This window comes from Odocoileus virginianus, chromosome 11 (assembly GCF_023699985.2).
Source record: "Odocoileus virginianus isolate 20LAN1187 ecotype Illinois chromosome 11, Ovbor_1.2, whole genome shotgun sequence".
Taxonomy (NCBI): Eukaryota; Metazoa; Chordata; class Mammalia; order Artiodactyla; family Cervidae; genus Odocoileus; species Odocoileus virginianus.
The window spans coordinates 25,344,402-25,487,367 of NC_069684.1; the positions used below are offsets into that span (position 1 = coordinate 25,344,402).

At 44.9% G+C, this 142,966-nt stretch overlaps 1 protein-coding gene and 2 pseudogenes across 1 annotated transcript; 2 read left to right on the plus strand and 1 right to left on the minus strand.

The window, feature by feature from the left end:
* Nucleotides 1-2,656: 2,656 nt before the first annotated feature.
* Nucleotides 2,657-6,153, plus strand: LOC110126113 (melanoma antigen preferentially expressed in tumors-like; annotated as a pseudogene).
* Nucleotides 6,154-14,150: 7,997 nt separating this feature from the next.
* LOC110126112 (PRAME family member 27-like) lies at nt 14,151-21,444 on the plus strand (annotated as a pseudogene).
* A 51,319-nt stretch (nt 21,445-72,763) lies between these two features.
* On the minus strand, nt 72,764-111,489 carry LRRC38 (leucine rich repeat containing 38). Its single transcript, XM_020875584.2, has 2 exons — nt 110,180-111,489; nt 72,764-74,354 (listed from the first exon to the last, which is right to left on the minus strand). The coding sequence occupies exons 1-2, from the start codon at nt 110,823-110,825 to the stop codon at nt 74,101-74,103; spliced, it is 900 nt and encodes a 299-aa protein (XP_020731243.1). The 5' UTR covers nt 110,826-111,489; the 3' UTR covers nt 72,764-74,100.
* Between the last annotated feature and the right edge of the window lie 31,477 nt (nt 111,490-142,966).

Below are 142,966 nucleotides of genomic sequence, written 5' to 3' on the forward strand. Positions count from 1 at the left end.
TATGGTGGATGAGGCAAAATTTTGTAGTCCAATACATTCAATTCTTGAAGCATTGGTTGTGTGGTCTGCAGTCAAATGTCATTGTGGAGAAGAATTTGACCCATTCTGTTGATGAATGCCAGCTGCAATCATTGCAGTTTTCAGTTCATTTCATTGATTTATTGAGCATACCTCTTAGATGTAATGGTTTTCCCAGGATTCAGAAAGCTGTAGTGGACCAGAAGGGAAGCAGACCACCAAACAGTGATCATGACCTTTTTGGGTGCAAGTTTGCTTTGAGGAGTGCTTTGGAACTTCTTCTTGGTCTGACCACTGACCTGGTCATTGTTGGCCTTTGTATAAAATCCACTTTCCATCACAGGTCACAATCTGATTGAGAAATAGTTCATTCTTGTGGCACAGAATAAGAGAAGAAGACACTTCAAAAAGACAATTTTTTAATTTTCTGTCAGTTCATGAGGCACCCACTTATGGAGCTTATTCACCTTTCCAATTTGCTTTAGATATCCAATGGCAATAGAATGGGGGACATTGAGTTCTTTGGCAACTTTCCCTTTAATTGAACTGAACTGAACTGAAGCCCAGAGGACCAAGCCCATCCCCACTGCATTTGCCTTCCTCCCTTTAATAGACTCATGATCTGCTCTATTTCTGATGTACAACCTAAGTAACAGTTTTATACAGATAGTTTATGTTGTTTCCTTTGGGAATGACACCATGGTGTTTTTGCAACTGCTTTAATTGTGGGACATTTTGATTACACTGATCTGTTGAAAGATTCCAAAACAATGGTGCTTTCGAATTTTGTTATAATTTTCCAATCTCAGGAAACATTAATGGCTTCCCTGTCTCACATGCATGGTTATAACTGACCCTACTTTGTGTGGAGGGAGTGTGTCTGCCATGCTTAGTCATGTCCGACTCTTTGTGACCTCATGGAGAGTAGCCCTCCAGGCTCCATTGTCCTTGGGACTTCCCAGGCAAGAATACTGGAGTGGGTTCTCATTTTCTTCTCCAGGAGAACTTCCCAACCCAGGAATGGAACCTGAGTGTCTGGGATCTCTTGCTTGACAAATTCTTTACCACTGCACCACCTGGGAAGGCTCTATAAAGACCCTATTAGTTAAACCCAGTCAATGTTCCCAGAATGAATCAATGATTGAGTCTTTGACACCCCTCCCCCCATGTATCCCTTCTGAATTAATATCTGACTCAATTGATTCATCTGATTATAGGCAAAGATCCAATCAAGATTTACCTGATGGACATTCAGAAATCTAACCAAGCCGTCATTTTCTGATTGGATGGTAGTAGTTGGGGAAGAGGTAATTAGAAAGGCCTATAAAAACCTGAAGCATCAAAGAAGAGGTGCAGAAACTTCTTCCTCTGGAGCCACTGCCTGGCTTCTCCACCAGATCTGACCTCTGAGTACCCTGCCAACTTCAGCAGAGCTGGTAAGTTACAGACCTCAGCAAAAGACGTGTGTGCTAAGTCACTTCCAACTAAGTCACTATCAGACACTTTGAGATGCTATGGACTGTAGCCCACCAGGCATCTCTGTCCATGGGATTCTCCAGGCAAGAATACTGGAGTGGCTTGCCACACCCTCCTTCAGGTGATCTTCCCAACCCAGGGATCAAACCTCAGTCTCTTATGTCTCCTCATTGACAAGTGAGTTCTTTATCGCTAGCACCATCTGGGAAGCCCTCAGCAAAGGACACCCTCATCTTAATGGTAAGGTTTCCATTGGTGACAAGCAACAATAGATGTCAGGGAGACTTTCCTCTCTCTTTCTTTTCATATGTATACAAATAAGGCTATCATTTAGTCTCTAAGTGTAATTTTTCTTTAGTCCCAAATATCTTGATCTGTGCTTTCCTTTATGTCGTTTAAAAATATCAGCCAACTAGATTTTATGTAATGAAAACATCTAATTATTTGGAATTTTATTTCTTGACATTAAAAATTGTTTGTGCAAATGGCATTCACTTTTAGGGGTATCTGTTGCCTTTTTCCAAGGCTATTAACTGTGGAAGCTGATGTTGGAGGCTGCAGTGGGTCTCGTGATGCTCTATTCCCATAGTTTTAAGGTCTAAAAGTGAAAGTCATTTAGTCATGCCCAACTCTTTGCCACCCCATGGACTATACAGTCCATGGCATTATCCAAGTGGAGCAGGTAGCCTTCCCTTCTCCAAGGGATCTTGCCAACCCAGGGATCGAACCCAGGTCTCCTGCATTGCAGGCAGATTTTTTAACAGTGAAGCCACAAGACACTAAGTGAGTGTCTAAAAGGTTTTCCCCTGAAAATATTGCAGTCAGCTTTCAGGGTCCTGGTATCCACTTCCCAGTGCAACATAAATTTAGCACAACAGTGGACAGAAATGGGTGGGCTAGTGGTTGGTTTCTTCCTCCTTGGTCCTTATGAGATGCTTGTTTTGATGCCCATAGGGGTGGGGCTATGGCTTTTTCCTCACTGAGACCAGAGTGAAGCTATGAAAAACTGAGGCTATTCCACAACTGCCAGAGCAGAGATTTTCACTCTGAGTTGGTTCCTCTGAAGAGTGGGGAGACAGATGAAGGTATGTCCATGCTTACCTGAGAAAGATCCCTCCTTCTCTGCAAGTTCTTACAGGATTCCTTTAGGAGCAGATTCAGGATGAGTGTCCGGAACTCCCTGAGACTCCTGAACCTGGCAGGGAAGAGCCTACTAACCAATGAGGCCTTGGCCATTTCTGCTCTGGAGTATCTGCCCATCGAGCTCTTCCCCCCCACTCTGCATGGAAGCATTCTGTGGAAGGCACAGAAAGACCTTAAAGGCCTTGGTTCAAGCCTGGCCCTTTGTCCGCCTGCCTCTGGGGGGCCTGATGCAGACACCTCACCTGGGAACCTTACAAGCAGTGCTGGATGGACTCGATGTCCTGCTCACACAGAAGGCTTATCCAAGGTGAGTCAGTTGCAGGTAACCTGGTAGGATGTAGGCAATCCTGAAGACACAGGTGACAGTAGGAGAGTAAATGACAAATGGATGGACCAGTGGCTTCTGATGATGGGGGAAGAAACAGAGACTTGGTCATTGCTGAGTTCACTTTGCTGGATGTCTTCCAGCAGTGCAGGTGTGCCTAAGATGCAAGGAAATGTGAAAGTACACGCCCCAGCCTCCTCTCAGGGATGCCTAGGGCACTAGAGTAAAAAGTTAGGGAAAATGACAAGGGAAAGGAGATGGAGGGATGTGAGGCAGAGAGGGAAGAAGAGGGCAAGGAAGAAGGTGATGTCAGGAATGTGAAGTAAAAGCTGAGGTGTGAAGTCAGAGTGTTGCCTAATTTTGATGGATCTAAAAACCATAGCTGCCAATCTGCTGATTCCCCACAGGAAGTGCAAATTGCGTGTGCTGGATTTAAGGAATACTGGCCAGGACTTCTGGAGAATGTGGTCTGGATCTAGTGTTCATGTGTCCTCAAGCTCATCAATGGCACCAATGGCTGAGGATGGGTCAAGGATCAGGAAGCCCTTGGTTCCCTTCGAGGTGTTCACAGAACTTCACCTCAAGGAAAGAACCATGAGTGAATTCCTCACTTACCTCCTAAAGTGGGTAGAGCAGAGAGACCCTTTCATACACCTGTGCTGTAAGAAGTTGAAAATGGTTTCATTTCCCATGGATAATATTATGAAGGTCCTGAGCATGGTGCAACTGGACTGTATCCAGGAGTTACATGTGAATTGCACCTGGCATCTGTCCACTCTGGCCATGATTGCTCTCTCCTGGACCAGATGAGCAATGTGCAGAAACTATTTGTCTCCCACACCCACCTGCCTGATTCCTGAGGAGTGGAATGAGCAGCACACTGTCAAGATTACTTCTCAGTTCCTGAGGCTGCACCACCTCCATGATCTCCATCTGGAATCCCCCTTGTACCTTGAAGGCTGCCTGGACCAGATGCTCAGGTGAGTGTGGAACACTGACCAGCAAATAGAGGGGAAAAACTGGAGGTAGTGACAGATTTCCTCTTCCTGGGCTCTAAAATAACTTCAGATGGTGACTGCAGTCATGAAATCAGAAGATGTTTGCTTCTTGGCAGGAAAGTTATGACAAACCTAGACAGTGCTTAAAAAGGAGAGGCATTCCTCTGCCCACAGACGTCCACATACTCAAGGCTATGGTCTTCCCAGTGGTCATGTACAATTGTGAGAGCTGAACCATAAAGAAAGTAGAACACCAAGCATTGATGCATTTGAACTGTGGTGCTGGATAAGACTCCTGAGAGTCCATTGGAAAGCAAGGAAATCAAGCCAGTCAATCTTAGTGAAAATCAATCCTGAATATTTGTTGGAAGGACTGATGCTGAAATTGAAACTCCAGTATTTTGGTCATCTGATGCATACAGCTGACTCATTGGAAAAGTCCCTGATGATGGGAAAGATTGAGGGCAGAAGGAGAAGAGGGTGTCAGAGGATGAAATGGCTGGATGGCATCACTGACTTAATGAACATAAACTTGGGCAAACTTCAGGAGATGGTGAGGGACAGAGAGGCCTGGCATGTTGCAGTACATGGGATCACAAAAAGTGATCAAATGAACAATAGCTTAGGTGACTTGAAAATAATTAAGGTAATGGAGCATTGAACATGGAAAATTCCATCAGTCATGAGCATTTGTTAACAGAAGCTCCATGCTCACTGGTTTTGTGACCACAGTGAGCCTAATTCCCCATCTATAAAGGTCACTTTTTTTCTCCATGTGTGTATACTAAGTCACTCAGTCGTATCCAGTTCTTTGCGATCCTGTGGACTGTAGCCCATCAGGCTTCCCTTTCCATGGGATTTTTCTGGGCAAGAATACTATAGTTGGTAGCCATGCACTCCTCCAGGAGATCTTACTGACCCAGGAATAAAACCCCTGTCTTTTAAGTCTCCTGGATTGGCAGGCCAATTCTTTACCACTAGCACCACCTGGGAAGCCTCAGATAAGCTTATTAACATATGGGAAATGCATGACTTTGGAGATGATGGTAATAGAGTAGGGATCAAAAGGGATCATTAATATTGGTAGATGGTTTACAGACAAGGCAGGGATATAAGTGAGCCCATGCAGATTGGCATCCTCAGTGGATGTTGTGTGATCTCGTCCAGGTTGGTCCTCTATGCATGTTATCCAAAAGCCTCACCTGCCTGAGATGGGTAGCTGGGGCCAAAGCATGTGTGAAGGAAGCGTGGATTGGAAGCATTTTAAGTGTATCTCTTACTATTAAATTTCAGTGATACCCACCCTCAATTGAAACAAGGTATCAGGCTCTCCTCTGAACTTGTCTTAGTGCATCCCATTATCTTCATTCATCCTCAAACAAAAGTGGAGTAAGTTTTTCTCTGCTTGTCTAATGAGGAGAATTTTCAAGACTCTATGTACTTGACCCAGTCACACAGAAGGATAAATGACTCTGGCTACAATAAGACTGGCCATTCTGGGTTTCAATCCTTATCAGATCATCATACCAAACCTGGGCTTGGGCAGATCACTTGTCTCTCACCTTACGGTCAGCTTTCACCTCAAGTTTCTGAGACCTAATTTCTCTTTTTCTCCCCAGGTGCCTGGTGAACCCCTTGGGCAACCTGTCAATAACTCACTGCCTCCTTACAGATTCAGACTTGACCCATCTGTCCCAGAGCCCAAACATCCGTCAGCTAAAGAGCCTGAATCTGAGTGGGGTAACCATGACCTACTCTAGTCCTGAGCTCCTGCCAGCTCTGCTGGAGAAAGTTTCAGCCACCCTCCAGGAGCTGTACTTAGAGTAATGTGGGATCAGGGACTCCCACCTCGAGGCCATCCTACCTGCCCTGAGCCAATGCTTCCAGCTCACATCCTTCAGCATGTGTGGGAACCTCCTCTCCATGCCCATCATGGAGAAGATGCTGCGACATACCTCTGAGCTGCCCAATTTAGGTCGAGAGCTGTACCCTGTCCCTCAGGAGAGTTTCAGCTCTAAGGGGATCCTCCAACCCAGGAGACTTGCCCAGTGTCGGACTGAACTGCTTGAGATTCTGAAGGACTTAGGATGCCCCAGGACCATCTGGATTTGCTTCACCCCCTGTCCACACTGTGGAGATAACACATTCTATCATCCTGAGCCCATCATATATGGCGGTAACATTCCAGCCTAGTTGGGTGCATCATCCCAAGCTCTCTGCTGAGCACTTGGAAACTGAAATCTTGGACAAGATGTATCGTGAAGGGAAAGCAGGCATATGATTTCAGACATCTACTCAATGTGAATGTGAAAAGGAAAGGTGATCCTACAGGGGAGCATGATTGCAGGGGGAAATGTAGTCTCCCTGGTAATGCAATGCTTGTGGACATGTGTCCTGTAGTGTCAGAAACCTAAATTTATTTAGGTGGATTTGAACTTGGGATTCACATGTTGCAATTGTCCCTAGATTGTTGTTGTTCAGTTGCCCAGTCGTGTCCAACTCTTCGACCCCATGGACTGCAGAATGCCAGGCCTCCCTGTCCCTCACCATCACCTAAAGTTTGCCCAAGTCCATGTTCATTGCATCGGTGATGCCGTCCAGCCTTCTCATCCTCTGATGCCTTTTTCTGCCCTCAATCTTTCCCAGCACCAGGGACTTTTCCAACGAGTCAGCTGTTTACATCAAATAATCAAAATAGTGGAGTTTCAGCTTCAGCATCAGTCTTTCCAGTGAATATTCAGGATTGATCCCCCATAAGCTGACTGATTTGATCTCCTTGCTATCCAAGTGACTTTCAGGAGTCTTCTCTAGCACCACAGTTCTAAGCCATCAATTCTTTGGGGTTCTGCCTTCTTTATGGTCCGACTCTCACAATCATACATGACCACTAGAAAGACCATAGCCTTGACTATGTGAATTTTGTCAGCAGAGAAGTGTCTCTGCCTTTCAACACACTGTCTAGGTTTGTCATTTTATATATATATATATATATATATATATATATATATATATATATAGAGAGAGAGAGAGAGAGAGAGAGATTTATATATATATATATACATATATATATATATATATATATATATATATATATATATACTTAAATGTATGTATATGAGCTGACTGTGGCTCAGGTCATGAACTCCCTATTGCCAAATTCAGACTTAAATTGAAGAAAGTAGTGAAAACCACTAGACGATTCAGGTATGACCTAAATCAAATATCTTATGATTATACAGTGGAAGTGAGAAATAGATTTAAGGGACTAGATCTGATAGACAGAGTGCCTGATGAACTATGGATGGAGGTTATGACATTGTACAGGAGACAGGGATCAAGACCATCCCCATGGAAAAGAAATGCAAAAAGGCAAAATGGTTGTATAAGGAGGCCTTACAAATAGCTGTGAAAGCTGAATTCTACCAAAAATTTAGAGAAGAGCTAACACCTATCTTACTCAAACTCTTCCAGAAAATTGCAGAAGAAGGTAAACATCCAAACTCATTCTATGAGGCCACCATCACCCTAATTCCAAAACCAGACAAAGATGCCACACAAAAAAGAAAACTACAAGCCAATATCACTGATGAACATAGATAGAAAAATCCTTAACAAAATTCTGGCAAACAGAATCCAACAACATATTAAAAAGATCATACATCATGACCAAGTGGGCCTTATCCCAGGAATGCAAGGATTCTTTAATATCCACAAATCAATCAATGTAATACACCACATTAACAAATTGAAAGATAAAAACCATATGATTATCTCGATAGATGCAGAAAAAGCCTTTGACAAAATTTAACATCCATTTTTGATAAAAACTCTCCGGAAAGCAGGAATAGAAGGAACATACCTCAACATAATAAAAAGCTATATATGACAAACCCACAGCAAACATTGACCTCAGTGGTGAAAAATTGAAAGCATTTCCCCTAAAATCAGGAACAAGACAAGGGTGCCCACTCTCACCACTACTACTCAAAACAGTTTTGGAAGTTTTGGCCACAGCAATCATGGCAGAAAAAGATATAAAAGGAATCCAGATGGGAAAAGAAGAAGTGAAACTCTCGCTGTTTGCAGATGACATGATCTTCGACATAGAAACCCCTAAAGACTCTACCAGAAAATTACTAGAGATAATCAATGAATATAGTAAAGTTGCTTGGATATAAAATTAACACACAGAAATCCCTTGCATTCCTATACACTAACAATGAGAAAACAGAAAGAGAAATTAAGGAAATAATAACATTCACCATTGCAACAAAAAGAATAAAATACTTAGGAGTATATCTACCTAAAGAAACAAAAGACTTATACATAGACAACTATAAAACACTGATGAAAGAAATCAAAGAAGACACAAATAGATGGAGAAATATACCATGTTCATGGATCGGAAGAATCAATATTGTCAAAATGGTTATACTACCCAAAGCAATCTATAGATTCAATGCAATCCCTATCAAGCTACCAACGGTATTTTTCACAGAACTAGAACAAATAATTTCACAATTTGTATGGAAACACAAAAAACCTCGAATAGCCAAAGTAATCTTGAGAAAGAAGAATGGAACTGGAGGAATCAACCTGCCTGACTTCAGGCTCTACTACAAAGCCACAGTCATCAAGACAGCATGGTACTGGCACAAAGATAGAAATATAGATCAATGGAACAAAATAGAAAGTCCAGAGATAAATCCACGTACCTATGGGCACCTTATCTTCAACAAAGGAGGCAAGGATATACAATGGAAAAAAGACAACCTCTTTAACAAGTGGTGCTGGGAAAACTGGTCAACCACTTGTAAAAGAATGAAACTAGAACACTTTCTAACACCATACACAAAAATAAACTCACAGTGGATTAAAGATCTAAATGTAAGACCAGAAGCTATAAAACTCCTAGAGGAGAACATAGGCAAAACATTCTCCGACATAAATCACAGCAGGATCCTCTATGATCCACCTCCCAGAATATTGGAAATAAAAGCAAAAATACACAAATGGAACCTAATTAAACTTATTAGCTTTTGCACAACAAAGAAAACTATAAGCAAGGTGAAAAGACAGCCTTCAGATTGGGAGAAAATAAAAGTGAATGAAGAAACAGACAAAGGATTAATCTCAAAATCATACAAGAAACTCCTCCAGCTCAACTCTAGAAAAATAAATGACCCAATCAAAAAATGGGCTAAAGAACTAAACGACATTTCTCCAAAGAAGACATACAGATGGCTAACAAACACATGAAAAGATGCTCAACATCACTCATTATCAGAGAAATGCAAATCAAAACCACAATGAGGTACCATTATACGCCAGTCAGGATGGCTGCTATCCAAAAGTCTACAAACAATAAATGCTGGAGAGGGTGTGGAGAAAGGGGAACCCTCTTACACTGTTGGTGGGAATGCAAACTAGTACAGCCGCTATGGAAAACAGTGTGGAGATTTCTTAAAAAACTGAAAATAGAACTGCTATATGACCCAGCAGTCCCACTTCTGGGCATACACACCGAGAAAACCAGATCTGAAAGAGACACGTGCCCCCAATGTTCATCGCAGCACTGTTTATAATAGCCAGGACATGGAAGCAACCTAGATGCCCATCAGCAGAAAAATGGATAAGAAAGCTGTGGTACATATACACAATGGAATATTACTCAGCCATTAAAAAGAATTCATTTGAATCAGTTCTAATGAGATGGATGAAACTGGAGCCCATTATACAGAGTGAAGTAAGCCAGAAAGATAAAGACCATTACAGTATACTAACACATATATATGGAATTTTTAAAAGATGGTAACAATAACCCTTTATGCAAAACAGAAAAAGAGACACAGATGTACAGAACAGACTTTTAGACTCTGTGGGAGAAGGTGAGGGTGGGATGTTCAGAGAGAATAGCATTGAAACAAGTATATTATCAAGCGTGAAACAGATCACCAGCCCAGATTGGATGCATGAGACAAGTGCTCAGGGCTGGTGCACTGGGAAGACCCAGAGGGATGGGATAGGGAGGGAGGCGGGAGGGGGGATCGGGATGGGGAAAACATGTAAATCCATGGCTGATTCATGTCAATGTATGGCAAAAACCACTACAATATTGCAAAGTAACTAGCCTCCAACGAATAAAAATAAATGAAAAAAAAAAAAAAAAAAAAACACAGCTGTGAAAAGAAGAGAAGCGAAAAGCAAAGGAGAAAAGGAAAGATTGTCCCATTTGAATGCAGAGTTTCAAAGAATAGCAAGGAGAGATAAGAAAGCCTCCCTCAGCGACAGTGCAAGAAATAGAGGAAAACAGCAGAATGGGAAAGACTAGAGATCTTTTTAAGAAAATTAGAGATATCAAGGGAACATTTCAGGTAAAGATGGGTTCGATAAAGGACAGAAATGGTATGGGCTTAACAGAGCAGAAGATATTAAGAAGAGGTGGTGAGAATACACAGAAGAACTGTACAAAAAAGATCTTCATGACCCAGATAATCACGATGGTGTGATCACTCACCTAGAGCCAGACATCCTGGGATTTGAAGTAAGTGGGCCTTAGGAAGCATCATGATGAACAAAGCTAGTGGAGGTGATGGAATTCCAGGTGAGCTACTTCAAATCCTGAAAGATGATGCTGTGAAAGTGCTGTACTCAATATGCCAGCAAATTTGGAAAACTCAGCAGTGGTCACAGGACTGGAAAAGGTCAGTTTTTGTTCCAATCCCAAAGAAAGGCAATGCCAAAGAATGTCAAACTACCTCACAATTGCACTCATCTCACACGCTAGTAAAGTAATGCTCAAAATTCTCCAAGCCAGTCTTCAGCAATATGTGAACTGTGAACTTTCAGATGTTCAAGCTGACTGTTAGAAAAGGCAGAGGAACCAGAGATCAAATTGCCAACATCCGTTGGATCATCAAAAAAGTAAGAGAGTTCCAGAAAAACATCTATTTCTGCTTTATTGACTATGCCAAAGCCTTTGACTGTGTGGATCACAATAAACTGGAAAATTCTGAAAGAGATGGGAATACCAGACCACTGGCCCCCCTCTTGAGAAACCTATATGCAGGTCAGGAAGCAAGAGTTAGAACTGAACATGGACCAACAGACTGGTTCTAAATAAGAAAAGGAGTACGTCAAGGCGATATATTGTCACCCTGCTTATTTAACTTATATGCAGAGTACATCATGAGAAACGCTGGGCTGGAGGAAGCACAAGCTGGAATCAAGATTGCTGGGAGAAATATCAGTAACCTCAGATATGCAGATGACACCACCCTTATGGCAGAAAATGAAGAGGAACTAAAAAGCCTCTTGATGAAAGTGAAAGAGGAGAGTGAAAAAATTGGCTTAAAGCTTAACATTCAGAAAACTAAGGTCACGGCATCTGGTCCCATCATTTCATGGGAAATAGATAGGGAAACAGTGTCAGACTTTAATTTCTTGAGCTCCAAAATCACTGCAGATGGTGACTGCAGCCATGAAATTAAAATACGTTTACTCCTTGGAAGGAAAGTTATGACCAACATAGATAGCATATTAAAAAGCAGAGACATTACTTTGCCAACAAAGGTCCATCTAGTCAAGGCTATGGTTTTTCCAGTGGTCGTGTATGGATGTGAAATTCGGACTGTGAAGAAAGCTGAGCACCGAAAAATTGATGCTTTAGAACTGTGGTGTTGGAGAAGATTCTTGAGAGTCCCTTGGACTGCAAAGAGATCCAACCAGTCTATCCTAAGGGAGATCAGTCCTGGGTGTTCATTGGAAGGACTGATGCTGAAGCTGAAACTCCAATACTTTGGCCACCTCATGCGAAGAGTTGACTCATTGGAAAAGACCCTGATGCTGGGAGGGATTGGGGGCAGGAGGAGAAGGGGACGACAGAGGATGAGATGGCTGGATGGCATCACCGACTTGGACATGAGTTTGAGTAAACTCCAGGAGTTGGTGATGGACAGGGAGGCCTGGCGTGCTGCGATTCACGGGGTCACAAAGAGTCGGACACGACTGAGCAACTGAACTAAACTGAACTGAGCTGAGATATATATATATATATATATATATATATATATATATATATACTTGGAAATCAGCTAATGGGATTATGGTTCCATATCTCAGGTCCCTGGAAAATGGCTGGGGCTATCTGCCTTCTGGGAAGGAGCTGGAAGATAACTTCTGATAGCAATTGCCATGATGATGACAAGCTTGTGTGTAACTGACTCATGTTTAATTCTCTCCCTGGGTCCGAGTTCTTCAGGAGCCCACAGCACCTCCATCAGTGGCTCTCAGACTTGGAAATGTCTCATATTCCAGGCCTGGTCACCTCCCCCTCTGCTCACATGCTTAGGTTTAGTCCTTTTTTTTTTTAATTTAATTTTATTTTTTTTTTTCATTTATTTTCATTAGTTGGAGGCTAATTACTTTACATCATTGCAGTGGTTTTTGTCATACATTGAAATGAATTAGCCATGGATTTACATGTATTCCCCATCCCGGTCCCCCCTCCCACCTCCCTCTCCACCCCATCCCTCTGGGTCTTCCCAGTGCACCAGGCCTGAGCACTTGTCTCATGCACCCAACCTGGGCTGGTGATCTGTTTCACCCTAGATAATATACATGTTTCGATGCTGTTCTCTTGAAACATCCCACCCTCGCCTTCTCCCAGAGTCCACAAGTCTGTTCTATACATCTGAGTCTCTTTTTCTGTTTTGCATATAGGGTTATCGTTACCATCTTTCTAAATTCCATATACATGTGTTAGTATACTGTAATGGTCTTTATCTTTCTGGCTTACTTCGCTCTGTATAATGGGCTCCAGTTTCATCCATCTCATCAGAACTGATTCAAATGAATTCTTTTTAATGGCTGAGTAATATTCCATGGTGTATATGTACCACAGCTTCCTTGTCCATTCGTCTGCTGATGGGCATCTAGGTTGCTTTCATATCCTGGCTATTATAAACAGTGCTGTGATGAACATTGGGGTGCACGTGTCTCTTTCAGATCTGGTTTCCTTGGTATGTATGCCCAGAAGTGGGATTGCTGGGTCATATGGCAGTTCTATTTCCAGCTTTTTAAGAAATCTCCACACTGTTTTCCATAGCGGCTGTACTAGTTTGCATTCCCACCAACAGTGTAAGAGGGTTCCCCTTTCTCCACACCCTCTCCAGCATTTATTGTTTGTAGACTTTTGGATAGCAGCCATCCTGACTGGCGTATAATGGTACCTCATTGTGGTTTTGATTTGCATTTCTCTGATAATGAGTGATATTGAGCATCTTTTCATGTGTTTGTTAGCCATCTGTATGTCTTCCTTGGAGAAATGTCTGTTGAGTTCTTTGGCCCATTTTTTGATTGGGTCATTTATTTTTCTGGAGTTGAGCCGGAGGAGTTTCTTGTATATTTTTGAGATTAATCCTTTGTCTGTTGCTTCATTTGCTATTATTTTCTCCCAATCTGAGGACTGTCTTTTCACCTTGCTTATATTTTCCTATGTTGTGCAAAAGCTTTTAAGTTTCATTAGGTCCCATTTATTTATTTTTGCTTTTATTTCTAAAATGACATGATCCTCTACATAGAAAACCCTGAAGACTCTACCAGAAAATTGCTAGAGCTAATCAACGAATACAGTAAAGTTGCAGGATATAAAATTAACACACAGAAATCTCTTGCATTCCTATACACTAACAATGAGAAAACAGAAAGAGAAATTAAGGAAACAATACCATTCACCTTTGCAACAAAAAGAATAAAATACTTAAGAGTATATCTACCTAAAGAAACAAAAGACCTATACATAGAAAACTATAAAACACTGATGAAAGAAATCAAAGAGGACACAAACAGATGGAGAAATATACCGTGTTCATGGATTGGAAGAATCAATATTGTCAAAATGGCTATACTACCCAAAGCAATCTATAGATTCAATGCAATCCCTATCAAACTACCAACGGTATTTTTCACAGAACTAGAACAAATAATTTCACAATTTGTATGGAAATATAAAAAACCTCGAATAGCCAAAGTAATCCTGAGAAAGAAGAATGGAACTGGAGGAATCAATCTGCCTGACTTCAGGCTCTACTACAAAGCCACAGTCATCAAGACAGTATGGTACTGGCACAAAGACAGAAATATAGATCAATGGAACAGAATAGAAAGCCCAGAGATAAATCCACGAACCTATGGTCACCTTATCTTCGACAAAGGAGGCAAGGATATTCAATGGAAAAAAAGACAACCTCTTCAGCAAGCGGCGCTGGGTGAACTGGTCAACCACTTGTAAGAGAATGAAACTACAACACTTTCTAACACCATACACAGAAATAAACTCAAAATGGATTAAAGATCTAAATGTAAGACCAGAAACTATAAAACTCCTAGAGGAGAACATAGGCAAAACACTCTCCGACATAAATCACAGCAGGATCCTCTATGACCCACATCCCAGAATTTTAGAAATAAAAGGTTTAGTCTTTCAATTGAGCTTGCTAGTCTGATTCCATCTTCATGAAAGGTAACACCAACAAAGGTGACACTGTTCCTTTTGGCCACACCCTTTAGTTTCTAAACTCTACCTAGAGAAAAGTCTTTTAATCTCTCTCCAAGTCAGTGGAAAACAATATATCCATATTTTAGGCTGTCTTCAGTCATTTACAGGGTTGCTGTAGGAATGCCAAGCTCTAGGCTGCCCTACCCCCACCCTCACTTCTCACTGTGAGTTTGACCTGATCTCCATCAGAAAAGCCATGACTTAAACCTGGAGGACTAGCCATATCCCCAGGAGACAGCCCTTGCTCCCTGAATAGGCTCCTGATCTGCTATTATTCCAACATAACACTAGCGCAATAACTTGATACATGGAGAAATTTAGTTTGTTTTCTTTGGGACAGCACCACTCCTCCTGTGAAGCTGCTTTATTTCTAGGCATTTGAATAGTTTTAATATGGACAAAGAGTCCCCCAAAGATGATGCTTCCAGGTTTTCCTTTTTCTGTGCAGTGTTAGGAACAGATTAATCCCTTCCTTGACACAGCCGGGGCCACAACTGCCAGTATTAATAAAACTCGATCAATGTTTATGGTGTGAATCCAGGAATGTGTTTTGACTTCCCCTTTGACCTAATTATTTCTCTTTCCTGAAATGAAAATCTGATTCAATCAATCTGGAGAAAGACAAATTTAGGATTAACCAGCTGGATATTCTGGAATCTAACGTGGTATCACTTTCCAATCAGAAGTTACTTGTTGGAAGGGGAAAGAAATGATTAGAAAGCCCTCTAAAAGCCTCAGGCATCAAAGAAGGAATATAGAATCATTGCCTGGGTTCTACAAGGCATCTGAGGTCTGAGCACCCTGCCAACCACATCAGAGCTGGTGTGTTACTGACACTCACATACTTTGTAGTTTTTTTATTTTACTAGTTAGACTTTCTAAACAGAAACTTAGAACCATTCCATATGCTATTTTTAAAGTCTCTCCCAGGTGTCTCAGTGGTAAAGAGACAGCCTGCCAATGCAGGAGACAAAGGTTCAATCCCTGGGTCAGGAAGATCCCCTGGAATAGGAAATGGCAACCCACTCCAGTATTCTTTCCTGGGAAATCCCATTGCCAGAGGAGCCTGATGGGCTTCAGTCGTGAGGTCACAAAAGAACCTGACACAACTTATTGACTGAAACAAAAACAACTGGGTATGAAGTGTTCCTTTCACTGAACTCCTTTCCAAAGCAGTAATGTTTCAGGAAGGAAAGTGGGGATGCAGGAGAATGATCAGATCCCAGGTCACATAAGAGTCTCTGGGAAGGAGTCAAAACATGTGGGTTTTGGTGTCATGCAGGAAAGAATTCAAGAATGAGCCTTAGTAAAGAGAAAGAAGGTTTATAAAGGCCCACACTCCATAAAGAGAGAGTGGATCATCATGGAAAGCAAGAGAGGCACCAGGTTTGTCAATTTTTATAGGGGTGGGTAATTTTATAGGCTAATGAGTGGGAGGAGTATTCCAGCTATCTTGGGGCAATAAAATATTAGTCAATCAGTTGTGTCTGACTCTTTGCAACCCCATGGACTATAGTCTTCCAGGCTCCTCTGTCCATGCAATTCTCCAGGCAAGAACACTTGAGTGGATAGCCATTCCTTTCTCCAGGGGACCTTCCTGACCCAGAGATTGAACCCAGGTCTCCTTCATTATGAGCAGATTCTTTTACCATCTGAGCCACCAAGGAAGCCCCTTTCATCTTGGGGAAGGGGTGGGGATTTCTGGGAATTGGACCACTGCCCACTTTTTGACCATTAATGTTCATTCTTGGACCCATCAAGGCAGCTGGCTTGTGCTACAATGAGCTATACTGAGGATCAAGGGCAAGTGCAACTTGAGTCCATCATCCTGGACCTGGTTCTTACTAATCAGTTTATGTCCTGTCTTTCTTTTAAAGGTTGTGCCTTGCCCCTTTCCTGTCTCAGTAATTCTTATATATGTAAAGAAAGAATGTGCAAAAATGTACATCTCAGAGCTTTCCAGGTCCCACATCTTAATAACACTCTTAGTTACATGGCTTCTGCAATGTCTCATTTTAAATTTTTAAAGTGAAAACCATCTTTTCATTCAATTTGTGGTACTGATCTCAACTTTTGGAGAGGAACCCCTTCAGAGACCATACTGCTTCCTTTTAGTCACTCCTTTTAATTTCTAAACACAACCCAGAGAAAAGTCTTCTAAATTTCCTTCTTCCCCAAGAGAAGGGAAAAAAAACCCTACATTTTACACTATTTGCGTTACTCACATTGTCCCTCTAGGGACGCTCAGCTCCAACTACCCAGCCCTCACTCTGACCTCTCAAATGTGATTTTGACCTGATGTCTTCAGAGAGGTCCTAACCTAAGACTGGAAAACCAATCACATCTCCAAAGGACTTCCCTTTACTTCCTGAGTAGATTTCTGATCTCCACTTGTCAAACATAACACCTACGGGACAAGTGACAGAGGTGGATACTTTTATTTTGTTTCCTTCAGGAACAACACTACTGTCTTCATAAAGCAATTTTAATACTGGGGCATTTTGATAATTTTTTTATGGCTGAAGATCCCCAAATAATGGTGCTTCAATGTTTTGTTTTTTCTGTCACAAAGGGATAACCCCTTTCCTGTCTCGCACCCAGGACTATTACTATTAATATTAGTAAAGCCAAATCAATATTTGTGGGTGAGTCAAGAAATCCAATACCCCTCCCTCATTCTTTATCCTTCCTAAATGAAATCTGATTCAATCAATTCCTCTGAAGGTAACAAAGATCCAATCAGGATCAACCCAATAGACAGTCTGAAATCTAATCAGGCATCACTTTCTGATTGGCAGTTAGTTGTTGAAAAGAAGGAAGATGTTATTAGAAAGGTCTACATAAGCCTTAGACACCAAAGAGATGCAGAATCTTCAGGATTCCAGAGTCACCACTGGGGTTCTCAAGTCTGAGGTGCGAGCAGCCTGCCAACCACAACAGAGCTGGTAAGTTACAGATGCAACTAAAGACACCCTCATTGTACCCATGGTCAACTGGTCTTGAATGGTGGCAGGCACCTCAGGATGAAAGGAGAGATTAATTTTAAAATCTGCTCACTGGGGACTTCCCTGGGGATCCTGAAATTGGACCACTGCAGGGAGCGCAGGTTCATTTCTGGTCTGGGAACTAAGACACCCCATGCCATGCTGCCAAAATTGAAAAATAGAAATAAATGAATAAAAATTATTTATTTTCATATATACTGATTTAAGATTTTGGTTTTACCTTGAATGTAGTTTTGACTTAATCCAAAATGTTTGATTGGTGCTTTTTATTTTTTTATTTATTTTTTTTCCATTTATTTTTATTAGTTAGAGGCTAATTACTTTACAACATTGCAGTGGTTTTTGTCATACATTGAAATGAATTAGCCATGGATTTACATGTATTCCCCATCCCAGTCCCCCCTCCCACCTCCCTCTCCACCATTTAAATGTCTTAACAAAGCAGATGGTCTTTCTAGTGAAAAACATCTTTGGAATTTCATTTCTTTTTTAAAATTTTTTCTCTTCTCTTTTTAAATTTTATTTCTTTTTTTTATTTTTTTTATTTTTTTTATTTTTTATTTTTTTAAATTTTTTTATTTATTTTTTTATTTATTTTTATTTTTATTATTTTTTTTACCACAATCTAATTTATTCTCCATTCTACAATGAGATTACATTTTTAAATTTTATTTCTTGAAATTTAAAACATTTAGCTTGAGCACAAACAGCATTCATTCCAGGGATATCTCTTACCTTTTATCAGCTCAGTGAACTGTAGGAACTGAGGATAAAGGCTATATTGGGCCACATGATGCTCCTATTCCCGTAGTCTTAAGGCTCTAAGTGATATATTAAAAAATTTCCCCCCAAAAAAGATGAAGCTCAGCCTTTAGCACATGGTACCAACTTCCCAGTGATACATGATTAAGCAAAGCAGTGGATGGAAATGGACGGATGGTGGTTGGGTTTCTCCCTTCTTGCTACTTGTGAGATCATACTCTAGTGCCCATAGGGGTAGAGCTATGGCTTTGTGCCCACTGAGTCCAGGGTGTAATTGGGACTAACAGGCACTTGCACTACTGCCAAGGCCGTGACCTTGGTCTGAGAAGATTCCTCTGAGGAGTGGGGACACAGAGGTATGTTCTTGCTTGGCCTGAGAAGGATGCCTTGTTCTCTGGAAGTTTCCACAGGATTTCTTTTGTAGCAGAGATCAGTATGAGTCTTTGGGCCCCACCCAGACTCCTGGACAGCTATGAGCCTGCTAAGGAATGAGGACTTGGCCATGAGTGCTTTGGAGTTTCTGCCCATTGAGCTCTTCCCCTCACTCTTCATGGAAGCCTTCTAGGGGAATCACAGTAAGACCCTGAAGACCATGGTGCATGCCTGGCCTCTTGTCCGCCTGCCTCTGGGAGGCCTGATGGAGCTGCCTCATCTGATAGCCTTACAAGCGGTACAGGATGGACTTGATGTCCTGCTTGCCCAGAAGGAGCGCCCCAGGTGAGTCTAATTCAGGTAGCCTGGAAGGTTACTAGACATCCAGAAGAGACAGCTGGGGTCATAGAGTGAATGGTCAAGGGATGGACCAGAGGCTTCTGATGATGTCAATGAAGAATTTCAGAGGTCTTGACCACTGCTGACCCTCTTTGAGAAATGCCTTCTGGAAGTGTAGGAGTGTCTAAGATGCAGGTAAACCTGAAAGAACATGTCCCAGCCTCTTCCCAGGGATTCTTAAGGATTGTAGAAGTAGAAAATCAGGAAGGATGATAGGGGCAAAGGAGATAGAGGAAAGTGAGGCAGTATCCCTACTGAAGAGGAAGAGGGCAAGGCAGCAGGTAATGTCAGGAATCTAAAGTAAAAACTCAGGCTAAGAAGTCTTAGGAGTATCGGCCAGAACTTCTGGAGCATGTGGTCTGGATACATAGAGCACATGTCCTCAAGCTCACTGATGGCACCAGTTCCTGAGGACAGGTCAAGGACAGAGCAGCCCTTGGCTCCCTTGGAGGTGTTTGTAGAGATGAGCCTCAAGGAATGGGCCATGGATGAGTTCCTCACCTACCTCATGATGTGGGCAGAGCAGAGAAAAGATTCCATACATCTGTGCTGTAAGAAGCTGAAAATCTTTGGGATGCCTGTGGAAAATATTATGAAGGTCCTGAGTGTGGTACAGCTGGACTGTATCCAGGATGTAGAAGTCAACCAGAACTGACATCTGTCCAGCCTGGCCACATTCGCTCCTCTCCTGGGCCAGATGAGTAATGTGCAGAGACTCATACTTTCTGTCTCTGAGGAGCAGGAACAGCATGTTGTTGTCCAGTTTACCTCTCAGTTCCTCAAGCTGCACCACCTCCAGGATCTCTGTCTGGAATCTTCCTTCTTCCTGTCAGTCCACCTGGACCAGATGCTCAGGTGAGGGAGGCACCACTGGTTGAGAAACAGCGAACACAACACCACCATGTCAAGTGCACTGTCTTATTTTATGCTCTATCCTGAAGTGTGGTAACACAGAGCTACCGAAATCAAGGCAGGGGAAAAAATGGATAGGGACTCTGGAAAGGGATACCAATCTAGGGAGCTATAGACTATGGGACTGGAATCTGCCAAAGAACAGTTTGAGGTTTCTACTTTAGGAGGAGATATCTATGTCCAGACAACATAGGAAAACAAGTGGAAAGGGTCTTGAGGAGGGACCTGAGCATTTCTAAATTTCTCTGCAAATCTGTGGCCACAGACTTTGAGCTTCCCTCAAATTCCCTGTCTCTAAAATGGTTTTTTGTGCTTCAGATAAGTTAGCTAATATATGGGAAATGCATGGTTCTGGAGATGATGATAATAGAGCAGGAGCCAAAGGGACAGTAGAAAGTGGCAGATCATCTGCAGATGACACAGGGACATATATTAGCCCCTGCAGACTGGAAACCTCAGTTGATATTATGGGAAATTACCCAGGTTGTTTTTTTTATTCATGTAACCCTGTTACCTCACCCAGCCTGAGATATGAGTGCCTGAGCCCAAGCACAGACAGAAGAAAGCCTGAGATAAAAGTATCTTTTGCCTTCTCTCCCGATACTAAAATTCAGAGATGCCTGCACTTGATTTAGATATGACATCAGGCTCTCCCTCTGAGCAGGTTCTAGATATTCCATTATGTTCACTCACCCTTATAAGAAAGTAGAGCATGTTACACCCTGCTTGACAGATTAAGAGAGATTTCAAGGTTCTATGTACTTGACTCAGTCACACAGTGAAGGTGAAAGAACTCAGGCTAAAATGAGACTAGGCATGTTGGATATTGACCTTTATTTGATAGTCAGAATGACCTTGGCCTTGGGAAAATCACTTGTCTCTCCCCTGGAGGTCACCTGCCTCCCCAGTTTCTCAGACCTAATGCCCTTTTATTACAGGTGTCTGGTGAGCCCCTTGGATAACTTCGCGATAACTCACTGCCTCCTTACAGAATCAGACTTGACCCACCTATCCCAGTGCCCAAGCATCAGTCAGCTAAAAGGCCTGGATCTGAGTGGTATCATCCTGGCTGACTTTAGTCTTGAGCTCCTTCAAGTTCTGCTGGAGCAAGTTGCAGATACCCTCCAGGAATTGGATTTAAATCAGTGTGAGATCATGGACTCCCATATCGAGGCCATCCTGCCTGCTCTGAACCACTGCTCCCAGCTCAGGTCCCTCAGCCTGTGTGGGAACCCCCTCTCCATGGCTGCCATGGAGAAGCTGCCGCATCACACCTCGGGGCTGCCCAGTTTCAGTCATGAGTTTTACCCAGCCCCTCTGGAGGCTTACAGCTCTCAGGCAGTTCTTTCAGAAGAGAGACTTGCCCAGCTTCGAGCTGAGCTTTTGGAGATTCTGAGAGACTTGGGACATCCCAGGACCATCTGGCTTAACGCATCTTCTTTGCTTCCTATGGCTACGATGACTACTCCCATTTAGAAATTTTTGAATACAACCCTGACTAGGTGGGTGCACCTATCAAAAGCTTTCTTCTGGGCACTTGAAAGCTGAAATCTGTGACACAGGTACGTCATAAATGGAAACCAGACCCATGGTTTCAGACATCTGTTCTGTGTGAATGAGAAAAGGAAAAGTGAGCCAGTGAAGGTGCAGAAGGAAATGTTGACCTGGAGAGCGGATGCGACTTTTGGGGATATGTGTCCCACAGAGTTAGAAATGTGAACTGAACCGAAATGATTTAGGGGGATTTGAGCTTTAGAAACATAAGTTAAAGTTATCTCTGGTGGATTATTGTAAAGAAATGGTCAGAAATAAAAAGACCCCTCATGTAAACCTACTGCTATACTGCATGAAGTATCCTGTTTTCTCAGTTTTATATCTTGGGAATTTCCAGATAGTGATAAAATTTTAAAAGGCATGGAGTTGTCTATGACCTGAAACCTTAGCATTCCTGCAAGTTCTTTTTTCTATCTGGGGCATCTCTTACCTCCTTGCTTGTTTCCGTGTCTGTTTATCGGGTTAATACACGCAAAGGGGAACATACTCAGTGGCCAATGAGACAGTGGAGTGAAGAGCTCTTGCCAGTTTCCTCACTGCTGACACAGGCCATGACCCTGGGCATGAGCAGTCCTCATGGTTCTCCTGGAGGGTCCATAAATCTTAGTTCCTAGCCTTTGTGTGTGCTGAGAAAGGGTTTGACTATATAAGGCAAACCCTCCAGTTCTGGGAGGGGCAGTCCAAACTATGAATAATCTGGAGACTCTGGTCCTCACCAAATCATGCCTGTCATGGCTGGGTAGTTGTCCTTCTTGAATTAATCTAGTTGTGCACATCCAAATTCATTTTAGCAAAATGCTAAAAGAGTACAGGCATTTACCATGGTTTTAGTATTTCTATGCCACATGTAAAAATTTATGTCCTTTAGAGAGTAGGTCATGTCAATGAGAGATTTACACAATTCCCATAACACCTGTTTCCCACCATCAGGAAGGACTAGCATGTTTTGTCATCGGATAATCAAGATGTATAACAAAACACCTGTGGGCATATGTGACCTCCTTGCCTGTGGTAAGACATGGTATAGCCAATAGGTTTGTTTTTGTTCTTCAGTTGCTGAGTCATATCCAACTCTTTGCAGCCCCATGAACTGCAGCATGCCAGGCTTCTCCATCCTTTATTATCTCCCAGAGTTTGCTCAAACTCACATCCATTGAGTTGGTGATGCCATCCAACCATCTCATCCTCTGTTATTCCCTTCTCCTCTTGCCCTCGATCTTCCCCAACATCAGGGTCTTTCCCAATGAGTCAGCTCTTCACATCAGGTGGCCAAATTATTGAGGCTTCAGCTTCAGCATCAATCTTTCCAGTGAATATTCATGGCTGATTTCCTTTAGGATTGACTGATGTGATCTCCCTGCAGTCCAAGGAACTCTCAAGAGTCTTCTCCAACACCACACTTCAAAATCATCAATTCTTTGGCACTCAGTTTTCTTTATGGTCCAGCTCTCACATTGGTACATGATTTCCCTTCTCCAGGGGATCTTTCTGACCCAGGGGTGGAACCTGGGTCTTCTGCATTGCAGGCAGATTCTTTTTCTGAGCCACCAGGGAAGCCAACCAATAGGGGACAATAGATCATTGAGCAACATGGCAGTTGGGGTTGCCCTGCTCAGTCAAAAATCCCCATATAACTTGCAGTCTGCCCTCCATACCCTCATTTCCACATCCTTTCATTCCACCAACTGCAGATCCTGCAGAACTATATTTATTCTTGAAAAAATCTGGGTGTAAATGAATCTGAGCGGTTCAAATTCATGGTTCCAGGGCAATGTGCATATATAGGGATATATTAGAGGAAATTTATTATGGGAACAGGCTTTCATGGTTACTGATGCTGAGAAGTCCCACAATCTGCTGTCTGTAAGCTAGAGAACAAGCAAAGCCAGTGCTATAACTCAGACTGAGGATTAAGACTGAAAACCAGTTAAGCTGATAGTGTTACTCCAAGTCTGAGGCTGAAGACCTGAGAACCAAGGGGACCACTGTTTTAAGTTTCAGAGTATGGAGGCTCAAGACAGAAGCTTCAATGTTCCTGGGTAAGAAGACCCAGGAGAGAAGTTGCCTTCTTGTTTCATTCAGACCCCAAGGACTAGATGATGCCCACCCATGTTGGTGAGAGTAAACCTCTTTACTCAGTCTACTGATTTCAATGTTCTTCTTTATCCAGAAACACTCTACCAAACACACCTAGAATTCAAGGTTTACTAGTGATCTGGGTATCCCTTTGCAAGAACCAATATCCACACACACAAAAAAATCTATCCATCTCACTGACCCTAAACAAAGGACACTCATAAGGCCTCCTGCTGAGGCTTCAGGGATTGGTGTAATTGGCTCAGAGGGGGACATGATATAGGGGTGACAGAACCTTAGGCAAGAACCTCAGTTTCTCCATGAAGTGATAATAATGTTGAACACCCACTTTATGGGATATTTGTAGAATCCAATGAGATGATTGCACTTGGGGGCTTAGCACTGGATCTGGCATAGAGTAAAAGTTCAATAAATGGGTCTTTTCTTTCTTTTTCCCTCCTAGTAGACACCCCCCAGGACTCTTCTTCCCTCTAGTCTATCCTTTATTGCTTATAAGACCAGGAGAACAAGCCCTGGACCTGAAGTGGGCCTCAGTTCTTACATGTGGCCACCCAGATGATGCCACCCAGCTGAAGATATTAAGAAGAGATGGCAAGGATACACAGAAGAACTATATAAAAAAGATCTTAATGACCTAGATAATCACAATGGTGTGATCACTCACCTAGAGCCAGAAATCCTGTACTGTGAAGTCAAGTGGAACTTAGGACACATCTCTATGAACAAAGCTAGTGGAGGTAATGGAATTCCAGCTGAGTTGTTTTAAATCCTAAAAGATAATGCTGTGAAGGTGTTGTACTCAATATGCCAGAAAATTTGGAAAACTCAACAGTGGCCACAGGACTGGAAAAGGTCAGTTTTCATTCCAATCCCAAAGAAAGCAATGCCAAAGAGTGTTCAAACTACCACACAATTGCACTCTTCACATGCTAGCAAGGTCATTCTCAAAATCCTTCAAGCTAGACTTCAACAGTACATGAACTGAGAACTTCCAGATATCCAAGCTGGATTTAGAGAAGGCAGAGGAACCCGAAATCAAATTGCCAACTTCTATTTGATCATAGAAAAAGCAAGAGAATTCCAGGAAAACACTTACTTCTGTTTCATTGACTGTGCTAAGGCCTTTTACTGTGTGGATCATAACAAACAATGGACAATTCTTAAACAGAAGGGAATACCAGACCACCTGACCTGCATCCTGAGAAATCTGTATGTAGGTCAAGAAGCAACAGTTAGAACTGGACATGGAACAACAGACTGATTCCAAGTTGGGAAAGGAGTACGTCGAGGCTGTACATTGCCACCTTGCTTATTTAACTTACATGCAGAATACATCATGAGAAATGCCAGACTGGATGAAGCACAAACTGAAATCAAGACTGCTGGGAGAAATATCAATAACCTCAGATATGCAGATGATACCACCCTTATGGAAGAAAGTAAAGAGGAATTAAAGAGCCTCTTGATAAAGATGAAAGAGGCAAGTGAGAAAACTGGCTTAACTCAACATTCAAAAAGCTAAGATCATGGTATCCCGTCCCATCACTTCATGACAAATAGATGGGGAAACAATGGAAACAGTGACAAACTTTATTTCTTGGGCTCCTAAATCACTGTGAATGGTGAAATTAAAAGTCCCTTGCCCTTTGGAAGAAAAGCTATGACTAACTTAGACAGCATATTAAAACGCAGAGACATTACTTTGCCAACAAAGGTCCATCTAGTCAAAGTTATGGTTTTTCCAGTCCTCATGTATGGATGTGAGAGTTGGACCATAAAGAAGGCTGAGCGCTGAAGAATTGATGCTTTTTGTGGTGTTGGAAGACTCTTGAGAGTCCCTTGAACTGCAAGTAGACCAAACCAGTCAGTCCTAAAGGAAGTCAACCCTGAATATTCATTGGAAGGCCTGATGCTGAAGCTGAAGTTCCAATAATTTGGCCACCTGATGCAAAGAGCCGACTCATTAGAAAAGACTCTGATGCTGGGAAAGATTGAAGGCACGAGGAGACGGGGATGACAGAGGATGAGATGGTTGGATGGCATCACCAACTCAATGCACATGAGAATGAGCAAGCTCTGGGAGCTGGTGAACAACAGTGAAACCTGGTGTGCTGCAGTCCATGGGGCTGCAAACAGTCAGACATGACTAGTGACAGAACAACAACACCCACTCAATGGACGTAAGAAAACTCTGGAAGATAGTGAAGGACAGGGAAGTCTGGCACACTGCAGTCCATGGGGTTGCAAAGAGTCAGACACAACTGAGTGACTGAACAACAATAACCCAGGTGACGCAGTGGTTAAGAATCTGCCTGCCAATGTAGGAGATGCAGGAGATGGGAATTCCATCTCAGGGTCAGGAAGATCCCCTGGAGTAGAAAATGACAACCTACTCCAGTACTCTTGCGTGAAAAATTCCATGGACAGAGGAACCTGACGGGCTACATCACATGGGATTGCAAAGAGTGAAGCCCAACTGAACATGCAAGCACAGTGCATCAATGTTTCATGAGTCACTCAAGCTTCTCTAGCAGCCAATGCAGGGAAGGAGAGCAGGGGGCATAGGAGAGACTGGAGGCATCTCTAGGGATAGACGTTCTGAGCCTCAAGTCTCCTATGCCATCTGCTGGTAGATCAGGTCAAAAGATATTAAGCAATTTGGCAGGCAGGACTGTATAGCTCAGTATTTTTTATTTAATCTGACATTATGTAAATGTTATTTGAGTATAAATATTTGCACTGTGACATATATAATATTAAAAATGTAAGTATTCTTTTAAAAGTATAAAGTATATATAGTACTTTTAAAGAATGCATGTTGATTTTTAAAAAACATTTAACTTGGTTTGGAGCCTCAAAACAAATGAGACTTCAAAACTGATGTTAAAGGTCAATGAACAAGAATTATTTTCTTAAAAATGTTTAGAATAATAAAATTCTAGAACTGGATTTCAATTATATATATTTTTCAGTAGACTACTTTTTAGAGCAGATTTACATTCACAGTAAGTCAAGCAGAAAGGACAGAGAATTTCGATTTACCTCCTGCCCCCACCAAACACACAGCCTCACCCACTATCAACAACCCCCACTGGGTTGGTAATTGTGATAACTGATGAACCTACAATGACACATCATATCACACAAAGTCCACAGTTTACATTAAAGGTCCCTCTTGGTGTTGTATATTCCTTGAGTTTGGGCAAATGTTTAACGACATGTATCCATCATTGTAACATCATACAGAGCAGTTTCATTCCCCAGAAATCCTCTTGGCTCTGGCTACTCATCCCTCCGTCCCCTGAGCCCTGGCAACCACTGACCTTTTTGCTGTCCCCAGAGTTTCACCTTTCCCAAAATATAATGTAATTGGAATCATACAGTAAGTAGCCTTTTCAGATTGACTTCTTTCACTTAGTAATAGACATTTAAGTTTCCTCCATGTCTTTTCATATTCTGTATATATTGCAGCTTATTCATTCACCTCTTGAAAGACATCTTGGTTGCTTGCAAGTTTTGGTAATTATGAATAAAGCAGCCATAAGCCTCTCTCTGCATGTTTGGTATAGACATAAGATTTCAACTCATTTGGGTGGATATAAAGGAGTGAGATTTCTGGATGAGGGCGTGGGTTACAGTTTTTTTTTTTTTTCCTTTCAATCGCACCTATTAGACAGAGATTGTCCCATAGGGCAGGGACCGTGTCTGTATCACCCTGTGGTCCCATAGCTGAACACGGACTCTGTTGTGGCAGTAAATGATTACAACTTCATGATTCATGGAAATCTTTATCATCACTTTATAGCCAAATGTTATCATTCACTAAAATGTAAATTTTGGGAAGCTCATTGTTAGTTGGCTACCAATAGTTTAAGTAAGTTGGATTTGGAAGAAATAGCACTTGTGCTTCTGTGGTCATTACATTTGTATGTGTAAACTGTACATGGAGAAAAACTTCCATTTGTTTTCCTCGCTAGTGCTGGCTTCAGCCAAGTAATACAGGAAAATATTCTCAACACAAAACATCCCAATAATATAGACAGAACAAGCTTCTTCCTGAACTTCCTCCTCAACCCAGGCCCCTCTCCAGAGGGTTCTATTTAGTGTATCTCCTGAGACTTTTCCCTGACTTTCTGTACATTTATTTGTGCATGTGGAAATGTCTGGTTTAATCTTCTCTTATAGAAAAAGTGTTTTCATGTGGCTTTGATCATCTTCCTTTAAAAAAATTTTTAAAGCCAGGTTTTTAAACCTCTGTCCTCATTTGTATTAGCAGGGCTACAGTATTTCAGAATAATAATGGTCCACAATTTGACCCTTTGCCTGTTTATGTAAATTTAGGTTGTTCCAATTTTTTGGTTCCTATCAATCACAGAGTAAAAAAATCCTTGTACTCACCAAAGCTTCTCTTTGGTTTTGCAATGTTTTCTCCCTGTATTTAGCCCCATCTCTCCTAATCATTCATTTCATCCTCAAGCTAGATCATTTTCATCAACTTATGACAGGCTCTCCACTATCTTCAGTTTAAAAAAGAAGCAAAAAGAAAGAAAAGAAAAACCTCACTTGACTTCATCCTCCATCTCTTGTTTCATTTCTTTTCCTTCACAGCAAATCTTCTCTAAAGAGGTCTCAAAATTCCCTGTCTCCATGTCTTAATATTTCACATATTCACATTGTTCTTTCTATTTCTCAAATACATGGAGAAGAATGCTAAGTAATATAAAATAAAGATACACAGGTACTCACACCCAGTTTTACACTTCTGAATCAACATTTTGCTATATTCATTTAAAATTTTTAAGCCTATTACAATATGTTTATAAATATATATTCTTTTTCATATTTTTTCCATTATGGTTTATTACAGGATAATTAATATAGTTCCCTGTGCTATACAACAGAACCTTGTTGTTGATCCATTCCATTTATAATAGTTTGCATCTGCTAATCCCAAACTCCCAATCTATCCCTCCTTCTCCCCACTCCACCTTGGAAAGTACAAGTCTAGGCTTTATGTTTGTGAATCTGTTTCTGTTTCACAGAGAATTTCGTTTATGTGGTATTTTAGATCCCACATATAAATGATAGCATATGAAATACGTCTTACTCTTTCTGACTTACTTCACTTAGTGTGATAATATCTAGGTCCATCCAAGTTGCTGCAAATGGCATTATTTCATTCTTTTTTATACTTGAGTAGTATTCCATCACATAAATACACTACATCTTCTATATCCATTTATTTGTCAATGGACATTTAGGTTGTTTTTGTGTCTTGACTATTGTGAATAGTGATGCTATGAACATAGGGGTACATGCATCTTTTTGAATTAGAGTATTGTCTAGATATATGCCCAGGAGTGAGACTGCTGGATCATATGACAACTCTATTTTTAGTTTTCTTAGGAAACTCTATACTGTTTTTCATAGTGACTTTACAAATTTACACTCTCATAAACAGTGTAGGGCAATTACCTTTCCCCCACACCTTCTCCAGCATTTGCTATTTGTAAGTCTATTATAATATTATAGATACAGGTGACTCTTTCTGGGGAATTCTCCCCTATCCTTGAACCTCTGTCTCTCCCTCCCTTTCTAAGATAACCATTATTTTAAACTTGTCATATACTATTACTATGCACGTTTTAATTATGAGATGTTAGGGGGGGAAAACCAAACTTTTTGGCCAACTCAGTGTTTTCAAATTAATTTTTCCATGAATAGCATTTAATTTCAGATGCTGATAAAATTTACATAAATGTGACACTTTGTGTTGGGCTTCCCAGGTGGCGCTAGTGGTAAAGAACCTGTCTGCCAATGCAGGAGACATAAGAGATGTGGGTTTGATCCCTGGGTCAGGAATCCCTGCCCCACTGGAGGAGAGAACAGCCACCCACTCCAATATTCTTGCCTGGAGAATCCAATGGACAGAGAAGAGTGGTGAGCTTATAGTCCATAGGATCACACAGAGTTGGACTTAACTGAAGTGACATAGTACACACGATATTCTATATATCCTTTTCCATGTGCATTTTTTGGGCAAGATTTTGTCTTTGAGATTTATTCATATTGACTCATGTAGATTTAAAAATCATTCTTATTATGTTATAATTTATTGATAGGGAACTACACACATTTAAAGTCTACAGTTTGATAAGTTTTGACAAATGTATTCACCTGTGAAACCAGCAACACAATCAAGCACAGTGTATTTCCACACTCCCAAATGTTCCTTTGTGCCCTGGGGGGTTGGTGATGTTCAGACTTAGTGACTGAACAACAATCAATGGTGTATATGTCCATCGCAATTTCCCAATTCATCCCACTAAAGACACTAATTTTATATTTTGTTTCTTTTCTTCTCTCTTCTTTCTCTTTTATTTCTTCTTTTCCCTCCCTTTCCTCCTTCTTCATCTTCCAGAACTGGACTATTCTAGATTCTTCATTCATGGATCACTGTCATAATTGGTCCACAAGAGGCTCTCATTTGCAGGTATATGTATATACAACTGTATAAATTCCCTTTTATTCCTCTTATTCACTTCCACTCCCTTCCCCACCATAGATAACTATTCTATCATGTGACCTAGCCTCAAATTTGCATGTATCCTTATAAAATATGTAGTGTAATTTTTTTGTGTGTCTGGAAAGTTATGGCCAACCTAGACAGCATATTAAAAAGCAGAGACATTACTTTGCCAACAAATGTCCATCTAGTCAAGGCTATGGTTTTTCCAGTAGTCATGTGTGGATGTGAGAATTGGACTGTAAAGAACACTGAGGGCTGAAGAATTCATGCTTTTGAATGGTGGTGTTAGAGAAGACTCTTGAGAGTCCCTTGAACTGCAAAGAGATCCAACCAGTCCATCCTAAAGGAAATCAGTCCTGAATGTTCATTGGAAGGACTGATGTTGAAGCTGAAATTCAATACTTCAGCCACCTGATGCGAAGAGCTAACTCATTGGAAAAGACCCTGATGCTGGGAAAGATTGAGGGCAGAAGGAGAAGGAGACAATAGAGGATGAGATGGTTGGATGGCATCACCAACTCAATGGACATGAGTTTGAGTAAACTCTGGGAGTTGGTGATGGACAGGGAGGCCTGGCCTACTGCAGTCCATGGGGTTGCAAAGACTTGGACACAACTGAGCGACTGAACTGAACTGAACTGAATTCATATACATGGCATAGCACATAGTGCTACAGACAGCTTGATACTACAATTAACTGCCCAACCCAGAAACTCTGGAGAGTGAACAAAGGTGCTGTTATTATTAATACTTCCAGAACAACAGGGAAATCCTGGTGAACTTATAATTATCTAAACTATAGACCTTCTTTACTTACTTTTTCAATTAGTAACATTTTTAAAATTTAATAATGACAATAACAATAACATTAGTTGTTATGGCAAACACCATTGTAATTCTCTAAGGCAGACATTGTTATTATCCCCATTGAACAAGTGAGTGAACTGAAGCGCAGAGAGATTAAGCAAGTGTGTCCGAGGTCACAAAGGGCTTCCCAGGTGGCGCAGTGGTAAAGAATCCTCCTGTCAGTGTGGGAGACGTGGGCTCACACCCTAGGTCAGGAAGATCTCTTGGATGAGGATATGGCAACCCACTCCAATCAATACTCTTGCCTGGAAAATCCCATGGACAGAGGAGCCTGGAGGGCTACAGCCCATGGGGTGGCAAAGAGTAGGCCGTGACTGAGCACACACACACACAAGGTCACATAGGCAAAGAGGACTGAGCTGGTCTTGAACCTAAATTAGTCAGTCTGGCTCTGGAGTCTGCTACTGACCATAATGCCATAGCTGCCTTTGAATCCAAAGATTCTGAGGGTTTGGGCAGCACTGGTCACATAGTGGTGAGCACAGCTGCCCACAAAGTTTCTTATCTTATTTCAAACCTTGTAGGAAATAGCTAAAGTTTCTACACTGTATCTGATGTTTAATGTGATTTTTTAGTTTATGGCATTTCATTTTCCAAGAATTTTTTAATTAAAAAATAAGATTTGATTTCTAAAACACTTCTGAATTTTTGAGGGAATCATACTTTTCCTTCTTTAGTCTGTCATTGTGAATTATAATGATAGATTTCTCAGAGGTTGTCTTGAATTCCTAGAATGAACTTTACTTGATCATGATATACTGCTTTTTAATACACTATTGGATTCAGTTAGCTAAGAATGTTTGCCAAATGGGCCTATAATTTACTTCCCTTCTAACGTTCTTATTCAGCTTTGAAACATAGGTTACAGGCAGCCTCATAAACTAATTGCACAGTTTTCTCTACTGTCTGTTTTCTGGAACAACTTGTGTAAGACACGAGCAACCCAAAAGTGTGGAAAAATCACATCAGACAGCTGAGCCTGGAGGTTTGGGTGAGGGGAGTCTTACTAATTCAGTTCAATTAAGTTCAGTCACTCAGTCATGTCCAACTCTTTGCGATCCCATGGACTGCAGGACACCAGGTTCCTCTGTCCTCCACTATCTCCCGGAGTTTGCTCAAACTCATGTCCATTGAGTCCACTGAGGGATGCTGTCTCACCATCTCAGCCTCTGCCGCCCCTTCTGCTTTCATGCTTTCCCAGCATCAGGATCTTTTCTAATGAGTCACAGTCTTCACATCAGGTGGCCAAAGTATCGGAGCTTCAGCTTCAGCCTCAGTCCTTCCAACAAATATTCAGGGTTGATTTCCTTTAGGATGGACTGGTTGGATCTCCTTGCAGTCCAAGGGACTCTCAAGAGTCTTCTCCAGCACCACAGTTCTAAAGCATCATTTCTTTGGTGCTCAGCCTTCTTCATGGTTGGATATATTGTATACATATAGCTGGGCTTCCCTAGTAGCTCAGATGGTGAAGTACATGCTTGCAATGCAGGAGACCCAGATTCCATCCCTGGGTTGGTAAGACACCCTGGAGAAGGAAATGGCAACCCACTCCAGTATTCCTGCCTGGAAAATTCTACGGACAGAGGAGCCTGGCAGGCTACAGGCCATGGGGTTGCAGAGAGTCAGACATGACTGAGTGATTAACACACACAGACACATACATATGACTGTTTCACTTTGCTATGCAGTAGAAACTAACACAACACTGTAAAGCAACTATACTCCAATAAAAATTAATTTAAAAAATAAAAATAAAAATAGTGTCTCTATCTTCCTTTCAAACAATAGAAAAAAAATTTAATGACAATTACTCCTCTCTTTTCTTACATTACATTGTTGGCTAGGAGTTTAGGGTTTTATTTACCCCTTGCTTTTGTACTCCAAACTTGTCATTATTTCTGTTTTGTACAGTTGGGGTTTGTTTAGATTAACAGCCTGTTTTTCAATTTCTTTACTTACCATTTCTTTTTGAATCTCAGACCTTTTTCATAGATGTGATTTTCTTTTTCAACAGCTAAAAGTGGGAAACTCAGTTGTCATCTTAAAAGGCTTTTATTCCGCCTCACCCTTGAATGAATTTTGCTGAATTTAGAAGACAGTTACATTCTTAATGATATGGAGATACTGTTCCTGTTTGAAGGGCATTTGATTTCCATTGATAGAGCTGAGGAGCCAGCTGTAAAGCAAATTGTCATTCCCTTGTAGGTAATTGGTTTTTTCTCTCTGGCACTCTTAAGGTAACCTCTTTGCCTTTGACATTCTGAATTTCATATAGTTTATCTAGATGGATTCATTTTCCTTTATTCAGCTCAGGTTTATTGGGCTTCCTGAATCTGAGAGATGGTGTCTTCTACCAATCCTGAGAAATTTTTAATTTTTATCTCTTGGATAAAGAGTTTCAAAGAGTTCTGTTTGATTTTATTTTTTAAATATGTTTTTTAAAACTAATATCTTTTAAGACTTCAATTCCTTTATGTTTTCATTCATTTCTAATATCTTATTTTAAAGCCTCTTCCAGATTGTTCTATGTGTATTATTTCCAGAGTTCAAATCCTCCTGATTATTATGGTTTGCTGATCCTGACTCTTGGAGGAATGTTTTAGAATGAGTGCTATAATTTGGGTTTGTGGGTTCATCTTTACCAGGCTTTATATGTGGGAATTCTTTCTAACTTCTGCTACTGGGTTATTCTCCAACAGCATCCATCCTAAGGTCATTTTGCTACTGTGATTCTCAAGTGTCCCAGTGATGTCAGTGACATGGGACAAATTGTGACTTCATTTCTCATCTTAGAGTTTCCTGGACCACATCGTGCATATAAAATAGGCTACACCAGGAAAGGAGGGGAGTTTGGGGGAGAATGGATGCATGTATATGTATGGCTGAGTCTCTGCTGTTTACCTGAAACTATCACAACATTGTTAATCGGCTACGTGCATGCATGCTAAGTCACTTCAGTCGTATCTGACTCTTTGCAACCCCATGGACTGTAGCCCGCCAGGCTCCTCTGTCCATAGGATTCTCCAGGTAAAAATACTGAAGTGGGTTGCCATGCCCTCCTCCAGGGGATCTTTCTGACACACGGATCAAACCCTCATCTCTTACATCTCCTGCATTGGCAGGTGGATTCTTGACCAACACTAGCACCACCTAGGAAGCCCCCAATCAAAATAAAAAGGAAAAAGTTTTTTAAAAACTAAAATAGGCTGCAAACCTACCTAAGGAATGGGCTGAATAATTGAATTTATAAGGAGGGATAATTTTTTCCCTACCCACCCAGAACCTCCCTGCACTGGCAGGTGGACTTCTAGAATTCCTCCTTTCAGTTAAAGGAAGATCTTGATGGCACAGTTTTATGTCGTGATATGAATTCCAGTTGCCTGTCTTTTCCAGGCTAGTTTTGTACTCGTCCCCCATGTGGGTCTTAAAACCCAGGCCCCTAGGTTCCTGGGCCCGTAATGACTCCCTGCACTTACATCTCTTTTTCCCCATCAGTCAATATGCTTGTTCACTTTCTCACCACTCTAGTGTCAAGCTCTGTTTTGTTCTAGAATGTAAATGAATACTTCTTTTTCCCCTTGTGGGCTTAGCTATGCATTAAAAGCAGTTTGGATTATATTTTATCTATGCACTCAGTCACTCAGTCGTGTCTGACTCTTGTGACCCCATGGACTGTAGCCTGCCAGGCTTTTCTGTCCATGGGGATTATCCCAGCAAGAAAACTGGAGTGGGTTGCCATTTCCTTCTCCAGGGGATCTTCCCAACCCAGGGATCAAACCCACGTCTCCTGCGTCTTCTGCATTGGCAGGCTGATTCTTTACCACTGAGTTACTTGTACATTCCTAAATTTGTGGTTAGTTTTTGTGCAAGAATTGGTTAATCTAAGAGGTCCTGACTTGTGCATGTTAATTTTGTGCCTGTCCACCAGGTGGTGCAGCGGTAAAGAATCCAGCTGCCAATGCAGAAAAGGAAGACAGAAGTTTGATTCTTTTCCCCTAGGAAATGGCAACCCACTCCAGTATTCTTTCCAGGAAAATTCCATGGACAGACAAACCTGGCAGGCTACAGTCCATGAAGTTGCAAAGAGGTGGACACAGTTGAGTGACTGAGCATGCACACACACACACATCTTGCTAAACTAACAGATGAGTTCAATAAAGTTTACCAGTAGATACTCTTGGATTTTCTATGTAGGCAATCATGTCATTTATTAACACACAATTCATTTCAAGTATTTATACCTCTTATTTCCTTTTCTTGAAAAATTGGCCAAGACCCTTAGTACAATATTGAATAATTAACAAAGGCATATTATTTGTTGCTGTTGTTGTTCAGTCACTGAGTCATGCCCAACTCTTTGTGGCCTCATGGACTGCAGCACACCAGGTTCCTCTGTTCTCCACTGACTCCCAATGTTTGCCCAAATTCATGTCCGTTGAGTCAGTGATGCTATCTAACCATCTCAATCTCTTTCACCCGCCTTCTCCTCTGCCTTCAATCCTTCCCAGCATCAGGGTCTTTTTCAAAGAGTTAGCTCTTCACATCAGGTGGCCAAAGTACTGGAGCGTCAGCTTCAGCAATAGTCCTTCCAATGAATATTCAGGTTCATTTCTTTTAGGATTGACTGGTTTGATCTCATAGTCCAAGGGACTCTCAAGAGTTTTCTCCAACACCACACTGCTTATAATGCTTCTGTTGATTCACCATTAATTGTATTTTCTGTAGGTTCTTGGAAGATGCTCTTTACTAAAGAAAAAAAAAAAAACTTTTCTGAGCCTATTATAAGATTTAACACTCTGGGCTTCCGTGATGGCTCAAACAGTGAAGAATCTGCCTGCAATGCAGAAGACCTGGGTTAGATCCCTAGGTCAGGAAGATCCCCTGGAGAAAGGAATGGTTATCCACTCCAGTATTCTTGCCTGGAGAATCCCATGGACAGAGGAGCCTGGTAGGCTACAGTCCATGGGGTTGCAAAGTGTTGGACATGACTAAACAACTAACACTTTCACTTTTCAAATAACTCAAGTAATGTTAAATGATTCTCCTCATTCCCTGATAGCTCAGTTGGTAAAGAATCCACCTGCAATGCAGGAGACCCCAGTTGGATTCCTGGGTGGGGAAGATCCGCTGGAGAAGGGATAGACTACCCACTCCACTATTCTTGGGCTTCCCTTGTGGCTCAGCTGGTCAAGAATTTACCTGCAATGCAGGAGACCTGGGTTTAATCCCTGGGTTGGGAAGATCCCCTGGAAAAGGGAAAGGCTATCCACTCCAGTATTCTGGCATGGAGAATTCCATGAACTGTATAGTCCATGGGGTCACAAAGAACTGGACACGACTGAGTGACTTTCACTTTCACTTTTAATGTTGTTATAGTCCAGAACTTTTACTTTAGGTATAAATATATATCATACTAATAGAAGCAATGGCATTATGGAGACTTCCATAAAGATGTCAGGTTCTGCATGCATTCTGAGGGTCTCAGATCACTACTGAACCTACTCCCCACAATAATGCAAGCACTGTCAGAGGTGCCCTCTTTTACGTCCTTGGCTCTTTTTCACCCTTGCACTATCCTCCAGGCACGTCCAATCCTGACCCAATCAGTCTCATATTACTGTGTAGCCATTACTAGTATAAGAGCTTTATGAGGAAGTTACTTATTCCCCGGGTGAACAGAGTTGCAACTGGAATCTGCAACACCGCACCCCAATGTGATGAGAAAATGTCCTAGATGTGCATTGTTGGGCTCTCAAATGCAAAAGCCTTTCTGCACAAATACTGAAGATGAGTTTTCTCCCAGTTGATCAGTGTGCTATATTGGTGACTTTTGTGCACCTGCACATCTAAGTGCATTAGGTACCAGTACCTAGAAGCAGAGATTGATACAAGGATGCAGGCACACAGGTTAACTGGGAAAGGAGAAGAGCATGAAGGACATGGAGAAGGCAGGGGAAGAAGCCCAGCAAGGACACGGTCCCAGCTGGAGACTGATTCCCCCTGATCCTCCCCCTCCTCCAGGGTATTGCATTGGAGTTGGGAGTGTATCACACTGTGGATCCAGGGAGTTGCCTTCTGTTCTCCCTTGTCAGTGAGTCATGGCTGTGGGATGCCTGAGTCAGGGCTGCCAAAAAGGCTCTACTTCCGCAGTTCCTCAGGCACTCTGTCTATCATATCTAATCCCTTGAATCTATTTGTCACTTCCAATGTATAATCTTAAGGGATTTTATTTAGGTCAAATCTGAATGGTATTCAGTATTCTTGCCTTGAGAACCACAGAACAGCATGAAAAGGCAAAAAGATAGGACACTGAAAGATGAACTCCCCAAGTCGGTAGGTGTCCAATATGCTACTGAAGATCAGTGGAGAAATAACTCCAGAAAGAATGAAGAGACAGAGCCAAACCAAAAACAACACTCAGTTGTGGGTGTGAATGGTGGTGGAAGTAAAGTCTGATGCTGTAAAGAGTAATATTGCATAGGAACCTGGAATGTTAGGTCCATGAATCAAGGCAAATTGGAAGTGGTCAACCAGGAGATGACAAGAGTGAACATCAACATTTTTTTTCCCATTTATTTTTATTAGTTGGAGGCTAATTACTTTACAGCATTGCAGTGGTTTTTGTCATACATTGAATTAGCCATGGATTTACATGCATTCCCCATCCCGGTCCCCCCTCCCACCTCCCTCTCCACCCCATCCCTCTGGGTCCTCCCAGTGCACCAGGCCTGAACACTTGTCTCATGCATCAACATTTTAAAAATGGACTGGAATGGGTAAATTAACTCAGATGACCATTATATCTGCAACTGTGGGCAAGAATCTCTTAGAAGAAATGGAGTAGCCATCATAGCAAACAAAAGAGTCTGAAATACAGAACTTGGATGCAATCTCAAAATGACAGGATGATCTCTGTTCATTTCCAAGGCAAACCATTCAATATCACAGTAATCCTAGTATATGCCCTGACCAGTAATGCCAAAGAAGATGAAGTTGAATGGTTCTATGAAGACCTACAAGACCTTCTAGAACTAACACCCAAAAAAGATGTCCTTCTCATTATAGGGGACTGGGATGCAAGAGATGCCTGGAGTAACAGGCAAATTTGCCTTGGACTACAAAACAAAGCAGGTCAAAGGCTAACAGAGTTCTGCCAAGCAAACACACTGGTCATAGCAAACACCCTCCTCCAACAACACAGAGAAAACTCGACATACGGACAGCACCAGATGGTCAATACTGAAATGAGACCGACTATATTCTTTGCAGCCAAAGATGGAGAAGTGCTATACAGTCAGCAGAAACAAGACTGGGAGCTGACTGTGGCTCAGATCATGAACTCCTTATTGCCAAATTCAGACTTAAATTGAAGAAAGTAAGGAAAACCACTAAGACATTAAGGTATGACCTAAATCAAATCCCTTATGTTATACAGTGGAAGTGACAAAAGATTCAAGGGATTAGATCTGATAGACAGAGTGCCTGAAGTATGGATGGAGGTTCGTGACATTGTACAGGAGGCAGTGATCAAGACCATCCCCAAGAAAAAGAAATGCAAAAAGGCAAAATGACTGTCTCAGGAGCCTTAAAAATAGCTGTGAAAAGAAGAAATGTGAAAGGCAAAGGAAAAAAGGAAAGATATATCCATTTGAATGCAGAGTTCCAAAGAATAGCACCGAGAGAAAAGAAAGCCTTCCTCAGTGATCACTGCAAAGAAATAGAGGAAAACAATAGAATTGGAAAGACTAGAGATCTCTTCAAGAAAATTAGAGATACTAAGGGAACACTTCATGCAAAGATTGGCACAATAAAGGACAAAAATGGTATGGACCTAACAGAAGCAGAAGATACTGAGAATAGGTGGGAAGAATACACAGAAGAACTGTACAAAAATGACCTTAATGACCCACATAAGCATGATGGTGTGATCACTCACCTAGAGCCAGAAATCCTGGAATGCAAAGTCAAGTGGGCCTTAGGAAGTCATCACTATGAACAAAGCTAGTGGAGGTGATGGAATTCGTTATGCTATTTCAAATCCTAAAAGATGATGCTGTGGAAATGCTGCACTCAATATGCCAGCAAGTTTGGAAAACTCAGCAGTGGTCACAGAACTGGAAAAAGTCTGTTTTCATTCCAATCCCAAAGAAAGGCAATGCCAAAGAATGTCAAACTATGGCACAATTGCACTCATCTCACACACAAGCAAAGTAATTCTCAAAATTCTCCAAGCCAGGCTTCAACAGTATGTGAACCAAAACTTCCAGATGTTCAAACTGGATTTAGAAAAGGCAGAGGAACCAGAGACCAAATTGCCAACATCCGTTGGATCATCAAAAAAGTAAGAGAGCCCCAGAAAAACATCTATTTCTGCTTTATTGACTACCTCAAAGCCTTTGACTGTGTGGATCACAATAAACTATGGAAAATTCTTAAAGAGATGAGAATACCAGACCAGCTTACCTGCTTCCTGAGAAATGTGCAGGTCAAGAAGCAACAGTTAGAACTGGACATGGACCAAAAGACTGGTTCCAAACAGGGAAAGAAATACGTCAAGGCTGTATATTGTCACCCTGCTTATTTAACTTATATGCAGTGTACCTCATGCAAAATGCCAGACTGGATGAAACACAAGCTGGAGTCAAGATTGCTGGGAGGAATATCAATAACCTCAATATGCAGATGACACCACCCTTATGACATAAAGCAAAGAATTAAAGAGCCTCTTGATGAAAGTGAAAGAGGAGAGTGAAAAACTTGGCATAAAACTCAGCATTCAGAAAACTAACATCATGGCATCCAGTCCCATCACTTCATGGCATATAGATGGGGAAACAACGGCAACAGTGAGAGACTTTATTTTCTTGGGTTCTAAAATCACTGCAGATGGTGACTGCAGCCATGAAATTAAAAGACGCTTGCTCCTTGGAAGAAAAGTTATGATCAACCTAGACAACATATTAAAAAGCAGAGATATCACTTTGCCAAAAAGGTCCATCTAGTCAAAGCTATGGTTTTTCCAGTAGTCAAATATGGATGTGAGAGTTGGACTATAAAGAAAGCTGAACACCGAAGAATTGATGCTTTTTTTTTAAATTGATGCTTTTGAACTGTGGTGTTGGAGAAGACTCTTGAGAGTCCTTTGGACTACAAGGAGATCCAACCGGTCCATCCTAAAGGAAATCAGTCCTGACTTTTCATTGCAAGGACTGATGCTGAAGCTGAAACTCCAATACTTTGGCTACCCGATCTGAAGAACTGACTCATTTGAAAAGACCCTGATGCTGGGAATGATTGAAGGCAGGAGGAGAAGAGGATGACAGAGGTTGAGATGGTTGAATGTTATCATTGACTCAATGGACATGAGTTTGAGTAAGCTCCAGGAGTTGGTGATGGACAGGGAGGACTGGCGTGCTGCAGTCCATGGGGTCACAAATACTCCGACATGACTGAGCTACTGAACTGAACTCTGTTGGGGGAGGTGGGGGAAATGGTTCTCTAGGTGAAGCAAGAGCTGAGAGCCATTGGTCATCAATTCTCACAGCAGTGGGGGATGGGTGTGGCGAACTTTCTAGGTGGCTGCTAGTGGTGAAGAATCTGCCTGCAATGCAGGAGACATAAGAGGCATAGTTCAGTCCCTGGGTTGGGAAGATTCCCTAGAAGAAGGCATGGCAACACACTCCAGTATTCTTGCCTGGAGAATCCCACGGACAGACAGGCCTGGTGGGCTACAGTCCATAGGATCACAAAGAGTAGGACATGACTGAAGAGACTTACTATGCATGCACACATGCCCAGCACAGGGGTCTGGATGGGACTCTAACAATCCACTACACCTAGCCTAACCTGCTTCTAGCTGAGGGCACTGCTGAGTGACCAAGATGTAGCCATCAGCCTCACAGGACAAAATACTATGACAGCTATCCCAATCGTCGATATTGCTCCAGGAATTTAGGATCTGGGCACTCAGCCCGTTGGAAAAAATCTGTGAAGTGCAAAAGAGAGAAGGCATTTCAAGAAGACACTTGAAGAAAACCGAGGAATATACTGGAGGTAATTGCTTCTCACTCAACTGCTCTTGAAAGATATACATATTCATGAGTGGGCAGTGGGAGAGGGTGTCTGAAAGTTAACTCGCTGCCAAAACATGAAATTTTTTCTTCCACTTAACACTGTGGCCTGGTTTCACTTCCCTAACATCTCCATGCAATCCAAGCGCTCCAGGATGAGAACTAGGCTATTAACTTTCCATCATGGGCTGGGCCTGGTGCCAGCTTCCAATCTGACAGTGAAATCTGTTGGAGCAGATCTATGACCCACTTTGATGTGGTTACACACGGAGGGCTCAATCTCCTTGAACATTAAAATCCCTCTTTGCTCCCAGGAGGGGAAAAGTTAGTGTAGAATCTGAGTTGGTTTTAATGACACGTCTCTGAAAAATCTTCAACCTTGTAAGATCCCTTTTCCCTGAGGAAAAACAAATGATTACAAAAGCAGAGGTCAACTTTAAGATTTACTACATTTTCCCCTTTGTTCTTTTCTCAAGGGAGGCAAACATACATTGTTTTTAATTCTTTGCTTAGCACAGAGTACAACCTACATATTCAACTAGTCTGATTTGAATTTTTGAGTTTTTCTTGTGATTGCCTCTATTTAGGACAAAGAAGCAAATCCAAGACAGTGAACAAAACTAAGAAGGAATAAAGGGGTTTTATCTGCCAGGGCCATGCAAGGAAATCAAAGGGAAAAGTTAACTTTAAGGAAGCAAATGCCATTTCCAAGGTCAGGGGGAAAGATAAAAATTGAAGTCAGTTTAGGTTACTCTAGTGCTCCATACAAACAGACTTGAAAAAAGTAAAAGACTTCATTTTGTCTAATTCAGGTACCACTGGGGATTGAAGTTTATATTCTGGAATAATCAAGGAGCTTTATAAAATATTATAGTAATTAACAGTGGTGGGGGAGGGATTCTCGTTTTGCTTTGCAGAGTAGCTGAAATTGATTTTCCATGCTGTGTTTCACTGAAGCTGTCTTGAAGAGAAGCTGGTCACTGTGATAAATAAGTAATCACGCTGGCAGCTTGTCCAGCATCCACCGTCTGTACACAGGTTTGGCCAAACCCTTTCAGTTTTTCAACAATTCATTTTGCTATCACAGTTTCTCCTTTGTCCGGGCACCTTCTGCTTCCTGAGTAAAATGCATATGCAGGTGGGCTTCTCCGAATGCACTTCAGGTCTATTTTGGTGCTGCCTCTTCCCTGACTGGGAGGAATGTCAGCAAGAGATAAATCAAAGAGCTGTCACCTTCTTCTGCAGCACATTGCAGGGGACATTAACTCACCTCCAAACAAGACAGACGTGGCCTTTCTCCCCCTGGGTAAAATCTCCCACTGGCACAGGCTGGGCTGGAGGGTGGTGCAGGAGCTTCAATGGGCTGTGTAACCTTGGCTCTGGCAGGTGGGGTTAGTGGAAGGAGACAGGCAGGGGACATCTCCTCTGTCTGGAATCCTCTCCTACCCTTCTCCCAGCCTCTTCCCTTTTTACTAGACCTGCTTGTTCTCATCCTCCAGGTCTCAGCTTCTATATCACCTCCTCCGAGAAGCCCTCCCTGATCACCTCTGATGTTCCCCCTCAATCACTCTATTGGTTTCCTCCACAGAACAAACATCACAATTTGAAATGATGTGCATTATTATTTCTTCTGGGGTGGCCAGCTCCAGGGGGCTTATAAGACTTCATGCATCTTATTTATCACTGTTGACCCAGCAGTGATCCTGTGTCTGACCCATGTAGATGCTCAATACATATTCTTGGTACTCTTATTGTTAAGACTTGAGGGGAAATAACCTGAGAGATCACACCTCTTCTCCCGACCTGCATATCAGAACTGAGTGAGAAGATGCAGGAGCTAGGCAGGTGCATGTCCAAATGCTGGTTTTGTTCTGAAAACACTAGGAGGAGACTGTGGCTTGGATCTATGGCCAGATGGGCACTCCAGGGTCCCCTCTTTCTCTTGGACTAGCCCATCCAGTCTGAGTTGCAGGCTTTGAGGATGAGGGTGGAGGTGACAGAAGGGACGAGAAGGAAAGGGGAAAAGAGGGAGGAAGTGTGGGCCGAGTGTGTGGAGAGACAGCATCTTCTAGGATACTGAGGATCTGGGAAATGGTGGTCTCCCCACCTCTGGCTCTCTCCTATCAATCTTGATCAAAGGGCAAACACATGATTATGATTCAGGAACTTTCAATTCAGAAATTTTTTTTTTCTTTTCCATTTTGTTTTATTATAGGATATTGAATATAGTTCCATGTGCTATACAGTAGGACCTTGTTGTTATATTATCCATCCTATAATATAATAGTTTGCATCTACTAAACCCAGACTCCCAGCCTGTGTATAAGGGCATCACCACATTTGTTCAGCAAACATCTGCTGACAGTCAGGTACCAGCTAAGCTCTGTGAGATTCCAAAGATGCTTTAGGCCTGAGTCAGGCCTTTAGGATCACCTTTCATTCATTTCATTCATTCCACAAACTGAGCATCTCCTCTTTGCCCAGGACTGTGCCCAGAACTGGAGTTGTCAAGACAAATGCTCTTCCTGTACTCATAACATATTTTCTAGCAAGTGAGACAGGGTGGTGGTGGTGGTTTACTCGCTAAGTTACGTCGGACTCTTGTGACATCACGGACTGTAGCCCACCAGGCTCCTCTGTCCATGGGATTTACCAAGCAATAATATTGGAGTGGGTTGCCATTTCTTCTCCAGACAATCTTCCTGACCCAGGGATTGAATCCAGGTCTCCTACAATAGCAGGCAGTCTCCTGTGTTGCAGGCAGTTTCTTTACTGAGTGAGCCACCAGGGGAGCCTTAAGTGAGACAGACTATCAAACAAATCAGAAGTAAAGCGGTTGCAAGATGCAAGAGAGAATCCAAGTGGGGAGGAGATGAAGAACTTATAAGGCAGAGGGCATGATGGGAGGGGACAGGAGGCTCTACTTGGATCCACCTCTCTGAGTAAGTGCTCCTCAAGCTGACTGATGAGAAACCAGCCCTTTCAACACCTGGGAAGAGCAGTCCAGGCTGGGGGAAGAGCTTGTATAGAAACCCTGGGGCAGGAAAGAGCCAGCATATTCCAGGACCTGGTAGAAAGTGGTGGGGGCAGCTCCTGGCAAGAGAGAGGTGAGCTGGAGATACAGCAGACTCACCAGCCTTCAGAGGCCATGGGACAGTGTTCAAATTTGCTGTAAGACTAATGGGAAAGCTTTGAAAGATTTTGAGATTTCTAAGTAGAAAGCAGTGTGATCCGATTATTAAAATGACTCTGGCACCTGGGTGGAAGATGGATTCAGAGGGAGTACAGTTAGTCTGTTCTAGAAGGCCAAGAGATGATGTTGGCACAGTTTAGGATGGGGGATATTCCGGCTGTGGTTGCGTAGCGCACTGAAACTCAGTTGCAAAATCAACTGCAATTTTCTTGGTGCTCATGGTTCAGGAATTCAGGTGAGTGGTCAGGAAACACTGTCTCTGCTTCCCCAGGTGTCATCTGGGGAGCTTTGACCAGCTTAGCTGGGCCCATGTGGTGGCCTGGTATCTCCGTGAGCTGTCCATGGTGCTGGAATGTCTAGGTGGCTCCTGTTCTCCCTGTCTGGATCCTTGGTTCTCCTGACCTCTTCTCTCTTTCCATGTGACACCCCCTTCATGACTGGGCTTCCCACCAGTTGGTGGTCTCAGGGGAGTTGAACTTCTGTATGATGCTAGCTTCAAAGTGGCAAGAAGCAGAGCCTGCCAAACCAGTTAAGTTCCTCTCTGGGAACTAGCCCAGCAGGACCTCCTTACAGTCTATTCCTCACAGTTCTCCCAAGATCCCTCATGTTCAGAACAGACCCCACCCTTTGATAGAGGCTTGACAAAGTCACATTGCAGAAGGTCATATAGGATGAGGGATGTCACTGCAGCCATTATCAGAAACTCCATTCAGCCACACAGAAAATGGACAAGAGAGATGTGGATACATCCCAAGTACTTTTATTATAGGAGGTAATCTCACCAGGTTTCCCTGGTGGCTCAGATGGTAAAGAATCTGCCAGCAATACAGGAGACCTGGGTTCGATCCCTAGGTCAGGAAGATCTCCTGAAGAAGAGAATGGCAATCCACTCCAGTATTCTTGCCTGGAGAATTCCAAAGACAGAGGAGCCTGGTAGGCTACATACAGTCCATGAGGTCACAAAGAGTTGGATACAACTGAGCAGCTAGCACTTTCACTAAACTCAATATATTACTGTAGTGAAAGACAGAAGAGCTAGAGATCTCAACTCCACTGTTTGGAAAACAATGAACCTAGATAGAGACAAGGCTCCATAAAATACAGATATATATATATTTTTTTAAGTTCAGAGAAGGGAGAAGTAATTTGCATCTGGGGGTAAGACAATCACATTTGATTGCACAGGCCATGCACTGTACAACTATGGGGGATGACATTCAGAGTCACAGGCAACACACCCTGTGGAGAAGGATCCAGAAAGCTTCATGGAGGAGATAGCATTTGAGAGATAGGATTCTGACAGGTGGAAGAGGTTGGTAGATGGCTTTCCAAGTAGAAGGAAGGATGTAAGGGAACACTTTGGAAGTGGGAGTGCTTGGGTGGATCAGTGTGAGCACTCCAGTTTGTCTGAAGTGTAGTAAAGGGAAGGACAATAATATGGAATAAGGCTAAAAAAAAAAAAGGGCTTGGAGAAGATCTCAGGAGGCCTTGAATACCAAGCTCCAACTGTACTTTATTCTCTAAGCCAGGGATCAACAAACTGAGATTACATTTCTAAAGAGTTGTAAAGCAATGAAAAGAAGAAAGTTGGGACTCCCCTGGTGGTCCAGCGGTTAAGAATCCACCTGCCAATGCAGGGGACCTGGGTTCAGTTGATCACTGGTCTGGGAAGAGTCCCCATGCAGCGGAGCAACTAAGCCCAGGTGCCACTACAACTGAAGCCTGCACACCTAGAGCCCATGCTCTGCAACAAGAGAAGCCATTGCAACGAGAAGCCAGCACACCGCAATGAGGAGTAGCCCCCACTTGCTGCACTAGAGAAAGCCCATGTGCAGCAAAGACCCAGCACAGCCAAAAACAAAAATAAATCAATAAAATTTTTAAAAATTTAAAAGAAGAAACTTGTATAACAGAGGCAGCATGTAAGTGTCTCAAAAAGCCTAAAGTGTTGACTGCCTGACTCTTTACAGAAAGAGTCTTGGGAGGTTCTTGTGAGTTTCTCTCTGCTTAACAAAGGGTGGCTTGGGGACAGGAAGTTGGGAGATGGAACACGGGAGGGAGAGGAGCCAGGAGAGCAGGTAAGAGGTGGCCCTGGTCAGCCAGGTGCAGAGAGGGGGAGCTTGTGCTAGGGAGGTAGTCAGTTCATGATTGAACCCCACCAGGACTGTTCATGGCTGATACTGCTGATTTCTTCACTATCAGGGAGCAGAGGATGACGAAAAAATCTTCCAGGAGACAAGGGATGTGCTGGGTGCCCATTCTAGAGCACCCCACAAAGTTGGACTTCTTCATGGCCCACTTGCCTCAGGTTCTATTTGGAGACTTTTTCTATTTTTTTTATTTTTTGCTAAAACTAGATATAGTTGAAAATCATAGGTAGAGATGAATGGTCCTCCCTTTCATCCCCAAAAGCCCAAGGAATTGTTTTAAACCAAGAACTCACTGTTACAGATGAATTATGTCTTCCTGTCCATCCCACCCAGAGTTTTAGCTTCTGAATGGTTGTAGTTGTTGATGGTAGGGCAGCGTGATATAATATAATGGGAAACACATGGCCATGGACATGTGTGTCTCCCTAGATACATGGCTTCCCATCTGAGGATCAATGTCCCCATGGGGGAAATACAGTAATATCTATGTCACAGATAATATGACCCATCTGTCACAGAGCTTTGAAAAATGTATGGAAAGTACCCAGGGACTTCCCTGGTTGTCCAGTGGCTAAGACTCTGTGCTCCCAATACAAGGGGCCTAGGTTTGACCCCTGGGTCAGGGAACTGGATCCCACATGCCTCAGCTAAGAGCCCACATATGCTAAAATCCAGTGCAGTCAAGTAAATAAAAACAAAAAAGAAAGTGTCTTGCACATGGTAGAAACTCAAAAGGTAATTATTATCATTATTCTTTTCATTCTCTTGACCTAGGGTCAGGACATGTTTTGTAGCCATTTTACTTGAAGCATCCTAGGGTCAGAAGGGATCTAAGTGATGTGAACTCCTAGTCCTTGACCTCCCCTTCTTCTCTCCTTGATAAGAGTGGTTTCTAACAACTGGAATGGGGCCCAGATGGAATGGATGTAACCTTGCAAAGTGTCACCAGTGATGCTCCTGCAGGAACCCTGCCTCATCACCAGCCATCACTGGTCAAACCCCATAGGGAATACAATGGGCAAGGCCACATGTAGAGCAAAATACCAGTGATTGGAAACGCTTATTAGGTTGGTCCAAATTAACTGTGGTTTTGCATTGCTGAACTTTGCTGTTTGATATTGCAATATATTCTAAAATAAATGTGGTTGCTATACATCATTTTAATGCACATTTCTCATTTTTTTTTTTGCTACTTACCTATTTCTTGCAGTTTATTTTATATTAAGGAAATGATATTAGACAAGAAGTAAACTTGAGTGATTTTCTTATTTGGGTTCAAAATGGGTTGCAAAGCAGCTGAGACAACTCACAACATCAACACCAAATTTGGCCCAAGAACTTCTAATGAACATACAGTGCAATGGTGGTTCAAGAAGTTTTGCAAAGGAGAGGAGAGCCTTGAGAGATGAGAAGCACAGTGACTGGCCATCCGAAGTTGACAATGACCAATTGACCAACTACAGAAGAAGTTATCAAAGAACTCAACATCAACCATTCTATGGTCATTCAGCAATTGAAGCAAAATGGAAAGGTGAAAAAGCTTGATAAGTGGGTGCTTCATGAGCCTATAGAAAAAAAAAAATAGTCATTGTGAAGTGTTATCTTCTCTTATTCTACACCACGACAATGAACCATTTCTTGATCAGATTGTGTTGTTCAATGAAAACTGAATTTTATGTGACAACCAGGGATGACCAGCTCAGTGGATGGTCCAAGAGGAAGCTCCAAAGCATTTCTGAAAGCCAAAATTGCACCAAAAAAAAAAAAAAAAGATCATGGTCACTGTTTGCTGATCTGCTGCCCATCTGATCCACTACAGCTTTCTGAATCCCGATGAAACCATTACATCTGAGAAGTATGCTCAAGCACATCAATGAGATGCACTGAAAACTGCAATGCCTGTAGGCTGCATTGCTCAACAGAAAGAGTCCAGTTCTCCATTATATTGGCAGACCACACTTTGCACAACCAATGCTTAAAAAATTGAAGGAATTGGGTTACAATGTTTTGCCTCATCCACCATATTCACCTGACCTCACACCAACCAACTACCATTTCTTCAAGCATCTTGACAACTTTTTGCAGAGAAAATGCTTCCACAACCAGCAGGAGACAGAAAATGCTTTCCAAGAGTTCATCGAATCCCAAGGCATGGATTTTATTCTACAGGAATAAACAAACTGATTTTTCATTGGCAAAAATGTGTTGATAGCAATGGTTCCTATTTTGATTAATAAAGATGTGTTTGAACCTAATTATAATGATTTAAAATTCACAGTCTGAAACCACAAACACTTTTTCTAGAATCATTCAGTCATCATTTTCTACCTGCTGGCTTTGAGCATCCCACAGTTATGTTCATTTTGCTTCTAACTCAATGTTTCCTCCCAGGGTTCTTTTCTCCACGAAACAACAGAAGCTCTTTCTGCCTCCACTGTCTGCTCTTTTTATGTTTTTACAAAGGTAAATGTCTTCCTCTTCTTTCTACAGTGCCCAACTTGCGAAGGTACAGGCTGACCAGCATCTGGGGCTGAGGGCAGTTGGGGGTGGGGGTGGGGGGCTTCCAGATGTTGGGTTTGTGTAAAGATGAAGTATGGCAGTCTTCAGTGAGGCAGATGGAGGGCAAGGAGACAGAAGCAATCAATCCTTAGTTCAGTTCAGTTGCTCAGTTGTGTCCAACTCTTTGTGACGCTATGGACTGCAGCGTGCCAGGCTTCCCTGTCCATCACCAACTTCTGGAGCCTACTCAGACTCATGCCCATCGAGTTGGTGATGCCATTCAACCATCTCACCCTCTGTCATCCATTTCTACTCCCACCTTCAATCTTTCCTAGCAGCAGGGTCTTTTCCAATGAGTCAGTTCTTCACATCAGGGGGCCGAAGTATTGGAGTTTCAGCTTCAGTATCAGTCCTTGCAATGAACATTCAGGGTTGATTTCTTTTAGGATTGACTGGTTGAATATCCTTGCAGTCCAAGGGACTCTTAAGAGTCTTATCCAACACCACAGCTCAAAAGCATCAACTCTTCAGCACTCAGCTTTCTTTATGTACAACTCTCACTTGAATACATTACTACTGGAAAACCATAGCTTTGATTAGACGGATCTTTGTTGGCAAAGTAATGTCTCTACTTTTTAAAGTGATGTCTAGGTTGGTCATAGCTTTTCTCCCAAGGAGCAAGCGTCTTTTAATTTCATGGCTGCAATCACCATCTGCAGTGAGTTTGGAGCCCAAGAAAATAAAGTCTCTCACTTTTGCGATTGTTTCCCTATCTATTTGCCATGAAGTGATGGACTGGACGCCATGATGTTAGTTTTCTGAATGCTGAGTTTTGTTTTTTTTTTAAGCACATCTTTTTTTTTTTTCATTTATTTTTATTAGTTGGAGGCTAATTACTTTACAATATTGTAGTTGTTTTTGTCATACATTGACACGAATCAGCCATGGAGTTACATGTATTCCCCATCCCGATCCCCCCTCCCACCTCCATCTCTACCCGATCCCTCTGGGTCTTCCCAGTGCACCAGGCCTGAGCACTTGTCTCATGCATCCAACCTGGGCTGGTAATCTGTTTCACCGTAGATAATATACATGTTTCAATGCTGTTCTCTCGAAACATCCCACCCTCGCCTTCTTCCACAGAGTCCAAAGTCTATTCTTTCCCTTTCATCTAGACACTCTTTAGTTCTTCTTCACTTTCTGCCATAAAGGTAGCGTCATCTGCATATTGAGGTTATTGATATTCCTCCCAGCAGTCTTGACTCCAGCTTGTGTTTCATCCAATCTGGCATTTTGCATGATGTACTCTGCATATAAGTTAAATAAGCAGGGTGACAATATACAGCCTTGATGTACTCCTTTCTCGATTTGAAACCACTCTGTTATTCCATGACTGGTTCTAACTGTTGCTTCTTGACCTGCATACAGATTTCTCAGGAGGCAAGTAAGGTGGTCTGCTCTTCCCATCTCTTTAAGAATTTTCCATAGTTTGTTGTGATCCATACAGTCAAAGATTTTGGCATAGTCAATAAAGCAGAAATAGATGTTTTTCTGGAACTTTCTTGCTTTTTTGATGATCAAACGGATATTGGCAATTTGGTCTCTGGTTCCTCTGTCTTATCCAAATCCAGCTTGAACATCTGGAAGTTCATGGTTCACATACTGTTGAGGCCTGGCTTGGAGAATTTTGAGCGTTACTTTGCTAGTGTGTGAGATGAGTGCAATTGTGCAGTAGTTTGAGAATTCTTTGGCATTCCCTTTCTTAGGGACTGGAATGAAAGCTGACCTTTTCCAGTCCTGTGGCCACTGCTGAGTTTTCCAAATTTGCTGGCATATTGAGTGCAGCACTTCCACAGCATCATCTTTTAGGATTTGAAATTCACCTCAACTGGAGGTGAATTCCATCACCTGGAATTCCATCACCTCCACTAGCTTTGTTCATCGTAATGCTTCCTAAGGCCCACTTGACTTCACATTCAAGGATGTCTGGCTCTAGGTGAGTCATCACATCATCATGATTATCTAGGTCCTGAAGATCATTTTTGTATAGTTCTTCTGTGTATTCTTCCCACCTATTCTTAACATCTTCTGCTTCTGTTAGGTCCATACCATTTCTGTCCTTTATTGTGTCTATCTTTGTATGAAATGTTCTCTTGATATCTCTAATTTTCTTGAGGAGATCTCTAGTCTTTCCCATTCTATTGTTTTCCTCTATTTCTTTGCAGTGATCACTGAGGAAGGCTTTCTTATCTCTCTGTGCTATTCTTTGGAACTCTGCATTTAAATGGATATATATCTCCTTTTTTCCTTTGCTTTTCACTTCTCTTCTTTTCTCAGCTATTTGTAAGGCTTTGTCAGACAACCATTTTGCCTTTTTGCATTTCTTTTTCTTGGGGATGGTCTTGATCCCTGCCTCCTGTACAATGTCAGGCACCTCTGTCCATAGTTTTTCAGGCACTCTGTATATCAGATCTAATCCCTTGAATCTATTTGTCACTTCCACTGTATAATTGTAAGGGATTTGATTTAGATCATACCTGAATAGTTTAGTGGTTTTCCCTACTTTCTTCAATTTAAGTCTGAATTTGGCAATAAGGAGTTCATGATCTAAGCCACAGTCACTCTCCCGGTCTTGTTTTTCTGGCTCCATAGAGCTTCTCCATCTTCGGCCACAAAGAATGTAATCAATCTGATTTCAGTTTTGATCATCTGGTGATGTTCATATGTAGAGTCTTCTCTTGTGTTGTTGGAAGGGGGTGTTTGCTATGACCAGTGCATCCTCTTGGCAAAACTGTTAGCCTTTGACCTGCTTCATTTTGTACTCCAAGGCCAAAGTTGCCTGTTACTCCAGGTTATCTCTTGACTTCCTACTTTTGCATTCCAGTCCCCTACAATGAAAAGGAAAGCTTTTGGGGGTATTAGTTCTAGAAGGTCTTGTAGGTCTTCATAGAACTGTTCAACTTCATCTTCTTTAGCATTATTGGTCAGGGCATATACTTGGATTACTGTGATATTGAATGGTTTGCCTTGGAAATGAACAGATCATTCTGTCATTTTTGAGACTGCATACAAGAACTGCATTTTCGACTCTTTTGTTGACTGTGAAGGCTACTCCATTTCTTTTAAGGGATTCTTGCCCACAGTAGTAGATATAGTGGTCATCTGAGTTAAATTCACCCATTCTAATTATATATCATTATATATAACTGTCCAATGGCAGAGCCAGCCCCATGCCAACTGTCCACCCCGCAGATCAGCCCTGGAAGCCCCAGGTAGCAGATCTGCTCACTTTTTCTGAGGCAGTGTCCACAGACTCAGTGGCCAGAGAGGGTAAGAGGGGGGTCTCTGGGCTCCCCTGCTCACTGGAGCTGGGTGTGTGACGTCTCTGAGCATAATTGTCTACCCTGCCACCTCCATCCTGGCTTTTGCCTTTACTCCAATCCTATCAATTTGCCTAGACAGGGCAAGAAGGAGACATAGGGTTGAACAGAGGTGAATTCAAGCCCACTGCCGGCTGTGCAGCTTTGGAGGAGCGCTTTAACCTCCCTGAGCTGATCTTTACATGTCAAATGAGCTTAATGATCCCTCCTTCATTGGAATGTTGTGAGGATTGAATGAGGTATGTGCAGTTATTTTTTGAAATTAATGTTCCATACAGTCACCCAAACCATTAACTGTCCAGTACTGAACCACTGGTCATTCCAGGGGAAAGGCAGGGTTGGGATTCTTGAGCCTCAGGTCACATTTTTGTTGATCAACCACTATATAACCTTGTTTTATGTATGTTTCTGCCTAAAGACACTGTATTGGTTATGTATTGTTGATTCATCAACATTGGACTCATGGCCTCCAGAACTATATTTCTCATGTTGGAGCAAATCTAGTCAGGCACTTGTATTTTTCCTGTCAGGCACTTCACAGTCTTTTCATGCTCATGAAAACCAGACAGACTTTCAGAACCACACTATTTGAACGACAAAATCACCATTTTTAAACGGCCACTTTAAACAGCAAAATCACAAACACAATGTACAAAAAGCCAAAAATAATAAAAAGTGGCACTAAGAGGCCATGCAAACTTCGTGTGCAGCATGGAAGCACAGGGTGTCACCTTGTTTGGCCACAGCTGGGAACACAAACATCTGACAACTCGAAGTGTGCTCCACTCCATGCAAGGCATGTCTGTGAATGACAGCAAAAACATGGATGTTAGGGTTACAAATGCATTTTAGCATGTAGGTGGATTAGAAAACACAGAAGCTTTCTGAACACTTGCATCCCCTGGTGAGTCCCAGTCCCAAGTCACATCTGAGACTGAGGCTCATGGGAGAGGTGGGGGGATTTTCCAGGTATATAGATACGTAAACCTATATAGATGTCATATATAGACTTCCAGGTACCTCTCAATATCCATTCTCCCTTTTCCTTTACTAAGAATAAAGCATTAAAAAAAAAAAAAGAATAAAGCATTTTACCTGGAATGACCAAATGATTTTGTCTTCCTTTAAAGTAGTATGGCCTAGTGACCATTTTCAAACCACTAAGAAACTAGCAAAAGTGTTGTGTGGAACTTCTGGAAAACCTTCTTAAGAAGAAGTGGGGTGACATCCCCTCTGTTCTTCCCTTCTTGTTGGCTAGGATGCTGAAGTGATGGCTGGACCTCAAGCAGACATCTTGAACCATGAGGTGGAAGCCAAGTGCTGTGGATCACAGGCTGTAATAAGAAGGACCCTGGTTTCCTGGAATTGTGGAGTAGCCAGAAAGTTCTCAACAGACCACCTGATCTCTAGTTCAAGCCATTGTTATCTGGCTGTTGTTGTTTGCTTGTCTATATATATAGCCAAACCCAATCCTAAGTGATACAGGAGGGTTTTATTCTGCTTTGCCATTAACCAGTTCTATATCTTTACTGTGGTCATTTCACCTCCTCTTTGTTCCTCAATATTCACATCAGCAAATTGGCAGGAGAATATATTTGTAGAAATTAAGCTACATTCACATTCTAAAATTATCTGATTCTACTTAGTCTGAAATATAAGCCTTCCATACCCACTCCAGTGTTCTTGCCTGGAGAATCCCAGGGACAGGGGAGCCTGGTGGGCTGCCGTCTACGGGGTCACACAGAGTCAGACATGATTGAAGTGACTTAGCAGCAGTAGCAGTAGCATAAGCCTTCCATAGAATGCATTCGTAGGGTCATTTTCCTAAAGTAGGCAGAAGGCGAGATGTGGTTGTCTTAGAGATGCCTCTTCAATGCTACCCTGTCAATGTGCCACAGAGAAGGCACTCAATGCATTTGTCTTGAGCAATTGACCAAACGAACCCATGACAAGAGGGAGTGCCAGCTTGCAGTCAGTAAGTCCAATCCATCAGAATGATGGCAGGCTCATCCTGGCTAAAGGAAGTCAGTCTCAGAAACCAGAGATAGAAAAGGGCAAGTGTTGAAGCAAAGGTTTCTTAAGCAAGAAAACCAGAAACAGTTCCAACTGGACCACAGATAGAGATGTCCAGGTAGTCTGGGGTACCTGGAAAAATGGACCTTAAAAGCATAACCCAGTGAATTCCCCTACTTCTACAACAGATAAGATTTCCAGTCAGAAGAGGTATGTGGTCCTCACAAAATAGAATTTCAGGTCAAGATAAGGGCTTCTTTGCCCAGACCTAGGTCTGGGAACTGCCATCACCAGTGGATGCCCTCTCTGCTTTGGAAATTCCAGCTACATCTTTTTTTTTTTTTTTTGGATCTATTTCTTTCACTTTCACTTTTTTTTTTCCATTTATTTTTATTAGTTGGAGGCTAATTACTTTACAATATTGTAGTGATTTTTGTCATGCTACATCTTTTTATAAACAATTTTCATCCAACACTTGGTGAACTCTTTTCAGAGAGGTAAGCTATCTACAGTCTATTATTTCCATATAGATCTGTGAAAACTTCAGAAATCTGAAAACAAGATTTGAGATCTGCCAAGGAGATACAAAAGTGTTCCCTGTTTTTGTTTGTTTCCCTCTTTTTCTTTTCTTGCTTCCCCCCCCCCCCCCCAGCCATATTTTATTTCTTTTCTAGGGCAAGGGGTACATCCTGCTGCTTCTCTGCTCCCAGTCCTAACCACCCACTGCACTCTTTATATTCTTCATCCAGGATCTCAACAGAAAGGAGAAGAGTATGTGTGTGTGTTGTCTGTGTGTGTGCCCGCGTCTGCGTGTGGGCTCAGTTGCTCAGTAATACCTGACTTTTTGCGGCCCCATGGACTATAGCCCACCAGGCTCCTCTGTCTGTGGAATTTTCCAGGCAAGAATACTATAGTGGATTGCCATTTTCCTACTCCAAGAGATCTTCCTGACCCAGGGATCGAAACTGTCTCTTGCATCTCCTGCATTGGCAGGCATATCTTTACCACTAGCATCACCTGGGGTGGGGAAGGGGCTGGTGACAAATTGACCCTTGGATTTCTATTGATCCTCTGTATTCTGCAGCAATGATGCTGAATTCTCTTTTCGGAGCCCATGTTCTCAGGGTGATCAGAATGCCAGCCAGTCCTCCAGCAGGGCCTGCCTTCTTGGAGATCACTCAACATCGCAGAGGCTCCCCAGAATCTCGGCGTCCCAAAAGTTCTTTCACCCCACAGTTTAAGAACTAAGAGAGACATATTTCTCAGACTCAGAGGCAGTAGCCACACAGGAAGAAACCCCAGGCAGCTAGAACACAGGGGAGAAGTTACTGGAAAAAGATGTGTCATGTCCTGAACACCAGAAGGCAAGAATGGAGTTAGCCATATAGTAGCTCCCAGGGGACCTGGTGTTTGTTTGCATGCTGAAGACGCTGAGGTCCTGAGGCACTGAGCAACCTGCTTAAGATCAAAGGACATTCAGGACAACTCAGCAATAAATGAAAAGAATGATCTGCTGATACCTGCAACAACATGGATGAATCTCAAAATTGTGCAGAGTGAAAAAAGCCAGACCAAGGAGAACTCCTACTCTATAGCTCCATTGATAAAACCTTTAGAAAATGAAAATTAATCTCTAGTGACAAGATGATCAGTCATTGCCTAGGGAGAGGGAAGGGAGGGGAGAGGGATGGTGGAGGGGAGAGGAATGGCAAAGGGGAGGAGGAAACCTTTAGGTCGAAGGTCATGTTCATGATCATGATTTCATGGGGATACATTGATAGATAGCTGATAGATAGATACATAAATACATAGATAATGATAGACATATAGATGACCAGGGGGATAAAAAGGTAGAAAGATAAATAGATAAAAACTTATGAAATAACATCCTTTAAATATATACAATTTATTGTATGTCAATTATATCTCACTTCAGTTCAGTTGCTCAGTCGTGTCCCACTCTTTGCAACCCCATGAACTGCAGCATGCCAAGCTTCCCTGTTCACCAACTTCCGGAGCTTGCTCAAACTCATGTCCATCAAGTTGGTGATGCCAGTCAAACCATCTCATCCTCTGTCATCCCCTTCTCCTCCTGCCTTCAATCCTTCCCAGCATCAGGGTCTTTTCAAAGGAGCAGTTCTTCACATCAGGTGGCCAAAGTATTGGAGTTGCAGCTTCAGCATCAGTCCTTCCAATGAATATTCAGGATTGATTTCATTTAGGATTGACTGGTTGAATATCCTTCCAGTCCAAGGGATTCTCGAGAGTCTTCTCCAACACCACAGTTCAAAAGCACCGATTCTTAAAGCATCAATTCTTCAGCACTCAGCTTTCTTAATAGTCCAACTCTGACATCCATACATGACTACTGGAAAAACCATAGCCTTGACTAGATGGGCATTTGTTGGCAAAGTAATGTCTCTGCTTTTCAATATGCTAGCTAGGTTGGTCATAGCTTTTCTTCCAAGGAGCAAGCACCTTTTAATTTCATGGCTGCAGTCACCATCTGCAGTGATTTTGGAGCCCAAGAAAATAAAGTCTGTCACTGTTTCCACTATTTCCCCATCTATTTGCCATGAAGTATTCCTGCCTGAAGAATACCAAGGGCAGAGGAGCCTGGTGGACTATGGCCCATAGGGTCACAAAGAGTTGAGCACTAAAGCAATTTAGCGCACACACACATAAAAAGCCATACGCACATGACTGTTCATAGCAGCATTACTCACAGTAGCTAAAAAGCAGAAATAACCCAGATGTCCATCAACAGATGAATAGATAAATGAAATTTGGTATGCTCACACAATGGAATGTTAGCCATTAAAAGGAAGTGCTGATACTGATCCATGATACCACATGAATCAGGGGTCCCCAACCCCCAGGCCATGGACAAGTATGGGTCCATGGCCTGTTAGGAATCAAACTGCACAGCAGGAGATGAGCAGTGGATGAAACCAAACCCACCCCCCAATTCCAGTCCATGGAAAAATTGTCTTCCATTAAACTGGCCCCTGGTGCCAAAAAATGTTGGAGACCAACAATATGGATGAAACTTAAAAGCATTTTGCTAAGTGAAAGAAGCCAGACACCAAAGGCCACATGCTGTATGATTCTACATATATGAAATGTCAGACGAGGCAATTCCTCAGACACAGAAAGCAGATTAAAGGTTGCAGGGGCCAGAGGAAGGGGAAATGGGAAGTGACTGCTAACAGGTATGGGGTTTCTCTCCCTGATAATGAAATGTTCTGCCACTAGACAGTAGTGATGGCTGTGTGTCCACACTCAGTCGCTTCACTGATGTCTGACTCTTTGCGACCCTGCGGACTGTAGCCCACCAGCCTCCTCAGCCCATGGGGATTCTCCAGACAAGAATACTGGAGTAGGTTGCCATGCCCTCCTCAAGGGGATCCTCCCAACCCAGGAATTGAACCTGAGTCTCTTGAATCTCCTGCATTGCAGGTGGATTCTTTACTGCTGAACCGCCAGGAAAATCCCAGCTATGGTTGTACCACCTTGTAAATATACTAAAACCACTGTGCACTTTATAAAGCTAGACTTCATGGTATGTGAATTATATCATGATTTTTTTCAAAGTTTTTTTAAAAAATATTTATTTACTCATTTGGCTGCACTGGGTCTTAGTTGCAGCACTCGAGATCTTCTATCTTTCTGTGCCATGCAGGATCTTTTACCACAGTTGGGGCATGCGAACTCTTAGTTGCAGCGTGTGGGATTAAGTTCCCTGACCAGGAATCAAACGCGAGCCCCTGCTTTGGGAGCGGGAGTCTTAGCCACTGGACCACCAGAGAAGTCCCTCTTGATCTTTTTAATGGTGGGAAAAAAGAAGCCAAGAGGCAGCAGCATCCTCTTGGTCCCCAGAGAGGGCTGGGCAGCCCCAAACCAGCCCATCAGGGATTTGACAGGGCAGGCTGAGTGCCAGATGGGAAGAGCTGGCTGGGAAGAGGGAAGAAAGCTGGATGGATGTAGAAGAAACTTCAGCCAGTATCTGAGTCTCTCACCATGGATGGATGGCTAGGCTGTGCCCACAAAGGGCTTGGGTGGCTGTGTGCTGGCAGGAACCCAAGACCTCATGTCTCTTTCCACCTCCAGTCTCTCAATGTTCTTTTGGTTTCTCCCTTGTTCTCTGCTTTATTCCTCCCCCACCCCCTACCTACCTCCTGGTCCCAGGCCTACACACTTAGCCTGGCTAACTACTGCTCAACTTTCCAGCTTGAGATAAAATGTCCCTCCAACAGTGTCAATGATTAACGCATTGGCACTGGAAGTGGAAGTGAGTGAAAGTGGTGAAAACAAATGTTATTCAGTCACTACCGACAGTGAGCAAAGGGCAGAGCTCCATTTCCATTGTGCAGAGGTGGTGGGGCATGTTACAGGTGGATTGAAGGAGCAGCTGGGGGTGGGGTGGGTGGTGCAGGGGCTCAATACAGTCAGAGAAGCCAAGAGTCGCAATGGGTCAGTGGGTTGGTCAGTACCCATGCAGTTAGGGCAGCTGTGTCTACTAGCTGGCATGTGGAGGTCAGGGTTTCATCCTCCCACAGAGCCTGGGAGAGACGAGAAGGGAGAGGAGCCCTATTTGCCTGATGATGACTTCTCAAGGGGATGGTCCTCAGGCCCAAAGAAGCCACCCCTGAAATGTAGGAGATATGTATATATCTCAAGGGGACAGAGGAAGGATTCACACTGGTAAGTACTTTTTAATAGATCACTAAGAAAAAGAAGTTTGGATCAATGTCAGGTGTTGGCTAGAACAGCAATGAATTCTCTTGGCAGCCTGGAGGTGTCCAGGCAGGCATTTGATGGGGATTGAGATCTTCCTAAGGACAAGATCTTAAGCTCCTAGAAACCTGCTAGGGTTTGGTCCTCTCCCAGTTGCAGGGGTTTGGACAGAGTCTTTAGTTCTCACCAGGGGCCTGTTGACTTAAAAAAAAAAAAGTACAATGTGAAAGTTGCAAGATCAGTTTATTTGGGGCAAAATGAGGACTGCTGCCTGGGAGACAGCACCTCAGATAGCTCTGAGAAACTGCCCCAAAGGCGGTGGCGGGGAGGTCAGTATATATGTGATTTTGATGAAAGGGGAATACATTAACTTGAGCACATACATATTTTTTGCAAAAGGTTTTTGCTAGTCACGAGAAGGAGTCATCACCATGAAGGATTTTAGTGCTTTTCTAGATACGAGGAGATACAAGAATTGGGCTCATAAAGTCAGCTCCTGAAAATATCTAACTATCTTGAAGACCCAGTCAGACCCAACCAGCACAGAATTTCTGCTCTCCACTCTGAACTCCTTTCAGAGAGGTTGAGAGTCAGAAGCTGCAGCAGCTCATGATTTGATCTTTGTGAAAGTAGATAAAAAGTGAAAATCACTCAGTCATGTCTGACTCTTTGTGGACCCAGTCCCTGGAATTCTCCAGGCCAGAACACTGGAGTGGGTAGCCATTCCCTTCTCCAGGGGATCTTCCCAACTCAGGGATTGAACCCAGGTCTCCCACACTGCGGGCGAATTCTTTACCAGCTGAGCCACCAGGGAAGTCCATGGCAAGTGCCAATTTGTAGCTGACAGGACCTTCTCCTGACAGCTCACCCTGAACTGGCCCTGCTCTGAGGCTCCCAGGCACCAGCATTCCCCAGCATAAGTCATCACATTATTGTGCATCACTTCTTTGACTTGTTTTCTCTGACGGAAAACTGCTGGTGTTGAGAACCTGTTTGTCCTGTGTTATTATATGTCCAGTGCCTGGCCCAGGGGATACATTTAACAAATGTTGAATAAATGAATGAGTGAGTGAATCTTAAGTAAGAAGCATCTAAGACAAGGATTTGAGCAGAACAAATGGATGGAAATGAGGGGAAAGTACAAAGCCAGGCAACCTGGGAGCTTGTTACACTCTCCCTAGAACTAGAGAGGAGTGGGGATTGACAATGAGTCAGATGGTGGCTTGAGGGGCTTGGGAACTGCAGGTTTTTAATGCCCCACTTGGACTCCTGTCCCAACCTGGCCTTTCCCTGGTTGTGGGAGTAAGAATGGGGACCAGAAATCACTGAGCCAGTTAATTGCACATTGCATCAGCTCTCCCCTCCCTTCACACTTGTTTCCCTCCAACAAGCAATCAAGCACTTTAGAAGATGCAGGATTAGTGAGAGAAAAAGCTCTTAGAGGGAACTCTGATCAGAGTGACAGACTGACCTCCATTGACAGCAAATCTCCAGAAAATTAAATATCCTGAATGCCACATAGCCTCCTCCCTCTAGAGGCAGGTGGTGGACAAGGACAGAAGAGCATCCCCTTCTCCCTCCACCCCTGGGTTTAAGGCTTTTTTGCAGGGGAATCTGTCCAAGTAATTAATGGAAGTAATTAGGGTCAGATGGTCATGAAAGGAAATCTTTCGATACCAAGCTACCAATGTCAAGGCTAGTTATGCCAAGGAGAGGAGAACACAAGGGAGGGGGACCCAAAGTGAAAAACAGTCAGTCACTGCCCCCACCCACAGCACATGGTGATCCAAAGAGGGCTTGTTCTCCTGGCTCTCAGACGAAAGGCAGGGTGCAACGTCTGGGGGTTTGCGTCCATAATCAGCAGCCCACAAAGAGCAGAGGGGAAGACTTCAAGCTGTGACAAAGAAGGGCAACTGCTAAAGAAGGAAACACCACAAGTGGCTCCAGAGAGTACTGCAGCCCAAGGCTCAGAACTGTGCCCTCTGCAAGGTGAAAAAACACTTTTTTTTAATGTACTCAGTATATCTTACAAATCCTTCCTTGATTATATTCCTCACATGTTATGTGTGGCTTTCAAGTCTTTGAAAGGGCAGAAAATTTTCCATCCACTCATCTATCCATTCATCCATTCATCAATCCACCCACTCATCCATCCATCTGCTCACTTACTCACCCGTCCATTCACCCACCCATTTATCTATCCATCCACCCACCCAACTTATCCATCTACTTCGCAGATATTCATCAGATTTCTGCCAAGCCCTGGGCCTACAAGGCAAGCAAGGACCTTGCTCTTGCCACTAACAATTCAGGGAGGAGGAAATGGTACACAAGCAAGCAAACAAAACCCGGGAAGCCCACACATGAGTGCTGTGAAGAGAATGAAACAGGGTGTAGCCTTAAAAAATATTCACAACTTCAAAACTGAGAATTGTGTTTTATTTGCGGAGATCGTTAGGACTTCCAGCCTGGGAAGCAGTCCATGTCCTATATGTAAAAAGCACTAAATTCCTTAATTTGAGATATCTGGTTTTCATTTACTTAGTAATCTTTTGATACTCAGACTACAGTTGTTGCAAAGCTTCTATAGAGCCTGGCTGCTCCCCTTGCCTCTTTGGAGCAATTCTCTCAGGGTTACTTGAGATGCAGCTTCCCAGGCTGGAAGTCCTAAAAATGCCCACCAAATAAAATGTAATTTTCAACTCTGAGGTTGTGAATATTTTTTAAGGCTACACCCTGTTTCACTCTCTTCACGGCAATCATGTGTGGACTTATCGGCTTTGTTTGCTTGCTTGTGGACCCTTTCCTCCTCTCTGAATTGTTAATGGCAAGAGAAAGGTCCTTGCTTGCCTTGTAGGCCCAGGGCTTGGCAGAATCTGATAAATATCTGTAAAGGACATGGATAAGGTGGGTGGGTGCAAAGAACTGACTCATTGGAAAAGACCCTGATGCTGGGAAAGATTGAAGGCAGGAGGAGAAGGGGATGACAGAGAATGAGATAGTTGGCATCACTGACTCGATGGACATGAGTTTGAGTAAACTCTGGGTGTTGGTGATGGACAGGGAAGCCTGGCTTGCTGCAGTCCATGGGGTCGCAAAGAGTTAGACATGACTGAGTGACTGACTGCACTATGTATAGGAAGATGCAGAGTCTAAACTCACTGAAACTGTTCCTTTGATATGCCCCACAGATATCTGGGACCAGTATCCTGCATTTCCACATCCTGAGTTTCCTCAGGGCTCACCTTAGGCTGCAGGGAATGGCTGCAAGATGGCAAGTATTCTTTTCCTCCTTGAGTGTCCTCAGGGTTCACCAATTCAACTGCTGATGATTTTGACATCCTTTATTTACTGATACAGCAGGAAATATTGCTTTTCTCAAGGGTGACAAGGCATCAGAGGGTGACAGGTGAGGTTTTCTTCAGCTGGGATAGGCAAAAAGACTTTTTTTGAGATAGTGACCTTTGAGCTGAGGCTTAAATGCCAAGGAGAAGCAGAGGTCTAGAGGAAGAGCATTCTGGGCTGAGGGGAGAGCCCTTGATTGAAGGAGTGCCCAGAGGCTGAAAGGAGTGAGTGATGAGGACGGTGGTGGGGGAGGGGAGCAGTCAGCAAAGTCCAGGACCACTCACTGCAGCATCATACAACCTGAGGGCCTGCTGGTTACCCTCCCAGTACTCAGGTGGAGTGTGAACACCCTGGTACTCATACACCAGTAAGTTTTATTACTCTGCTATTTCAGTGCTCCAACAATACTTCTTCCAAATACTCTGTTAGGACTATTTCAGTGGTTGTAGGTCAAGTGCAATAAGCTGGCATGAACCCCAGCCTGCTCCTGCCTACTCCCTTTCTCGGACTCCCTTAAGGTAGACCACATGGTGTGACCCTCTTCAGATGGGCGAGTGTGCATTTTCTGCTGTTCATGTGACAACTGAGGTCACCTGTCTGCCAAACTGGTCAAAGACTGGTGCTTAGTGAAGGTGACCCACTGGCTCTGACTCTGTATGGAGTATCTCTGGGGACGGAGAATTCCATAGTGCCAACTCAGAGCCCCCTGGTAGGGATATCTTGTCCCTGCATTTCTTGCCTTCCCAAGCAGCTCTCAGGGTGTAGAGAGTCCAGGACTTCCCCCCACCCAGTCCCAGCAGAACCTGCAGCCTCCCTCATCAATTAGGAAGGATGTCTGTATGCATGTGCCAGCTTAGCTACCTCTGGCTCAGAAGCTGGCTGATTGCCATGGCTGCAGGTAGGGGCAGCCCTGCCCAGGGAATCTATTTGCTCTTGTTGATAAACTGGAGTGGAAACCTGAGGGAGGAAGCCAGAGAGATAGGGAAATTGGGAAGTTCTTAGGGGGTCTGGTTCTAAGCCTGGCCTAGGGTCTAATCTAACCTAACCCTATGGAGGGGGGTTGTCCCATCTGTGGGGAACAGCCCATGGATGTGAGTGAGGGGATGGTAGTCTGAGATCATACACCTGGACAGGGCAGGGATGGTGTGGGGAGATGAAAAGTGAAATATTTCCTGCCATATCAGTAAACAAATGCCATATCAATAAATGACTATGACATCATCAGCTTTCTCAGCCCTTCAGTGTGAGCCAGTGAGCCCTAGGGGCACTCAGAAAGGAGACGAATGCCTGCAACCTAGCAAACATCAGATTACAGCCATTCCCTACTCTGAGCCCTAAGGGAGCTAAGGATGTGAAAAACACAGGATACTGTCCCCTTAGCTGAGATGCATATGAAGGGAATGATTTCAGTGAGCCCAGACTCTTGCATCTTCCCATGCATAGAAAAGCCCTAAATTCCTTGAGATACTTGGTTTTTTTTAATTAGTAATCACCTTTTGACGTTCAATGGGCTTCCCTGATAGCTCAGTTGGTAAAGAATCTGCTTGCAATACAGAAGACCCTGGTTCGATTCCTAGGTTGGGAAGATCCTCTGGAGAAGGAATAGGCTACCCACTCCAGTATTCTTGGGCTTCCTTTGTGGCTCAGTTGGTAAAGAATCCTCCTGCAATGTGGGAGGTTTTATCCCTAGGTTGGGAAGATCCCCTGGAGAAGGAAAAGGCTACCCACTCCAGCATCCTAGCCTGGAGAATTTCATAGACTGTATAGTCCATGGGATCACAAAGAATCAGACATGACTGAGTGACTTTCCCTTCGATGTTCAGACTACCTCCCCTTTGTTGCAAAATTTCTATATAACCCGACTCCTCCCCTTGCCTCTTTGGAGCAGTTCTCTCAGAGGTACTTGAGATGCTGCCTCCCAGACAAGAAGTCCTAAAAACTCCCACCAAATAAAGCATAACTCTCAAACTTTTAAGTTGTGACTATTTTTCAAGTCGACAGAGGGGTCCCCCAAGGAGCCACAGTACGGCTGGTGGAGGCCATGCTGCCCAGGGCATGCATGAACCCTCAGCAGAAATGATGGATGCTTGCTGGAAGCCAGTTCATGCTAGATTTCAAGCCTGAGAGAGACTCCCCATTCCCATAAATATGTAGTGTCTGTAGGGCAGGGGTGGGGTATTCTTGCTGACTTGCCATCAGGCAGGCAGGATCCACAAGGACAACATAGTCTGAGTACTGATGTGGCCTCATTTGTATTCCTGATGAGTGGACCCCAGGGACATGTATGCAAAAGTGGCCTCTTACATTTATGCAGACTCGAGCCCCAGATGCAGCTGGGTTTGATAGGCCACTGGCAGCAGGGCTGGGCACTGATTACAACATGTAGAGATGAGAACTGAGCTCCTATGATTACCCGCTGGGGCTGTCAGACTGCTGGTTCTTGGGGCCTGTTATCTGATGCTGGGATTCAAGCTCTGGTCTTGATCTCTTGAAATGGCACCCTTTTCTATGGATGCCCAAGGACTCTGGAGAAGGAGGGAAGGGACCACCTTTGGTTGGGGGGGCATCCCTCCCATTGTCTCATTGTGTTCTTTCTCATCAATTCTGCCAACAAGTCAGTGTTTCTCTGTTCACAGGGGAGGACTTGAGGTTCCCAGAGGGTCCCCGGCACAGCCCAAGGCATGAGCTGTGGGCACAGGCCTTCGCTCCGCTGGAGGCTGACCCTCCACCCCTGAGGGCTCCTTTTGAGGCCGATTGACATACGATTGCTTCATTCCGATTATGAATACATAATCAAAGGCTTGGATAGGGATGGTGGGTCTGTACTGGAAAGAAACACTCCCAACTTAGGCACCAAAGGCTCTCCAGAGAGCAACTGAGCTCATGACTAACCGCCCTGTGCATGGGTGTGAGGCTTCAACAGAAAAGCACATTGTATTTTTCCCAAGGCCAAAATATAATAACTCATGTACTCCCTGGAAAAGTATGTTTCCAGAAAATGGATCACGTTTGCAAACAGCAGAGAACCCTGTTTATTTATATTTCTAAAAATTATTCAGTATGGAAAACAATGTAAAGTTTGGATGTCTGTTTATTAGCCTGGAGTCTTAAAGAATAAAGCTACCTTGTTGGTTGCCGAAAGATAAAATCCACAGATGTCTGCTTTGAGGCAATTTCAGTGAGAACAGACCACTTGCAAATAATAAATCACTAATCTTCAAGGCCACTAGAGATCAATTAAAAAAATTTAATGGCAGAGGCCCAAGGCTCAAGGTCTGAGGTTGGCTCAGTTGGTGGTGGTGGGATGTTAAGGAAACAGAGTCTTGATGTGTTCCGGGGTCCAGTTAAATGTAATAAAGGTGGAAAAACCACCTACCTCCAGCCACTGACATACTTAGAGTTTAGGTCTGTAACACTGGTGTGGGGAGGAGAAAGAAGAGGAGGAGGGGAAGTCAGAGGGGGAGGTTCAGGATGAAGAGGAAGAGGGGAAGCAATGGAGAAGGGAAGGGAAAACATGAATATTCAACGCAAACCTCTCCATCACTGTGATAGCAATCGGAGTGTGTGCCTTTTTTAGCCTTTCTGTATAAAGGCTCCTGTGGACCAGCCACATAAGGAAGCTGTGTGTGCTCACACATGTGTGCTGTGTGTGCTCAGTCACTCAGTTGTGTCCAACTCTTTGTGACCCCATGGACTCTAGCCTGCCAGGCTCCACTGTCCATGGAATTTTCCAGGCAAGTATACTGGACTGGATTGCCATTTCCTACTCCAGGGGATCTTTCCAACTCAGGGACATAACCCACATCTCTTGCGTCTCCTGCATTGGCAGGCAGATTCTTTACCATTAATGCCACCTTGGAAGCCTTGGGAAGAAGTGGTGTCCAGTCTTAGGGCCATGGCCAGGGTACGTGTCTGTCATTTTGTCTCTGCTGTGGTACTCAGGCTTACCTGTAACATTTGTGAAGCCTGGACAAGAATACAAATATGCTCCACACACCCATACCTACACATTCATTCATAAGGAAAGAAACTGCTAAGGCAACATTCCACCTAACTATCTTGACAAAAATACCTTCTTAATGACTTGGAAGATGTTTAAATGATGATTCTTGAATTCTTGGAAATTTGGTCAGAGCACCTGTTGTCAAATCCTACTCCATCAGAATATGGGAATGTGGGGAGGGCTGAGCCATCTAAGACCTCTCCCTTTCTCTTTCCAGCCCCTGCTCCATCCTGACCTCCTAGGGTCTTGTATACCTACACTGGATACCCCAGCCTGCACATCCAGCCTCTGTTCACATGCCCTGCCAACATCCACTGCCTGGCCTTCAGTCCACCCTGTAGGAGGAATGCTTGGAAGCATCCATCGCCCCCCTTCCCCCCACCCCTGCCCCTAAGCTTGGAGTTATTTGTCCAGGGAATTTTGGTGTCTTGAGAATGTGCTAGAAGAGGGCACTGATTCTGGGTGGATGTATTTATGCCCTTGGTCCTTCAGATTCTTTACCCTGGCTCCTCTGTCCATGGGATTTACCAGGCAAGAATATTGGAATGGTTTTCATTTCTTTCTCCAGGGAATCTTCCCGATACAGGGATTGAAACTGCCTCTCCCGTATTGGCAGGTGGATTCATTACTGCTGAGTCACCAGGGAAGTCTTGTACTTGTGGTATCCACTATCTTTACAATAAGATGAAACCATTTGTGATGTTGCTGGAATCCTCTGGGCAACAGATCTTAAGGAGAGCAAGGTGGTAAGACAAGATATTTTGGTGGTTTTGACTCTCACAAATGGGTCTGCGATGTTGAATTTGAGGCTCAAAATAAACTCATCCAGGGTGCACCCAGCAAATGCAGGCTGCTTTTCCTGAAGTAGAGCACACAGCCTCTAGAAATGTGCCACTCTGTGCAGTCCCTGCCAGGCCAGCTCCTGCTAACCTGAGACAGGAATGCAGTTGGGTACAGGGAGTGTATGCAGTGGTCACAGCATCCTTTGCCAAATCCTACTCCATCACTCATCAGCTATGTTCAACCAGGTAATTTATTCACAGGACCAAATCCGATCTCTCAATGACCACATGGAGGCAATGAATCCACAAAGGAGAGATGACAATGGTACCTAACTATGATGATTTATTTTATGTGTCAAGTTGGTTGGGCCCTGGTTTCCAGATGTGAGGCCAAACATTATTCTGGATGTTTCTATGAGAGTGTTTTTAGATGAAATTAGCATTTCAATCAGTAGACTTTGAGGAAAGCAGATTGCCCACCATAATATGGGTGGGCCTCATCATATAAGTTGAAGGCCTTAATAGAACAAAAGACTGACCACCCCCAAGTAAGAGGGGATGTGCAACAGATGACACCATACTTGGACTGATATACTAGCTCTTCCCTGGATCTTCGGCCTTCTGCAGATGTGGACTTCTTAGCCTCCACAATCACACAAGCCAATTCCTTAAAATAAATATGTTCATATATATATATGTGTGTGTGTGTGTATATATATATATATATGTATATATATAATGTGTGTGTGTGTGTGTGTATATATATATATATATATGCATTCTATTGGTTCTGTTTCTCTGGAGAACCCTGGTGAATATACTGCCTTATGGGGGTAAGTTGCACAAAGATCTTGGTCTAACACCTAGCCCAGTGAATGCTCTCAATACACATAAACTTTTAACCAAGAGCATAGCTTTGGACTCCAACAGCCACAAATCTGTCCTGGCTCTGTTGTGTCCTATAATCTAGCATCTTCTCTGAACCTCGGTTCCCTCATCTATGAAATTGAGAAACGGAATATTTCCTGCCATATCAGTAAACAAAGGACGTCACAGTCATCACTGGTTGCAGCCACAGCCAATGGTGAGCTGGCGAGCCCCAAGAGAACTCATATCAAAGGAATTATTTCAGTGAGCCCAGACTCTTGTATCTTCCCATACACAGAAAAGTGCTAAACTCCTTAACTTGAGATACCTGGCTTTCTTTAATTAAAATAATCATTTAATATTCAGACTACTTGCTCTATGTTACAAAACTCATATAATCTGGCTCACCCCCTTACTTCCTTGGAGCAGTTCTCAGGGTTACTTGAGATGCTGCCTCCCAAGCTTGAAGTCCTAAAAATCCCCACTGAACAAAACATAACTCTCAACTTTTATAAGGCACATCTTTTTTCAATTAGCCTTGTACAGATGTGAGAGTTGGACCATAAAGAAAGCTGAGTGCCGAAGAATTGATGCTTTTGGATTCTGATGCTAGAGAAGACTTTTGAGAATCACTAGACTACAAGGAGGTCAAAACAGTCAATCTTAAAGGAAATCAATCCTGAATATTCATTGGAAGGACTGATGCTATAGCTGAAGCTCCAATACTTTGGCCACCTGATGTGAAGAGCCAACTCATTGGAAAAGACCCTGATGCTGGGAAAGATTGAAGGGAGGAGGAGAAGCGGGCAGCAGAGGATGAGATGGCTAGATTGTATCACCAACTCAGTGGACATGAATTTGAGCAAACTGTGGAAGCAGTGGAGGACAGAGGAGCCTGGCATGCTGCAGTCCATGAGATTGCAAAGAGTCAGACAAGACTTAGCAACTGAACAACAAGAAGCAACTCACTCCTGGAGTTGCAAGGTGTTTTAGTAGCACTGAAGTCTGTAAAGTTTATAGTTCATGGTGCCTGGAATTCATTTTTTGCACTTTCACCCCATATGCATATTGGTTGTGCCACTACTGTTCAAATGCTGGAGACACAAAGGGCCTGAGTTCCTGCCCTTGGGGAGTTCATGCTTTAGTCCAGAAAGGTAGACAATAAACATGTAAATAAATATGTAGGATAATTTCAGACCATAGTATGTGCTGTGCAAAAAATAATACAGGGTAATGTTGTCAACTTAAAAAAATGTACAACATGAGAATTGTGAGTCAAGTTTTACTTGGGAGCAAAATGAGGACTATACAATAGCCCTGAGAAACTGCTCCTAAAAGGTAGGGGGGAAGGTCAGTATATACATGATTTTGGTGAAGAGGGAGTTCATACAATGAAGCACATATTTTTTTTGCAGAAGTTTTCTTCTAGTCATGAGGAGCAGTCATCACCATGAGGAATTTTAGCGCTTTTCTACACATGAGGAGATACAATAACTGAGCTCATAAAATCAGCTCCTGAAAATACCTATCCAAAGAACTGTTCTGCCAGTTTTTCCCAGAGCACAGAGTGCCTCATTTCTGCTCTCCATCCTGAGCTCCTTTCAGGAGGTATTGAAAATCAGCAGCTGTGGTAGCACATGATTTAATCCTTATAGAGGGAGATGGCAAAGGCCACTTTGCAGGTGACAGTGTGTTGAAAGTGACTCTGAGGAGTAGCATTTGAGACCCAAATGACACCTGTGGAGACTTGGAAGAGGGACAGTCCTGGTGCAGAGGAGGCCCTCAACTGGTATGCAGAATTATCACTATTGCTAATATATCTTGAGGCACAACAGCAAGTCAGGGAGCACTAAATCATCACCTACTGTTTGTGCAATGTCACTTCTCAAAAGGTGTTTCCCTAATTGAGCTAAGCTCCTGGTCAGTGTATTTCCCTGGGTTTGACCACAGATGTCTCTAGGTCCCCCATGGTGTCCCCAGTGCTTCAGGGGAACTTTATATCCAGGAGATGACTGTTTCAACAGGCAATGCTGTAAAACTATTCCTCTTCCCTAGAATCATGTTCTTTCCAAAACTCTGGGTTGCAGCTGGCAGAAATGATGGTTGATGGGTAACCAGCAAGCCAGGGAGCCTCTCCCCCACTCACCTGTTCATTCAGTATATGACCCCCGGCTTCCGTACTCTGCAGGGCTTTTGTATTTGAGCAAACAACTGAGTCTGCTGACCACAATGAACTACTGGAGGTGGAATGAAGGACTAAAGTAGACTCATTAAGAGGGAATTCCTCTACCAATACCTACTAAAATGAGGGTGTAATGCTGTTTACACAGCTTACAGCTTGGGGGCACTCCCTCCCTAGGATTCTGGGAGAAACACACTGACTTTGGTAGAGGTCCAGTTGGATTGGGCTACTGAGATGGCACAGTGGTAAAGAATCTGACTGCCAATGCAGGAGATGCAGGTTCAATCCCGGGGTCAGGAAGATTCCCTGGAGAACGAAATGGCAATCCACTCCAGTATTCTCGCCTGAGGAAAAAATCCCATAAACCAAGAAGTCTGGTGGGCTACCCCTCATGGGGCTGTGAAGAGTTGGACACAACTAAACAAAAATAACAGTTGGATCCAGGGCCTTCAGTTATGTCCCTGGTAGGATACTCCTGGGAGTGGGGATTGGAGACTGTGATGACAGAAGTCCAATACCACCTAAGTCTCATCTGAGTCTGTGGCCAGGCTGGGGTGGTGCTGGTATTAGACTGTTTTGTTTCTCAAACTCCCATCCTCTGAGCCCTCAGCCCCCTCCTCCATGATCTTTTCTATCTCCCCTACAATAGCCAAACATCAGTGGAGTTCTCTCCCTTAATCAAAAACCATCTCCAGATACCTTCGTTCACAGTAAGGTACAAATGATGGCAGAGTCTTTCAACAGGAATTCAAGCAGCATCTTGTGTGTTCAGGATGACCAGTGTGTTTGCCTATATTGTTTCCCCAATGGAAGCATTACCTGCTCTGAGGGTGGAGCCCACAGGTGTTGCTATGAACTCTGGGAAGATGCTGGAACACTGCTCCACCTGTGCAGAGACTGAGAAGACAGCCCCTCTGAGCCCCCCGGCTGGCGTCAACAATGCTGGTGGCTGAAAGGGTGACCAGGGGTCTCCTCAAGGGTGAAGGAGAGAAAGAAGAGTAAGGACAGAGAGTGAAAGAGAAGGAAAGTGGGGATGAAGCGAGAGAGGCAAGGAGGTGGGAAGAGGAGGCAGGATTTAGGCTCAAAGCAACCCAATCAGAGGTCCCCAGGTGATGGCTGATTTTATGCATCAATTTGTCTAGGTCATAAGGGACCCAGATATTTGGTTAACCATTATTTCTGGATGTGTCTGTGAGGGTATTTCTGGATGCAATTAGTACTTTAATCTGCAGACTGAGTAAACAGATCACCCTCTCCAAAGTGGGTGGGTAGCATCCAACCCATCAAGGGCCTGAATAGAACAAAAAGGTGGAGGAAAGAGGAATTTCTGTCCCTCTCTTTCTGTCCCTCTCTCTCTCTCTGCCTCTCTCCTTCTCCCTCGCCCTCTGCCTGACCACTTGATCTGAGTTTTTTCCTGCACTCAAACTAGAACTTAACCTTTGGCTCTCCTGGTTCTCAGGCCTTTGAATTCAGACTAGAATCAAATCACTAGCATTTTTCATGTCTCCAGCTGGCTGGCTGCAGACCATGGGCCTTCTTGGTTTCCATAACTGCCTGAGCCAATTCCTTATAATCCAGATAGATCGACAGACAGATGGATAGATGATTTCCTATTGGTGCTATTCCCCTGGAGAATCTTGGTTAATTCACCCAATCACCCACTCTGGACTGTCTCCAAGCAGTTACTCTGTCACAAGACCTCATTTATTTCCTTCACAGCACTTATCACTACCTGAAATTACTGTTTTGTTTACTTGTTTGTTTTCTGTTTCACCCATAAGAATATGAGGCCCAAGCCAGCAAGAGCTCTGTCTTCATCATGAAAGGCATGCCCACAGAGCCTAAGCTAGAACACTTAGCAAGCACTCAGTAATTCTCTGTGGAGGCAAAGACTTAAGGCAGCTTCCATATACATGCGTTAATATGTGGTATTTGTTTTTCTCTTTCTGACTTACTTCACTCTGTATGACATCACTACAAATGACCCAATGTTGTTCCTTTTTATGGCTGAGTAATATTCCATCATAGGTCCTGATGAGCCTATTTGCAGGGCAGGAATAGAGATGCAGAAGTAGAGCATGGACTTGTGGACACAGAGGGGGAAGGAGAGGGTGGGATGAACTGAGAGAGTAGCATCGACACATATACACACCATGTGTGACATATATACACTATCATCATCAGGGCTCTGTGATGACCTAGAGGGGTGGGATGGGGGTGCGGGTGGGAGGAAAGCTCAATAGGGCAAGGAGATATGTATCAGTTAGTCAGTTCAGTCGTTCAGTTGTGTCCGATTCTTTGCGACCCCATAGACTACAGCACGCCAGGTGTCCCTGTCCATCACCAACTCCTAGAGCTTGCTCAAACTCATGTCCATCGAGTTGGTGATATGTATACACATAGCTGATTCATGTTGCTGTACAGCAGAAAACTACACAACATTGTAAAGCAATTATACTCCAATTTAAAAAAAAAATAAATGTCATTAAAAACCAAAAGTGAAAAAAAATTCAAGGGGAGCAACAGAGAAAGAAACATAAGGAATATATTATAGGAAACAATGGAGAGATGATTCCCAGAAATATCCCAGGAGCTTCTCACCAGTCCCCTGTCTAAGCGCCAGTTCCCAGCAAGGTCTGATGATGCTAACACCCATCACCTTGCATCAACCTGCCGGGCATATGACATTGTTTCATACCATCTCTGAATCACAGCACTGCATTCCACATCCTGGAAAACACTGCCTGTCACAGCCTATGCTCCAAAGAAATGTCACACACACCCTAAGGCCACTGATGTAGGTTTTTCAGAAGCCAAGTCTCAGGGCTTTTTTTTTTTTTTTGGTGTTTTTTTTTTAACATTTTGTTGGTCCAAGGTAACCTGCTTTTTGGAATCCTGGCCTCCAGGAAAGTTTATTTCAAGTTCTGGAGATGACAAGTCTGGAATGGTGCCAGCACAGAATGAACAGGTGATATTCAGCAGAGGTGGGACTCATGGTCGGGGGAGGTGTCAGGGCAAGTGGGAACCACCTGGCTGCACTTTAGAGGGAAGACTCTCAGCAGAGGCCATCACAAAGGTATGAATCGGCTGTCCTTCCTTTATGAATCAGAGGAGGATATGACAACCCACTCCAGTATTCTTCCCTAAGAAATCCCATAGACAGTGGAGGCTGGTGGGCTACAGTCCACAGGGACACAAAGAGTTGACACCACCAAGTGTCTAAACAACAACAGCAATCTCAGGATAACCATGAGGGTTTGAGTTCTGTCGACAAAGTTTTCCTGACCCACTCAAAAACACAGAATGACAAACACCCTTTGTCCAGGTCTTAGCTTTTTCCTCAGTGCCACTTTAGCCAGACACAGGTTGTTCTCTGCATAACATCTCAAGGTGGCTGAAACCTATTTCAGGAACAGAAATCCTGCTCCCAGGACTTGAATTCCAGTCTCCACCATCTGGGCTGCTGCCTCTGGGGATGAAGGAGAGGCTGCCTGGCCTCCCAGTTCAAGTAGGAAAACTGGATAGGACAAAGTCATCTTTGCAGGTCAGGCCTTCCAGTCTTCACATCCCCTACGTGATTCTCAGCTGTCAGCTCCAAAGCCTGACTCAGCCGTCTTCGCCCGGCACACACATCTCAAGCCATGAGGCAGGCTCTTCTCTGGGAATCCTTCCTCGGCTCCTCCACTCTACGGATTCTAAACTCCGAGATCGGAGGTCTCACCAGATGCACCCAGGGGCCAGGCTCGGAGCATGCGCTCCTCTGGTCACTGATGGTCAGTTCTCCTCCCTTTCAGCATTTTCCTCTCTTCTCGGAGGGGAGCCACTGGCTGGGGATCAGGAGAGTGAGGAAGGGTTGGGGGTGGCTCAGTCATCCTCATCCTCGTCTTCGTCCTCGGTGTCCTTGTTAGGGGCACACCTCTGGAAGCACTGCACCACGGTGGCCAGAAAGAAGCTGGAGATGATGGCAGCGATGGACACGGCCACGCCGGAGAAGATGATGACAAACAGGTCTGTGAGCGAGAGGCTGAACTTGCACTCGCTGAAGCTGGCCTCCGACAGCTCGTGCAGGAATATCCTCCTGTTCTCCATGGGCAGGGAGCACTGGATTTCGTCCAGGCCTGTGAAAAAGGCAGGCAGAATGAGAGAGGTTTAGGCTGTGTCTCAGCATGGCCCAAAAGTCAGCAAGGTGAGTGCGGACCAAGTGCAATGGGCGCATCATCCAAACACAAAAGGGGGACAAAGTGGACTTGAATGCAATTTAGACTGTTTCAAAAGGCCTCACAGTAATCACATGGTAGAATCCAGAATGTGCTGGTATTCCCTGACCCGCTTCAAGACAGGGGTCCCCAACATCCAGGTCACGGACATGTACCTCCTATCAGATCAGCAGCAACATCAGATTAGAAGTGAAGTGCACAATGAATATAATGCACTTGAATCATCCCCAAACCATCCATCCATCCCTCTGCCCACCCCGCTCATCAGCCCGTGGAAAACTTAGTCTTCCATGAAATCAGGCCCTAGCGCCAAAAGGTTGGGAACCACCGCTTTAAGGCATGGCACTCTTGATTTTGAATCACTAAGAGTGGTTGATGGAAGGGAATATCACCTTTTTAGGGTTTAGAAGCTCAGTAAACCCTAATCCAGACCTGATAATACCCAGCCTTGCGGGTGGGCAGAGGATGGGGCAGAGGCAGTGGGATGTATAGGGTCAGTACCAACCAATGATGGCACACTTCAGTTTGTAGGGTAGCTTTCCAAGGGCAATGCCAGCCTCCTTTTCACTGCTACCCAGGTGAAACTGAACAAAGAATCAGTGTAGCATCATAGAGACTCCAATCACTACCCTAGAAGAGCAGTGGGGAAAATAAGCCTACATCCAAAGGTGACCTTCAGTATATAGTTAGGAAGCTGGCATGAAGTTCCTGTGTGCTTCAGAAGCACCTGAAGACTATACTGAAATTCAGATTCTCAGGCTCCACCTCTTGGAGAATCCAATTCAGCAGGTTTGGAGTGGGACCCTAGGCTCTGCATTTTTAATAACCATGAGATTCTGATGCTGCTGGTCCCCAAGGCACACTTGAGAAACAGTATCTTCTAGTTGATCAGGAAGAGTGTGAGGGGTTTTGAGAGACAGTTCCTGGGACACCCACCCCACTATAACCAGAGAAGTCCTTGCAATCTCTGTTTCATATATTGGGGTTCCCTTTAAGATCTCACTTGAAAAGTGTCTTGCTAATTTAAAAAGAAGTTTCAAACCCACAGGCCCCCCAAAATATTACACCTGGATATGTGCTAAGAAAATGCTTCATCAGTTCAGTCTCTCAGTCATGTCTGACTCTTTGAGACCCCATGAACCGCAGCACACCAGGCCTCCCTGTCCATCACCAACTCCCAGAGTTTACTCAAAGTGGTGGCCAAAGTATTGGAGTTTCAGCTTCAACATCAGTCCTCCCAATGAATATTCAGGACTGATTTCCTTTAGGATGGACTGCATAGCAGCAACAATAAACGCAGTCTAGAGCTTACCATGGGCTTCCCTGATGGCTTAGACAGTAGAGAATCCGCCTGCAATGCGGGAGACCCAGGTTCTATCCCTGGGTTGGGAAGGTTCCCTGGAGAAGGAAATGGCAACCCATTCCAGTATTCTTGCCAAGAGAATTCCATGGACAGAGAAGCCTGGTGAGTTACAGTCCATGGGGTCACAAACAGCTGGACATGACTGAGTGACTAACACACACACACACACACACACACACACACACACACACACACACAGCTTACCATAGGCCAGGCACTGTTCTAAGCACTTCACACATAACAAATCATTTAATACTCACAACTCAATGAGAAAGGTCCTGCTATCATCCCCATTTTAAAGATGAGGAAACAAGTTCAGAAAGGTAAAGTAACTTGTCCAAAGCAGCACAGCTAGTAAGCGGCCTAACTTTAACTCTAACTCAAATAATCTGCCTCCAGTAGACCTGGCCTATAGCCACTGTGCCTCCAAAAGGAACAGAAAAGGGATGTGGGGCTGGAAAGGATAGGCAAGAAGACAGGGGCCGGGGGCACAGGAAACCGAGGCTGTCTTCCCATGATGGCCACCAAGAGGAATGGTGGTGACAGAAGTTGTCGGTCACCTGGGGTGAGGGACACGTTCCTAGCATAATGGGTTTATGACATTTTAGATACTTCTGGAGGACTGCTCCCTCATCAGTAAACTGTTCCTTCTGGGGTACCCCATCTGCCATCAAGCAAAGTGGAAGGAGAGCTAGAGAACTACAGGTTGGTGAATTTTATCCTTTCTACTTACTTGTAGGAGCCTAAAGCTGAGACTTGTCTGGGACAAAGGACCATCTTTAGAAGGGGTTGTCAGTTAAGGTCTAAAGGATGAGAAGGAACCAGCCATGGAAGAAGAGTTCAGACAGAGAAGAAGAAAGCTGGTAAAGAACTCAGGATATGGGAAAAAGTTCACCTGGGGCTGCAGAGTGAGCCAAGGGGAATTTAGCAAGAACTGGGGTAGGAGAGATGGACATGGGCTGAGCCCCTGAGAACCCGGGTCTCCAAATAAATACTAAGAACAGAGGCCCACCTTCACCAGCAATCCTGTTATGGACTGGACTAAACCTCCCCACATCCCAGATTTATGTGTTGAAGCCCTAACATGACTGTATTGGGACACCAGGTCCTTTAAGGTCTTTATGAAGGTAATTAAGGCTAAATGGGGTCATAAGGGTGGGGCTCTGATCAGTAGGACTGGTGTCCTTAAGAAGAAGAGACAGCAGAGAGCTCTCTCTTTCTGCGCGTGCAAAGTCCATGTGAAGATACAGTGAGAAGGTAGCCACCTGCAAGTCAGGGAAGACCTCAGCAGAAACCAACTCTACCCACACCTTGATCTGGACTCCTAGTCTCTGGAACTGTGATAAAATAAATTTCTATTGTTTAAGCCCCCCAGTCTGTGGTATTTTGTTATGGCAACCCTAGTAGACTAATAACAATCCTCACCACACACAAATAAAAGATATAGAATTGTGTTAGTATTAAACAATAAAAATTGTTCATTACCAAGCATAATCTACACATCCTGATGGATATACAATATAAACTATATATTAATATTAAGTCAAATTATTGCCATAAATTCACAAACTTCAAATATAAGAAAATGCATAATAGTAAAATGCATGATATTAAATTAATAAAAAGGTCAGCTGTGTCGCTGATCTGGAAGAGGAGAGAAAAATAAAGTAGTAGTAACTAACATTCATAGTGCACTTACTATACACAAACACTATTTTAAGTACTACATGCATATTAACTCTTAATTCTCACAACAATTATTACTACACCCATTTTACAGATGAGAAAACCGAAGCACAGAGAATCCATATAGCTTGCCTTCAGCAACACAGTTTCACAGAGATGTGAAGACACTGTTTTCACATTAAGCTCACCTGCCTGCAATTTCTGTTTACCTTTGACTTCCTCTCTGTTCTCAGGAAGCCTTCCATTGTTCTCCTTTTCAGTGCTTCCTGGTTTCAGAAAGCTGCCTTCCGTCCATCTCCATGGGGTACTTCCTCACACCTCACTAATTAGCTGGTCTTTATTGTGTATCTTTCCTTCTCCCTCAGAAATGGAAGATGGAGGCAGGCTGGCTGAGCTTCCGCCTTCCTTCTATCCTCACCCACCTTTTATGTAGTCTATAGCCAACCCACTGATGTTCTCCTTCCCACGGGAACCATTGCCTCGAGACCAGATTCACGTTCCCTCCTCTCCCTGAATCTGTGCCTACCTTAGATATCCAAGGAATTACCTGAACCAGAGTTCTGCAGGTTTCTCCAATTTACACTTGACAATGTTTCTGCCTATTTCTTTTCTTAAGCCAAGCTTTTGCTTACCTCTAAGCCTTTAAAATGCAGTTAAACAGAACCAGAGAGTTTTAAAAGAGAGTTTTAGTGAGGTTCCCTTGCAGACACTGTTTTCTTCAACAGAAAATTGAGAAAATCAATCGATCTGCCTCTTCTTAGCATCCACCCCACTCTTCCAAAGATATTACAAAGGAAACAAGCTGGACACCGATGGACTGCATGAAGCCCAGGCAGTTTCTAAAACCGAGGTAATGTTTGCAATTTTCAAAGTCATAATAGGTCATTATGACCCAGAGAAAAGGTCCAGAAGTCCTTTTTTCAATGAGCTGTATTAGCTGGCAAACAACCACCCCCAAAAAACAACACAAGTCCACAAAGCCTGCCATTTAAATCTACCTTTGCCGGTCACGACTCCTCAAGTCGATTCTGATTTCTATAAGTTCTTTGTGCCTTGAGATTAGGCTTGGCATTTTTACAAAGAGACACTTTTAGAAAATGTCATCTCCGATTTCTCTGTGGCTACAGAAAACAGGCTTGCTTGAAAAACACCACACACAAGCCCACCAGGAGTGGGAGACTCTGGACGCACGCTTGATGGAGCCATCACAATAAGACATACTGACTTAATGGGTTTTTGTATTTCACAAAGGGCAGAGAAATGAGAGTCAGCAGGGCCCAGAGGAGGGGGGCAGGGCACTGCTGTCAGGCCGTCTAAGGACACATTCAAGGTTGGCTGCAGAACTCAGGAATTGGAGTCATATTTCTCTGGGGTCACCTCTTCTCTCCTGCAGGAGTTACTCAACCAGAGTTTCTCAACCTTGGTACTACTGACATTTGGGCCTGGATAACTCTTTGGTGTAGGGGGGCTGTCTTACACACTGCAGGATGTTTATCATTGTCCCTGCCCTCTGCCCGCTAGATGCCAGCATCCTTACCCAGTGTGACAATCAATAATGTCTCCAGACAGTGCTACATGTCCCCAAGAGGAGGGCAGGGAAGGAAACAGAATTTCCTGGTTGAGAACTGCTGCTTTCAACTGAAATGCTCAGCTAAATAGCTAACTTTCTAAGGCAGGCCTACTGTTAGCTACTAGGCACACATTTAGTTGTTAAATGGCTTTTTAATTCATGCATCAAACAAAACTGGTAAGGCTTTATGCTAGATACAAAAAAAAAAAAAAAAAGAAAGGAGAAAAAGGCAGGAAGGAAGGAAAAGGAAGGAGTGCCATATTGCAAATGGCTGGTCCAAACTGAGTCAAAACTGGGTGGAAAGGAGAACTAAGAAATCCCAGGGGAGACCCAGAGGCACCCTGGGTAGATTTCTGAAAACAAAGACATACATATCTCCCAATCCAGTGAGCCCTCATTCATTTCCCAGACTGGGAAGAATGTGTGTGCAGGGGGTAGGTAGTATTTATTGAGCACCTACTATGTTCTGAGGCAGTGCACACCCCTTAACACATGACACTTATAACTGACCTCCCTTGGGGAGGTGAGTGGCATTATCATCAATTCACAGGCGAGGAAGCGGGCCTCAGAAATCTTGACAATTCACATACTATTAAATAAGGAAAGCCTGAATTCAACTTATCCTCTCAGCTCTGTTTTACTCTAAAGCCTGTGTTTTTCCTGCAACCCTATGTTGCCTGTAATGCTGAAGAAAGGGACACATTCAGCCTCAGGAAGCTTATAATCTGGCGTGCCTGTGTGTTCAGTTGTTCAGTTGTATCCTACTCTTTGTGACCCTATGGACTGTAGCCCGCCAGGCTCCTCTGTTCATGAGATTCCCCAGGCAAGAATACTGGAGTAGGTTGCCATTTCCTCCTCCAGGGGATCTTCCCTACCCAGGGATCAAACCCATGCCTCCTTCGTCTCCTCATTGACAGGTGGATTCTTTACCACTAGGCCACCTGGAAAGCTATGGTCTGACAGAGGAGCCTAAACTTAAAAACAGCAAGCAGTGGAGAAGATGATGCATGATTGAGAATCGAGTATGGGCTTTACAAATTCAGAGAATAAAGAGCTGAATGTCTGGAAGATATGGTTAGTATTCATCCATATTCATGGAATGAATGAGTTCTCTTTGAGTTGGGGGAATCATTGGAGAGGAACGAGAAATGTACTGCAGGTAAGAGGCCTGAGTAGAATCTGGACATGTGGGTGGGAAACTACATGAGATATGTCCTCCTGGGCTACTGTGGGCATTCTTAGTCTCTCAGTAGTGTCTGACTCTAAAACCCTGTGGACTGTATCCCTCCAGGCTCCTCTGTCCATGGGGATTCTCCAGGCAAGAATACTGAAGTGGGTTGCCATGCCCTCCTCCAGGAGATCTTCCCAACCCAGGGATGGAACCCAGGTCTCTCACATTGCAGGCAGATTCTTTACTGTCTGAGCCAGGAGGAAGCCCAGTACTGGAGTGGGTTGCTGTGCCCTCCTTCAGGGAATCTTCCTGAGCCAGGGATCGAACCTGTGTCTCTTAGGTTTCCTGCATTGGCAGGCAGGTTCTTTACCACTAGCACCACCTGGGACTAGCACCATCTGGCCTAGAATAGCACCCCCTAAATACAACATTTTCCCAAATGACTGTTACTGGTTGGTGTCCAGTGGCTGCATGTGGAGTCATAGAAGCATCACTGCAAGGAATTGAGAAGCTGGATTAAGAGATTAAAGGAAGACAGCCCTGAGCCAGGATCAGGCTGCAATAGCTTTTTAAGCATTTTTTAAAAATCAACTTAACAATTGTTGTTTTTTCGTTTAGTCGCTAAGTCATGTTGGACTCTTTTACAACCCCATGGACTGTAGCCCTCCAGGTTCCTCTGTCCATGGGATTTCCCAGGCAAGTGTATTAGGATGGGTTGCCATTCTCTTCTCCAGGGGATCGTTTCAAGCTGGGGATCAAACCTGTGTCTCCTACATTGGCAGGCAGATCCTTTACCACTGAGCCATGTGGGAAACTCCAATTCAACAACAGTGATCTTTAAGCATCTTAAGAAAACATTCAAATCAGGAGATAAGGCAATGCTGTCACACAGAGAAAATTGTCAGGCTTCCCTAATGAGACAGGACACCTGGAGTGAGCCTGCTCACTCATTCATGTCACCTGATGGCCCCTGGGCAAGCGTGCAAGCTTGTAACCCCCTGGGCAGTGGGTTTCTGCATGTCCCGCATCCCAGAGGCAGCCAGAAAAGTACAAGGCATGGGCAGAAGTTAAGGGTAAAACCATCAGCCCATGACTAAGACTGCTTGGAAGCCTAGAGTCCAGAGCTATGGTCCTCAGGCTTCTGAATTTTACATAGTGGTAAAAAAAATTAAAGTAATATAGATGAGACTGACAGAGGACTGCAGCTGATAATTCTGCTCAGTTAGGACACCGAGCACACACACACAATCATCATTTTATAAAAGATAAAATTTGTACATCTGTACACCGTTAAAGTAGAGACATCATTTTGCTGACAGAGGTCCAGATAGTCAAAGCTATGGTTTTTCCAGTAGTCAGGTATGGATGTGAGAGCTGGACCATAAGCAAGGCTGGGCGCTGAAGAATTGATGCTTTTGAATTGCAGTACTGAAGAGAAGACTCTTGAGGGTCCCTTGGACTGCAAGGAGATCAAACCAGTCAACCCTAAAGGATATCAACCCTGAATATTCATCAGAATGACTGATTCTAAAGCTGAAGTTCCAATACTTTGGTCACGTGATGCGGAGAGCCAACTCATTGGAAAAGACCCTGACGCTGGGAAAGACTGAAGGCAGGAGGAGAAGGGGGTGACAGGTTGAGATAATTGGATGGTATCACCAACTCGATGGACATGAATTTGAGCAAACTCTGGGAGACAGTGAAGGACATGGAAGTCTGGCGTGCTGCAATCCATGGGGTTGCCAAGACAGGGAAGTCTGGTGTGCTGCAATCCATGGGGTTGCCAAGACAGGGAAGTCTGGCGTGCTGCAATCCATGGGGTTGCCAAGAATCGAGCATGACTTAGCAACTAAAAAACAACAACATGAATAAAGACGGGATTGGAGAGCATGGCTTACCTGTGTGGCCACAGGAGTTCCTAAACCATCTCCCCAAAGGGACCAACTGTCCCACCTAATGGCCAGTGGTGCTGGACAAGCACAGGCCCCTCCTTTGCAGGACAGAAGTCCTTTTCCCTAAACTCATCATCAGATACTTCGCAGCTGCCTGGAAAGAGGAAGAAGTTTCTCGCATGCTTTTCCCTCTTGGAAGGTGGAAACATTCACTGCTCTTTGGAAACAGGTGGAACAGAACAGAGAACCCACAGACAGTGAGGCCAATCAGCTCACCCCTGCAGCCTTACAGGGTAGTCTGCCAAGCGCTGCATTGTCTGTGGGGGTACGTGTGCGCTCGCTCACTCAGTCGTGTTCAACTCTCTGTGGCCCCATGGACGGCAGCCCTCCAGGTTCCTCTGTCCATGGGATTCTCCAGGCAAGAATACTGGAGTAAGTTGTCATTTCCTTCTCCAGGGGACCTTCCCAACCCAGGGATCGAACCTGCGTCTCCTTCCTCTCCTGCACTGGTAGGCGGATTCTTTACCACTGAGCCACCTGGGCAGCCCCTACTGCATTATCTATGCTCCTGTAATCTATAAAACAACCTCCATGGCTAGTATTGCAGTGACTCTGGTTTGCAGACAAATAAACAGAATACTATTTATGTTACCTGCTTCCGATTCCCCAGAAGAGAAATGATAGAGCCTGGATTTGGAGTCATTACCCTCCCCTATTGCCTTACAAATGCTTGAACAGGTTTTTGTGGGGATACTGAGACTCAGTAGGTCACAGGCTTTAGCTAAAGCTGCACAGGAAACTTATACACTCAGTCTAGAATCCTCACTACCTCCAATGGAGGCCCAAGCCTGGAGTCCTCAGTGGGGAGAGGTCATTTCTTAAGGGTTTGGGTGTTGTCTTAATTTCCTAAGGCTGCCATAAAAATCATCACAAACTGGGTGGCTTAAAACAAAGTCATCTTCTCATAGCTGAGGCCAGAAGTCCAAAATTAAAGTGCCAGTAGGGCCAGGTTACTGCTGAGGGTTCTAGAGGAAAATTCTTTCTGGCCTTTTCCAGCTTCTGGTGACCCGTGGCATTCCGTGGCTTGTGGCAGCATCACTCCAGTCGCCACCTCTGTCTTCACAAGACTTTCTGCTCTGTATCTCTTTCTGCCTTTCTGCTCTGTATTTGACTGACCAAACCAGTCAATCCCAAAAGAAATTAGCCCTGAATATTCATTGGAAGGACTGATGCTGAATCTGAAGCTCCAATACTTTGGCCACCTGATTTGAAGAACTGACTTATTGGATAAGACACTGATGCTGGGAAAGATTGAGGGCAGGAGAAGTAGGCAACAGAGGATGTGATGGTTGGATGGCATCACTGACTCAATGGACATGAGTGTGAGCATAATTTATGAAGGACAGGGAAGCCTGGCTTGCTGCAGTCCACGGGGTTGCAAAGAGTCGGACACAACTTAGGGACTGAATAACAACAGTCTCTTTCACATCACTCTCTTTCTCTTACGAGGATGCTTGTCATTGGATTTAGGGCCCATCCTAAATCCAGGATGATCTCATCTTGAGATCCTTAACTTAACTGCAAAGATTTTTTCCAAATAAGGTCACCTTCACAGGCTCTGGGTATTTGGGCTTAGACATATCCCTCTAGGGGATAAAATTCACCCAGTAGAGATGTCTAGCATGTAACAGTCATCCTTCAGCTTTTTACACTCCATCTCTACTCATATGGAGTCTGCTTTCAGATTTCATTTTGGGCAATCACCTCTCAACCCCTGGGTATGTCTTGTCCAACTTTCTTTTTTTATTCATTTATTTTTTGGCCATACTGCACAGCATGTGGGATCTTAGTACCCTGAACAGGGATTGAACATGCAACCCCTGCAGAGGTCGTGTGGAGTCTTATCAACCAGATTACCAGGACAGTCCTTTGATGTGACTTTTTTAAAATGCATGACCCCTCGCCCAAGTCTCTCTGTTCCAGCACACTGATTCTTGTGTGGACTAACCAAAAGCATGGCCGGAGCCCACTCAATCCGGCAGCCCCACCCTGCAGAACTCATCAACTGGTCTCTGCTTTCCAGACTCCCAGGGCGGCCCCATTCTCTCCTGAGTCTGCTTCCCAAGCCTTCTCTTCAGGTCTGTGAATTACCTGACATCCTTGCACTTTCCTTGCATATATTAAACAGGATTGGCTTTTGTTGTTTACACTTCAGAGGCCAAATTAACCAACAGATTATAGGAAAACTGAGTTCAAGGATGAGCCGGACACCTGTTATACTGTCACAAATCATCTCACTCTGCCCAGCTGTCCCACCAAACCACATGCTGTGGCTCCAGGCTCTTGGGGGAGCAGGGATAACTCTGTGCAGCTCATCTCCTGGCCTAGGGAGACAACTCAGGGAACAGGCACAATTGATGGGAATCTGAGTTTCTACCTTCTGTCTCCTTCCTCCAACCCAGATCCACCTTCCACTGAAACAAGGTGGGTGCCGGCTAATCCAGGCCCAGGCAGAATGCAGCCCACTTCTCCTTCACTTCAGAACCACCTCCTCCTGCTCTGCCAGGCACGCTCCGAAGAGATGGGCCAGTCCTCATGCAGGGCGGTTTGGCTCCCTGCCTGCTGCCACCCCTCAAGGCCCTCTCCTCTGACTGATGACTTCTCCCCAGCAGCTGACACCTGAGCCGGAGAGGGTGAAGAGCTGCCACACTCCTGAAATAGATGGTGACACAGCGGAAGGCAGATTGAGATTAATCTCTCGTCCCTTTGCCAACAAACAGGCCTGCAGCCAGCCAGAGGCTCACATGGGGCCCTTCCCCTGATCTGGCCTCTCTCGGGACCTGCCTAATGCCAGGCTCTGCTAAGTGCCTTTTGTCATTAAAAATATATTTTTGTCTTCCTAATTCCACTTATGATGCAAAGCCTGTGTATCCACCAAAACAACAGAACTAAAAAGAAGGTGGATAAAAGAACCCTTAAATACATGTTTAATACATTGGCTTACACCTGTCAAGAATTTTTTTCTTCTCTGTGTTCAGTTCAGTTCAATCATTCAGTCATGTCTGACTCTTTGCAACCCCATGGAATGCAGCACGCCAGGCTTCCTTGTCTATCACCAACTCCCGGAGCTTGCTCAAACTCATGTCCATCGAGTTGGTGATGCCATTCAACCATCTCATCCTCTGTCATCCCCTTCTCCTCCTGCCTTCAATCTTTCCCAGCATCAGGGTCTTTTCCAATTAGTTGGCTCTTTGCATTAGGTGCCCAAAGTACTGGAGCTTCAGCTTCAGCATCACTCCTTCCAATGAATATTCAGGATTGATTTCCTTTAGGATGGACTGGTTGAATCTCCTTGCAGTTCAAGGGACTCTCAAGAGTCTTCTCCAACACCACAGTTCAAAAGCATCAATTCTTTAGCACTCAGCTTTCTTTATGGTCCAATTCTCACATCCAAACAAGATTACTGAAAAAACCATAGCTTTAGCTAGATGGACATTTGTCGACAAAGTAATGTCTCTGCTTTTTAATATGCTGTCTAGGTTTGTCACAGCTTTTCTTCCATGGAGCTAGCATCTTTTAATTCCATGGCTGCAGTCACCATATGCAGTGATTTCAGAGCCTAAGAAAATAAAATCTGTCACTATTTCAATTGTTTCCCCATCTATTTGCCATGAAGTAATAGGACCGGATGCCATGATCTTCGTTTTTTGAATATTTTAAGCCAGCTTTTTCACTCTCCTCTTTCACCTTCATCAAGAAGCTCTTTAGTTCCTCTTTGCTTTCTGCAATAAGGGTAGTATCATCTGCATATCTGAGGTTATTGATATTTCTCCCGGCAATCTTGTTCCAGTTTGTGCTTCATCCAGCCCAGCATTTCTCATGATGTACTCTCCTTTGTGCTTGGACGCTTTTTTTTGGTGAGATCCAACATTCTCCTGTCAATGGTTGTTCAGCAGCAAGTTGCAATTTTGGAGTTCTTGCAAGAGAAGAAGAGCACACGTTCTTCTCTGTGTGCATGCACACAAATCCCCAGAGCAGATCCACATTCCACCACTCTGGTTGATAAACATTCTGGGGACATCCTTCACTCCACCAACATAATCATCAAATATCACTTGAAATGGTTACATCCTTGGAATAAAAGCTATGACCAATCTAGACAGCATATTAAAAAGCAGAGACATCACCTTGTCGACAAAGGTCCATATAGTCAAAGCTATGGCTTTTTCAGTAGTCAGGTGTGGATGTGAGAGTTGGACCAGAAAGAGGGCTGAATGCTAAAGAATTGATCCTTTTGAACTGCGGTGCTGGAGAAGACTCATAGAGTCCCTTGGACAGCAAGGAGATCAAACCAATAAATCCTCAAGGAAGTCAGTCCTGAATATTCATTGGAAGGACTGATGCTGAAGCTGAAGCTTTAATACTTTAGCCGCCTGACGTGAAGAATCAACTGATTGCAAAAGACCCTGATGTTGGGAAAGACTGAAGGCAGGAGGAGAAGGCGAGGACAGAGGATGAGATGGTTAGATAGCACCACTGATTCAATGGACTGAGCAAACTCTGGGAGATAGTGCAGGACAGGGAAGCCTGGCATGCTGTAGTCCATAGGGTCACAAAGAGGCAGATGCAACTTAGCAACTGAACAACATGACTTACTTGCCCAATCGCAGAATGCTTCCAGTTTTGTTTTGTTTTGTTTTAGTTCCCAAAGCAAAGCTACTATGAGCACCATGTTGTTGCTGTTGTTTAGTCGCTCAATCATGTCTGACTCTTTGTGACCCCATGGACTATAGCCTGCCAAGCTCCTCTGTCCATGGGATTTCCCAGGCAAGAACACTTGGAGTGGGTTGCCATTTCCTTTTCCAATGAGCAACATGTATCAGTTCAGTTCAGTTGCTCAGTCATGTCTGATTATTTGTGACCCTATGGACTGCAGCACACCAGGCTTCCCTGTCCATCACCATCTCCCGGAATTTACTCAAACTCGTGTCCATTGAGTCGGCGATGCCATCCAACCATCTCATCCTCTGCCATCCCCTTCTCCTCCCACCTTCAATCTTTCCCAGCACCATGTGTATACATCCTTAATTATTTCCACAAGACACATCCCCCCCAAGTTGAAGATTGTGTGAGAGTCCCTGAATTAACGACAACAATGGATTTTGTCACCTTTTCATCTTTGCCAACCTGACAGGCCATAAAAGTGAACACTGGTAATTGAATTTGCATTTCTCTGATGACCAATAGAGCTAAATAAACAATGTATGGTATGCACACTGGTCACTGGGAGTTGTTTTTCTGTAAAGTGCCTGCCCAAGACCTATATGCTAAGACATTCACAGATCCTACCCAGGATGAGAAGGACCTGTGATGAGGAGCAGTGGGGAGGATGTCAGGCTGAACTCCTCCACCCAACCCACTCTGGAGCAACAACTCCCAAGGAAGGAGGTTCCCTGCCCCATACCCAGGAGGAAGGACATTCTCCAGGACCACCGGGTGTTGGTCCCACTGCTCTTGGCCAGGGGTCATCACTGCTGTCACTCTCCTCTCCTGCTCATTGGAGTAAGAGGGCTTAGCCCGGGCCACTCTAACACCCTCCCTATCAGTCTCCTGGCACCCCAACCCAAAAGGCCAGGGAGCAGAGCAGCTGTGGTTCTTTCACACACATGGCCAGACTTTTGGCCTTCTGATTTCACAGCATCACAGAAGGTTAAACCCAAAGGCATCTTTGACATCTAGTACCCCTCCCCATCCTCTCCCCTTTATTTTACAGCTGAGAGACCCAGAGAAGTTAGGCAACTTGCCTGAGGTCACACAGAGTCTGGATGGAACCCAGGTCTTCTGACTCCTCATTTAGTGCTCTTTTGGGGCATCAGGTTCTTAGTTCACTACAAACACCTGGAGTTGCATGTACATGGCCCCTCCTGCAGCTACTTTGTGCTACAAAGGAAGACTACAGGAGAGGGCATCACAGATGGCAGGCAGGGCCTACTCCTGCTTCTGGGGAGCAGGCACTGGGGAACACCAGCTCTTTTTAATAGTGCTGACCTTTCCTCCCCATCACCACTTTCATTGAATATCACCACATGGGGGAAGTTCCCAGTTGTCTTCACCATCTCAGCCAGGAGACACTCCATCTGATTAAGTAATCAGCTGATCTCTCCCCAAGGAAGATGCATCGGCAGCAGCAGGTCAAGGGCTCCTGCTTGGTCCTGGCTCCGCAGAGCACATCCTATGGAAAGGGTGGATCCTGCACCAGGGCTGTGACTTGTGTCTGCTGCCCTCCACTCCAGCCTGACTCCCACCCCGAACCGCTGGATACCGACCTCAGTCACACACATAAACATGGAAAACTGACTGCCTCCCAATGTGGTTTTCCTGGCCTGTCTTCCCCCTGGTAAGAAATGACAGAGATGATCACTGATGGCTGGCACTTTTATTCTCTGGGAAGCATGCAAGCATTTCCGCTACCACCACCACTGCCGTCATCTTGACCCATAACCACCATTACTACACCCACCATCTCCACCCTGATGGCCATCTCCCCCATGTCCACCATCTCCACCCTCACATCCACCTCTCCCCTGTCCACCTCTCCCATGTCCACCTCCCCATGACCACCTCTCCCATGTCCACCTGCCCTATGACCACCATCTCCACCTTGATGCCCACCTCCACTGTTTCTACCACCACCACTGCTGCTGCCACCTCCACTATCAATAACAGGCATTTGCTACAAGTTGGACCCTGGGCTGAGTTCTGAGGTCAACAACCTGTGTCTACTTATGATAATTGATGAACTAGTTAGATCTTTCTGGCAAGACCAGCATGAAGAAAACTGGCCCCAAGAGGCTGGTACCTCCCACCACCCATGGTGACAATGCTCCATGCTCCTCAGAGACACTAGCTGCAGCTCCCTTCCTGGACCTGCCCCTCTGAGCACCCAGTGTCCCTAGTTAACATCTGCTGTTGGGCTCACTGGCCAGTTGGAAGAAGCGATGCATTGAGTGTTCTGAGGGTGATGAGAAGTGTGTGCATTAAATGGGTACCTCAGATTACTTCTATGGGGAAGTAACATTTATTGAAACTCTTATCATTTACCAGAAATTATGATAAGTACTGCATCACTACCATGTCCTTTAATCCTCTTCTCAACAGCCCTTTAGAAAAGTGATTCTCATCTGGGGATGATTTTGCCCCTCAGCAGGCATCTGACAATGGCTGGAGATTTTTTTGGTCCTCGAAACTGGGTGGGGTGCTATTGACATCTAGTGGGTAGACGGTAGGGCTCCTGCTAAACACTCAGTGCCCATGACAACCTCCATGATGTCAGCATTGCGTGCATGTGTGCTAAGTCGCTTCAGTCACGTCCAACTCTTTGCAGCCCCAAGGGCTGCAGCTGGCCAGGCTCCTCTGTCCATGAGATTCTCCAGGCAAAAATAATGGAGTCTGTTGCCATGCCTTCCTCCAGGGGATCTTCTGGACCCAGAGATTGAACCTCGTCTGTTACGTCTTCTGCATCAACAGGTGGGTTCTTTCCCATAATGCCAACAGGAGGGGCTTTCCTGATGGCTAAAGAATCCTGATGGTAAAGAATCCACATGCAATGTAGGAGACACAGAAGACACAGGCTCAATCCCTGGATCAGAAAGACCCCCTGGAGGAGGAGATGGCAACACACTTCAGTATTTTTGCCTGAGAAATCCCACGGACAGAGGAGCCTGGCCGGCTACAGTCCAAGGGGTCGCAAAGAGCCGGACATGACTGAGCACATATGGATGCTGTGCCAGGAGGATCAAGGCTGCAATGCCTGCTTTGGGGCACTTCTTTCCCGTCCCATTTTTTAATTTAAATTTTGTGGTAAAACATACATAATATGAAATGCACCACCTTAGCCATGTTTAAGTGTACAGTTCAGTGGCATACAGTACATTCACAGTGTTGTACAACCCTCCCCACCATTCACCTCCAGAGTGCTTTCATCTTGCAAAACCAAATCCCTCTTAATATCAAGCACAAGCCCTCCATCCCTCCCTCCTCTCAGCCCTTGGCAACCACCCTTCTGTGTCTATGAAATTGACTATTCTAAGGTGCCTCAAGTAAGTGGATGATACAGTATTTGTCCTTTTATGACTGGCCCCTTCCACCGAGCATCACGTCCTCAAGGTTCATCCATGTTGCAGCATGTGGCAAAATTTCCTTCTGTTTTTTTAAAGATTTTTTTAATGTGGACCATTTTTTACTGAGTTTGTTACAATATTGCTTCTGTTGTGTTTGTTCTGGCTTTTAGGCCAGTAAGGCATGTAGGATCTTAGCTCCCTGACCAGGGATCGAACCTGCACCCCCTGCATTGGACGGTGAAGTCTTAACCACTGGACCACCGGGGAAGTCCCATGAATTTCCATCTTTGTGGTCCATTGTATGGATTGACCACTTCCTGTTTATCCATTCATCCATCAATGGACACCTATGCCACCCCCACCTTTCAGTCATTTGAGTAATGCTGCTACAAACATGGGTACAAATATGGGGTAGGTTCTAGATGCAGCGGCCAGGGCTCCAAGAAGCTGTATGACTTGCCTGAAGTCATACAACTCATCTGTGAGGGTCTGGACTTAAGGGCAGGCCTGGCCATCACCAAAGCCCATCTTCTTTCCATGATACCGCGGCAGACTCAGTCTTGACTGGCCTCACTCACATATGCATCACTGGCTGGACTTCACTTGCCTGTACCTCTCTGAAGTGACCTGGTGGCCATCCCCATCTATGCAGCGTGGGACACCCACTCCAGGACATCTCCCCATGAGTGTTGGCACTTCCCTTTCAGGCCATAACATTCTTTCTATGCCCAAACGGCTCTGAAACAATTTACCAACACAGCAACTCTGATTTTCTAGTAAGTCATGAACCTGACTGTTTTTGTTGTTGTTAGATTTATGTTCACTCTGACAGCAGAGGAAGGCTCCCCAGGTGGCTCAGATGGTAAAGCGTCTGCCTGCAATGCGGGAGACCTGGGTTCGATCCCTGCATCAGGAAGATCCCCTGGAGAAGGAAGTGGCAACCCACTCCATTACTCTTGCCTGGAAAATTCCATGGATGGAGGAGCCTGGTGGCTACGGTCCATGGGGTTGCAATATAGTCCATGAGGTCGCAAAGAGTCGGACACGACTGAGTGACTTCGCTTTCACTTTCACTTTCCTCTGACAGCAGGGGCCACAGGGAACCCTGGGATCCAGCACCTGCAGTGATAGCCCTGTCTGTGGCTCAGGGTGAGCCTCTGGAACTGCGTTCTTATGGTGGTAACACAGGCCTTCATCTACAGCTGATAATAGTAACTGCATTTGTGAACAGCTTTCTGTTTGCCAGGCCCTGTGCTAAGCTTGTCACAGGGGTTATTTGACCCATATGCTTTGACCCATATGACAGACTTGTGAATACTAGCTCAGCTGGTAAAGAAACCACCTGCAATGCAGGACACTCCGGTTTGATTCCTGGGTCGGGAAGATCCCCTGGGAAAAGGATAGGCTTCCCACTCCAGAGTTCTTGGGCTTCCCTGGAGGCTCAGACAATAAAGAATCCGCCTGCAATGCAGGAGACCTGGGTTTGATCCCTGAGTTGGGAAGGTCCCCTGGAGAAGGGCATGGCAACCCACTCCAGTATTCTTGCCTGGAGAACACCACGGACAGTGGAGCCTGGCGGGTTACAGTCCATGGGGTCACAAAGAGTCAGACACGATTGAGCGACTAAGCATATATTTCACACATGAGAAAGCTGAAGCACAGGAAGGCTAAGCAATCTGCCCCGGCTCACACAGCTAGTAAATAAAGGTTCAGGGTTCCAACCACAGAGGATCTAAATCCAAAACCCCCTCTAGTGCCTGCCCTACAAGGTGAGGAGATGACACAGCCCAGGAAATAGGGGCTTTGGCACTTGTCTTGCCTTTTCACTAGTTTAATGTGTGACTTTGGGCAAGTCCCTCAGTGTCGCTGAGCCACAGTTTCCTATCTGAAAGTAAAGAAAAGTAGACAAGATAACCCTATTATCTAAGCTTTTCTGAGTCTTCTGGAATGTTCACTCCAAGAGGTCAGAGCCCTTGTTAGGTGCGCTATTGTGGCCTCGAGACTGGGAGCTGAATTTGTCCTCACAAGTGTTTAGTTTGCTTTGGTTTCCACTAAGCTATTCAAGTCATCATTGGTTTAAACCCTCCAAGACCAGGTTCTGGATCAGGGAAGCCCACTGACTAATTTAGAGGCTCTGGACCCAAGAGGATAGGCTTCTAACTAAGAGCCCTTGGTTTCTGATATGAGATTTGGGAAGCCACGTGATGGTTAGTGACAGAGCTCCTGGAGCCGGGCTCTCTGGAGCACAGAGCTGAAGGATGACAAACATTCACAGGGGACTGAAGGGAAGAATCTGGCGGCATATACGGGGGCATTCCTGCTGTGTCTGAAAGCTTGGATTATGTGGGCCTGGGGGAGAGCCCAAGAAGACCAGTATCCTGGTTCAAGGGGAGCTGAACGTGAACTGACATGGTGCTGTTGTTGCTGCTATTTAATTCATGCCCAAATCTTTGTGACCCTGTGGACGGTAGCCCTGCCAGGCTCCTCTGTCCATGGGATTTTCCAGGCAAGAATATTGCAGTGGGTTGCCATTTCCTTCTCCAGGAGATCTCCCTGACCCAGGGATCAAACCCATGTTTCCTGCATTGGCAGGTGGATTCTTTACCACTGAGCCACCTGAACTGGACACACATAATACATTTAGAAACCAGTTCTGAACAACACAATAATAGTGGGAGACTTCAATACCCCACTCACACCTATGGACAGATCAACTAAACAGAAAATTAACAAGGAAACACAAACTTTAAATGACACAATGGTCCAGCTAGACCTAATTGATATCTATAGGACATTTCACCCCAAAACAATCAATTTCACCTTTTTCTCAAGTGCACATGGAACCTTCTCCAGAATAGATCACATCCTGGGCCATAAATCTAGCCTTGGTAAATTCAAAAAAAACTAAAATCATTCCAGTCATCTTTTCTTACCACAATGCAGTAAGATTAGATCTCAATTACAGGAAAAAAAAAAACTATTAAAAATTCCAGCATATGGAGGCTAAATAACATGCTTCTGAATAATGAACAAATCATAGAAGAAATCAAAAAAGAAATCAAAATATCCATAGAAACGAATGAAAATGAAAACACAACAACCCAAAACCTATGGGTCACTGTAAAAGCAGTGCTAAGGGGAAGGTTCATAGCATTTACAGGCTTACCTCAAGAAACAAGAAAAAAGTCAAATAGATAACCAAACTCTACACCTAAAGCAACTAGAGAAGGAAGAAATGAAGAACCCCAGGGTTAGTAGAAGGAAAGAAATCTTATAAATTACGGCAGAAATAAATGCAAAAGAAACTAAAGAGATCATAGCAAAAATCAACAAAGCTAAAAGTTGGTTTTTTGAAAAGGTAAATAAAATTGACAAACTGTTAGCCAGACTCATCAAGAAACAAAGGGAGAAGAACCAAATCGACAAAATTAGAAATGAAAATGGAGAGATCAAATCAGACAACTCTGAAATACAAAGAATCATAAGAGACTACTACCAGCAGCTCTATGCCAATAAAATGGACAACTTGGAAGAAATGGACAAATTCTCAGAAAAGTATAACTTTCCAAAACTGAACCAGGAAGAAATAGAAGATCTTAACAGACCCATCACAAGCACAGAAATCGAAACTGTAATCAGAAATCTTCCAGCAAACAAAAGCCCAGGACCAGATGGCTTCACAGCTGAATTCTACCAAAAATTTAGAGAAGAGCTAACACCTATCTTACTCAAACTCTTCCAGAAAATTGCAGGAGAAGGCAAACTTCCAAACTCATTCTATGAGGCCACCATCACCCTAATTCCAAAACCAGAGAAGGATGCCACAAAAAAAAGAAAACTACAGGCCAATATCACTGATGAACATAGATGCAAAAATCCTTAACAAAATTCTAGCCAACAGAATCCAACAACATATTAAAAAGATCATACATCATGACCAAGTGGGCTTTATCCCAGGAATGCAAGGATTCTTTAATATCTACAAATCAATCAACGTAATACACCACATTAACAAATTGAAAGATAAAAACCATATGATTATCTTAATAGATGCAGAAAAAGCCTTTGATAAAATCCAACATCCATTTATGATAAAAACTCTCCAGAAAGCAGACATAGAAGGAACATACCTCAACATAATAAAAGCTATATATGACAAACCCACAGCAAACATTATCCTCAATGGTGAAAAAATGAAAGCATTTCCCTTAAAGTCAGAAACAAGACAAGTGTGTCCACTCTCACCACTACTATTCAACATAATTTTGGAAGTGTTGGCCACAGCAATCAGAGCAGAAAAAGAAATAAAAGGAATCCAGATAGGAAAAGAAGAAGTAAAACTCTCACTCTTTGCAGACGACATGATCCTCTATATAGAAAACCCTAAAGACTACCAGAAAATTACTACAGCTAATCAATGAATACAGTAATGTTGCAGGATATAAAATTAACACACAGAAATCCCTTGCATTCCTATATGCTAACAATGAGAAAACAGAAAGAGAAATTAAGGAAACAATACCATTCACCACTGCAACAAAAAGAATAAAATACTTAGGAGTATATCTACCTAAAGAAACAAAAGACCTATACATAGAAAACTATAAAACACTGATGAAAGAAATCAAAGAGGACACAAACAGATGGAGAAATATACCGTGTTCATGGATTGGAAGAATCAATATTGTCAAAATGGCTATACTACCCAAAGCAATCTATAGATTCAATGCAATCCCTATCAAGCTACCAACGGTATTTTCACAGAACTACAACAAATAATTTCACAATTTGTATGGAAATACAAGAAAACCTCGAATAGCCAAAGCAATTTTGAGAAAGAAGAATGGAACTGGAGGAATCAATCTGCCTGACTTCAGGCTCTACTACAAAGCCACAGTCATCAAGACAGTATGGTACTGGCACAAAGACAGAAATATAAATCAATGGAACAGAATTGAAATCCCAGAGATAAATCCATGTACCTATGGACACCTTATCTTCGATAAAGGAGGCAAGGATATACAATGGAAAAAAGACAATCTCTTTAACAAGTGGTGCTGGGAAAACTGGTCAACCACTTGTAAAAGAATGAAACTAGAACACCTTCTAACACCATACACAAAAATAAACTCAAAATGGATTAAAGATCTAAATGTAAGACCAGAAGCTATAAAACTCCTAGAGGAGAACATAGGCAAAACACTCTCCGACATAAATCACAGCAGGATCCTCTATGACCCACATCCCAGAATATTGGAAATAAAAACAAAAATAAACAAATGGGACCTAACTAAACTTAAAAGCTTTTGCACAACAAAGGAAACTATAAGCAAGGTGAAAAGACAGCCCTCAGATTGGGAGAAAATAATAGCAAACGAAGCAACAGACAAAAGATTAATCTCAAAAATATACAAGCAACTCCTGCAGCTCAATTCCAGAAAAATAAATGACCCTATCAAAAAATGGGCCAAAGAACTAAACAGACATTTCTCCAAAGAAGACATGCAGATGGCTAACAAACACATGAAAAGATGCTCAACATCACTCACTATCAGAGAAATGCAAATCAAAACCACAATGGGGTATACCATTACACGCCAGTCAGGCTGGCTGCTATCCAAAAGTCTACAAGCAATAAATGCTGGAGAGGGTGTGGAGAAAAGGGAACCCTCTTACACTGTTGTTGGGAATGCAAACTAGTACAGCCACTATGGAGAACAGTGTGGAGATTCCTTAAAAAACTGGAAATAGAACTGCCATATGACCCAGCAATACCACTCCTGGGCATCCACACCAAGGAAACTAGATCTGAAAGAGACACATGTACCCCCAGTGTTCATCACAGCACTGTTTATAATAGCCAGGACATGGAAGCAAACTAGATGCCCATCAGCAGACAAATGGATAAGGAAGCTATGGTACATATGCACAATGGAATATTACTCAGCCATTAAAAAGAATTCATTTGAATCAGTTCTAATGAGATGGATGAAACTGGAGCCCATTATACAGAGTGAAGTCAGTCAGAAAGATAAAGACCAATACAGTATACTAATGCATATATATGGAATTTAAAAAGATGGTAACGATAACCCAATATGCAAAACAGAAAAAGAGACACAGATGTACAGAACAGACTTTGGGACTCTGTGGGAGAAGGCAAGGTGGGATGTTCTGAGAGAATAGCATTGAAACAAGTATACTATCAAGGGTGAAACAGACCACCAGCCCAGGTTGGATGCATAAGACAAGTGCTCAGGGCTGATGCACTGGGAAGACCCAGAGGGATCGGATGAGGAGGGAGGCGGGAGGGGGAATCAGGATGGGGAACACATGTAAATCCATGGCTGATTCATGTCAATGTATGGCAAAAACCACTACAATATTGTAAAGTAATTAGCCTCCAACTAATAAAAATAAATGAAAAAAATAAAAAAAATTTTAAAAAAAGAAACCAGTTCTGATAGTTGGCAAGTGATGTGGTTTCCTACAGTGACTGGCATGAGCAGAGCAACAAGCAAGGGGCTAGGACTCTGACTTTCTCTCCAGATGCATGACTTAAAAACTTTGTCTATTCGGGTTCAGAAAGAAGCATAGGTGAAGAAGGTGGAGCGATTGCTCCAGGCATCAAGACAGACACAGTCACTGGATTTCCACTACACTGGAGCTTCCTCCAAGACACGCTTCTCTGGCCAGAGAAACAGGAGAAAATGAAAATAACCCCAGAAAGCTAGATTCAGAGGACTGAAGCACCGTGGCAGAAGCACCCATTCCTTAATGCTCCCTTTAGCACCACAGACAAGTGGTCATTTGGTCTCTGCTTGAATGCCTCTAAGGATGGCAACTGCACTATCTACCCAGGCAGCCCATTGACAGAGCCCTAACAGCTAGCTCTTCCTCCTTACAGTGCATCAAAATCAGTCTCCTTGTAGTTCGCAGACACAGGTCCATCTTCTGAGGCCAAAACTAGTCTCCTACATTCCATGACAGCTCCTCAAACATCTGACAGGGATTATGTCCTTCCAAATCTCTCCTTAGTTAAATATCCATTTTCCTATGTCAACATGGTCTTACTGTCCAAATACAAAGAGTATCTGGCATCTTTTAAGAGATAGGAAGCCCAGGTAACTGCTTAGAAGCTGTAATTTGACGAGGCCTGGGGCTCTGACCTTCCCTCCAGGCCTCCTCCATCTGACATTCCCGTGTCTGAAATTCTATGCAGACTGTGCCTCTCTGGTAAGCAGAGGTCTCTTCCTTCTGCTTTTACTGTGTCTATTCCTGGTTAAGCCTCAAGTCACTAACACGTTGATGAGAATCAGTTTACCAAACTAGTTCCTCTAAACAAGAGGGTGGTCCTGGAGACTGCCTCCTCTCTGCTCTTCTCCCCTTTGCCTGGTGTTAGCATCCATCACTGAGCCATTCATTCATTCAGCAAATGCATATTGAAGGGGACTTCCCTGGCAATCCAGTGGTTATGAACCCACACTCCCAATGCAGAAGGCACAAATTCAACCCCTGGTCAGGGAACTAAGATCCCACATGTCGCGCAGCACAGCCAAAAAAATAAAAAACATATTGAGTACCTAATACATGCCAGCCCTGGAGTAAAAACAGTGAAAAAATAATTTGTGACTACGACTTAGTGAGGGGAAACGGAGAGACCACAAGTCAATCAGTAAGATGTATTATGCAGCAGGCGGTGACAGGTGTGATGAAGCAAAAGCAAAGTGGGGAGGGAAGGATAGCTGGAGGTGGCAGGTCCCAGAGCTCACTGGGGCTGGGAGGAAAGGCTCCATGAGAAGGTAGCATTTGAAAGCAGCTAAAAGGAGCCAGGGGGCACGTCACGTGGACATCAGGACAAGGGCGGTCCAGGTGGAGGGAACAGCAAGGCTTTGAGGTAGGAATATGCCTGTGATGTTAGGGAAACAACACAGGGCCTGGGTGTCTGCACCAGAGTGAATGAAAGGAGAGTAGTCGGAAATGAGGCCAGAAAGAAAGGAGGTCAGATTGCAGAGAGTGGGGGGAAGCCCTTGGAAGAAACTTGGCTTCTAACCTCAGCAACATGGGAGTTACTGGAGAGTTCTGAGCGGAGGAAAGAAACAACTTGATATCTGTCTGGCAAGCAGGGAGGAGTCATCGTTCCAGATGAAGTCTCAGAAGAGCCTAAAGTAGGAGGTGAACTTGCTTTCTCAACAGGTCTACTCTGACTTCCACTAATACATTTAAGTCACCTTTGATTCAGCCAAGTCAAGGTTCTGAGTTAGCAAGACTCAGTAAGTTTGGTTCTAAGCCTAAAGCAGGAGCTGTGAATGAGAGAGCAGGTTTGTGGCTAAGGGACCTGGTTCTGACATGAGATTTGAGAAGTCATGCGATATTTAGTGACAAAGACCCCAGCTCATCTCTCCCTCTGTCACTTCTTGCCTGGTGACCTTGGCCAAGTTACATTAACCCATCTGTGCCTTGATGTTCTCACCTGTAAAATGGGGTAAGTCTGGTGCTGACCTCTTTGGAAAACACTAGTAGACTTAGAGCTATACTGTCCACTACAATAGCCACCAGCCACATGTTGAGAAATTGATCGCAGCCAGTCTGGACTGAGATGTGCTGTAAGTATAAAACACACCCAGATTTTGAAGACTTTGTATGAAATAAAGAATGGAAAAATAGCTCATGAGTGAGTTTTCTTTCGATTACAAGTCGAAAGTATAACATTTTGGATATGTTAGATTAGATAAAATACCACTCAATTATATCTGCAGTGACCCTTGTATTCATCATGATTTTTACATTGTATATTTTATTTAGCTTTGGCACCATGGGGCCTTGCCACTTGGGTAAGGATGTCCATCCCAGTGCTGGCCAGTTCCTAAATCCTTGCCAATGAGCACCCCCTTGATATGCAAACCTACCAACCCTAGTTGGTACCCCACCCACCTCCTTTGATCAGGTTCTTTCAATCCCAGACTCTTATCTTCCCCCCTAAAACACTGCAGGGCCAGATAGCTAGGGATCACCCTTTTAATGAGAGCTTCCTGAAATTACTCAAACTAGCCAACCTTAAACCTGCCTCCTCTGCTTACCCCGCCTCACCTATTCCTTCCTGCAAAAACCACAATAAAGACCCTCATCTGTTTTTCTTTTTACTTCATCTGCCTCCTGACCATCCTTGCTGCTTCCTTGTGTGGCCCTGCATGGCTTCCATTTCTCCTGTTTCTAGACATCTGTGAGTATAAAACTTCATCCTTAGAGATAGTCATTTCAAGGGTCTTTCATGGCAGTGCAGTGGTTAAGATTCTGTTCTTCCAATGCTGGGAATACAGGCTCTATCCCTGGATAGGGAAGTAAGATTCCACATGCTGCATAGATGAAATAAATAAACAGCACCTAATGCTGGTTTTAAGACTCAATAAAAATCTAAATAGCTTTCCATGAGTAATTTTAAGACTATACATAATATAACATGGGAAAAAAGCAAAGTAAAAAAAAAAAAAGACAATCATATCCACGTCTGCACACTCCCATTTTTTCCTAAAGCCCTTTTATATTAGGATTTCCCTGGTGTTCCCTAATGTTCCCAACAAACCTCAAGGTTACAGATGAAGGAACAACATACCAGACAAGTCAGGTGACCTGCCCAGGTCAAGGATGTGGCAGCAGGTGTCCTGACCTTCAGCTCTAAGTCCTCAGGCCCAGAACAGGACCATGTGACATCTTCGTTTCTGATGCAGATAATCATTCATGATGCTCTGTGCTTAGTCGCTCAGTCATGTCCAACTCTTTGCAACCCCACAGACTGTAGCCCACCAGGCTCCTCTGTCCAGGGGGATTCTCCAGGCAAGAATACTGGAGTGGGGTACTACACCCTTCTCCAGGGGATCCCGACCCAGAAATCGAACGCAGGGCTCCCTCATTGCGGGTGGAATCTTTACCTTCTGAGCCACCAGGGAAGCTTATGTTAAAAAGACACATCATCCCCTTGGTGTTTTGTGAAAAAGCAATGCCATTCTTTCTAATAATGTGGTGGGGGCAGGAGAAGAGACGATCATACTCTTGTACCTGCTGATTTGAAAGAGAGCTGCCAGGGTGGTGGGGACAGTGTCAAGGAAGCCCACCCAGGAGACCTTTGCTCGGAGCTGGGGACAAGGGACTGTTGGACCCTCTCATTCCATGACCTGGAGGAGGCTGACTGGGGAGGGTGCAGAGCCAGCCAGAATCAGAGCTAGAAGAGGTCTTCCAGGTCATCCAGCCCCTGGGTCTGCAGCTGACAGAGGAACTCAGACACCACTACGTTCTGGGGAGTCTAGTCAGCACAGAGCTCCAAGTTCTTTCTCATGTGCCTATGGTTCTCCTTCTGCCCTACCTCCTCTGAGGACTCCCAGCTACAGCCCCCAGGGGCATCTGGGGTCACTGTTCATTATCGAGAGCAACTGAGAAAGAGGACGTGACTTGGGTCAACTGCTGGCCAACAAAGAAGTAGGGACAGGGACCCAATTCCTAGATCTCTGGTTTGGGTTCATGTCTGAGAAGGTGCCCCTTAATCCTGAGTGGCCCGCAGCTCCTTTGAGATCTTGACTCCTGCCTCTGGCATTTATCCCCACGGGAAGCCTAGAGGATGGAGGAGATGAGGCACTGGGGGCTTTTTGATGGGCAGCTTCAGAAGCAGAGGGGCCAGGCTGACAGCCCCTGGGAGGACATGCTGAGAATACACCGCTAATGCCCGTCTGCATGGATTGTGGACATCTGGGATTTAACAGGTAATGCTTAAATCCAGAGGGATTTGTAAGCCTGTTTGCCCACATTTCTATGAATTGGATAAAGAAGAAAACAACAGCTTCTATGTGCGGTGTTGGAGGAAACTGTACTCTGAGCATCTTCATATGATGTCACTCGAGATCAAAGGGCAGATGCTATCACCTGCATTTGACAGAGTGGAACACCAGGGCCGAGGATCAGCTCACAGGAAGCGGGACCAGAGTCATGCATGCCTAATGGGTGGTCTGCCCAGCCCCCATCCCTAAGCTCCGCCCCGCAGAGCCTCATCTGAGATCTGGAAATTGGAACCAGGACAGCACAGCCTCGCCCAGCCTCAGCTGGTCCCATGAATGGAGCAGCATATTATTTTGTCACATGGACAGAAAAAATTGAGAAAGCCTATCAATATATGAAGAGGAGAAAAAAAGACGATGTGTGCACAGGGACCTCAGCTCAGTGTTAAGTGCCAGTCTGGGTGGGAGGGGAGTTTGGGGGAGAATGGATACACGTATATGTATGGCTGAGTCTCTTTGCTGTCCACCTGAAATTATCACAACATGGTTAATCGGCCATGTGTGCGTGTGTGCTAAGTCACTTCAGTTGTGTCCAACTCTTTGAGACCCTATGGACTGTAACACACCAGGCTCTTCTGTCCATAGGATTCTCCAGGCAAGAATACTGGAGTGGGTTGCCATGCCCTCCCCCAGGGGATCTTCCCAACCCAAGGATCAAACCTGCATCTCCTGCAACTCCTGCATTGCAGGCAGATTCTTTACCTCTGAGCCACCGGGGAAGCCCTTAATCGGCTACACACCACTCTAAAATAAAAAGTTAAAGAGAGATGGTGTGAGAAGTAGAGAGTGAAAGAGGGAGGTGCTATGTTCCCTGCAGCCTCCCAGGTCTCACCCCGAGCCCCCTGGGCCTGACTGTTGAGGACTTGGGCTCCTGGCGACACCCACGTCCTTACAAGACACCTTTCTGTTTGCTTACGCCAGATGAAGCAGGTTTCTGATTCAGCAGGGTAAACAGATCTGTGGTCTCCGTGTCCTGAACCCTCTCCCCCAGTCACGCACACTGCACCTCGCAGGGCAGAGGCTCACAGACTCCGGGGACAAAAGCGGCCCCACTGTCTTGCCAGCACTGCTCTCACAGATGGGGTAGGTGCAGCTGGCCCCCTCCCTCCTTCACAGCGACTGCCTGAGGGTTTGAGCAGGATCTGCTAATGGAGCCAAGAACCCCCACTCCAGGCTTCTGCCTCTGCCGAAAGGTGATCTGGGTGTTTTTGGCTGACCACAATCGGGGAGGGGTCACTTGGTGGAGCAGTGACGTTGGCCTGTCCCCTGATGGCCTGTGACAGAGGCCCCGGGAGTGTGCATTTGTCCACTCACACATGCCCAGAGCCCCTTGGAGCCCCTTCTACACTGGGCACGGCCCAGTCACTGGGGAAACTGCAGGGAATGTGTGGCTCTGGAACTCATGCTTCTAGAGCAACAAGATTTGTGACCAAGATAATGTGGATTCTACGAGCACGATGCCACAGACACAAGGAGATATGACAACAATGAGCAGGGTGGGGATGGGACTGCTTGGGTGGAGTGGTCAGGGAAGGCCTCTCTGAAAAGGGGACATCTCATGGGGACCTGATGATGAGGGAGACACAGCCATGGGAAAGTGGGACCGTCTCAGCAGAAGAGAAAAACCATAACTTAGGAGGTCCTGGTTGGTCACCAGCACCTGGTGTGTTCCCAGGACAGAGAAAGGCTGGTGTGGCTGGGGTGTGGATGGACTCTCTCAGGACCCAGGAGGGAGCTGGTTTGTTCCAAGGGAAATGCAAGCCATCAGAAGGTTTCCAAACATGTAATTTACTGCACCAACTGCCGGGGGTTCGAGGAGAAAAAGACATACTTTGTGCCTCAAAACAGGCCAGACTTGCAAACTGGCAGGTCGAGCAGTGATCATAGAGGTAATGCAGCATCCAGTGAGGCTGCACAGGCCAGCCCCCAATGCAGCCTCGAGGCCCAGAGGCTTGGAGGCTGGAAGGTTAAGTAGGAACCAGAAAGGCAGAGAAGTAGAAATGAGGATGGGAAGGTGGGGAGCGGCAGGGGGTGAGGGAAGTGAAGAATTGGGGAAGTGGCTGGCACGGCTTGGGCGAAGACTTGAGGGCAGGCGCCCAAGACTGGAGAGACACACGCTGCTGTGATCTTACAGTGACGGTGTTCAGGACACGATTTTGATCACGAATGCATCTGATTCAGGTCTTCACGACAGCCTACGTGGAGGTCCTTCTGGATCACCATTACACTGCCAGCCGGGGGGTGAGAAGGCCGGCCAAGCACCTCATCCTCAGCTACATCAGGAACCACAGGGTTCTGGGACAGTGGGCAACGGACAGCCACTTGGCTGAAAGGCCTCAATTTTGGGGGACCTAAGTCAGCTGGCAGCTGGTCAGCTTCAGGTAACAGTGCCACTGGCTTCTCCAGAGCAAACTGCCAATTGCTCCCCCAGGGCTGTCTGAGCGAGGCAGGGAGGCAGGTCCCCTGACCCACTGGCCCAGCAATGAGGTCGCCCCTTGAGTTAATTGATAGAGCACCCCAACTTCCCAGGTGGCTCAGTGGTAAAGAATCAGCCTGTCATGCAGGAGACGCGGGGTTAATTCCTGGGGCAGGAAGATTCCCCAGGGAAGGGAATGGCAACCCACTCCAGTATTCTTGCCTGGAGAACCCCATGGACAGAGGAGCCTGGTGGGCTACAGTCCATGGGGTCGCAAAGAATCTAACATGACTCAGTGACTAAACAACAACAGCAGCAAGATGAAGGTGCCATTTCCAGAAAGGTCCAGCATTTGGGACAGACTAGCAGGACCGGGTGGGGCGCTCCAGCGAGAAAAGAGACAAGGGGTTGTCTTGGGTCACATCTGCAGCCGACTCTCCCCGGGACTCCAGAGCGCGGTGCCCGTAAAAGCTGACACCCAGCCAGAACGCTAGGGATGCTGAAAAGTGACACTGAGGAGTTGACTCTAATTAAGAGACAAGTTAGCAACACAAGCGCCTTGTGGCACCAGGACATGTACAAACCTGTCAACAGCAGGAGGCAGGCCACTTGAAAGAGCGAGTGAAACCTCGATGCACCTCTGCCAGGAACGTGGTCCTCTAGGTGTGTAAGCACAGGAAAATGTGCACTCTGCATGCCCGCTAAGTCGCTTCAGTCACATCTGACTCTCTGCCACCCCATGGGCTGTAGCCCGCCAGGCACCTCTGTCCATGGGATTCTCCAGAGTGGGTGGCCATGCCCTCCTCCAAGGGATCTTCCCAACCCAGGGATCGAACCTGCGTCTCTTATGTCTCCTGCATCGGCAGACAGGTTCTTCACCACTAGTGTCACTCGGGAAGCCCAGTAAGATGTATGTGTATGTGTGCTTAGTCTCTCGGTTGTGTCCGACTCTTTGCGACCCCACGGACTGTAGCCCACTCTGTCCATGGGACTTCCCAGGTAAGATTATTGGAGTGGGTTGCCTTTCCTTCTCCAGGGGATCTTCCCAACCCAGGGATCAAACCTTCACCTCCCGAGTTTCCTGCATTGGCAGGCAGATTCTTTACCACCGAGCCACGATTCCTCAAATCCAGTGGCCTTTCCTGCCCCAGGCTCCAGGAGCAAGGCTAGGTCATGTGGGTTGAACTGTGAGCCCAGAACCCCGGGCTTCCTGGGTGTGCTTACCCTCTCCCTACCGCACAGAGACTGCAGCCCCTGGATTCCAGCAGTGGGGTCTCTGGAGGGGTCTGGTCTCCCCAGGCCTCAGCTTCCTAACCTTTACGACACAGACCATCTTCCCCTCCCTTGAAACCACAGAATTTTAGAGTTGGAAGGAACCTTAAAATCCTCCCACTCCCATGCCTTTGTTTAGAGAAGAAAAATCTGAGGCAGAGAGACAGGAAAGTCCCACAATGTCACACAGCATTTCCACAGCTGCCGCAAAAAGCCTGCCCCCTCCAGCAGCAGTTTTCAAGCTTAGAGTGTATGCACTGCAAGCCCCTTTCAGGGAATGTTGTTGTTTAGTCAGTAAGTCGTGTTCAATTCTGCAGCAACCCCGTGGACTGTAGCCTGCCAAGCTTCTCTGTCCATGGGGATTATCCAAGCAAGAATACCTGAGTGGGTTGCCATTTCCTTCTCCAGGGGATCTTCCTGACCCTGTGATCAAACCCAGTTCTCCCACATCGCAGGCTGATTCTTTACCACTGAGCCACCTGGGAAACCCTTCAGGAGGTGGAGGCATTTAAAATGCAGATCCCCAGGCCTCATCCACCAGGCCAACACTCAGTGGATCTGGGGGCCCAGGAATCTGCAAGTCAAGCAAACTCCCCAGGGATCAGCGCACAGAAGCTCCTCACCACCTGTGTGTTTTCATTTCCAACACACCTTGTTGGGCTGCTGTGAACAGAAGACAATGGGAGGGACTGGAGGGCTTTAAAGATCACCCTCTGCCAAGAAGAGTTCTGTCCTGCCACTTCCCTGTCTCCCAGACCCCCCCCACCTGCTCTCCCTCTCTACCCCACTGTCACCTGAGCGAGTTCCCATGTCTGTATCTTCCAGGTCTGAAGCTACTTCTACTTGAAGAAGGATGGTCACTGTTCCCTTGAGGGCACAGTGTCCTACCTGGCCCAGAACCTGGCTCCTGGGAGAACCACCAGACCAGGAGTGGAATCTGGGGCTGGAAGGGCAGCCAGCTGTCCCCCAGGGGAGTCAGGGATGGTAGAACAGAGCAGGGGCTATTCTCACCCTCCTGTTCTAGGCCATCACAAAGAATTAGGAGTGGAGTCAGACACTCCTGAGTGCATGCTAATCTCAGCCACTAACAACATGAACTTGTGCAAACCACTTCTTTTCTTTGCACCTCACACCCAGTGGCTAGCTGTGGGTAAAGGTAACTTGCCAGGCACAGGTATTTCTTTTTTTAAAAAGACGGCCCTGGTAAACCACAAACTGCCACCAGAAGGTAGTGAAAGTGAAAGTTGCTCAGTCGTGTCTGTCTCTTTCCCACCCCACAGACTATACAGCCCATGTAATTCTCCAGGCCAGAAAACTGGAGTGGGTAGCCTTTCCCTTCTCCAGGGGATCTTCCCAACCTGGGGATCAAACCCAGGTCTCCCTCATTGCAGGTGGATTTTTTACCAGCTGAGTTACCAGGGAAGCCACTGGATAAAACACAGTATGGCCAGTGATGTGAATTTCAAAAAACAACAAATAATTCTGTGTGTGCAAATATCCCAAACATTGCACAGGACTTACTTATACTAAAATGTTATGCATTGTTTACCTGAAATTCAGAGTGAATTAGCATCCTGGGATTTTGTTTGTTTTCTTGCTTGGGGTTTGTTTGCTTGCTTGTTGTTGCCAAGTTGGCCGGTGAGCCTTCCTTCAGATCCAGCCCCAGCAAGCCGGCTCCCCCAGACCCCTCTGCCCCCGAAAGCAGAGCCCTGCAGGAGTCTGCATGGCGGGGACCGGCCGACCCCGCGGTGTTCCGCCAGTGGCCAAGCGCTCCCATCAGCGCAGACACTCACCTGGCAGGCATCATGCTTTTGTGCTGTCAGAGCTTGTCAAGGTCACTGGTTCAGCCTGATTTGCTTCTCTGGGAAGGAAGAGGCAGGGGAGATGACAGAGGCTTTGTTGTGGGGCCGGGGTGGGGGGAGGTCTCTGCTCTTTCCTCTGAATTCCCCGCCTTGGGCCCTGCCTAGAAAGGCCTAGAGCCTAAGCCCCGAGGTGCCGAGTTTCCTTGGCAGGAAGTGGATGGTCAACTGCTTGGAGGCCAGGAGCCAGGAGGTCCTGATGCACCTCCCGCTCCATCTGTATTTAACTCTCTGTATGACCTTGGGCAAGTCACTCCCACCAGCTCTCCAGGCCTTCTGGACAAAACAGGGTAATAACAGCACTACTGCTTACTGGTAGTTCCGGTGTGTGAGGCACTGTTCTAAGTGCCCTATAGATCCGTGATTCCCAACCTTTTTGACACCAGGGACCGGTTTCATGGAAGACAATTTTTCCACAGACCAGGAGGCAGGGGATGGAATGGTTTGAAGACAATTCAAGCGCATTTACATTTACTGTGAGCTTTATTTCTATTATTATAACATCAGTTCCACCTCAGATCATCAGGCATTAGATCCTGGAGGCTGGGGACCCTGTTATAGAGGCTACCCTTCTAATCCTCCCAACAGCCCTGTGAGGTGGGTACTAGCATGATTCCCGTTTTAGAGGAGAGGAAACTGGAAGGCAGAAGCGCACACAACTAGTAAGAGGGAGAGGCAGCGTCTGAACCAAGCAGATCTGGGCTGGAGTCTGCACTCTCAGCCCCTCACCAGATGCCTCTGTGAAAATATGAGAGGCCCGAATGCATGAGGAGAAGGGAAAGGAGTGATTAATGCCTGACCATCACCTACTCCGTGATAAAATCACTGTGCCCTTGACAGAGAGGACCTCATACAACCCTCGCCACAAACCTGCTATCGGATTCTGTTCTTCAGTCTGAAGTTAGGGCAGGGAAACTGAGGCACAGAGAGGCCTGGGACTTGCCTAGGGTCATAATCTGAGTCTACATCAGAACCCAGCTCTCTCGCCTCAAGGCCTAGACTAGGTGCTCCCCACTCACCCACCCCACCCCACCCCCTGCCCCGCTCTGGTTCACAGAGCTTAAGACCCTGCTCTGGCCACAGGCCACGGGCAGTGAGGTCACAGATGTTCTCGGTACTTCACCCCATGAGTCCCCGGGAGCCCTCAAGCTGTCCTTCTGCTGCCTCCATCTTTCCTCCCTGAATGAGACCAACCCTCCACCAGCGCCTGGACCTGTCCTGGGCTTGCTCTGGACCTGTCCATCCTTACCCTCCACATCTCCATCTGGTGGCCCTTTGCTTTCCTATATTATGGACAAGAGGAAGGATAATGTTTTCTATTCTTGCGTGCTCATGGGTGCTCAGTTGCTCGTCGTATCTGACTCTGTATAACCCCATGGACTTCAGCCCTCCAGGCTCCTCTGTCCATGGAATTTTCCAGGCAAGAATACTAGAGTGGGTTGTCATTTCCTACTCCAAGGGATCTTCCCAACCCAGGGATCGAACCCACTTCTCCCATGTAGCCTGCATTGGCAAGCAGATTCTTTACCTCTGAGCCACCTGGGAAGCCCTTTCTATTTTTACTGCTCATTCATTTACCCACATTAAATGACTCTGATACTGACAATCACCAGTCAGACATATTGGTCAGCATTCCAGTGTCCCAATTTCACACAGAAGAAAGAGGAGACTCAAAGAACTCAAGTGACCTGCCCAGAGTCACTCAGTTTTTAATCCAGAACTCCAATCTAAGCCTTCCAAATCCGGGGCTCTATAGAGACCTCAGAGGTCAATTAAAGTACTTTAGAAATGAAAAAACTGAGACCCAGACAGGATACATGTCCTGGTCAAGGTCACAGCCATCCATGGCAGAACTGAGACTGAAATTCACGGCTCCTGACCCATAACACCAAGTCCTCATATGAATAACAGTGAGATCCAATTATACTCCCTCAACTGACAATGGGGGTTCATGATGCCAACACCACCGAGAAGCAAAGGCACAAGCTATCAAAACCAGGGTGAACCACCATTCCACAATGAGGTCTGCACCTGGACCTTCTTGTCTCCGGGATAGTCTTCTGGTGGGGAGGGTCTGGGGAGCCAGACAGCAAATGAAGGCAAAGTGTAAAGTTGGGGGACTCTGCACCTTGCACATAAGGTCTTTTTAGAACTTGCTGGTGTGGGAGAGCCAGCCTGGGCTGAAAGTGTCAGCTCGGGAGAGAAATGATTGCCTGGGATGTGTGCTTCGTGACAGTACAGAATGAATAAGTGAGCACAGGAATTCAGGACATAGATGAGCAGCATCCTTGAATTCTCAATAAATGGAAATATATATATATATATATATATTTCTCAAAGATAAATCCACATCAATGTCACCTTTTTTTACTGTGGGTCTTACAGCTCTGCTTCCTATTCTGCCAAGCCCCCAGGGGCAAGGGGCGAAGTGGAATCTGGCTCTGAAGGCTCGCTGCTGGGACCACGCTCACAGGCTCACCAGTGGAAGCCTAGAATCCACTGAAGGTAAGGACAGTCCACCTGCTCAGGGCTCATCCTTACGGATGCTGGGGTCCCCTCTTCTCAGCTCTGCCTTTGCCTCCTTCCTCCTGGCCTTCACAGGGCCCCTTACCTACTGTGCCCTGATGTTCCTGTCTGCCAGGTGGGCACGTATGTCTATGTAACCAACAGAAAAAGTGCACCAGGCAAGCAAAAGGTGTCCCAGCCCAGGGGATTTTTGTTCAGCAATTTCACATCTGGGCTGAAAAGCTACTGCAAGTCTTTACTGCATCACTGGCTCTTTGCAGGCTGCCGTTATTCCTCACCAGGAATATTCCTTACCCCTTTTAGACAGAAGAGCGAATTGGCAGCTGAGAAATCAAAGCCAGCTCAGGCTCCATTAGCTATTAGAGAGCTCTTAGAACTGGTGCACTCTCTTTCCATGTTCAGGGTACTGAGAAGAGTGCTGAGTCGCTGCTCACACAGTAGGGAGTCTTCTACTTAGGAAGGGCCCAGAAATAAGGCACATTCATTATTGATACTGTTGTTGTTTGGTCCTGTCCAACTCTTTTGCGACCCCACGGACTCCTCTGTCCATGGGCTTTCCCAGGAAAGAATACTGGAGTGGGTTGCCATTTTCTTCTCCAGGGGATCTTTCCCACCCAGAGATCAAACTCGGATTCTTTACCGCTGAGCCACCTAGGAAGCCCTAGGTGCTAGGAGCATCCACCGGTGCTAGGAGCCAAAGCCCCATGAGACGATCTGGGAAACCCAGGTTCCAACCATTGTTGGAGGTAAACAAGGGGAAAAGCACAGCAACAAGGTCCAGAAATTCCAAAGAATTCCAAAAGTGTCCCTCCCCACTCTCCTTCCCGAGGAGAGTCCCACGAAAAGTTCAGGCTGGGAACATGCGAGGATTACACCTGGAGCAACTCTCATTCAGGGCAGTGGCCATGAGCGACCAGGTCTCTCCTTCCGGGCTCTGCCCCAGACGGCTGCCCCGAGGCTATCCGGCTGTCGCAGCCTCTCCCTGCGGGGTCCCTCCGTCCCCCTACTCCCCCTCGCAGACTCACCTTTGGGCAGCTTGGACACGTTCTCCTGGATCCAGGAGAAGAGGTGGGCGAAGTCGCAGTCGCAGAGCCAGGGGTTCCCGTCGAGGCGCAGGGTGCGCAGCGCGGGGAGCGCGGTCAGGGCGGCCACGTTGAGGCTGCGCAGGTTGTTGTCGTTGAGCTCCAGCACCTGCAGCGACTCCAGGGTCTCGAAGGCGGCCTCGTGCACACCCGCCAGGTTGTTGTTGGCCAGGCTCAGCTTGACCAGCCTCCCGGCCGAGCGGAAGGCGCCGGCGCCCAGCTGGGTCAGGTTGTTGTAGCTGAGGTCGAGGAAGGCGAGCTTGGCCGAGCCGCTGAACGTACCCTCCTCCAGCGAGCGCAGCGAGTTGTTCCTGAAGTCCAGATAGACCAGGTCGCCGTAGAAGATGAAGAAGTCCTCGGGGATGTGCTGGATGCGGTTACCAGCCACCAGCAGTTTGCGCACGTCCAGGGGGAAGGGATCCGGCACGCTAGGCAGTCCGCGGTCGCGGCAGTCCACCGTGTGCGGGTCGGTGCAGGCGCAGCCCGCGGGGCACGCGTGTCCGGGCCGGAGCAGCAGCAGGAAGCTAAAGAGCCCCAGCGCCGCGGCCGCGGCGCTGGTGGGGGCGCGGGGGGCGGCGCGGGGGCGCATGGCCTGGACCCGCGCGAACGGCGGCGACGCGGACGCGACTCTGGGGCTGAGCCCTGGCGCTGGGCGGCGCGCGGGACCCCGGAGGCCGGGCGCGGGGAGGGCGTGCGCCCGGGAGCGCGGGGGCGATGGAGCGCAGCGCGGACCGACCCGGGGAGCCCGAGAGGCCGGGGCGGAGGTGGGGGAGCGGGGGACCAGGGAGGGAGGGGCGACGGACTCGCGAAGGATTTACCCGAACGGGAAATTAACCCGCTGGAAAATCCCGGAGGAGAGGCGGGAGCGATAAGGGTAGCGGAGTGGCCGTCGCCAAACGCGGCCCCGCCCGGGCAGCTTCTTTCTGTCACCGGGCGATAGGACCTGTCGCGCAGACTTGGCGCGGGACACTCGATGACCAAGTTCAGTTCCCACGCGCCCCCAACCCCAGTGGATTTCTGAGGGCGTGTCGGGGGCGTGCGCCCCCACCCCCACCCACGCGCCCGCCAGGTGCCAAAGCGCGCTCCCCGCGCGCCACCCCTGCTGCAAACGGGAGCGCGACCTGGGTCCCTCTGGCTCTGCGCCCGGTGCAATCCTGGCAGGCTCTCGGGGGGCCGTGCCCGGGTCTGCCGAGCCGGCATTGGGCGGGGCTCCAGGGAGCTTCAGGGTGGCTGACCTTCCTACCTCGTTTCCTGCGCCGGCACTTAACCCCTATCACGGAGGCTGGCGGGGTCAACGGAGGCGGGCGCTGCCAGGACCGCCGCTGTGGCCCGAAGAAAAGCCAGGGCCAGTCAGCAGTTTCCACGCTGGCCTGAGTGTGTCGGGGACCTGGCAGCCACGGGGCGCGGATCTTCTGCTGGTCTAACCAAGGCCTCACGGAGAGGCCGCCGGGCCTGGGCTCAGAGGCCCGGGTTTCCAGTTTGTGTGTGTGTGTGACCCCAGTACCTGTGTTTCCTCCTCTCTGGACCCTGTGCACCCGTCTGTCAAACGAGAGACGGTAATATGTATGACTCCAGCTTGGGGGGAGGAAGACAGAGTCCAGAGAAAGAGTTTAACGATGACCTTTTCCCTCTTAATTTCTACCCTCTCCCCAGCAAAACCCCAGCTTTGGTCCCCAAGGAAGGTTGTCAGGGAGGACAGCAAGTAGTATGTGAGTTTAGCCCCCGTCACTTCACCCAGCCCTCAAATCAAACTCCCTTCCCTCTCCAGCCCCATTTTAGAAATTTTTCTAAGGAGAAGTCCCCATAGAGCCACCAAGAGATGGTTCAGCCGTTTGGCTATTTTGGTCCAAATGTCCTGGAATTGATAAGCTCCCACTGGACCAAAATAACCTAGCAACAGCTGTTGGGCAGCAGGCCCCCAATACCCTGCCCTGGCCCCTGGCCCCACGCAGATTGGTGGAGGCTTGAATTCTGAAGCCGCAAAGCTAAGCCCTCGGCCTTTTTCCAAAGGTATGTGAGGCCCAATGCTTTCCAATGGATCAAAACCCTGAGCCTCTGGGACTGAGCCAAGGACTCAACAGAGAATGAGTGTTTGCAGGAGCCCTGGGAGAGGAGGGGTACAGAGCCCTGGGGGAAGCTCTGAGGCACTTGGGGTCCTGTTTATACCCCCAGCCTCCACACCAGACCTCCTGAGTTTCCTGTCTGTCCCCACTCTCTTGGGGTCCCCAGTTTGTCTTTGTCATTCCCAGCTGCAAGAACTCAGCCCCCACTCTGGTCCCTGGCTGCATTAATGATGCATTATTGCAGTGTCAAAGCAAAGGCCAGTGACAGAACAAACAGGTCCCCCCATTGCAACTATCCAGGAGCACTCTGGAAGCATCTGCTACGCCCTTCACTCCTCGAACCTCAGGCTCAGCTCTGATTCCTCACTCCAGTATAGAGGGGAACCTATTTCTTACTGGTTTGAGCCCCTAGCATTACTGCTACAGGGCACCTGCATTTGACTGGGCTGCCATTTTGCATGCATGCACCCATGTGCCTGGGTATCTGAGTGTGTATCAACCTTCCCTGCCAATTGATCTGGTTGTCTGGAGCCCTGGCCTGAGTGTCAAGCTCCTGGACTTGGTCCTGGCCCCACTACTGGCTATAGAAATTTCCACCCAGGCTGCTTGATCTCTCTGGGGAAATACTCCCCAGCCTGGGATCCCTGAAGATCAACTCTGAAGAATTTCAAAAACTGGTGAAAATTGAGCCTTTATCTATGAGGAGGTCACCCAGAGCAAATGCCATAGTTCTTGGCAATGAAGTCAGTGATAGCCCGAGTTATTTTGCACTGAACAGAAACTGGTGACTTAGATTAATGGAAACAGATGGATTTCTACCTAATAAATGCAGAGCCTTTAGCAAGGGCCTGCAAAACGGGGATGTGCAGTGGTAAGATAATAAAAGGGTCCTTGGTAAGGAGAATGTTGAGAAATGACTCTCTTGGCCTTGACTGCCTCCTCTTGAAACTAGAGAGAAAATACCTTCCCTCTCCCCTTCCACAGCTGATGTGGAGGCCATGTGGGGAAATATTGGTTTGAAACGTGAGCTGGAAAGTGTTTGGAGAGACAGTGCATATAAAAATGGCCATAAGTCTTGCTGTGGCAGGAACGCCTTGCTTCTTGCTTTGAGTGTCCCCCAAGGTGCCTTGAATTTAAATCAAAAACCATTTTTCATGAATAACACCAGAAACAGACATGACTATGGTTCATGGGGTGCAGGGAGCCCCTCCCCATATTCCAGGACTCTCATTCCTTGGGAAAATGCAAAGTTTGCCACCTCTGATGTTCCCCCAGCAAGGAAAACATAGCCGTGACCTCAGCAAGGTCACACGGTGAGTCAGTGATAGCTGCTGGAAATAGAACACAGGCAATTGACTCCCCAGCTCCCTCCCCTTGAAGGGGGCCTCTTACAACCCCAGGAGAAAACACTGCAAGTGATATGGACAGACCTTCACAGACTCGGTTTGTCAACTCCCTTTTTATATTTATTCCCAGAGTCAACACACTTTGTGATTCCTGATCAAGAGGTTCAAAACGGGGTCAAATACCCAAGGTATCTCTCATGTTTTCAAAACCTGATGTCACACGTTCCCCAAGTCACCAAGCAAAAACCCTGGCTCCTCTTCTGAGCTCCCCAAGCTATGGAGCACTTCCTATAAGTGGCCCCTGGGCTGACTCCCCCCGAGACTGGGCCTTGGGAGCTATGTAGGTGGGCTTTCCTGGTGGTTCAGTCAGTAAAGAATCTGCCTGCAATGCAGGAGACCTAGGTTCAGTCCCTGGGTTGGAAAGATACCTTGGAGAAGGGAATGGCAACCCACTCTAGTATTCTTGCCTGGAGAATTCCATGGACAGAGGAGCCTGGCAGGCTACAGTTCATGGGGTCACAAAAGAGTCAGACACAACTGAGCAACTATAATGTGGGTGGGGTCCCCAGGAAATCCCCCATGTGGTAACTTGTCACTAAGCAAAAACCATCTGGTTGTGAGATCAGCCCTCTTGGTTGCCAGACTGACCTCTACGTTAGTCCAAATCCTAGGCCCTAAATTGTAAACAAGATGATCCCAGTATGGTACGTGCTGGAGTCTGAATTTGGGTACAGGCGCTAGGTTTGAATGATAAGAGCGTGGCTGCTGTTTGGTGATGTTATTTGGGTTACTGGCATGCATCACCTCTGATGAACGCCTGGCTGACCTGGCACCCCATGGACCCCAAGAACGGAGATATGCCCTGGCCCTTTGCCTGGGGGCAGGCTGACTCCGAGGAACTGGCTCTCTGCCCCAGGACATTGCTCTGTATCTGTGCCCCCATTAACGTCTAACACCAAGCTCTTTGTTCCCACCCGCTGCCCTTCCCAGCTACCAACACCAGGGGGCACCATCCGCCGCTTGTATAGGTGAGAAGAACTGAACCCTTCCTGTCTCAAGGCACCAGCTGTGTCCGTTAGGTTGGGGTGGTGAGAGGAACAGTAAAACTTGCTTTTGTTTTGCTCCTCTCTGGCAAGGCTGGACCCACTTTTTGGAAGAAAACCTCTTGCCCCTGTTTCACCCCTGGAATTGGGAAACGGATCCTTAACCAGCCGCAGTGGGAGGCAGATGGTGCTTGTGGTGGTTGTTATTTAGCCGCTAAGTCGTGTCCGACTCTTTGCGATCCCTGGGTCTGGAAGATCCCCAGGAGAAGGAAATGGCAACCTACTCCAGTCTTCTCGTCTGAGAAGTCCCACAGACAGGGATGGTTGTGGTTAAGAACATAGATTTAGAGTCACACAGTCGGGTCAAACTTGGCTCTCTTGTTCCCTGGCTCGGTCACCTCTGGCAAGTTGCTTCATTTCTCTAAGCCTCAGTTTTCCCATCAATGAAATGGGATAACACGAGTGCCTACTTCACTGGGTTGTTATGACGATTAAATGGCATATCTGTGGAGTGCTTAGCAGTGAGTTCAACATCATAAATGGCCACTTAATTATCTATTTCTTTATTTTTTCACAAATAGCCTGTAAATATTTAATGGAGGTGGCATTCTTTAGTTAAAGAATAAAAGTGTTTGTCTGAAATATATTTGCCTCTGTGTGTGCGTGTGCGTGTGCATGTGTGTGTGCACATTCAGTTGTGTCCAACTCTTGGCGACCCCATGGACTGTAGCCTGCCAGACTCCTCTGTCCATGAGATTCTCCAGGCAAGAATACTGGAGTGGGTTACCCTTTCCTCCTCCAAGGGATCTTCCTGACCCAGGGATCAAACCTGCATCTCTTGAGTCTTCTGCATTGGCAGGTGAGTTCTTTACCACTGACTCACCTGGGAAACTCATATTTGCTGCGGATATATATGTATATTTGACCTAACATTCTAGAATCAGTTTTAATAACTCTCCCTGCCCTGTACCTTATTCCAAATGTAGCATCTCTCAGACAGACACACACACATATGCACACACATATGCACACACACACACACACCTTTAGCCCTCCCCAGCTCTGGCTGACTTTGTGAGCACAGTTGTAGGTAAGCAGCTTCCAGCATCCTGGCTTGGTTGGCCTGAGCATGGGCAGACTAATGAGACCAAGGACATGGGGTCAGTCCCGCAGCCCGGCACAAGGAGACATCTGTTCTCTGCTCACGGCCGGTGCTCCAAGTGCTGGCCAGCCATCCAGCAAATGTGTGACCTTGGTTAAAGAGGATGGAGGTGGTGCCACCCTGTCTCCCCCAGAAGAAAAACACAGAGCACACATCCCATGAGTCAAGGGCACCATCACCCCACCGGCAGGAGGCTCAGGTCACAGCAAGCTCAGGACTCGTCCCGGCTTCCTCTCCCCTCACAGCCACCTCCTGTCCACTGACAAGGCCCCTTGGTGCTATGTCTCTGCCTCCGCTGGGACCTCCTTCTCCCAGACAAGCATCGTCTTTTACAGAAGCCCCACTGGCTTTCCTGCTTCCAGCTTTGCCCAATCCCCACTGACTCTCCCACCACTCAAGAAAACCAAAGTAAGCCTTTGAAAATATACACTGGACCACATGACCTTCTTGTCCAGACACCCCCATGGCTGCCTGTGAGTGGTAGGCAGACTTCTAAGAGAACCCCAAGTGATCCCCACTGATCCCTAAATGAGGGCATGACCTGTAACTTGCTTCTTTTTATTTTTATTTTATTTTTATTTTATATTGGAGAATAGCCGGTTAAGGGCTTCCCTTGTGGCTCAGCTGGTAAAGAATCCGCCTGCAATGAGGGAGGCCTGGATTCGATCCCTGGGTTGGGAAGATCCCCTGGAGAAGGGAAAGGCTACCCACTTCAGTATTCCGGCCTGGAGAATTCCATGAACTGTATAGTCCATGGGGTCGCAAAGAATTGGACATGACTGAGCGACTTTCACTTTCACATGGTCGATTAACAATGTTGTGATAGTCTCAGAAGGACAGCAAAGGGACTCAGCCATACATATATGTGTGTCCATTCTCCCCCAGGCTCCTCTCCCACCCAGGCTGCCGCATAACGTTGAACAGAGTTCCCTGTGCTCTACAACAGGTCCTTCTTTGTTATCCGTTTTAAATAGAGCAGTGTGTGCATGTCTGTCCCAAACTCCCTAACTCTCCCCCCACCCCCATAACTTGCTTCTAACATGTTTGGCCAAGGTGAGGGATGCCACTTCTGTGACTCGATCACGAGAGACGGTGACTTCCACCTTGCTATCAGATCCTCTCTGCCGTCCACCTTGCCATCAGATCCTCTCTGCCGTCACTTTGGCTCATGTGCTCTGATGACGCGAGCTGCGGTGTTGGAGTTTCCGGCACAGCGAGCACCTAAAGATGGCTCAGGTCTACCAGCCCACGAGGAACTGAGTCCTGCCAACAACCACATAAGCCCAGCAAACATTTTCACTGCAGCCTGTCAACTAAGCAGAGGACCCAGCGAAGACCTGTCAGACTCCTGACTCAGAAACCGTCAGATTAAAACGTTTGGGGGATCTTTTTGTTTTGGCCGCATCATGCAGTGTGTGTGACCTTAGTTCTCCGACCAGGGATTGAACCCACACCCTCTACATTGGAACCATGGAGTCTCAACCACTGGATTGTCAGGGAAGTCCCTGCTTTTGTTTTATTTTTTAATTTTATTTGTCTTTGGCCGTGCTGGGTCTTTGTTGCTGGACAGACTTTTTTCTCTAGTTGTGGAGTGGGAGGCTACTCTCTAGTTGCAGTGCCTGGGCTTCTCATTGCAGTGGTTTCTCTTGTTGGGGAGCATGGGCTCTAGGGTTCTTGGGCTTCAGTAGCTGCAACTCCTGGGCTCTAGAGCACAGGCTCATAGTTGTGGCTCATGGGCTTAGTTGCTTCACAGCATGTGGGATCTTCCCACATCAGGGATCGAACCCATGTCTCCTGCATTGGCAGACAGATTCTTTACCACTGAGACACCAAGGAAGCCCTGGGGTTTTTTTTGTTTGTTTGTTTTAAATTGCTAAATTTCTGGGGCATTTGTTACACAGCAATAGCTAGCTGATACACCTTGGCACTTGGAATAAAACTCTACCAGACCCTGCATGCTCTGGCCCCGCGTGCCTCTCTCACCCATTTTGGACCCCTATCCCCTTGGCTCACCACATTCCAGCCACTCTGGTCTTTTTGTGAATCTAATTTATCATGTTTGATCCAACCCCAGGACCTCTGCATGTGCTGTGCCCTCTGGCTGGAACACTTCCTGCCCCACTCCACCCCCAGCTTTTGGCATGGTTGGTGCCATTTGGTCATTCAGATTTTCTCAGCCCAAACATCACCTCCTCTAGCTGGCCTCCACTGAGCTCCTTCTCCCCCTACACCACTTCTGTGCTACCACCTCATTTTGTTTTCTTCAGAGCATTCCTTACCACCTGATATTACCTAGCCTGCTAGATGATTCACTTATTCACTTTACCTCCTGCCACTGAAATAGAACCTCTAAGAGGACATTTTATTGTTGTTGTTCAGTTGCTAAGTCATGCCCAACTCTTTGTGACTCCATGGACTGCAGCACCCCAGGCTCCTCTGTCCTCCACTATCTTCCAGAGTTTCCTCAAATTCATGTCCCTTGAGTTGGTGATGCCATCCAACCATCTTATCCTCTGCCTCCCTCTTCTCCTGACCTCAGTCTTTCCCAGCATCAGGGTCTTATCCAGAGTCAGCTCTTCCCATCAGGTGGCCAAAGTATTGGAGCTTCCGCTTCAGTATTCTTGTCTGGAGAACCCCATGGACAGTATGAGGACACTACATTGCCCCAGTTCCTAGAATCAGCCCCCAAATATAATAGGCATTTGGAAAATGCTTAATTAATTTCCACCTACAAATGATGCTTTTCCACTAGGCCACCAGTTTCTTCATAGCTCCCAGTGGTGTTTCACCTGGAGATGCCCACCCACCTAGAAGGAGCAAGCACCTTCATCCCTTCATAGGTGACCTCAGCTCTGGTCTCATGGAGGGAGAGGGGTTCATATGCGGAGTGTGAAGTGTCAGCTGTATGCGTGAAGCAGCCTGGGAGTCTGGGCTCCCCCAAACACGTTTTGCTACAATCCACCCCATCAAAGCCCAAAGCACTTTATTACATTTACCTTCGAGTCTTCACACACATTCTCTTTCCTGCTTGCCTCTTACTATGTTCCCAGTTTGGCTCAAGGAAACTTAGCCTCCTCCAGGGAGCCTTCCAGAATTGCTCTGAACAATTCCCTGGTCCCCTTATTATCCATCCTGGGAGAATAGGTGCTGTGTTAGGTATGGGGATACAAGGATGAAGCAAAGACGGCCCCATGCTCAAGGATCCCCTAATTTAGGAGGCAGCCATAGGAAGAGATAACCACAAGTTGGTTACAGTTCAGGACTTACCTGTCTGAAAACTCCAATGCATGCCGCTTTGTTAACCACACTGAAATGGGAAGTAAATTGGGTAGAGTCAGAGCTAAAAGCATCAGCCCGTGGGCCAGTCAGGCTGCTTTCCAATCCTACCTCCATCACTTCTAGGCTGCATCTTTTCTGCAAGTTGTCTCTCAAAGCTCCAGTGGCTTCATCTGTAAAATGGAGACTAATTGTATCCACCTCGTAGGGTCACCATGAGGATGAAATGAGATAATGTGCAAATTAGCATGTGGCACCACATCACCCGGGTGTTCAAAGTGGCAACACCTGACCCGCCATCCATGTAGATGCCTCCTGCAACAAACGTCTGTTGCCTGCTTAATATTCACAAGAAAGGCATTGACCTGGGTTCTGAGGAGCTAAAGATAGAGTAGACAGCCTCCGCTCTCAGGTGACTCACAATCTCTTTGAAGGGACAGGACACACAGCGGCAGCAGAGAGCAGACAGCTCAAGGACTCACTGTGTGATAACTGCCAACAAGCCTCATGAGTTTATAAGTGTCACCGGCGTCTGCAGGAACCAAGGAAGCTCAGGTTGGTATGATTAGGGAAATGTACATCTGACACCATTAACCATATTTTCTAAACCAGATTTTGGAGCACATTTGGCTTCATGCTCTGTACTCGGGCACGTGGCATTCGCTCTGCCAGTCCACCTGGCAGGTGCCTGCTCGCCCTTCAAGACGCTGTGCAGTTCTTTAGGTGGCCTTGACCTTCCAGGTGCAGCCTCCCTCACCTCTCTTGCTCGCCAGGCTTCCATCACTGCCCCTTGCATGTGCTGTGGCATTTATTGATGACGTTTGTCTGCCCTGCTGGATATTAGTGAGCTCTGCTGTGAGAAGAAAGGGCCTTAGGAACAAGGACTACAGGAAAAGGTCCTTGTGAACAAAGCAGGTGTCTTTTCCATCTTTAAATCTTGGAACCCAGCACAGGTCAGCTGCTCCATATCTTTGCCTGATGGACAAATGAGTGTGGGCCTATATAAATGAATGATTCTGCCATATGGAATGATACAGGCAAAGGATATTTGAAGTCTGAATTGCTTTGGAAAAGCTCAAGCGGTATGAGATCTCTGTAATTACACCACAGAATGGTTCATTCAACCCCAGAGGTACTACATGCCTGTTCTGTGGCCCCGTGGCTGCTGCTCCCTGCTTACTGCCACCACCCCACCCCAGTAATAATGACAGTGACCCCAAGCCCTCTCATTAACCATTTACAGGACTGCAAAGCCCTTTACACCCATGATCTCAAAGCAGTTGTCAGGGATGCAGGCCAGACGTCATGTGTCCATTTTACAGAAACCCAGCCTTGGACGGCTCGCTGAACACTCAGCTTGCACAGCTGGGGAGCTCCAAGGATGTTTGACATTCCCACTCCAGGAACAAGTTCCCTGTGCTCTTTTTGTGACTCTTGTGGCCAAACGGGAGCTGTTAATTACTAATAATGATGGGAGGTGGTTAGATGGCTGCTGATTAGGTGGACTGAGTGGCTATTTCAGAGTCTGAAATTGTTGTTTATTTTGGAAAAGTCACATATATCTGATTGCAGAACAGTATTAAGCTACGCTTACTAGCCACCTTTGCCGTTGGGGCCACCATCCTGCCAATATGTGCACACCCCCACCTGCACACACACCCCCTCCTTCCAGCCAGGTGTGTCTTTCTGAGAGTATAAATGAGAAACAGAATGTGACATAACCCGAACAGGGTATAAAGCCATTAGAATTCTTTCTAGTAAATGTGGAGGTACAAGGGAGCTATTTTTGTGTTGATTTGCATTTCATTTGCATATATTTGCATGTATTTTCCCAAAGCCATCACACAGAGTTCAGGAAACAAACAATTAATAGATGAATCCAATTCATCTGTGCCACCCAGTGGCAGAAGTGGACACATTAATGATTTGTAAAGCAAATAATAATAAAATTGTGTACAAAATGCAGTGGTATGGAGAAAGAAGGGAATGATAATTCTACCTAGATGGGAAGGATCAGACAAGGTATCACAGAATAAGTGACAGTTGACTAAGGTTTTGGTTCTTCTGTCTTTGTTTGTGTGTTGTTTTTTTTTAATTGAAGTACAGTTGACTTACAATGTTTCAGGTGTAGAGCAAAGTGATTCAGTTACTATACATATAGCTGACTAAGGTTTTGAAGGATGAACAGGAGTTCTCCAAACAGTTGGGAAATCTGTTCCAGGTAAGGAATATTATTCCAGCAAGAAAGAGCTGTGTGCATAAAAGCACAGAGGTCTTATAAAATAATTTAGAGTTTGGCCATGAATGTTTGAGAAAGGCTACTAAAGATTGAAAGAAAAAGAAGGCAGCAGAGGATGAGATAGTTGGATAGCATCACCAACTCAATGGACGTGAACTTGGGCAAAGTCCAGGAGATACTGATTGGTGTGCTTCAGTTCAAGGGGTTGCAAAGAGTCAGACACAGCTTAGCGACTGAACAATGACAGCAACAACTAAACCTCTAAAATCAGTGCTGGGAGGTAACCCAAACTCATGATTCCTAGTTTACGGTTTGGGACCTTCTTTTGCAGCTGTCCCAGGGTCTGACTGTCAATCTTGGGGTTTTATACAAGGATTTTTAAAGCTCTGATCACAGAGCTTCTATCCTCATGCATTCACCCAGCAAAGGGAATGATTAAACACATTCATTCTAAATGGTCTCAAACACTGGGGACACAGTGACACCCTGCCTGGCCTGATCCCCAACATGAGAGAGGGGTTTGAGAGAGGAGAGCCGGCTGCAGCAGGAAGGCCACAGTACATTTTGAGGCCAAGAGTCTGGACTTTCTTCTGAGCTCTTGAAAAGTTTTATACTAGGAAGAGATAAACTGAAAGTACGTTTTAGAGAGAAGACCGTGAGGACAGCATAGAGATTGAGGTGGGGGCTGGCAAGACTCTTTCACAGCAATTCAAGGGGGTGATTATATCACAGGACTCCACGGACTCTACCCAAGAGAAGGAACAAGGTGAATCTACCCCAAAACATCTAAGCTAATGCTCCCAGCAGCATTGCTCATCATTGCCCCAAACCGAAACAACCCAAATGTTCACCCACTGGTGAATAGGTAAACAAAGTGTGGTAGGTACATACAATGGAATAGTATTTAGTAATTTAAAAACTAATGAGCTACTGGTCCATGTTACAACATGGGTTAATCTTGCCTTATGCTAAGTGAGGGTTTCCTAGGTGGCTCAGTGGTAAATCATCTGCCTGCTAATGCAGGAGACGCAAGAGACACAGATTGGATCCCTGGGTTTGGAAGTTCCCCTGCAGGAGGAAATGGCAACCCACTCCAGTATTCTTGCCTGGAAAATGCCATGGACAGAGAAGCCTGGTAGGCTACAGTCCATGGGTCTCAAAGAGTCAGACACAACTGAGCAACTGACTGAGATACACTTGCAATGCTAAGTGAAGGAAGTCAATGAGAAAGACCATGTATTGTAAGATTGCGTACACATGAATTGTCCAGTATACACAAATCTTTGCACAGAAAGCTGAACTGCCCACAGACAACAGTAGAAGTGGGGATTAACACACACAAGCATGAGGAAAATTTTTGGAGTGGTGGAAATATTCTGAAACTGGATCATGGTGACGGTGGCAGAACTTACAAATTTACTAAAAATCATCGAGTTGGACACTTACAATGAGCAAATTTGGTGGTATGTAAGTTATATTTCAGTAAAGTGTTTTAAAACAAGAGTGATGACGGGGTCCTGAACATGGATCTTGACCATGGGGGAATGAGAGGCCAGAAGGAGACTAGGGGGAGAATGAAAGGAGGTCTTGTCCACCACAGTCCCACTGACCTGCCCTCTGAACCCTGCCCACAACCCTACCTTTCCTGGTGCACACTGGACAAGTTAGGCATATCACAGATCTTACTGCTTCCCACAGAGCCGAAGTCAGTAATCAGGTTGAAAAGTGTGAGTTTATGGATTTCCCTGATGGTCCAGTGGTTAAGAACCTGACTGCCAATGCAGGAGGCACAGGCTCAGTCCCTAGTCTGGGAAGATTCCACGTGCCGTGGAGTGACTAAGCCCACGAGCTGCAACTACTGAAGCCCATGTGCCCCAGAGCCTGTGCTCTGCAACGAGAGTAGCCCCTACTCGCTGCAACTAGAGAGAGCCTGCTAGCACCAATGAAGACGTAGCTCAACCAAAAAGAAATGAGTAAGTAAATAATTTTTTAAAATAAATAAATCATACAATGTCCACCTAAATAAATGCTATGCAGCTCTTAGCAATATTATTTTTAGCAGGCTGTTCAATGATATGGAGAATATCAAGTGAAAAGAAACTGTTTACAAAATGTTATGTGTAGGAGAGTCCCAATTTTGTTTCACAGCCATGCACACAGAGAAAAAAAAATAGAACAGTTTAATTGGCACTTTATAATGAGGAAAAGTGTGCTTTCTGCTCAGTTGATAAGTTGTGTCTGACTCTTTGCGACCCCAAGGACTATAGCCCACCAGGCTCAGACTCTGTCCATGGGATTTTCTAGGCAAGAATACTGGAGTGAGTTGCCATTTCCTTCTCCAACATAGAACAGTTTAATTAGCATTTTATAATGAGGAAAGGATATTAAAATCAAAACAAAACCTTCGATGGCTTATCTTTGTCCTTACAGAAAGTCTGAACACACATCGAGGTTTTCAGTGTTCCAAAGCCACCTCATCCTGGGTCTCAATCTCCAGCCGGCCTCTCTCCTGCTTCTAAAAGCAGTGGTCATTGGTCCTCTGTGCCTCTAACCTGCTGTCATCTCCCTGCTGAATGCTCTTCCCTGCTCTGTATCACCTCCTTCCCAGGGCCCCCTTCTGCCTGCTCTGTTCCCCAGGATGGAATGGCCCCTACACTCACCTGTGTCTTTCTGGTCCTTAGTACATCCTCTGATGCAACTCTAACCTCACTGAGTTACATTTGCTCACCTGCCTGTCTCTCACATGAAACCATGAGCTCCGAAAGGAGAGAATCCAAGACTCACAATGACTGTCAGCTCCCATCACATTTCAGGTGTAGAAGTCTGTCATTTTAATATCTAGGGCATCCCAACTCTAAGTCAGGAATACATATTGAGTCTCTATAGTGTCAAATTCAAAGAAATGCCATCCTGTACCAGAAAGTAATTGCAATACAAGTTCAATCCTTCCTGCCACTTCTCAAGTAACAAGTCAGGGCAACTGTTTTTAGATACCTGTCTTATTCTCTTCTCAACTCTTTCTCTCCTTTGGTTGTGTTTTTGAATTAATTTTTATTGAAGTATAGTTGATTTACAATGCTGTGTCAGTGTCTACTGAATGGCAAAGTGAATCAGTTATACATATACGTATGGATATATCCACTCTTTTTTAGATTCTATTCTTCCAATATAGGTCATTACAGAGTTTTGAATAGAGTTCTCTGTGCTGTTCGGTAGGTTCTTTTGGTTAGCTGTTTCATATCTTGTAGTGTGTGTATATCTATCCCCATCTCCCAGTTTATCCCTCTCCCCCAGACTTTCCCCCTTGGCAACTACAAGTTTCTTTTCTACAGCTGTGACTCTATTTTTGATTTATAAATAGGTTCATTTGTACCATTTCTTTCAGATTTCACATGTAAGCAAAAATCCACACAGCTGTGCCAGAACCCTCCACATCCCCCACTCTCTACGCTCTCTGAAGCCTCAGCCCACTTGCTTTTTCTGTCCTTTCCCATCCTGGCTCCTGCTTTTCCCCACTCATGGTCCCAATTTGGCATCTCAAAAGCCCAGAAAAGATAGAAAAGACAGAACCCTCCCAAGCAGATGGATAGGAAGTGCTGTGAAGGCAGATACACCATCATTCCTTAGCTGCGGGGCTGTGAGGTGGGAAAGAAATTTCCAGTTCCAGGCACTGGAATGCCCATTGTCACGTGATAGGTGAGCTGCAGATTTAAGGCTAAGAAAGGCACCATGCAACACACAGACCACCCAAGGCCATGGCAGCCACAACTCTCAGTACCGGATGGTGGGCAATGTCTCCTGCCACCTGGACAGAGATGTCCTAGGTCGGCTCACCCATGCCTCACAGGGAAAGAAGAGCAGCCTAGAGAAACAGCCTGGCTGACCCAGCCCCTCTCCTCTCTCTCTCCTGGGAGCTGTGTGCCTCCAAGCTGGGAGTTCACAGAGGTAGCACCGTGCTGGCCCAGCTCTGCATTCACCTGGCACCTTCGTCTGCCTGTCCACTGTGGGCTGTCCACTTGCTCTCAGATTTAAGCCACCTTCTCCAAAGTCTTAGTAATAAAGATGAATGTTCCAGACCTCTGTCCACTGACAGTTCTCTTGTTTCTCAGTTGATCTGGAATGCAAGTGGGGACAAGGGTGGTACTTATCAGGCCACTTGGAACCCCACCACGTCCCTGCTCAGCCTCCCACCTCTTCCCAGCAAGCCTAATCCATGTAGACAATGTTTTCTTACTTTCTTTTCTAAGCTGCCCAGATACTAGTTTTAATCATTCCTCCCCGAAGCAACCCCCTTTATCTCTGAAAATCAATAGAAAATCCACAGTGCTATTTCCCTCCCTTTTTAAATCTGTTGGCCCTTGCTTGTCTCCTGGCTGAGTTCAGATCTGATTTTCCTAAAGTTTTAAGAGGCTAGACCATTTTCTCTATCCGGGTCCCAGTTTCTCTCCCTGGGCCCCAGCTTCCTTGTCTCACGTACTATGTCGATAACATGACTTTCTTCGAATGTACCACGAGGATTAGATGGGATGCATCTGTGAAGCTCCTGATTTATTCTAAAAAGCTTCACATATATCTGATCCTCAGTTTCCTGAATCCCTGGAACTGTGATCCATCCATTCTTCATTCAAGTATGAAAAAAATGAAAAGTCTGACACACCTGTTTTTCATTGAGAATGCTCCCTTCCTGGGATGGCATGATAAATCAGATGAGTTCTGAGTCCTTTGGGGGAACTTTGGTCATTTGGTGAGAATCCTATAAGCTTACATACCTAGAAGACTTTGCATTTCTCTTGACAAGCACGTAAGTAACCGGTAGGTTTGGGGGATGCCAAAACAGTTTGTTCTGAACTTTATGCAACATACTGTAAATAAATGTCCTTTTTCTCATTCATTGAAACATCAAACAACTTGGTTTCCCAGTTGAATTCTTGGAGGCAAGTTTGAAAGAATATACTGCCGACTGGGTCTCTGAGTGGGGGAAATGTTATTTCAACTGACAGGTGGGAATAAATTGAACCAATTCTGAGCAAGAAGTCTCTTAATTTATCCTACTTTTCCCAAAAAATACCAGTTCCCCTTATTCTCCATACTGCCAACATTCGGTTTCTTGGTCTTGATGGTAATTTATGATAGCCCTAGTGGGATTGTCATGTTTGGGGGAACCTTTGAAGCGCTTTACCCATTTAAATGAGGCCCTATAACATTGTAGTCAGTGATGTGCTGTGTTTAACCATCTGCCTCTGCCAAAAACAAACAAAAAAAAAAACACACATATTCCAAATATATATATACATAAATAAAATGTTCACTGACCTAAAAGATATATTGCACACAATTTATGACTAATAATAGGTTATGCAATACCAGGACTTCCCTAAGCATCCAGTGGTTAAGGATCTAACTGCCAATACAGAGGACACAGGTTCAATTCCTGGTCCTGGAAGATCCCAGATACCACAGAGCAATTAAGCCCACACACCACAACTCCTGAAGCCCAGGCACCCTAGAGCCTGTTAGCCACCACTACTGAAGCCCAGGCACCCTAGAGCCCAGGCTCCACAACAAGAGAAGCCACCGCAGTTGAGAAGCCCACAACTAGACAGTAGTCCGTGTGCAGCAACGAAGAATCCAGAGCAGCCAAACATTAATAAATTAATTAATTTTAAAAATTTCTAAAATTACTCAATACCTCTTCTTTTGAATTCCATAAGCCCAGGTCATTCTCACAGAATGTTTTTACTGATTTTTGTAGAACTCTTGAGCTTGTAGCAAACCTCTGGTCACAATTCAACCATGATTTGGCAAAATCAGACTACAAATAACTTCTCAATCACTATCTGATTCAGCTAAGTGGTTACTCATGTCACTGGCTACTTAGTGTAGTTCTAAAGTGAATATTAATTGATCTCTTCATTTGCCTTAATAACTAAGGCAAAAGTAAAACAATGAAGGAGTATGTGATATTTCATTAATTATGTGAGCAACTGCTTTGCTGAATCAGGTAACAGTTTTCCAATAGTAGAATATTTCCGTACTTTTTTGACTAGTCTCAATGTCATAACCACAGACACAATGCACTCTGCATTATTAGTGTTTTCCCATCACTTTCTTAAGTACATGAAATTTTTTTACAAGCCCAGCCAAGTAAGCCCTGATTTGTAAAGGTTTTCCAACTTCTGCAGTGCAAACTCCCATCATGATAACCTCTTGCCACCAGCGTGATGATACTGTGCGTGGTTTATTTTTGTTCATTCACTAAGTCATGTCCAACTCTTTGCGACCCCATGGACTGCAGCACGCCAGGCTCCCTGTCCTCCACCATCTCTCAGAGTTTGCTCAAACTCTTGTCCTTTGAGCCAGCGATGCCATCTAACCCTCTTGTCCTCTGATGCCCCCTTCTTCTTTTGCCTTCAATCTTTCCCAGCATCAGGGGCTTTTCCAATGAATCAGCTCTTTGGCTCAGGTGGCCAAAGTATCAGAGCTTCAGTTTCAGCATCAGTCCTTCCAATGAATATTCAGGGTTGACTTCCTTTAGGATTGACTGGTTTGATCTTCTTGCAGTCCAAGGGACTTTCAAGCACCTTCTCCAGCACCACAATTCAAAAGCATCAGTTCTTTGGCACTCAGCCTTTCTTATGGTCCAACTCTCACGTCTACACATAGTGACTGGAAAAAAACCATAACTTTGACTATATGGACCTTTGTCGGCAAAGTGATGTCTCTGTTTTTTAATATGCTCTCTAGGCTTGTCACAGCTTTCCTTCCAAGGAACAAGTGTCTTTTAATTTCATGTCTACAATCATCATCTACAGTGATTTTGGAGCCCAAGAGAAGAAAATCTGTCAGTGTTTCTACTTTTTCCCTTTCTATTTGCCAGGAAGTTACGGGATCGGATGCCATGATCTTAGTTTTTTTAATGTTGAGTTTCAATTCAGCTTTTTCACTCTATTTCACCCTTGCCAAGAGGCTCTTTAGTTCCTCTTCACTTTCTGCCATTAGACTGATATCATCTGCATATCTGAGGTTGTTATTTCTCATGGTAATCTTGAATATGGACCTGAGGATAAATATACAGTAGGTAGGACATTGTTTAATAGGCTTTCTACCATGCAGACATCTTAGATGTAAATAAACTCTTGAGCATAGATATTAATAATAATGAAATGTAGTTAAAAATTAAAGATGATGGGCTTTCAATATTTATTGCCTTTTTGCCATTTTAATATACTCAATTCAGTAGCATTAAGTACATTCACAATGTTGTTATGTAACCATCACCATTATTTCAATAACTTTTTCAGGACCCCATCTGAAATCCCATACCCATCACCACACCCCCACCTCCACCCCAGACCCTAGCAAACACTAATCTGTTTTCTCTCTCTGTGGATTTGTTTACAGAGGATACTTCATATAAAGAGAATCTTACAATATGTGGTCTTCTATGTCTGGCTTCTTTCACTGATGATAAGTTTTTCAAAATCCATATTGTGGTGTATGTTGATACTTCATTCTTTTTTTTTCCCATTTATTTTTATTAGTTGGAGGCTAATTACTTTACATCATTACAGTAGTTTTTGTCATACATTGATATGAATTAGCCATGGATTTACATGTGTTTCCCATCCCGGTCCCCCCTCCCACCTCCCTCTCCACCCGATCCCTCTGGGTCTTCCCAGTGCACCAGGCCCGGTCACTTGTCTCATGCACCCAACCTGGGCTGGTGATCTGTTTCACCCTAGATAATATACATGTTTCAATGCTGTTCTCTTGAAACATCCCACCCTCGCCTTCTCCCAAAGTCCACAAGTCTGTTCTATACATCTGAGTCTCTTTTTCTGTTTTGCATATAGGGTTATCGTTACCATCTTTCTAAATTCCATATATATGTGTTAGTATACTGTAATGGTCTTTATCTTTCTGGCTTACTTCGCTCTGTATAATGGGCTCCAGTTTCATCCATCTCATTAGAACTGATTCAAATGAATTCTTTTTAATGGCTGAGTAATATTCCATGGTGTATATGTACCACAGCTTCCTCATCCATTTGTCTGCTGATGGGCATCTGGGTTGCTTCCATGTCCTGGCTATTATAAACAGTGCTGCGATGAACATTGGGGTGCATGTGTCTCTTTCAGATCTGGTTTCCTCTGGTGTGTATGCCCAGCAGTGGGATTGCTGGGTCATATGGCAGTTCTATTTCCAGCTTTTTAAGAAATCTCCACACTGTTTTCCATAGTGGCTGTACTAATTTGCATTCCCACCAACAGTGTAAGAGGGTTCCCTTTTCTCCATACCCTCTCCAGCATTTATTGCTTGTAGACTTTTGGATAGCAGCCATCCTGGGAAAACTGGTCAACCACCTGTAAAAGAATGAAACTAGAACACTTTCTAATACCATACACAAAAATAAACTCAAAATGGATTAAAGATCTAAATGTAAGACCAGAAACTATAAAACTCCTAGAGGAGAACATAGGCAAATCACTCTCTGACATAAATCACAGCAGGATCCTCTATGACCCACATCCCAGAATTTTAGAAATAAAAGCAAAAATAAACAAATGGGACCTAATGAAACTTAAAAGCTTTTGCACAACAAAGGAAACTATAAGCAAGGTGAAAAGACAGCCCTCAGATTGGGACAAAATGATACTTCATTCTTTTCTGTGGCTGAATAATATTCCATTGCAAGGATCTACCTCATTTCATTTATCCATTTGTGTGTGGATGGACATTTGGGTTGTTTCTACATGTTGGCTGTTGTGGATAGTGCTGCTATGAACACTTGTAATTGTCTTCATTTTTAATATTAATTCTAAGTTCATAGCATTTGATTTTTAATAATGACTATTTTACTAACCAGCTTGCAAAATTCCTGAATATTTAATAATTGGCTCTTGGGAGTGGACAGGAACTGGTTCCAGTGCACCTTGGGTTGTCACCTTCCAGCCAGCTTCAGGCAGGAGACAGAGCTGTGAACTCTGGGCCAGCAGCAGATCTGTGTTCTGGGGTTGGTGCAGCCTCTAACTCATTGTCATTTGGAGCAAGCCACAAAGCTCCCTCATCCTTTGTCTCATCTCAGAAATGAGACTCCAAGGCTAGATGGTGCCTAATGCCCTTCCTGAGGTTCTGTAAACAAATAAGGTAGAGGACTCCTGGAGAAAGAGAACCGGACATGGCTTTCTTGACTGAAGAAAAGGCATTTTTGGCCTAAGCCATTCTGTAACCTAAGGCTGGTCGTAACACTTGTCCTTGAACAGATCTCAGTAAAAATGATCTTAAGGGAATGAGAGAAAAAACTTCTATCAAACAAGAGAAGTAATGAAAGCAAAGATGACAATTAAAAACTCTTGAGTTCCGTTTCGATGGTAAAGACAAGCCTAGAGCACTTTCTTGAGCTGTTTTGAAGAATTTAAAGCCCCCACTCCCACCCCCAGGTGCTCAACCACCAGATGGACTGGAATCTGAGGGGTGATGACGTGGTCCTTTTCTGACCCTCATGACTTCTATCAACTAAAGCTTGGACTCCCAACCGCCCAAGCCCTTTCATGAATATACATGTACCCTTAGCTTAAAACTTTCCCCATTGTGCAGTTTGGGGAGATTCTGCTTTGGGAGAGATCCCTGGTGTTCTCCTTACTTGCTGCAAGAAATAAATCCTTCCTTCTCCTCGTCTTTACCTTGGTTGTGTCTTTTGGCTCATCACCCACCAAAAGGCAAACCCAGTTATTTGAGTACCAGTACCTTCTAATGAGTGGTCATGCTGGGCAAATAGATGAAACCAACTCACATTAACCACCCCACCTCCTCAGCAGTTCAGGGGACTGAGCACCATTCCTCTGCAGGTTCGGAGCATTGGCTGCGTCCCCTAACCCTAACTGTATAGCGATTGCTACAGTCCTAAATAAAGCCTGCCTTTCCTTTCTTTTTTAAAATTTTTACTTTTAATTTTTATTTTTGACTGTGCTGGGGTGTTTGTTGCTACACATGGGCTTTCTCTAGTTGTGGTGAGCAGGGGCTACTCTCTAGTTCTGGTGTGCAGGCTTTTCATGGCAGCGGCTTATCTTGTTGTGGAGCACGGTCCCTAGGGCACGTGGGCTCAGTAGTTGTGACTCCCAAACTCTAGAGCACAGGCCCAATAGTTGTGTTGCTCGTGGCATGTGGGATTTTCCTGAACCAGGGATCGAACCTGTGTCTCCTGCATTGGCAGGCAGCTTCTTTACCACTGAGCCACCAGAGAAGCCCTAGTCAGTGACTTTGATCTGCCAAGCTCCTGGGGAAACAGTGGGAACCCTTAGAAAACTCATGCTGTGTAAGTTGTACAGATGAAGGCCTGAAATGGTGAAAAAAAAATCACCTTTGGGTATGTAGTATAATAAGAATATATTCAAACTTTACCCCCCATTCCTGGCACAGAGCTTCAAAAACCCTTGGAAATCCATGAGTGATAGGAGTGTCTTCTGTTATTCATAACAAAATCCTCTTTTATATCTCTTGTGTGTTTTCTCTGATGCCACACAGTTCTCCAGTTCTTTACGTGCCCAACAATCCAACTCAATTCTGACACAAGCCTCTTTAGATCACACACCTGAGTCTGTGCTAATGCAATGACTTAGGATGGGGCCCCTAGACCACCTCAGGATGGGACTGGTCACCAGAAAGACCGAATAACTAGAGGGTGTGAATAATACACACAGAACAGAGGTTTCTGCTTACTGTCCTTCTCATGGTGGTAGCTGGAGTGAACTTTAGAAAAGGCACCAAAAATATGTAAGAATATATATCTGCCTCATAGAGAATTTCTGTAGAATTCAATTCCATTATTTAAAATAATTTTTCTGCCAATGAATCCCAGCCTGAAGCTTGACACGGTAACTAGATTAGCTATTCTACAATGATCTTAAGAGAACTTTGTCAGCTGCTTTGGTTTACAAAGGTTGTTTTTTAAATCCCATTCTTTTGATTATTCTAAACATTGTATGTTTCAAAGTATCCTTTTAAAACCTTGGGTTTCTTTGCTTACATTTTTTTCTATAATAAATCATTTGATGATTAAATTTGACCCCTTTGACAGGAAACAGTGGAGCAGCTTGTTGCACATGGATTTGGGGGTGGAGGGAGTTTGCGGAGCAGTTATGCACTTTGATTATGGTGCTGATGACATTTGTCAAATTGCAGAGTGAGTTTTACTGAATGCAAATTCAACTTCAATAAACACGACTTAAAATTTTTTTTTTAATTTTTTGAATAGATTTGAGTTAGAGAACTTCTGGGTTGGTGAGCCCATCAGTTGCTGGAGGGTGGTGCTCGCAGAGAGAGCCCGGAAGCTCTGCACACCATTCCCCATGCCTTGCCCTAGGCATCTCTCCCATTGAGTTATTTCTGGATTGTCCTTTATGAGTTCAGTTCAGTCGCTCAGTCAGGTCCGACTCTTTGCGACCCCATGGACAGCATGCCAGGCTTCCCTGTCCATCACCAACTCCCAGAGCTTGCTCAAACTCATGTCCATCCAGTCAGTGATACCATTCAACCATTTCATCCTCTTTCATCCCCTTCTCTTCCCGTCTTCAATCTTTCCCAGCATCAAGGTCTTTTCCAATGAGTCAGTTCTTTGCATCAGGTGGCCAAAGTATTGGAGTTTCAGCTTCAGCATCAGTCCTTCCAGTGAAAATTCAGGACTGATTTCATCGGCGGCTGAGAGGAGCTAACGCACGTCCAAGGAGCAGCAGCTGCGTGGGCACAGAAGGGCCGAGAGGAGCTACTCCATGTTCAAGGTCAGGCGGGGCGGCCGTGAGGAGATACTCCTCGTCCAAGGTAAGGAGCAGTGGCTGCACTTTGCTGGAGCAGCCGTGAAGAGATTCCCAAGGTAAGAGAAACCCAAGTAAGATGGTAGGTGTTGCGAGAGGGCATCAAAGGGCAGGCACACTAAAACCATAATCACAGAAAACTAGCCAATCTGATCACAGGACCACAGTCTTGTCTAACTCAGTGAAACTAAGCCATGCCTTGTGGGGCCACGCAAGATGATCGGGTCATGGTGGAGAGGTCTGACAGAATGTGGTCCACTGGAGAAGGGAATGACAAACCACTATAGTATTCTTGCCTTGAGAACCCCATGAACAGTATGAAAAGGCAAAATGATAGGATACTGAAAGAGGAACTCGCCAGGTCAGTAGGTGCCCAATATGCTACTGGAGATCAGTGGAGGAAATAACTCCAGAAAGAATGAAGGGATGGAGCCAAAGCAAAAACAATACCCTGTTGTGGATGTGACTGATGATAGAAGCAAGGTCTGATGCTATAAAGAGCAATATTGCATAGGAACCTAGAATGTTAAGTCAATGAATCACGGCAAATTGGAAGTGGTCAAACAGGAGATGGCAAGAGTGAATGTCAACATTCTAGGAATCAGAGAACTAAAATGGACTGGAATGGGTGAATTTAATTCAGATGACCATTATATCTACTACTGTGGGCAGGAATCCCTTAGAAGAAATGGAGTAGCCATCATGGTCAACAAAAGAGTCCGAAATGCAGTACTTGGATGCAGTCTCAAAAATGACAGAATGATCTCTGTTCGTTTCCAAGGCAAACCATTCAATATCATGGTAATCCAAGCCTATGCCCCAACCAGTAATGCTGAAGAAGCTGAAGTTGAACGGTTCTATGAAGACCTACAAGACCTTTTAGAACTAACACCCAAAAAAGACATCCTTTTCATTATAGGGGACTGGAATGCAAAAGTAGGAAGTCAAGAAACACCTGGAGTAACAGGCAAATTTGGCTTTGGAGTACAGAATGAAGCAGGACAAAGGCTAATAGAGTTTTGCCAAGAGAACGCACTGGTCATAGCAAATACCCTCTTCCAACAACACAAGAGAAGACTCTACACATGGACATCACCAGATGGTCAACACCAAAATCAGATTGATTATATTCTTTGCAGCCAAAGATTGAGAAGCTCTATACAGTCAGCAAAAACAAGACCAGGAACTGACTGTGGCTCAGATCATGAACACTTTATTGCCAAACTCAGACTTAAATTGAAGAAAGTAGGGAAAGCCAGTAGACCATTCAGGTATGACCTAAATCAAATCCCTTATGACTACACAGTGGATGTGAGAAATAGATTTAAGGGGCTAGATCTGATAGACAGAATGCCTGAAGAACTATGGATGGAGGTTCGTGACACTGTACAGGAGACAGGGATCAAGACCATTCCCATGGAAAAGAAATGCAAAAAGGCAAAATGGTTGTCTGAGGAGGCCTTACAAATTGCTGTGAAAAGAAGAGAAAAGCAAAGGAGAAAAGGAAAGATATTCCCATCTGAATGCAGAGTTCCAAGGAATAGCAAGGAGAGATAAGAAAGCCTTCCTCAGAAATCAATGCAAAGAAATAGAGGAAAACAACAGAATGGGAAAGACTAGAGATGTCTTCAAGAAAATTAGAGATACCAAGGGAACATTTCATGCAAAGATGGGTTCGATAAAGGACACAAATGGTATGGACCTAACAGAAGCAGAAGATATTAAGAAGAGATTTCAAGAATACACAGAAGAACTGTACAAAAAAGATCTTCACAACCCAGATAATCACGATGGTGTGATCACTCACCTAGAGCCAGACATCCTGGAATGTGAAGTCAGGTGGGCCTTAGAAAGCATCACTACGAACAAAGCTAGTGGAGGTGATGGAATTCCAGTTGAACTATTTCAATAGTTCAAGATGATGATGCTGTGAAAGTGCTGCACTCAATATGCCAGCAAATTTGGAAAACTCAGCAGTGGTCACAGGACTAACAAAGGTCAGTTTTCATTCCAATCCCAAAGAAAGGGAATCCCAAAGAATGCTCACACTACCACACAATTGCACTCATCTCACACGCTAGTAAAGTAATGCTCAAAACTCTCTAAGCCAGGCTTCAGCAATACGTGAACCGTGAACTTCCAGATGTTCAAGCTGGCTTTAGAAAAGGCAGAGGGACCAGAGATCAAATTGCCAATATCTGCTAGATCATCGAAAAAGCAAGAGAGTTCCAGAAAAACATCTATTTCTGCTTTATTGACTATGCCAAAGCCTTTGACTGTGTGGATCACAACAAACTGTGGAAAATTCTGAAACAGATGGGAATACCAGACCACCTGACCCACCTCCTGAGAAACCTATATACAGGTCAGAAAGCAACAGTTAGAACTGGACATGGAACAACAGAATGGTTCCAAATAGGAAAAGGAGTACATCAAGGCTGTATCTTGTCACCCTGCTTATTTAACTTATATGCAGAGTACATCATGAGAAACGCTGGGATGGAAGAAGCACAAGCTGGAATCAAGATTGCCGAGAGAAATATCAATAACCTCAGATATGCAGATGACACAACCCTTATGGCAGAAAATTAAGAGGAACTAAAAAGCCTCTTGATGAAAGTAAAAGATGAGAGTGAAAAAGTTGGCTTAAAGCTCAACATTCAGAAAACTACGATCATGGCATCTGATCCGATCACTTCATGGCTAATAGATGGGGAAACAGTGGAAGCAGTGTCAGACTTTATTTTTTTGGGCTCCAAAATCACTGCAGATGGTGATTGCAGCCATGAAATTAAAAGACGCTTACTCCTTGGCAAGAAAGTTATGACCAACATAGATAGCATATTAAAAGGCAGAGACATTACTTTGTCAACAAAGGTCCATCTAGTCAAGGCTATGGTTTTTTCCAGTGGTCATGTATGGATGTGAGAGTTGGACTGTGAAGAAAGCTGAGCACCAAAAAATTGATGCTTTTGAACTGTGATGTTGGAAAACACTCTTGAGAGTCCCTTGGACTGCAAGGAGATCCAACCGGTCCATCCTGAAGGAGATCAGTCCTGGGTGTTCATTGGAAGGACTGATGCTGAAGCTGAAACTCCAATACTTTGGCAACCTCATGCGAAGAGTTGACTCATTGGAAAAGACCCTGATACTGGGAGGGATTTGGGGCAGGAGGAGAAGGGGACGACAGAGGATGAGATGGCTGGATGGCATCACCAACTCGATGGACTTGAATTTGAGTAAACTCCAGGAGTTGGTGATGGACAGGGAGGCCTGGCATGCTGCAGTTCATGGGGTTGCAAAGAGTCGGACACGACTGAGTGACTGAACTGAACTGAACTGAACTGGTTAGATCTCAATCCAAGGAACTCTCAAGAGTCTTCTCCAATACCACAGTTCAAAAGCATCAGTTCTTCAGCACTCAGCTTTCTTTATAGTCCAACTCTCACATCCATACATGACTACTGGAAAAACCATAGTTTGACTCGATGGACCTTTGTTGGCAAACTAATGTCTCTGCTTTTTAATATGCTGTCTAGGTTGGTCATAGCTTTTCTTACAAGGATCAAGCATTTTTTAATTTCATGGTTGCAGTCACCATCTGCAGTGATTTTGGAGCCCCAAAAGAGTAAAGTATGTCACTATTTTCATTGTTTTCCCATCTATTTGCCAGGAAGTGATGGGACCAGATGCCATGATCTTAGTTTTTTTAATGTTGAGCTTTAAGCCAACTTCTTCAGTCTCCTGTTTCACTTCATCAAGAGGCTCTTTAGTTCTTCTTCACTTTCTGCCATAAGGGTTGTGTCATCTGCATATCTGAGGTTATTGATATTTCTCTCGGCAATCTTGATTCCAGCTTGTGCTTCATCCAGCCCAGCATTTCTCATGATGTACTCTGCATATACATTAAATAAGCAAGGTGACAATATACAGCCTTGATGTACTCCTTTCCCAATTTGGAACCAGTCTGTTGTTCCATGACCAGTTCTGACTGTTGCTTCTTGACCTGCATACAGATTTCTCAGGAGGCAAGTAAGGTGGTCTGGTATTCTCATCTCTTTAAGAATTTTCCACAGTTTGCTGTGATCCCAGAGTCATAGGCTTTGGCATAGTCAAGAAAGCAGAAGTAGATGTTTTTCTGGAACTCTCTTGCTTTTTCGATGATCCAGCAGATGTTGGCAATTTGATCTCTGGTTCCTCTGCCTTTTCTAAAACCAGCTTGAACATCTGGAAGTTCACAGTTCACGTATTGTTGAAGCCTGGCTTGGAGAATTTTGAGCATTACTTTGCTAAGCATGTGAGATGAGTACAGTTGTGTTGTGGTTTGCACATTCTTTGGCATTGCCTTAGGGATTGGAATGAAAACTGACCTTTTCCAGTCTTGTGGCCACTGCTGAGTTTTCAAAATATGCTGGTATATTAAGTGCAGCACTTTCACAGCATCATCTTTTAGGATTTGAAACAGTTAAACTGAAATTCCATCACCTCCACAAGCTTCGTTCATAGTAATACTTACTAAGGCCCGCTTGACTTTGCATTCTAGGATATCTGGCTCTAGGTGAGTGATCACACTATCATGGTTATCTGGGTCATGATAGTTTTGTATACTTTTGTATAGTTCTTCTGTGTATTCTTGCCACCTGTTCTTAATATCTTCCGCTTCTATTAGGTCCATACCATTTCTGTCCTTTATTGTGCCCATCTTTGCATGAAATGTTCCCTTGCTATCTCTGATTTTCTTGAAGACATCTAGTCTTTTCCATGCTATTGTTTTCCTCTATTTCTTTGCACTGGTCACTGAGGAAGGCTTTCTTAACTCTCCTTGCTATTCCTTGGAACTCTGCATTCAGATGGGTATATCTTTCCTTTTCTCCTTTGCCTTTCACTTCTCTTCTTTTCTCAGCTATTTGTAAGGCCTTGTCAGACAACCATTTTGCCTTTTTGTGTTTCTTTTTCTTGGGGATGGTCTTAATCACCACCTCCTGTACAATGTCACGAACCTTCATCCATAGTTCTTCAGGCACTCTGTCTATCAGATCTAATCCCTTGAATCTATTTGTCACTTCCACTGTATAATCATAAGGGATTTGATTTAGGTCATACCTGAATGGTCTAGTGGTTTTCCCTACTTTCTTCATTTTAAGTCTGAATTTAGCAATAAGGAGTTCATGATCTGATCCACAGTCCTTTATAGTAAACTGGTAAACAGAAGTGTTTTTTCCAAGTTCCATGAGCTGTTCCATCAAACTGTCAAATCTGAGGGAGTCACAGGAATCCAGATTTATAGCCAGTCAATCAGAAGTTCAGGTGAGGACTTCCCTGGTAGTCCAGTGGATAGGAAACTACCTGCCAATTCAGAGGACATGGGTTTGATCCCTTATCTGGGAAGCTTCCACTTGCTGTGGAACAACAAAGCCCAGGTGCCGCAGCTACTGAAGCTTGAGCACCCTAGAGCCCACCCATGCTCTGCAACAGGAGAAGCCACTGCAAGGAAGAGGCCACGTACCACAACTAGAGAAATACCGTCTGAAGCAACGAAGAACTAGTTCAGCAAAAACAAGTAAATGTTTTGAAAAAGAAACATTCAGGTGAGACTTAAGATCTCCATGCGGACAATGTCAGAATTGAATCGAATAGCTAGGTGTACAGTTGATGTCCAAAGATTTGGAGAACTGTGTGCTATCTGTCTGGGAAAACACCAGAGACATAAAAGAGGGTTAATTACAGTATTTCCTTTCATTGATTTCTAACTTTTAGTCAATTTTCCTTTCATTCATTTCTAACTTTTAGTCAATTAACCAAGTAACATAAGCATGAAATTAATAACTAGCAGTTTGCAATCTGCTCAAGAGATCAGAAATTGACTTCAAAGATGTCCCAGGAAACACACTCACTTCTGATTCCTCTTCCCCAGGGAAATCAAGGTGAACAAGGTGCCAGGTTGACAATCTCCCGTATAAAGCAGACTTTCCTTTCCAACCAACACTTGATTCTTGAGCATTGGCTCTTGAGTAGTGAGCAACAAAACTTGAGTTTAGGAACGATAATTGAAGGCAAGAAAAATTTAAATATAGAAAAACAAACCTCCCCATTGACAGAAATACCTGCTCAGTTATAAAGAGCAATATTCTCCTAATCATCAAGAAGATAAGTCCTTAAAAATATTTCCTCTTGATCTTGTAAAGCAGTCATGATGACTCACCACTTTTGTACTTACAAATGTGTATTATGCAAACTGTCTATATTATTTCATATACAGCCCTTTGAATAAAAAACCTATACAACTGTGCTTTGCCTCTAAGGGATGGAAGAGTTCTCAGAGCTTTCTGATTAATTTTTTGTTGACAGTAGTCTTCTCCTTGGCAGTTTATGACAGAGGATGAGATGGTTGGATAGCATCACCAACTCAATGGACATGAGTTTGAGCAAACTCCAGGGGATAGTGAAGGACAGGGAAACTTAGTGTGTTGCAGTCTATGAGGTCGCAAAAAGTCAGACATGACTGAGCGACTGAACAACAACTAGCAGTTTACACGCAAGGTACATTCAGGCCTATCAATGAATGAGATGGAACACATTTCAAAAGTGACCAGGGTTGTGGTTGTGGAATGGAAAGGTGAGTGGACACAGTTAAAGCTGCAAACACTCAAGGAAAGGAGCAGAATAAGCTAAACAAGATATATATGTGTGAGTGTAAAGAACCATGTCAGTTGGTAAGCATTTACTGAGCACCTCCTGTGTGCCCACAGAGCCCTAAACCAGTCCTGGACCAGGTATTCAGTCAGAAGAAGAGGAAGGCAAGGGAACGTATAATTCTGAGCCACAGGTGTGACTGCTTGGTTCTCAACAGTCAACGAAGTCTAATCTTCAGGTAGCTTGTTCATCGTGGAAATGCTCTTAACCATCACTGGTTGAAGAGAAAAGCACTTGAGGCAGAGCCACTTAAGTCAGACTGGAGATGTTTCATTTGAAAATTTTCCAGTGTCTATTAGGAGGCCAGCTGTCTGATTCTTTAGGGAGCAAATGACCTCCGTGGAGGGTGGATTTTATCACCTGAAAATATGGGAAATGTTTCATAAGAAATGACACCTAATTACCAGTTTCCCATCCTGTTTCCAGGCCCTCCAAGCCAAGTCTCTCTGGTTATCTGATCTACCCTCTACCTGTAAATATAAGGCATACACATACACATAAACACAGAGGGTGACTCGGGGCCTTTTTCTCAGCTTCATCATGAGCCCTGTAAGAGAAGAAAAGGAATTCTGCACTGTGATGCTCCATCTCCCACTCCTGATTAGTTATTCCAGAGCTGTTGATGGGTGACACTTGCCTTGGAGTTGTGGGGATTTTCAATATTCTGAAGTGCAGAACTCGGAGAGGGAGCCCTCTGTACAGAATGATAATGTATATTAAAAAAAAAAAAAAAACAGAATTGCTGCCTTGAAAATAGAAATGTATCTTTGATGAGAAAGCACCTTGCCAATGCAACTCGCAGAAAAAGAACTTTTGAGGCAATTGATTCTGAGAAATTGTGCCTGTCGACAGACAACTATTTTCCAAAAGACACTAGTGTCTGATTATGAGGAAATGAAGGGACAAAAAGGGAACAGGGAATTTTTCATCTCATCTGGGATACACATGCTCCTCACTTAGGGAAGAGACGCATTTCTGAAAAGTTAACTGCAAATTGGAATTTTTATAACCTCAATCATGTTTTTTCCAATACCTTCCTTGAAAAAATGGGCCCACAGAATATTTTAAGCTCTAGAGTATAATAAAACCACAGCTAAGGCTGCAGAAAACCTTTTAATATGAACATTTTTATAGCTAAAACTGACCATTTTCTTATATTAAAAAAATTACATATCAAAAAAAGCTGGAAAAACATGAAATAAAATAGCTAGGGTTATTTCTCTATATGGTACAATAGTTTCCATGTCAACCACCATTTCCTAGGTAGTTACTAAGTTTGGGGAACCAAGTGAGGCATTTTCACATGATATCTAATCTAATTCCCATAATAGTCCTGTGAGTTAGTTATCATTATTTCCATTTTTTACGCAATAAGGAAGTTTAGGGAGATAAAGCAACTAGCCCACACTCAAACTGGAAGTGATAAAGCTGGAAAAACTAGTGGCAAAACTAGATCTGAATGACCCTAGCTTTCGTGTATTTCCCCCTTCACCCTAGATACCTGGTTTAAAGATCTTAAGTAAGAAACCAAATAAGCAGCAACCCCTAGCAACAACCTCAGCTGCTACATGAAACACAACACAGTCTTAGGTTCTAACAGGTTCCTTCCTCAAGAGTCTTTCAGGGACTTCCCTGCTGGTCCAGTGGTTAAGAATCTCCTTGCAAATGTAGGGGACACAAGTTTGATCCCTATTTGGGGAACTAAGATCCCACCTGCCACAGAGTAACTGAGCCTAAGCACCTCAACTACTGAAACCCTTGTCCTCGAGAGCCCACACGACACAACTGGAGAGCCTGTTTGCTGCGGCCACTGAGCCCGTGCACTCCGGAACCTGTGTGCCACAACTAGAGTCCATCTGCCACAACAAAGATCCTGCATGATTCAGTGAAGATCCTACGTGCTGCAACCAAGACCTGACGCAGTCAAATAAATAAATATTTTTAAAAAGAGTCCTTTGGTGGAGGGAGGGGTAAGAAATAAGTCATGCCTTCTGCTGTTCAGATGTTGTATCCAAACCACTAATGAAATATGTTGGCTTTCACAACAGCATAGGTGAGGCTGAATGGGCGACAAGACAAAGATCCCACCACTCAGAGCTCAACTTTAAATCAACAAGAGGGGAGCCAATCCATGGAGCATGTATCGGGCATGAAAGGGTTCGACTGCTGAAACCTCCCTAGATCTGCAGAGTCTGGGGATCTCAAGCTGCGGGAGCAATTACTGGCTTCACAAGTTGATTTTCTAAAGATGCCAGTGTTCCTATTTCACAACCATGTGGAAGCTGGCCTCCAAAACAGCCCCCAGCACTCCTTCTCCTGGATTTCTCACCCTGTGTCCCCTTCCACACATCCTGAGATGATTCCTGCGACTACTAGCTCATGGCATGTCAATTCTGGTTTTCGGTTATAAGAAGACTACAGCATAAGGGCATCTCTAAGTCTCTGGTGGGGAGCCAGTTGCCATTGGTAAGGACACTCAGGCTGCCTATAGAGAGATTTGCCACATGGCAAAGAAGGCTGAATGCTGAAGAAGTGATGCTTTTGAACTGTGGCACTAGAGAAGACTCTGGAGAGTTCCTTGGGCTGCAAGGAGATCAAACCTGTCAATCCTAAAGGAAATCAACCCTGAATATTCATTGGAGGGACTGATGATGAAGCTGAAGCTCCAATACTTTGGCCACCTGATGCAAAGAGCCGACCCATTGGAAAAGACCCTGATTCTGGGAAAGACTGAAGGCAAGGAGAAGAGGGCATCAGAGGATGAGCTGGTTAGATAGCATCACCGACTCAATGGACGCGATTTTTTTCTTTCATTTATTTTTATTAGTTGGAGGCTAATTGCTTTACAATATTGTAGTGGGTTTTGTCATACATTGACATGAATCAGCCATGGAGTTATATGTATTCCCCATCCCGATCCCCCCCTCCCACCTCCCTCTCCACCCGATTCCTCTGGGTCTTCCCAGTGCACCAGGCCCAAGCACTTGTCTCATGCATCCCACCTGGGCTGGTGATCTGTTTCCGGGAGATAGTGAAGGAGAGAGGATCATGGCGTGCTACAGTCCTTGTGGTTACAAAGAGTCAGACAGGACTTAGTG

Coding starts and splice junctions, on each gene's coding strand:
- LRRC38 (XM_020875584.2), bottom strand. CDS start 110,825: ATGCGCCCCCGCGCCGCCCCCCGCGCCCCCACCAGCGCCGCGGCCGCG. Junction 74,355..110,179: donor CGTGTCCAAGCTGCCCAAAG/GTGAGTCTGCGA, acceptor CCTTTTTCACAG/GCCTGGACGAAATCCAGTGC.